Below are 124,506 nucleotides of genomic sequence, written 5' to 3'. Positions count from 1 at the left end.
AGTTCCCACCGCTTCGGGCAACGTGGAAATGATGGTATCTGACCGGGTGTGGCCAAGCGTGCTTGGACTTGGAGAAGGCTGCTCCTCTTGGGGGGTGGCCGCTTTACTGGGAGTGCTGCTCCCCAAAAGATTGTCTGTAGGTGCTGGTTTGGAGAACTTCCCAGGAGTGGGACTGCTGCCGAATTTGAGAGTACCAGAAACCTTCTGAGAGGCAGAGGACTCCCCTCTGTCTGATAAAGTAGAGGAAATTTCATGTTTTGCCTTGCTGGGCCCCTGGTCTGAGGTGGGAAAGCTCGCTGGGCTGCTTGGGGAACCCTCGCTTGGCAAGCCAGAAGAGGGACTGGTGATCGCCGTTGCGCTGGGTAGGGCTTTATTTGTGGATGATGGCTCTTCAGATGTTGGAAAAGAAACTTGTCCACGGCCGGTGTTGTGAGATAGGAACTCGGCGCTGGCTGTGGCCGGCAGAGAAGTCTGTGCTTCGGGAGAAGAGATTCGGTCCAGTTGCCCTGCAGCGGAAGTGCTATGTCTGCCCGCTGTGCTCCCAGCTTGAAGAGAGGAAGGTGGCTGAGCAGATGGCGAGAATCTCCCTGTTTCCTCTAAAGTTGTGCCTTGCCTGCCCACTGTATCGGAAAGAGAGGTGGAAAGAAGTCCAGTTTCCATCACGATAGCAGCTTGAGTGAGAGGCGATTTGGGGACGCTCCAGGTGGACCGTGATGTTGGGGGTGAGGAAACGCTTTCTCCGATAGTTCCCACCGCTTCGGGCAACGTGGAAATGATGGTTTCCGACCGGGTGTGGCCAAGCGTGCTTGGACTTGGAGAAGGCTGCTCCTCTTGGGAGGTGGCCGCTTTACTGGGAGTGCTGCTCCCCAAAAGATTGTCTGTAGGTGCTGGTTTGGAGAACTTCCCAGGAGTGGGACTGCTGCCGAATTTGAGAGTACCAGAAACCTTTTGAGAGGCAGAGGACTCCCCTCTGTCTGATAAAGTAGAGGAAATTTCATGTTTTGCCTTGCTGGGCCCCTGGTCTGAGGTGGGAAAGCTCGCTGGGCTGCTTGGGGAACCCTCGCTTGGCAAGCCAGAAGAGGGACTGGTGATCGCCGTTGCGCTGGGTAGGGCTTTATTTGTGGATGATGGCTCTTCAGATGTTGGAAAAGAAACTTGTCCACGGCCGGTGTTGTGAGATAGGAACTCGGCGCTGGCTGTGGCCGGCAGAGAAGTCTGTGCTTCGGGAGAAGAGATTCGGTCCAGTTGCCCTGCAGCGGAAGTGCTATGTCTGCCCGCTGTGCTCCCAGCTTGAAGAGAGGAAGGTGGCTGAGCAGATGGCGAGAATCTCCCTGTTTCCTCTAAAGTTGTGCCTTGCCTGCCCACTGTATCGGAAAGAGAGGTGGAAAGAAGTCCAGTTTCCATCACGATAGCAGCTTGAGTGAGAGGCGATTTGGGGACGCTCCAGGTGGACCGTGATGTTGGGGGTGAGGAAACGCTTTCTCCGATAGTTCCCACCGCTTCGGGCAACGTGGAAATGATGGTTTCCGACCGGGTGTGGCCAAGCGTGCTTGGACTTGGAGAAGGCTGCTCCTCTTGGGAGGTGGCCGCTTTACTGGGAGTGCTGCTCCCCAAAAGATTGTCTGTAGGCGCTGGTTTGGAGAACTTCCCAGGAGTGGGACTGCTGCCGAATTTGAGAGTACCAGAAACCTTTTGAGAGGCAGAGGACTCCCCTCTGTCTGATAAAGTAGAGGAAATTTCATGTTTTGCCTTGCTGGGCCCCTGGTCTGAGGTGGGAAAGCTCGCTGGGCTGCTTGGGGAACCCTCGCTTGGCAAGCCAGAAGAGGGACTGGTGATCGCCGTTGCGCTGGGTAGGGCTTTATTTGTGAATGATGGCTCTTCAGATGTTGGAAAAGAAACTTGTCCACGGCCGGTGTTGTGAGATAGGAACTCGGCGATGGCTGTGGCCGGCAGAGAAGTCTGTGCTTCGGGAGAAGAGATTCGGTCCAGTTGCCCTGCAGCGGAAGTGCTATGTCTGCCCGCTGTGCTCCCAGCTTGAAGAGAGGAAGGTGGCTGAGCAGATGGCGAGAATCTCCCTGTTTCCTCTAAAGTTGTGCCTTGCCTGCCCACTGTATCGGAAAGAGAGGTGGAAAGAAGTCCAGTTTCCATCACGATAGCAGCTTGAGTGAGAGGCGATTTGGGGACGCTCCAGGTGGACCGTGATGTTGGGGGTGAGGAAACGCTTTCTCCGATAGTTCCCACCGCTTCGGGCAACGTGGAAATGATGGTTTCCGACCGGGTGTGGCCAAGGGTGCTTGGACTTGGAGAAGGCTGCTCCTCTTGGGAGGTGGCCGCTTTACTGGGAGTGCTGCTCCCCAAAAGATTGTCTGTAGGCGCTGGTTTGGAGAACTTCCCAGGAGTGGGACTGCTGCCGAATTTGAGAGTACCAGAAACCTTCTGAGAGGCAGAGGACTCCCCTCTGTCTGATAAAGTAGAGGAAATTTCATGTTTTGCCTTGCTGGGCCCCTGGTCTGAGGTGGGAAAGCTCGCTGGGCTGCTTGGGGAACCCTCGCTTGGCAAGCCAGAAGAGGGACTGGTGATCGCCGTTGCACTGGGTAGGGCTTTATTTGTGGATGATGGCTCTTCAGATGTTGGAAAAGAAACTTGTCCACGGCCGGTGTAGTGAGATAGGAACTCGGCGCTGGCTGTGGCCGGCAGAGAAGTCTGTGCTACGGGAGAAGAGATTCGGTCCAGTTGCCCTGCAGCGGAAGTGCTATGTCTGCCCGCTGTGCTCCCAGCTTGAAGAGAGGAAGGTGGCTGAGCAGATGGCGAGAATCTCCCTGTTTCCTCTAAAGTTGTGCCTTGCCTGCCCACTGTATCGGAAAGAGAGGTGGAAAGAAGTCCAGTTTCCATCACGATAGCAGCTTGAGTGAGAGGCGATTTGGGGACGCTCCAGGTGGACCGTGATGTTGGGGGTGAGGAAACGCTTTCTCCGATAGTTCCCACCGCTTCGGGCAACGTGGAAATGATGGTTTCCGACCGGGTGTGGCCAAGCGTGCTTGGACTTGGAGAAGGCTGCTCCTCTTGGGAGGTGGCCGCTTTACTGGGAGTGCTGCTCCCCAAAAGATTGTCTGTAGGCGCTGGTTTGGAGAACTTCCCAGGAGTGGGACTGCTGCCGAATTTGAGAGTACCAGAAACCTTTTGAGAGGCAGAGGACTCCCCTCTGTCTGATAAAGTAGAGGAAATTTCATGTTTTGCCTTGCTGGGCCCCTGGTCTGAGGTGGGAAAGCTCGTTGGGCTGCTTGGGGAACCCTCGCTTGGCAAGCCAGAAGAGGGACTGGTGATCGCCGTTGCGCTGGGTAGGGCTTTATTTGTGGATGATGGCTCTTCAGATGTTGGAAAAGAAACTTGTCCACGGCCGGTGTTGTGAGATAGGAACTCGGCGCTGGCTGTGGCCGGCAGAGAAGTCTGTGCTTCGGGAGAAGAGATTCGGTCCAGTTGCCCTGCAGCGGAAGTGCTATGTCTGCCCGCTGTGCTCCCAGCTTGAAGAGAGGAAGGTGGCTGAGCAGATGGCGAGAATCTCCCTGTTTCCTCTAAAGTTGTGCCTTGCCTGCCCACTGTATCGGAAAGAGAGGTGGAAAGAAGTCCAGTTTCCATCACGATAGCAGCTTGAGTGAGAGGCGATTTGGGGACGCTCCAGGTGGACCGTGATGTTGGGGGTGAGGAAACGCTTTCTCCGATAGTTCCCACCGCTTCGGGCAACGTGGAAATGATGGTTTCCGACCGGGTGTGGCCAAGCGTGCTTGGACTTGGAGAAGGCTGCTCCTCTTGGGAGGTGGCCGCTTTACTGGGAGTGCTGCTCCCCAAAAGATTGTCTGTAGGCGCTGGTTTGGAGAACTTCCCAGGAGTGGGACTGCTGCCGAATTTGAGAGTACCAGAAACCTTTTGAGAGGCAGAGGACTCCCCTCTGTCTGATAAAGTAGAGGAAATTTCATGTTTTGCCTTGCTGGGCCCCTGGTCTGAGGTGGGAAAGCTCGCTGGGCTGCTTGGGGAACCCTCGCTTGGCAAGCCAGAAGAGGGACTGGTGATCGCCGTTGCGCTGGGTAGGGCTTTATTTGTGGATGATGGCTCTTCAGATGTTGGAAAAGAAACTTGTCCACGGCCGGTGTTGTGAGATAGGAACTCGGCGCTGGCTGTGGCCGGCAGAGAAGTCTGTGCTTCGGGAGAAGAGATTCGGTCCAGTTGCCCTGCAGCGGAAGTGCTATGTCTGCCCGCTGTGCTCCCAGCTTGAAGAGAGGAAGGTGGCTGAGCAGATGGCGAGAATCTCCCTGTTTCCTCTAAAGTTGTGCCTTGCCTGCCCACTGTATCGGAAAGAGAGGTGGAAAGAAGTCCAGTTTCCATCACGATAGCAGCTTGAGTGAGAGGCGATTTGGGGACGCTCCAGGTGGACCGTGATGTTGGGGGTGAGGAAACGCTTTCTCCGATAGTTCCCACCGCTTCGGGCAACGTGGAAATGATGATTTCCGACCGGGTGTGGCCAAGCGTGCTTGGACTTGGAGAAGGCTGCTCCTCTTGGGAGGTGGCCGCTTTACTGGGAGTGCTGCTCCCCAAAAGATTGTCTGTAGGCGCTGGTTTGGAGAACTTCCCAGGAGTGGGACTGCTGCCGAATTTGAGAGTACCAGAAACCTTCTGAGAGGCAGAGGACTCCCCTCTGTCTGATAAAGTAGAGGAAATTTCATGTTTTGCCTTGCTGGGCCCCTGGTCTGAGGTGGGAAAGCTCGCTGGGCTGCTTGGGGAACCCTCGCTTGGCAAGCCAGAAGAGGGACTGGTGATCGCCGTTGCACTGGGTAGGGCTTTATTTGTGGATGATGGCTCTTCAGATGTTGGAAAAGAAACTTGTCCACGGCCGGTGTAGTGAGATAGGAACTCGGCGCTGGCTGTGGCCGGCAGAGAAGTCTGTGCTACGGGAGAAGAGATTCGGTCCAGTTGCCCTGCAGCGGAAGTGCTATGTCTGCCCGCTGTGCTCCCAGCTTGAAGAGAGGAAGGTGGCTGAGCAGATGGCGAGAATCTCCCTGTTTCCTCTAAAGTTGTGCCTTGCCTGCCCACTGTATCGGAAAGAGAGGTGGAAAGAAGTCCAGTTTCCATCACGATAGCAGCTTGAGTGAGAGGCGATTTGGGGACGCTCCAGGTGGACCGTGATGTTGGGGGTGAGGAAACGCTTTCTCCGATAGTTCCCACCGCTTCGGGCAACGTGGAAATGATGGTTTCCGACCGGGTGTGGCCAAGCGTGCTTGGACTTGGAGAAGGCTGCTCCTCTTGGGAGGTGGCCGCTTTACTGGGAGTGCTGCTCCCCAAAAGATTGTCTGTAGGCGCTGGTTTGGAGAACTTCCCAGGAGTGGGACTGCTGCCGAATTTGAGAGTACCAGAAACCTTTTGAGAGGCAGAGGACTCCCCTCTGTCTGATAAAGTAGAGGAAATTTCATGTTTTGCCTTGCTGGGCCCCTGGTCTGAGGTGGGAAAGCTCGTTGGGCTGCTTGGGGAACCCTCGCTTGGCAAGCCAGAAGAGGGACTGGTGATCGCCGTTGCGCTGGGTAGGGCTTTATTTGTGGATGATGGCTCTTCAGATGTTGGAAAAGAAACTTGTCCACGGCCGGTGTTGTGAGATAGGAACTCGGCGCTGGCTGTGGCCGGCAGAGAAGTCTGTGCTTCGGGAAAAGAGATTCGGTCCAGTTGCCCTGCAGCGGAAGTGCTATGTCTGCCCGCTGTGCTCCCAGCTTGAAGAGAGGAAGGTGGCTGAGCAGATGGCGAGAATCTCCCTGTTTCCTCTAAAGTTGTGCCTTGCCTGCCCACTGTATCGGAAAGAGAGGTGGAAAGAAGTCCAGTTTCCATCACGATAGCAGCTTGAGTGAGAGGCGATTTGGGGACGCTCCATGTGGACCGTGATGTTGGGGTTGAGGAAACGCTTTCTCCGATAGTTCCCACCGCTTCGGGCAACGTGGAAATGATGGTTTCTGACCGGGTGTGGCCAAGCGTGCTTGGACTTGGAGAAGGCTGCTCCTCTTGGGAGGTGGCCGCTTTACTGGGAGTGCTGCTCCCCAAAAGATTGTCTGTAGGCGCTGGTTTGGAGAACTTCCCAGGAGTGGGACTGCTGCCGAATTCGAGAGTACCAGAAACCTTTTGAGAGGCAGACGACTCCCCTCTGTCTGATACAGTAGAGGAAATTTCATGTTTTGCCTTGCTGGGCCCCTGGTCTGAGGTGGGAAATCTCGCTGGGCTGCTTGGGGAACCCTGGCTTGGCAAGCCAGAAGAGGGATTGGTGATCGCCGTTGCGCTGGGTAGGGCTTTATTTGTGGATGATGGCTCTTTAGATGTTGGAAAAGAAAATTGTCCACGGCCGGTGTTATGAGATAGGAAATCGGCGCTGGCTGTGGCCGGCAGAGAAGTCTGTGCTTCGGGAGAAGAGATTCGGTCCAGTTGCCCTGCAGCGGAAGTGCTATGTCTGCCCGCTGCGCTCCCAGCTTGAAGAGCGGAAAGTGGCTGAGCAGATGGCGAGAATATCCCTGTTTCCTCTAAAGTTGTGCCTTGCCTGCCCACTGTATCGGAAAGAGAGGTGGAAAGAAGTCCAGTTTCCATCACGATAGCAGCTTGAGTGAGAGGCGATTTGGGGACGCTCCAGGTGGACCGTGATGTTGGGGGTGAGGAAACGCTTTCTCCGATAGTTCCCACCGCTTCGGGCAACGTGGAAATGATGGTTTCCGACCGGGTGTGGCCAAGCGTGCTTGGACTTGGAGAAGGCTGCTCCTCTTGGGAGGTGGCCGCTTTACTGGGAGTGCTGCTCCCCAAAAGATTGTCTGTAGGCGCTGGTTTGGAGAACTTCCCAGGAGTGGGACTGCTGCCGAATTTGAGAGTACCAGAAACCTTTTGAGAGGCAGAGGACTCCCCTCTGTCTGATAAAGTAGAGGAAATTTCATGTTTTGCCTTGCTGGGCCCCTGGTCTGAGGTGGGAAAGCTCGCTGGGCTGCTTGGGGAACCCTCGCTTGGCAAGCCAGAAGAGGGACTGGTGATCGCCGTTGCGCTGGGTAGGGCTTTATTTGTGGATGATGGCTCTTCAGATGTTGGAAAAGAAACTTGTCCACGGCCGGTGTAGTGAGATAGGAACTCGGCGCTGGCTGTGGCCGGCAGAGAAGTCTGTGCTACGGGAGAAGAGATTCGGTCCAGTTGCCCTGCAGCGGAAGTGCTATGTCTGCCCGCTGTGCTCCCAGCTTGAAGAGAGGAAGGTGGCTGAGCAGATGGCGAGAATCTCCCTGTTTCCTCTAAAGTTGTGCCTTGCCTGCCCACTGTATCGGAAAGAGAGGTGGAAAGAAGTCCAGTTTCCATCACGATAGCAGCTTGAGTGAGAGGCGATTTGGGGACGCTCCAGGTGGACCGTGATGTTGGGGGTGAGGAAACGCTTTCTCCGATAGTTCCCACCGCTTCGGGCAACGTGGAAATGATGGTTTCCGACCGGGTGTGGCCAAGCGTGCTTGGACTTGGAGAAGGCTGCTCCTCTTGGGAGGTGGCCGCTTTACTGGGAGTGCTGCTCCCCAAAAGATTGTCTGTAGGCGCTGGTTTGGAGAACTTCCCAGGAGTGGGACTGCTGCCGAATTTGAGAGTACCAGAAACCTTTTGAGAGGCAGAGGACTCCCCTCTGTCTGATAAAGTAGAGGAAATTTCATGTTTTGCCTTGCTGGGCCCCTGGTCTGAGGTGGGAAAGCTCGCTGGGCTGCTTGGGGAACCCTCGCTTGGCAAGCCAGAAGAGGGACTGGTGATCGCCGTTGCGCTGGGTAGGGCTTTATTTGTGGATGATGGCTCTTCAGATGTTGGAAAAGAAACTTGTCCACGGCCGGTGTTGTGAGATAGGAACTCGGCGCTGGCTGTGGCCGGCAGAGAAGTCTGTGCTACGGGAGAAGAGATTCGGTCCAGTTGCCCTGCAGCGGAAGTGCTATGTCTGCCCGCTGTGCTCCCAGCTTGAAGAGAGGAAGGTGGCTGAGCAGATGGCGAGAATCTCCCTGTTTCCTCTAAAGTTGTGCCTTGCCTGCCCACTGTATCGGAAAGAGAGGTGGAAAGAAGTCCAGTTTCCATCACGATAGCAGCTTGAGTGAGAGGCGATTTGGGGACGCTCCAGGTGGACCGTGATGTTGGGGGTGAGGAAACGCTTTCTCCGATAGTTCCCACCGCTTCGGGCAACGTGGAAATGATGGTTTCCGACCGGGTGTGGCCAAGCGTGCTTGGACTTGGAGAAGGCTGCTCCTCTTGGGAGGTGGCCGCTTTACTGGGAGTGCTGCTCCCCAAAAGATTGTCTGTAGGCGCTGGTTTGGAGAACTTCCCAGGAGTGGGACTGCTGCCGAATTTGAGAGTACCAGAAACCTTTTGAGAGGCAGAGGACTCCCCTCTGTCTGATAAAGTAGAGGAAATTTCATGTTTTGCCTTGCTGGGCCCCTGGTCTGTGGTGGGAAAGCTCGTTGGGCTGCTTGGGGAACCCTCGCTTGGCAAGCCAGAAGAGGGACTGGTGATCGCCGTTGCGCTGGGTAGGGCTTTATTTGTGGATGATGGCTCTTCAGATGTTGGAAAAGAAACTTGTCCACGGCCGGTGTTGTGAGATAGGAACTCGGCGCTGGCTGTGGCCGGCAGAGAAGTCTGTGCTTCGGGAAAAGAGATTCGGTCCAGTTGCCCTGCAGCGGAAGTGCTATGTCTGCCCGCTGTGCTCCCAGCTTGAAGAGAGGAAGGTGGCTGAGCAGATGGCGAGAATCTCCCTGTTTCCTCTAAAGTTGTGCCTTGCCTGCCCACTGTATCGGAAAGAGAGGTGGAAAGAAGTCCAGTTTCCATCACGATAGCAGCTTGAGTGAGAGGCGATTTGGGGACGCTCCATGTGGACCGTGATGTTGGGGTTGAGGAAACGCTTTCTCCGATAGTTCCCACCGCTTCGGGCAACGTGGAAATGATGGTTTCTGACCGGGTGTGGCCAAGCGTGCTTGGACTTGGAGAAGGCTGCTCCTCTTGGGAGGTGGCCGCTTTACTGGGAGTGCTGCTCCCCAAAAGATTGTCTGTAGGCGCTGGTTTGGAGAACTTCCCAGGAGTGGGACTGCTGCCGAATTCGAGAGTACCAGAAACCTTTTGAGAGGCAGACGACTCCCCTCTGTCTGATAAAGTAGAGGAAATTTCATGTTTTGCCTTGCTGGGCCCCTGGTCTGAGGTGGGAAAGCTCGCTGGGCTGCTTGGGGAACCCTGGCTTGGCAAGCCAGAAGAGGGATTGGTGATCGCCGTTGCGCTGGGTAGGGCTTTATTTGTGGATGATGGCTCTTCAGATGTTGGAAAAGAAAATTGTCCACGGGCAGTGTTATGAGATAGGAACTCGGCGCTGGCTGTGGCCGGCAGAGAAGTCTGTGCTACGGGAGAAGAGATTCGGTCCAGTTGCCCTGCAGCGGAAGTGCTATGTCTGCCCGCTGTGCTCCCAGCTTGAAGAGAGGAAAGTGGCTGAGCAGATGGCGAGAATATCCCTGTTTCCTCTAAAGTTGTGCCTTGCCTGCCCACTGTATCGGAAAGAGAGGTGGAAAGAAGTCCAGTTTCCATCACGATAGCAGCTTGAGTGAGAGGCGATTTGGGGACGCTCCATGTGGACCGTGATGTTGGGGGTGAGGAAACGCTTTCTCCGATAGTTCCCACCGCTTCGGGCAACGTGGAAATGATGGTTTCCGACCGGGTGTGGCCAAGCGTGCTTGGACTTGGAGAAGGCTGCTCCTCTTGGGAGGTGGCCGCTTTACTGGGAGTGCTGCTCCCCAAAAGATTGTCTGTAGGCGCTGGTTTGGAGAACTTCCCAGGAGTGGGACTGCTGCCGAATTTGAGAGTACCAGAAACCTTTTGAGAGGCAGAGGACTCCCCTCTGTCTGATAAAGTAGAGGAAATTTCATGTTTTGCCTTGCTGGGCCCCTGGTCTGAGGTGGGAAAGCTCGCTGGGCTGCTTGGGGAACCCTCGCTTGGCAAGCCAGAAGAGGGACTGGTGATCGCCGTTGCGCTGGGTAGGGCTTTATTTGTGGATGATGGCTCTTCAGATGTTGGAAAAGAAACTTGTCCACGGCCGGTGTTGTGAGATAGGAACTCGGCGCTGGCTGTGGCCGGCAGAGATGTCTGTGCTTCGGGAGAAGAGATTCGGTCCAGTTGCCCTGCAGCGGAAGTGCTATGTCTGCCCGCTGTGCTCCCAGCTTGAAGAGAGGAAGGTGGCTGAGCAGATGGCGAGAATCTCCCTGTTCCCTCTAAAGTTGTGCCTTGCCTGCCCACTGTATCGGAAAGAGAGGTGGAAAGAAGTCCAGTTTCCATCACGATAGCAGCTTGAGTGAGAGGCGATTTGGGGACGCTCCAGGTGGACCGTGATGTTAGGGGTGAGGAAACGCTTTCTCCGATAGTTCCCACCGCTTCGGGCAACGTGGAAATGATGGTTTCCGACCGGGTGTGGCCAAGCGTGCTTGGACTTGGAGAAGGCTGCTCCTCTTGGGAGGTGGCCGCTTTACTGGGAGTGCTGCTCCCCAAAAGATTGTCTGTAGGCGCTGGTTTGGAGAACTTCCCAGGAGTGGGACTGCTGCCGAATTTGAGAGTACCAGAAACCTTTTGAGAGGCAGAGGACTCCCCTCTGTCTGATAAAGTAGAGGAAATTTCATGTTTTGCCTTGCCGGGCCCCTGGTCTGTGGTGGGAAAGCTCGCTGGGCTGCTTGGGGAACCCTGGCTTGGCAAGCCAGAAGAGGGATTGGTGATCGCCGTTGCGCTGGGTAGGGCTTTATTTGTGGATGATGGCTCTTCAGATGTTGGAAAAGAAAATTGTCCACGGCCAGTGTTATGAGATAGGAACTCAGCGCTGGCTGTGGCCGGCAGAGAAGTCTGTGCTATGGGAGAAGAGATTCGGTCCAGTTGCCCTGCAGCGGAAGTGCTATGTCTGCCCACTGTGCTCCCAGCTTGAAGAGAGGAAAGTGGCTGAGCAGATGGCGAGAATATCCCTGTTTCCTCTAAAGTTGTGCCTTGCCTGCCCACTGTATCGGAAAGAGAGGTGGAAAGAAGTCCAGTTTCCATCACGATAGCAGCTTGAGTGAGAGGCGATTTGGGGACGCTCCAGGTGGACCGTGATGTTGGGGGTGAGGAAACGCTTTCTCCGATAGTTCCCACCGCTTCGGGCAACGTGGAAATGATGGTTTCCGACCGGGTGTGGCCAAGCGTGCTTGGACTTGGAGAAGGCTGCTCCTCTTGGGAGGTGGCCGCTTTACTGGGAGTGCTGCTCCCCAAAAGATTGTCTGTAGGTGCTGGTTTGGAGAACTTCCCAGGAGTGGGACTGCTGCCGAATTTGAGAGTACCAGAAACCTTCTGAGAGGCAGAGGACTCCCCTCTGTCTGATAAAGTAGAGGAAATTTCATGTTTTGCCTTGCTGGGCCCCTGGTCTGAGGTGGGAAAGCTCGCTGGGCTGCTTGGGGAACCCTCGCTTGGCAAGCCAGAAGAGGGACTGGTGATCGCCGTTGCGCTTTGTAGGGCTTTATTTGTGGATGATGGCTCTTCAGATGTTGGAAAAGAAACTTGTCCACGGCCGGTGTTGTGAGATAGGAACTCGGCGCTGGCTGTGGCCGGCAGAGAAGTCTGTGCTTCGGGAGAAGAGATTCGGTCCAGTTGCCCTGCAGCGGAAGTGCTATGTCTGCCCGCTGTGCTCCCAGCTTGAAGAGAGGAAGGTGGCTGAGCAGATGGCGAGAATCTCCCTGTTCCCTCTAAAGTTGTGCCTTGCCTGCCCACTGTATCGGAAAGAGAGGTGGAAAGAAGTCCAGTTTCCATCACGATAGCAGCTTGAGTGAGAGGCGATTTGGGGACGCTCCAGGTGGACCGTGATGTTGGGGGTGAGGAAACGCTTTCTCCGATAGTTCCCACCGCTTCGGGCAACGTGGAAATGATGGTTTCCGACCGGGTGTGGCCAAGCGTGCTTGGACTTGGAGAAGGCTGCTCCTCTTGGGAGGTGGCCGCTTTACTGGGAGTGCTGCTCCCCAAAAGATTGTCTGTAGGCGCTGGTTTGGAGAACTTCCCAGGAGTGGGACTGCTGCCGAATTTGAGAGTACCAGAAACCTTTTGAGAGGCAGAGGACTCCCCTCTGTCTGATAAAGTAGAGGAAATTTCATGTTTTGCCTTGCTGGGCCCCTGGTCTGAGGTGGGAAAGCTCGCTGGGCTGCTTGGGGAACCCTCGCTTGGCAAGCCAGAAGAGGGACTGGTGATCGCCGTTGCGCTGGGTAGGGCTTTATTTGTGGATGATGGCTCTTCAGATGTTGGAAAAGAAACTTGTCCACGGCCGGTGTTGTGAGATAGGAACTCGGCGCTGGCTGTGGCCGGCAGAGAAGTCTGTGCTTCGGGAGAAGAGATTCGGTCCAGTTGCCCTGCAGCGGAAGTGCTATGTCTGCCCGCTGTGCTCCCAGCTTGAAGAGAGGAAGGTGGCTGAGCAGATGGCGAGAATCTCCCTGTTTCCTCTAAAGTTGTGCCTTGCCTGCCCACTGTATCGGAAAGAGAGGTGGAAAGAAGTCCAGTTTCCATCACGATAGCAGCTTGAGTGAGAGGCGATTTGGGGACGCTCCAGGTGGACCGTGATGTTAGGGGTGAGGAAACGCTTTCTCCGATAGTTCCCACCGCTTCGGGCAACGTGGAAATGATGGTTTCCGACCGGGTGTGGCCAAGCGTGCTTGGACTTGGAGAAGGCTGCTCCTCTTGGGAGGTGGCCGCTTTACTGGGAGTGCTGCTCCCCAAAAGATTGTCTGTAGGCGCTGGTTTGGAGAACTTCCCAGGAGTGGGACTGCTGCCGAATTTGAGAGTACCAGAAACCTTTTGAGAGGCAGAGGACTCCCCTCTGTCTGATAAAGTAGAGGAAATTTCATGTTTTGCCTTGCTGGGCCCCTGGTCTGAGGTGGGAAAGCTCGCTGGGCTGCTTGGGGAACCCTCGCTTGGCAAGCCAGAAGAGGGACTGGTGATCGCCGTTGCGCTGGTTAGGGCTTTATTTGTGGATGATGGCTCTTCAGATGTTGGAAAAGAAAATTGTCCACGGGCAGTGTTATGAGATAGGAACTCGGCGCTGGCTGTGGCCGGCAGAGAAGTCTGTGCTACGGGAGAAGAGATTCGGTCCAGTTGCCCTGCAGCGGAAGTGCTATGTCTGCCCGCTGTGCTCCCAGCTTGAAGAGAGGAAAGTGGCTGAGCAGATGGCGAGAATATCCCTGATTCCTCTAAAGTTGTGCCTTGCCTGCCCACTGTATCGGAAAGAGAGGTGGAAAGAAGTCCAGTTTCCATCACGATAGCAGCTTGAGTGAGAGGCGATTTGGGGACGCTCCATGTGGACCGTGATGTTGGGGGTGAGGAAACGCTTTCTCCGATAGTTCCCACCGCTTCGGGCAAGGTGGAAATGATGGTTTCCGACCGGGTGTGGCCAAGCGTGCTTGGACTTGGAGAAGGCTGCTCCTCTTGGGAGGTGGCCGCTTTACTGGGAGTGCTGCTCCCCAAAAGATTGTCTGTAGGCGCTGGTTTGGAGAACTTCCCAGGAGTGGGACTGCTGCCGAATTCGAGAGTACCAGAAAACTTTTGAGAGGCAGAGGACTCCCCTCTGTCTGATAAAGTAGAGGAAATTTCATGTTTTGCCTTGCTGGGCCCCTGGTCTGAGGTGGGAAAGCTCGCTGGGCTGCTTGGGGAACCCTGGCTTGGCAAGCCAGAAGAGGGATTGGTGATCGCCGTTGCGCTGGGTAGGGCTTTATTTGTGGATGATGGCTCTTCAGATGTTGGAAAAGAAAATTGTCCACGGCCGGTGTTATGAGATAGGAACTGCGCGCTGGCTGTGGCCGGCAGAGAAGTCTGTGCTACGGGAGAAGAGATTCGGTCCAGTTGCCCTGCAGCGGAAGTGCTATGTCTGCCCGCTGTGCTCCCAGCTTGAAGAGAGGAAAGTGGCTGAGCAGATGGCGAGAATCTCCCTGTTTCCTCTAAAGTTGTGCCTTGCCTGCCCACTGTATCGGAAAGAGAGGTGGAAAGAAGTCCAGTTTCCATCACGATAGCAGTTTGTGTGAGAGGCGATTTGGGGACGCTCCATGTGGACCGTGATGTTGGGGGTGAGGAAACGCTTTCTCCGATAGTTCCCACCGCTTCGGGCAACGTGGAAATGATGGTTTCCGCCCGGGTGTGGCCAAGCGTGCTTGGACTTGGAGAAGTATGCTCCTCTTGGGAGGTGGCCGCTTTACTGGAAGTGCTGCTCCCCAAAAGATTGTCTGTAGGCGCTGGTTTGGAGAACTTCGCAGGAGTGGGACTGCTGCCGAATTTGAGAGTACCAGAAACCTTTTGAGAGGCAGAGGACTCCCCTCTGTCTGATAAAGTAGAGGAAATTTCATGTTTTGCCTTGCCGGGCCCCTGGTCTGTGGTGGGAAAGCTCGCTGGGCTGCTTGGGGAACCCTGGCTTGGCAAGCCAGAAGAGGGATTGTTGATCGCCGTTGCGCTGGGTAGGGCTTTATTTGTGGATGATGGCTCTTCAGATGTTGGAAAAGAAACTTGTCCACGGCCGGTGTTGTGAGATAGGAACTCGGCACTGACTATGGCCGGCAGCGAAGTCTGTGCTTCGGGAGAAGAGATTCGGTCCAGTTGCCCTGCAGCGGAAGTGCTATGTCTGCCCGCTGTGCTCCCAGCTTGAAGAGAGGAAGGTGGCTGAGCAGATGGCGAGAATCTCCCTGTTTTCTCTAAAGTTGTGCCTTGCCTGCCCACTGTATCGGAAAGAGAGGTGGAAAGAAGTCCAGTTTCCATCACGATAGCAGCTTGAGTGAGAGGCGATTTGGGGACGCTCCATGTGGACCGTGATGTTGGGGGTGAGGAAATGCTTTCTCCGATAGTTCCCACCACTTCGGGCAAGGTGGAAATGATGGTTTCCAACCGGGTGTGGCCAAGCGTGCTTGGACTTGGAGAAGGCTGATCCTCTTGGGAGGTGGCCGCTTTACTGGGAGTGCTGCTCCCCAAAAGATTGTCTGTAGGCGCTGGTTTGGAGAACTTCCCAGGAGTGGGACTGCTGCCGAATTCGAGAGTACCAGAAACCTTTTGAGAGGCAGAGGACTCCCCTCTTTCTGATAAAGTAGAGGAAATTTCATGTTTTGCCTTGCTGTGCCCCTGGTCTGAGGTGGGAAAGCTCGCTGGGCTGCTTGGGGAACCCTGGCTTGGCAAGCCATGAGAGGGACTGGTGATCGCCGTTGCGCTGGGTAGGGCTTTATTTGTGGATGATGGCTCTTCAGATGTTGGAAAAGAAACTTGTCCACGGCCGGTGTTGTGAGATAGGAACTCGGCGCTGGCTGTGGCCGGCAGAGAAGTCTGTGCTTCGGGAGAAGAGATTCGGTCCAGTTGCCCTGCAGCGGAAGTGCTATGTCTGCCCGCTGTGCTCCCAGCTTGAAGAGAGGAAGGTGGCTGAGCAGATGGCGAGAATCTCCCTGTTTCCTCTAAAGTTGTGCCTTGCCTGCCCACTGTATCGGAAAGAGAGGTGGAAAGAAGTCCAGTTTCCATCACGATAGCAGCTTGAGTGAGAGGCGATTTGGGGACGCTCCATGTGGACCGTGATGTTGGGGGTGAGGAAACGCTTTCTCCGATAGTTCTCACCGCTTCGGGCAACGTGGAAATGATGGTTTCCGACCGGGTGTGGCCAAGCGTGCTTGGACTTGGAGAAGGCTGCTCCTCTTGGGAGGTGGCCGCTTTACTGGGAGTGCTGCTCCCCAAAAGATTGTCTGTAGGCGCTGGTTTGGAGAACTTCCCAGGAGTGGGACTGCTGCCGAATTCGAGAGTACCAGAAAACTTTTGAGAGGCAGAGGACTCCCCTCTGTCTGATAAAGTAGAGGAAATTTCATGTTTTGCCTTGCTGGGCCCCTGGTCTGAGGTGGGAAAGCTCGCTGGGCTGCTTGGGGAACCCTGGCTTGGCAAGCCAGAAGAGGGATTGGTGATCGCCGTTGCGCTGGGTAGGGCTTTATTTGTGGATGATGGCTCTTCAGATGTTGGAAAAGAAAATTGTCCACGGCCGGTGTTATGAGATAGGAACTGCGCGCTGGCTGTGGCCGGCAGAGAAGTCTGTGCTACGGGAGAAGAGATTCGGTCCAGTTGCCCTGCAGCGGAAGTGCTATGTCTGCCCGCTGTGCTCCCAGCTTGAAGAGAGGAAAGTGGCTGAGCAGATGGCGAGAATCTCCCTGTTTCCTCTAAAGTTGTGCCTTGCCTGCCCACTGTATCGGAAAGAGAGGTGGAAAGAAGTCCAGTTTCCATCACGATAGCAGTTTGTGTGAGAGGCGATTTGGGGACGCTCCATGTGGACCGTGATGTTGGGGGTGAGGAAACGCTTTCTCCGATAGTTCCCACCGCTTTGGGCAACGTGGAAATGATGGTTTCCGCCCGGGTGTGGCCAAGCGTGCTTGGACTTGGAGAAGTATGCTCCTCTTGGGAGGTGGCCGCTTTACTGGAAGTGCTGCTCCCCAAAAGATTGTCTGTAGGCGCTGGTTTGGAGAACTTCGCAGGAGTGGGACTGCTGCCGAATTTGAGAGTACCAGAAACCTTTTGAGAGGCAGAGGACTCCCCTCTGTCTGATAAAGTAGAGGAAATTTCATGTTTTGCCTTGCCGGGCCCCTGGTCTGTGGTGGGAAAGCTCGCTGGGCTGCTTGGGGAACCCTGGCTTGGCAAGCCAGAAGAGGGATTGTTGATCGCCGTTGCGCTGGGTAGGGCTTTATTTGTGGATGATGGCTCTTCAGATGTTGGAAAAGAAACTTGTCCACGGCCGGTGTTGTGAGATAGGAACTCGGCACTGACTATGGCCGGCAGCGAAGTCTGTGCTTCGGGAGAAGAGATTCGGTCCAGTTGCCCTGCAGCGGAAGTGCTATGTCTGCCCGCTGTGCTCCCAGCTTGAAGAGAGGAAGGTGGCTGAGCAGATGGCGAGAATCTCCCTGTTTTCTCTAAAGTTGTGCCTTGCCTGCCCACTGTATCGGAAAGAGAGGTGGAAAGAAGTCCAGTTTCCATCACGATAGCAGCTTGAGTGAGAGGCGATTTGGGGACGCTCCATGTGGACCGTGATGTTGGGGGTGAGGAAATGCTTTCTCCGATAGTTCCCACCGCTTCGGGCAAGGTGGAAATGATGGTTTCCAACCGGGTGTGGCCAAGCGTGCTTGGACTTGGAGAAGGCTGATCCTCTTGGGAGGTGGCCGCTTTACTGGGAGTGCTGCTCCCCAAAAGATTGTCTGTAGGCGCTGGTTTGGAGAACTTCCCAGGAGTGGGACTGCTGCCGAATTCGAGAGTACCAGAAACCTTTTGAGAGGCAGAGGACTCCCCTCTTTCTGATAAAGTAGAGGAAATTTCATGTTTTGCCTTGCTGTGCCCCTGGTCTGAGGTGGGAAAGCTCGCTGGGCTGCTTGGGGAACCCTGGCTTGGCAAGCCATGAGAGGGACTGGTGATCGCCGTTGCGCTGGGTAGGGCTTTATTTGTGGATGATGGCTCTTCAGATGTTGGAAAAGAAACTTGTCCACGGCCGGTGTTGTGAGATAGGAACTCGGCGCTGGCTGTGGCCGGCAGAGAAGTCTGTGCTACGGGAGAAGAGATTCGGTCCAGTTGCCCTGCAGCGGAAGTGCTATGTCTGCCCGCTGTGCTCCCAGCTTGAAGAGAGGAAAGTGGCTGAGCAGATGGCGAGAATCTCCCTGTTTCCTCTAAAGTTGTGCCTTGCCTGCCCACTGTATCGGAAAGAGAGGTGGAAAGAAGTCCAGTTTCCATCACGATAGCAGTTTGTGTGAGAGGCGATTTGGGGACGCTCCATGTGGACCGTGATGTTGGGGGTGAGGAAACGCTTTCTCCGATAGTTCCCACCGCTTCGGGCAACGTGGAAATGATGGTTTCCGACCGGGTGTGGCCAAGCGTGCTTGGACTTGGAGAAGGCTGCTCCTCTTGGGAGGTGGCCGCTTTACTGGGAGTGCTGCTCCCCAAAAGATTGTCTGTAGGTGCTGGTTTGGAGAACTTCCCAGGAGTGGGACTGCTGCCGAATTTGAGAGTACCAGAAACCTTTTGAGAGGCAGAGGACTCCCCTCTTTCTGATAAAGTAGAGGAAATTTCATGTTTTGCCTTGCTGGGTCCCTGGACTGAGGTGGGAAAGCTCGCTGGGCTGCTTGGGGAACCCTGGCTTGGCAAGCCAGAAGAGGGATTGGTGATCGCCGTTGCGCTGGGTAGGGCTTTATTTGTGGATGATGGCTCTTCAGATGTTGGAAAAGAAAATTGTCCACGGCCGGTGTTGTGAGATAGGAACTCGGCGCTGGCTGTGGCCGGCAGAGAAGTTTGTGCTACGGGAGAAGAGATTCGGTCCAGTCGCCCTGCAGCGGAAGTGCTATGTCTGCCCGCTGTGCTCCCAGCTTGAAGAGAGGAAAGTGGCTGAGCAGATGGCGAGAATCTCCCTGTTTCCTCTAAAGTTGTGCCTTGCCTGCCCACTGTATCGGAAAGAGAGGTGGAAAGAAGTCCAGTTTCCATCACGATAGCAGCTTGAGTGAGAGGCGATTTGGGGATGCTCCATGTGGACCGTGATGTTGGGGGTGAGGAAACGCTTTCTCCGATAGTTCCCACCGCTTCGGGCAACGTGGAAATGATGGTTTCCGACCGGGTGTGGCCAAGCGTGCTTGGACTTGGAGAAGGCTGCTCCTCTTGGGAGGTGGCCGCTTTACTGGGAGTGCTGCTCCCCAAAAGATTGTCTGTAGGTGCTGGTTTGGAGAACTTCCCAGGAGTGGGACTGCTGCCGAATTTGAGAGTACCAGAAACCTTTTGAGAGGCAGAGGACTCCCCTCTGTCTGATAAAGTAGAGGAAATTTCATGTTTTGCCTTGCTGGGCCCCTGGTCTGAGGTGGGAAAGCTCGCTGGGCTGCTTGGGGAACCCTGGCTTGGCAAGCCAGAAGAGGTATTGGTGATCGCCGTTGCGCTGGGTAGGGCTTTATTTGTGGATGATGGCTCTTCAGATGTTGGAAAAGAAAATTGTCCACGGCCGGTGTTATGAGATAGGAACTCGGCGCTGGCTGTGGCCGGCAGAGAAGTCTGTGCTACGGGAGAAGAGATTCGGTCCAGTTGCCCTGCAGCGGAAGTGCTATGTCTGCCCGCTGTGCTCCCAGCTTGAAGAGAGGAAAGTGGCTGAGCAGATGGCGAGAATCTCCCTGTTTCCTCTAAAGTTGTGCCTTGCCTGCCCACTGTATCGGAAAGAGAGGTGGAAAGAAGTCCAGTTTCCATCACGATAGCAGCTTGAGTGAGAGGCGATTTGGGGACGCTCCATGTGGACCGTGATGTTAGGGGTGAGGAAACGCTTTCTCCGATAGTTCCCACCGCTTCGGGCAACGTGGAAATGATGGTTTCCGACCGGGTGTGGCCAAGCGTGCTTGGACTTGGAGAAGGCTGCTCCTCTTGGGAGGTGGCCGCTTTACTGGGAGTGCTGCTCCCCAAAAGATTGTCTGTATGTGCTGGTTTGGAGAACTTCCCAGGAATGGGACTCCTGCCGAATTTGAGAGTACCAGAAACCTTTTGAGAGGCAGAGGACTCCCCTCTGTCTGATAAAGTAGAGGAAATTTCATGTTTTGCCTTGCTGGGCCCCTGGTCTGAGGTGGGAAAGCTCGCTGGGCTCCTTGGGGAACCCTGGCTTGGCAAGCCAGAAGAGGGATTGGTGATCGCCGTTGCGCTGGGTAGGGCTTTATTTGTGGATGATGGCTCTTCAGATGTTGGAAAAGAAAATTGTCCACGGCCGGTGTTATGAGATAGGAACTCGGCGCTGGCTGTGGCCGGCAGAGAAGTCTGTGCTACGGGAGAAGAGATTCGGTCCAGTTGCCCTGCAGCGGAAGTGCTATGTCTGCCCGCTGTGCTCCCAGCTTGAAGAGAGGAAAGTGGCTGAGCAGATGGCGAGAATATCCCTGTTTCCTCTAAAGTTGTGCCTTGCCTGCCCACTGTATCGGAAAGAGAGGTGGAAAGAAGTCCAGTTTCCATCACGATAGCAGCTTGAGTGAGAGGCGATTTGGGGACGCTCCATGTGGACTGTGATGTTGGGGGTGAGGAAACGCTTTCTCCGATAGTTCCCACCACTTCGGGCAAGGTGGAAATGATGGTTTCCAACCGGGTGTGGCCAAGCGTGCTTGGACTTGGAGAAGGCTGATCCTCTTGGGAGGTGGCCGCTTTACTGGGAGTGCTGCTCCCCAAAAGATTGTCTGTAGGCACTGGTTTGGAGAACTTCCCAGGAGTGGTACTGCTGCCGAATTCGAGAGTCCCAGAAACCTTTTGAGAGGCAGAGGACTCCCCTCTGTCTGATAAAGTAGAGGAAATTTCATGTTTTGCCTTGCTGGGCCCCTGGTCTGAGGTGGGAAAGCTTGCTGGGCTGCTTGGGGAACCCTCGCTTCGCAAGCCATGAGAGGGACTGGTGATCGCCGTTGCGCTGGGTAGGGCTTTATTTGTGGATGATGGCTCTTCAGATGTTGGAAAAGAAACTTGTCCACGGCCGGTGTTATGAGATAGGAACTCGGCGCTGGCTGTGGCCGGCAGAGAAGTCTGTGCTACGGGAGAAGAGATTCGGTCCAGTTGCCCTGCAGCGGAAGTGCTATGTCTGCCCGCTGTGCTCCCAGCTTGAAGAGAGGAAAGTGGCTGAGCAGATGGCGAGAATCTCCCTGTTTCCTCTAAAGTTGTGCCTTGCCTGCCCACTGTATCGGAAAGAGAGGTGGAAAGAAGTCCAGTTTCCATCACGATAGCAGTTTGTGTGAGAGGCGATTTGGGGACGCTCCATGTGGACCGTGATGTTGGGGGTGAGGAAACGCTTTCTCCGATAGTTCCCACCGCTTCGGGCAACGTGGAAATGATGGTTTCCGACCGGGTGTGGCCAAGCGTGCTTGGACTTGGAGAAGGCTGCTCCTCTTGGGAGGTGGCCGCTTTACTGGGAGTGCTGCTCCCCAAAAGATTGTCTGTAGGTGCTGGTTTGGAGAACTTCCCAGGAGTGGGACTGCTGCCGAATTCGAGAGTACCAGAAACCTTTTGAGAGGCAGAGGACTCCCCTCTGTCTGATAAAGTAGAGGAAATTTCATGTTTTGCCTTGCTGGGCCCCTGGTCTGAGGTGGGAAAGCTCGCTGGGCTGCTTGGGGAACCCTGGCTTGGCAAGCCAGAAGAGGGATTGGTGATCGCCGTTGCGCTGGGTAGGGCTTTATTTGTGGATGATGGCTCTTCAGATGTTGGAAAAGAAAATTGTCCACGGCCAGTGTTATGAGATAGGAACTCGGCGCTGGCTGTGGCCGGCAGAGAAGTCTGTGCTACGGGAGAAGAGATTCGGTCCAGTTGCCCTGCAGCGGAAGTGCTATGTCTGCCCGCTGTGCTCCCAGCTTGAAGAGAGGAAAGTGGCTGAGCAGATGGCGAGAATATCCCTGTTTCCTCTAAAGTTGTGCCTTGCCTGCCCACTGTATCGGAAAGAGAGGTGGAAAGAAGTCCAGTTTCCATCACGATAGCAGCTTGAGTGAGAGGCGATTTGGGGACGCTCCATGTGGACTGTGATGTTGGGGGTGAGGAAACGCTTTCTCCGATAGTTCCCACCACTTCGGGCAAGGTGGAAATGATGGTTTCCAACCGGGTGTGGCCAAGCGTGCTTGGACTTGGAGAAGGCTGATCCTCTTGGGAGGTGGCCGCTTTACTGGGAGTGCTGCTCCCCAAAAGATTGTCTGTAGGCGCTGGTTTGGAGAACTTCCCAGGAGTGGGACTGCTGCCGAATTCGAGAGTCCCAGAAACCTTTTGAGAGGCAGAGGACTCCCCTCTGTCTGATAAAGTAGAGGAAATTTCATGTTTTGCCTTGCTGGGCCCCTGGTCTGAGGTGGGAAAGCTTGCTGGGCTGCTTGGGGAACCCTCGCTTCGCAAGCCATGAGAGGGACTGGTGATCGCCGTTGCGCTGGGTAGGGCTTTATTTGTGGATGATGGCTCTTCAGATGTTGGAAAAGAAACTTGTCCACGGCCGGTGTTATGAGATAGGAACTCGGCGCTGGCTGTGGCCGGCAGAGAAGTCTGTGCTACGGGAGAAGAGATTCGGTCCAGTTGCCCTGCAGCGGAAGTGCTATGTCTGCCCGCTGTGCTCCCAGCTTGAAGAGAGGAAAGTGGCTGAGCAGATGGCGAGAATCTCCCTGTTTCCTCTAAAGTTGTGCCTTGCCTGCCCACTGTATCGGAAAGAGAGGTGGAAAGAAGTCCAGTTTCCATCACGATAGCAGTTTGTGTGAGAGGCGATTTGGGGACGCTCCATGTGGACCGTGATGTTGGGGGTGAGGAAACGCTTTCTCCGATAGTTCCCACCGCTTCGGGCAACGTGGAAATGATGGTTTCCGACCGGGTGTGGCCAAGCGTGCTTGGACTTGGAGAAGTATGCTCCTCTTGGGAGGTGGCCGCTTTACTGGAAGTGCTGCTCCCCAAAAGATTGTCTGTAGGCGCTGGTTTGGAGAACTTCGCAGGAGTGGGACTGCTGCCGAATTTGAGAGTACCAGAAACCTTTTGAGAGGCAGAGGACTCCCCTCTGTCTGATAAAGTAGAGGAAATTTCATGTTTTGCCTTGCCGGGCCCCTGGTCTGTGGTGGGAAAGCTCGCTGGGCTGCTTGGGGAACCCTGGCTTGGCAAGCCAGAAGAGGGATTGGTGATCGCCGTTCCGCTGGGTAGGGCTTTATTTTTGGATGATGGCTCTTCAGATGTTGGAAAAGAAACTTGTCCACGGCCGGTGTTGTGAGATAGGAACTCGGCACTGACTATGGCCGGCAGCGAAGTCTGTGCTTCAGGAGAAGAGATTCGGTCCAGTCGCCCTGCAGCGGAAGTGCTATGTCTGCCCGCTGTGCTCCCAGCTTGAAGAGAGGAAAGTGGCTGAGCAGATGGCGAGAATCTCCCTGTTTCCTCTAAAGTTGTGCCTTGCCTGCCCACTGTATCGGAAAGAGAGGTGGAAAGAAGTCCAGTTTCCATCACGATAGCAGCTTGAGTGAGAGGCGATTTGGGGACGCTCCATGTGGACCGTGATGTTGGGGGTGAGGAAACGCTTTCTCCGATAGTTCCCACCGCTTCGGGCAACGTGGAAATGATGGTTTCCGACCGGGTGTGGCCAAGCGTGCTTGGACTTGGAGAAGGCTGCTCCTCTTGGAAGGTGGCCGCTTTACTGGGAGTGCTGCTCCCCAAAAGATTGTCTGTAGGTGCTGGTTTGGAGAACTTCCCAGGAGTGGGACTGCTGCCGAATTCGAGAGTACCAGAAATCTTTTGAGAGGCAGAGGACTCTCCTCTGTCTGATAAAGTAGAGGAAATTTCATGTTTTGCCTTGCCGGGCCCCTGGTCTGAGGTGGGAAAGCTCGCTGGGCTGCTTGGGGAACCCTGGCTTGGCAAGCCAGAAGAGGTATTGGTGATCGCCGTTGCGCTGGGTAGGGCTTTCTTTGTGGATGATGGCTCTTCAGATGTTGGAAAAGAAACTTGTCTCCGGCCGGTGTTGTGAGATAGGAACGCGGCGCTGGCTGTGGCCGGCAGAGAAGTCTGTGCTTCAGGAGAAGAGATTCGGTCCAGTTGCCCTGCAGCGGAAGTGCTATGTCTGCCCGCTGTGCTCCCAGCTTGAAGAGAGGAAGGTGGCTGAGCAGATGGCGAGAATCTCCCTGTTTCCTCTAAAGTTGTGCCTTGCCTGCCCACTGTATCGGAAAGAGAGGTGGAAAGAAGTCCAGTTTCCATCACGATAGCAGCTTGAGTGAGAGGCGATTTGGGGATGCTCCATGTGGACCGTGATGTTGGGGGTGAGGAAACGCTTTCTCCGATAGTTCCCAGCACTTCGGGCAACGTGGAAATGATGGTTTCCGACCGGGTGTGGCCAAGCGTGCTTGGACTTGGAGAAGGCTGCTCCTCTTGGGAGGTGGCCGCTTTACTGGGAGTGCTGCTCCCCAAAAGATTGTCTGTAGGTGCTGGTTTGGAGAACTTCCCAGGAGTGGGACTGCTGCCGAATTTGAGAGTACCAGAATCCTTTTGAGAGGCAGAGGACTCCCCTCTGTCTGATAAAGTAGAGGAAATTTCATGTTTTGCCTTGCCGGGCCCCTGGTCTGAGGTGGGAAAGCTCGCTGGGCTGCTTGGGGAACCCTGGCTTGGCAAGCCAGAAGAGGTATTGGTGATCGCCGTTGCGCTGGGTAGGGCTTTATTTGTGGATGATGGCTCTTCAGCTGTTGGAAAAGAAACTTGTCCACGGCCGGTGTTGTGAGATAGGAACTCGGCGCTGGCTGTGGCTGGCAGAGAAGTCTGTGCTTCGGGAGAAGAGATTCGGTCCAGTTGCCCTGCAGCGGAAGTGCTATGTCTGCCCGCTGTGCTCCCAGCTTGAAGAGAGGAAGGTGGCTGAGCAGATGGCGAGAATCTCCCTGTTTCCTCTAAAGTTGTGCCTTGCCTGCCCACTGTATCGGAAAGAGAGGTGGAAAGAAGTCCAGTTTCCATCACGATAGCAGCTTGAGTGAGAGGCGATTTGGGGACGCTCCATGTGGACCGTGATGTTGGGGGTGAGGAAACGCTTTCTCCGATAGTTCCCACCGCTTCGGGCAACGTGGAAATGATGGTTTCCGACCGGGTGTGGCCAAGCGTGCTTGGACTTGGAGAAGGCTGCTCCTCTTGGGAGGTGGCCGCTTTACTGGGAGTGCTGCTCCCCAAAAGATTGTCTGTAGGTGCTGGTTTGGAGAACTTCCCAGGAGTGGGACTGCTGCCGAATTCGAGAGTACCAGAAACCTTTTGAGAGGCAGAAGACTCTCCTCTGTCTGATAAAGTAGAGGAAATTTCATGTTTTGCCTTGCCGGGCCCCTGGTCTGAGGTGGGAAAGCTCGCTGGGCTGCTTGGGGAACCCTGGCTTGGCAAGCCAGAAGAGGTATTGGTGATCGCCGTTGCGCTGGGTAGGGCTTTCTTTGTGGATGATGGCTCTTCAGATGTTGGAAAAGAAACTTGTCTCCGGCCGGTGTTGTGAGATAGGAACGCGGCGCTGGCTGTGGCCGGCAGAGAAGTCTGTGCTACGGGAGAAGAGATTCGGTCCAGTTGCCCTGCAGCGGAAGTGCTATGTCTGCCCGCTGTGCTCCCAGCTTGAAGAGAGGAAGGTGGCTGAGCAGATGGCGAGAATCTCCCTGTTTCCTCTAAAGTTGTGCCTTGCCTGCCCACTGTATCGGAAAGAGAGGTGGAAAGAAGTCCAGTTTCCATCACGATAGCAGCTTGAGTGAGAGGCGATTTGGGGATGCTCCATGTGGACCGTGATGTTGGGGGTGAGGAAACGCTTTCTCCGATAGTTCCCAGCACTTCGGGCAACGTGGAAATGATGGTTTCCGACCGGGTGTGGCCAAGCGTGCTTGGACTTGGAGAAGGCTGCTCCTCTTGGGAGGTGGCCGCTTTACTGGGAGTGCTGCTCCCCAAAAGATTGTCTGTAGGTGCTGGTTTGGAGAACTTCCCAGGAGTGGGACTGCTGCCGAATTTGAGAGTACCAGAATCCTTTTGAGAGGCAGAGGACTCCCCTCTGCCTGATAAAGTAGAGGAAATTTCATGTTTTGCCTTGCCGGGCCCCTGGTCTGAGGTGGGAAAGCTTGCTGGGCTGCTTGGGGAACCCTGGCTTGGCAAGCCAGAAGAGGGATTGGTGATCGCCGTTGCGCTGGGTAGGGCTTTATTTGTGGATGATGGCTCTTCAGATGTTGGAAAAGAAACTTGTCCACGGCCGGTGTTGTGAGATAGGAACTCGGCGCTGGCTGTGGCCGGCAGAGAAGTCTGTGCTTCGGGAGAAGAGATTCGGTCCAGTTGCCCTGCAGCGGAAGTGCTATGTCTGCCCGCTGTGCTCCCAGCTTGAAGAGAGGAAGGTGGCTGAGCAGATGGCGAGAATCTCCCTGTTTCCTCTAAAGTTGTGCCTTGCCTGCCCACTGTATCGGAAAGAGAGGTGGAAAGAAGTCCAGTTTCCATCACCATAGCAGCTTGAGTGAGAGGCGATTTGGGGACGCTCCATGTGGACCGTGATGTTGGGGGTGAGGAAACGCTTTCTCCGATAGTTCCCACCGCTTCGGGCAAGGTGGAAATGATGGTTTCCGACCGGGTGTGGCCAAGCGTGCTTGGACTTGGAGAAGGCTGCTCCTCTTGGGAGGTGGCCGCTTTACTGGGAGTGCTGCTCCCCAAAAGATTGTCTGTAGGTGCTGGTTTGGAGAACTTCCCAGGAGTGGGACTGCTGCCGAATTTGAGAGTACCAGAAACCTTTTGAGAGGCAGAGGACTCCCCTCTGTCTGATAAAGTAGAGGAAATTTCATGTTTTGCCTTGCTGGGCCCCTGGTCTGAGGTGGGAAAGCTCGCTGGGCTGCTTGGGGAACCCTGGCTTGGCAAGCCAGAAGAGGGATTGGTGATCGCCGTTGCGCTGGGTAGGGCTTTATTTGTGGATGATGGCTCTTCAGCTGTTGGAAAAGAAACTTGTCCACGGCCGGTGTTGTGAGATAGGAACTCGGCGCTGGCTGTGGCCGGCAGAGAAGTCTGTGCTTCGGGAGAAGAGATTCGGTCCAGTTGCCCTGCAGCGGAAGTGCTATGTCTGCCCGCTGTGCTCCCAGCTTGAAGAGAGGAAGGTGGCTGAGCAGATGGCGAGAATCTCCCTGTTTCCTCTAAAGTTGTGCCTTGCCTGCCCACTGTATCGGAAAGAGAGGTGGAAAGAAGTCCAGTTTCCATCACGATAGCAGCTTGAGTGAGAGGCGATTTGGGGACGCTCCATGTGGACCGTGATGTTGGGGGTGAGGAAACGCTTTCTCCGATAGTTCCCACCGCTTCGGGCAACGTGGAAATGATGGTTTCCGACCGGGTGTGGCCAAGCGTGCTTGGACTTGGAGAAGGCTGCTCCTCTTGGGAGGTGGCCGCTTTACTGGGAGTGCTGCTCCCCAAAAGATTGTCTGTAGGTGCTGGTTTGGAGAACTTCCCAGGAGTGGGACTGCTGCCGAATTCGAGAGTACCAGAAACCTTTTGAGAGGCAGAAGACTCTCCTCTGTCTGATAAAGTAGAGGAAATTTCATGTTTTGCCTTGCCGGGCCCCTGGTCTGAGGTGGGAAAGCTCGCTGGGCTGCTTGGGGAACCCTGGCTTGGCAAGCCAGAAGAGGTATTGGTGATCGCCGTTGTGCTGGGTAGGGCTTTATTTGTGGATGATGGCTCTTCAGATGTTGGAAAAGAAAATTGTCTCCGGCCGGTGTTGTGAGATAGGAACTCGGCGCTGGCTGTGGCCGGCAGAGAAATCTGTGCTTCGGGAGAAGAGATTCGGTCCAGTTGCCCTGCAGCGGAAGTGCTATGTCTGCCCGCTGTGCTCCCAGCTTGAAGAGAGGAAGGTGGCTGAGCAGATGGCGAGAATCTCCCTGTTTCCTCTAAAGTTGTGCCTTGCCTGCCCACTGTATCGGAAAGAGAGGTGGAAAGAAGTCCAGTTTCCATCACCATAGCAGCTTGAGTGAGAGGCGATTTGGGGACGCTCCATGTGGACCGTGATGTTGGGGGTGAGGAAACGCTTTCTCCGATAGTTCCCACCGCTTCGGGCAACGTGGAAATGATGGTTTCCGACCGGGTGTGGCCAAGCGTGCTTGGACTTGGAGAAGGCTGCTCCTCTTGGGAGGTGGCCGCTTTACTGGGAGTGCTGCTCCCCAAAAGATTGTCTGTAGGTGCTGGTTTGGAGAACTTCCCAGGAGTGGGACTGCTGCCGAATTTGAGAGTACCAGAAACCTTTTGAGAGGCAGAGGACTCCCCTCTGTCTGATAAAGTAGAGGAAATTTCATGTTTTGCCTTGCTGGGCCCCTGGTCTGAGGTGGGAAAGCTCGCTGGGCTGCTTGGGGAACCCTGGCTTGGCAAGCCAGAAGAGGGATTGGTGATCGCCATTGCGCTGGGTAGGGCTTTATTTGTGGATGATGGCTCTTCAGATGTTGGAAAAGAAAATTGTCCACGGCCGGTGTTATGAGATAGGAACTCGCCGCTGGCTGTGGCCGGCAGAGAAGTCTGTGCTACGGGAGAAGAGATTCGGTCCAGTTGCCCTGCAGCGGAAGTGCTATGTCTGCCCGCTGTGCTCCCAGCTTGAAGAGAGGAAGGTGGCTGAGCAGATGGCGAGAATCTCCCTGTTTCCTCTAAAGTTGTGTCTTGCCTGCCCACTGTATCGGAAAGAGAGGTGGAAAGAAGTCCAGTTTCCATCACGATAGCAGCTTGAGTGAGAGGCGATTTGGGGACGCTCCATGTGGACCGTGATGTTGGGGGTGAGGAAACGCTTTCTCCGATAGTTCCCACCGCTTCGGGCAACGTGGAAATGATGGTTTCCGACCGGGTGTGGCCAAGCGTGCTTGGACTTGGAGAAGGCTGCTCCTCTTGGGAGGTGGCCGCTTTACTGGGAGTGCTGCTCCCCAAAAGATTGTCTGTAGGTGCTGGTTTGGAGAACTTCCCAGGAGTGGGACTGCTGCCGAATTTGAGAGTACCAGAAACCTTTTGAGAGGCAGAGGACTCCCCTCTGTCTGATAAAGTAGAGGAAATTTCATGTTTTGCCTTGCTGGGCCCCTGGTCTGAGGTGGGAAAGCTCGCTGGGCTGCTTGGGGAACCCTGGCTTGGCAAGCCAGAAGAGGGATTGGTGATCGCCATTGCGCTGGGTAGGGCTTTATTTGTGGATGATGGCTCTTCAGATGTTGGAAAAGAAAATTGTCCACGGCCGGTGTTATGAGATAGGAACTCGCCGCTGGCTGTGGCCGGCAGAGAAGTCTGTGCTACGGGAGAAGAGATTCGGTCCAGTTGCCCTGCAGCGGAAGTGCTATGTCTGCCCGCTGTGCTCCCAGCTTGAAGAGAGGAAGGTGGCTGAGCAGATGGCGAGAATCTCCCTGTTTCCTCTAAAGTTGTGTCTTGCCTGCCCACTGTATCGGAAAGAGAGGTGGAAAGAAGTCCAGTTTCCATCACGATAGCAGCTTGAGTGAGAGGCGATTTGGGGACGCTCCATGTGGACCGTGATGTTGGGGGTGAGGAAACGCTTTCTCCGATAGTTCCCACCGCTTCGGGCAACGTGGAAATGATGGTTTCCGACCGGGTGTGGCCAAGCGTGCTTGGACTTGGAGAAGGCTGCTCCTCTTGGGAGGTGGCCGCTTTACTGGGAGTGCTGCTCCCCAAAAGATTGTCTGTAGGTGCTGGTTTGGAGAACTTCCCAGGAGTGGGACTGCTGCCGAATTCGAGAGTACCAGAAACCTTTTGAGAGGCAGAGGACTCTCCTCTGCCTGATAAAGTAGAGGAAATTTCATGTTTTGCCTTGCCGGGCCCCTGGTCTGAGGTGGGAAAGCTCGCTGGGCTGCTTGGGGAACCCTGGCTTGGCAAGCCAGAAGAGGTATTGGTGATCGCCGTTGCGCTGGGTAGGGCTTTCTTTGTGGATGATGGCTCTTCAGATGTTGGAAAAGAAACTTGTCTCCGGCCGGTGTTGTGAGATAGGAACGCGGCGCTGGCTGTGGCCGGCAGAGAAGTCTGTGCTTCGGGAGAAGAGATTCGGTCCAGTTGCCCTGCAGCGGAAGTGCTATGTCTGCCCGCTGTGCTCCCAGCTTGAAGAGAGGAAGGTGGCTGAGCAGATGGCGAGAATCTCCCTGTTTCCTCTAAAGTTGTGCCTTGCCTGCCCACTGTATCGGAAAGAGAGGTGGAAAGAAGTCCAGTTTCCATCACGATAGCAGCTTGAGTGAGAGGCGATTTGGGGACGCTCCATGTGGACCGTGATGTTGGGGGTGAGGAAACGCTTTCTCCGATAGTTCCCACCGCTTCGGGCAACGTGGAAATGATGGTTTCCGACCGGGTGTGGCCAAGCGTGCTTGGACTTGGAGAAGGCTGCTCCTCTTGGGAGGTGGCCGCTTTACTGGGAGTGCTGCTCCCCAAAAGATTGTCTGTAGGTGCTGGTTTGGAGAACTTCCCAGGAGTGGGACTGCTGCCGAATTTGAGAGTACCAGAAACCTTTTGAGAGGCAGAGGACTCCCCTCTGTCTGATAAAGTAGAGGAAATTTCATGTTTTGCCTTGCTGGGCCCCTGGTCTGAGGTGGGAAAGCTCGCTGGGCTGCTTGGGGAACCCTGGCTTGGCAAGCCAGAAGAGGGATTGGTGATCGCCGTTGCGCTGGGTAGGGCTTTATTTGTGGATGATGGCTCTTCAGATGTTGGAAAAGAAAATTGTCCACGGCCGGTGTTGTGAGATAGGAACTCGGCGCTGGCTGTGGCCGGCAGAGAACTCTGTGCTTCGGGAGAAGAGATTCGGTCCAGTTGCCCTGCAGCGGAAGTGCTATGTCTGCCCGCTGTGCTCCCAGCTTGAAGAGAGGAAGGTGGCTGAGCAGATGGCGAGAATCTCCCTGTTTCCTCTAAAGTTGTGCCTTGCCTGCCCACTGTATCGGAAAGAGAGGTGGAAAGAAGTCCAGTTTCCATCACGATAGCAGCTTGAGTGAGAGGCGATTTGGGGACGCTCCATGTGGACCGTGATGTTGGGGGTGAGGAAACGCTTTCTCCGATAGTTCCCACCGCTTCGGGCAAGGTGGAAATGATGGTTTCCGACCGGGTGTGGCCAAGCGTGCTTGGACTTGGAGAAGGCTGCTCCTCTTGGGAGGTGGCCGCTTTACTGGGAGTGCTGCTCCCCAAAAGATTGTCTGTAGGTGCTGGTTTGGAGAACTTCCCAGGAGTGGGACTGCTGCCGAATTTGAGAGTACCAGAAACCTTTTGAGAGGCAGAGGACTCCCCTCTGTCTGATAAAGTAGAGGAAATTTCATGTTTTGCCTTGCTGGGCCCCTGGTCTGAGGTGGGAAAGCTCGCTGGGCTGCTTGGGGAACCCTGGCTTGGCAAGCCAGAAGAGGGATTGGTGATCGCCATTGCGCTGGGTAGGGCTTTATTTGTGGATGATGGCTCTTCAGATGTTGGAAAAGAAAATTGTCCACGGCCGGTGTTATGAGATAGGAACTCGCCGCTGGCTGTGGCCGGCAGAGAAGTCTGTGCTACGGGAGAAGAGATTCGGTCCAGTTGCCCTGCAGCGGAAGTGCTATGTCTGCCCGCTGTGCTCCCAGCTTGAAGAGAGGAAGGTGGCTGAGCAGATGGCGAGAATCTCCCTGTTTCCTCTAAAGTTGTGCCTTGCCTGCCCACTGTATCGGAAAGAGAGGTGGAAAGAAGTCCAGTTTCCATCACGATAGCAGCTTGAGTGAGAGGCGATTTGGGGACGCTCCATGTGGACCGTGATGTTGGGGGTGAGGAAACGCTTTCTCCGATAGTTCCCACCGCTTCGGGCAAGGTGGAAATGATGGTTTCCGACCGGGTGTGGCCAAGCGTGCTTGGACTTGGAGAAGGCTGCTCCTCTTGGGAGGTGGCCGCTTTACTGGGAGTGCTGCTCCCCAAAAGATTGTCTGTAGGTGCTGGTTTGGAGAACTTCCCAGGAGTGGGACTGCTGCCGAATTTGAGAGTACCAGAAACCTTTTGAGAGGCAGAGGACTCCCCTCTGTCTGATAAAGTAGAGGAAATTTCATGTTTTGCCTTGCTGGGCCCCTGGTCTGAGGTGGGAAAGCTCGCTGGGCTGCTTGGGGAACCCTGGCTTGGCAAGCCAGAAGAGGTATTGGTGATCGCCGTTGCGCTGGGTAGGTCTTTATTTGTGGATGATGGCTCTTCAGATGTTGGAAAAGAAAATTGTCCACGGCCGGTGTTATGAGATAGGAACTCGGCGCTGGCTGTGGCCGGCAGAGAAGTCTGTGCTACGGGAGAAGAGATTCGGTCCAGTTGCCCTGCAGCGGAAGTGCTATGTCTGCCCGCTGTGCTCCCAGCTTGAAGAGAGGAAAGTGGCTGAGCAGATGGCGAGAATCTCCCTGTTTCCTCTAAAGTTGTGCCTTGCCTGCCCACTGTATCGGAAAGAGAGGTGGAAAGAAGTCCAGTTTCCATCATGATAGCAGCTTGAGTGAGAGGCGATTTGGGGACGCTCCATTTGGACCGTGATGTTAGGGGTGAGGAAACGCTTTCTCCGATAGTTCCCACCGCTTCGGGCAAGGTGGAAATGATGGTTTCTGACCGGGTGTGGCCAAGCGTGCTTGGACTTGGAGAAGGCTGCTCCTCTTGGGAGGTGGCCGCTTTACTGGGAGTGCTGCTCCCCAAAAGATTGTCTGTAGGTGCTGGTTTGGAGAACTTCCCAGGAGTGGGACTGCTGCCGAATTTGAGAGTACCAGAAACCTTTTGAGAGGCAGAGGACTCCCCTCTGTCTGATAAAGTAGAGGAAATTTCATGTTTTGCCTTGCTGGGCCCCTGGTCTGAGGTGGGAAAGCTCGTTGGGCTGCTTGGGGAACCCTCGCTTGGCAAGCCAGAAGAGGGACTGGTGATCGCCGTTGCGCTGGGTAGGGCTTTATTTGTGGATGATGGCTCTTCAGATGTTGGAAAAGAAACTTGTCCACGGCCGGTGTTGTGAGATAGGAACTCGGCGCTGGCTGTGGCCGGCAGAGAAGTCTGTGCTTCGGGAGAAGAGATTCGGTCCAGTTGCCCTGCAGCGGAAGTGCTATGTCTGCCCGCTGTGCTCCCAGCTTGAAGAGAGGAAGGTGGCTGAGCAGATGGCGAGAATCTCCCTGTTTCCTCTAAAGTTGTGCCTTGCCTGCCCACTGTATCGGAAAGAGAGGTGGAAAGAAGTCCAGTTTCCATCACGATAGCAGCTTGAGTGAGAGGCGATTTGGGGACGCTCCAGGTGGACCGTGATGTTGGGGGTGAGGAAACGCTTTCTCCGATAGTTCCCACCGCTTCGGGCAACGTGGAAATGATGGTTTCCGACCGGGTGTGGCCAAGCGTGCTTGGACTTGGAGAAGGCTGCTCCTCTTGGGAGGTGGCCGCTTTACTGGGAGTGCTGCTCCCCAAAAGATTGTCTGTAGGCGCTGGTTTGGAGAACTTCCCAGGAGTGGGACTGCTGCCGAATTCGAGAGTACCAGAAACCTTTTGAGAGGCAGAGGACTCTCCTCTGCCTGATAAAGTAGAGGAAATTTCATGTTTTGCCTTGCCGGGCCCCTGGTCTGAGGTGGGAAAGCTCGCTGGGCTGCTTGGGGAACCCTGGCTTGGCAAGCCAGAAGAGGTATTGGTGATCGCCGTTGCGCTGGGTAGGGCTTTCTTTGTGGATGATGGCTCTTCAGATGTTGGAAAAGAAACTTGTCTCCGGCCGGTGTTGTGAGATAGGAACGCGGCGCTGGCTGTGGCCGGCAGAGAAGTCTGTGCTTCGGGAGAAGAGATTCGGTCCAGTTGCCCTGCAGCGGAAGTGCTATGTCTGCCCGCTGTGCTCCCAGCTTGAAGAGAGGAAGGTGGCTGAGCAGATGGCGAGAATCTCCCTGTTTCCTCTAAAGTTGTGCCTTGCCTGCCCACTGTATCGGAAAGAGAGGTGGAAAGAAGTCCAGTTTCCATCACGATAGCAGCTTGAGTGAGAGGCGATTTGGGGACGCTCCATGTGGACCGTGATGTTGGGGGTGAGGAAACGCTTTCTCCGATAGTTCCCACCGCTTCGGGCAACGTGGAAATGATGGTTTCCGACCGGGTGTGGCCAAGCGTGCTTGGACTTGGAGAAGGCTGCTCCTCTTGGGAGGTGGCCGCTTTACTGGGAGTGCTGCTCCCCAAAAGATTGTCTGTAGGTGCTGGTTTGGAGAACTTCCCAGGAGTGGGACTGCTGCCGAATTTGAGAGTACCAGAAACCTTTTGAGAGGCAGAGGACTCCCCTCTGTCTGATAAAGTAGAGGAAATTTCATGTTTTGCCTTGCTGGGCCCCTGGTCTGAGGTGGGAAAGCTCGCTGGGCTGCTTGGGGAACCCTGGCTTGGCAAGCCAGAAGAGGGATTGGTGATCGCCGTTGCGCTGGGTAGGGCTTTATTTGTGGATGATGGCTCTTCAGATGTTGGAAAAGAAAATTGTCCACGGCCGGTGTTGTGAGATAGGAACTCGGCGCTGGCTGTGGCCGGCAGAGAACTCTGTGCTTCGGGAGAAGAGATTCGGTCCAGTTGCCCTGCAGCGGAAGTGCTATGTCTGCCCGCTGTGCTCCCAGCTTGAAGAGAGGAAGGTGGCTGAGCAGATGGCGAGAATCTCCCTGTTTCCTCTAAAGTTGTGCCTTGCCTGCCCACTGTATCGGAAAGAGAGGTGGAAAGAAGTCCAGTTTCCATCACGATAGCAGCTTGAGTGAGAGGCGATTTGGGGACGCTCCATGTGGACCGTGATGTTGGGGGTGAGGAAACGCTTTCTCCGATAGTTCCCACCGCTTCGGGCAAGGTGGAAATGATGGTTTCCGACCGGGTGTGGCCAAGCGTGCTTGGACTTGGAGAAGGCTGCTCCTCTTGGGAGGTGGCCGCTTTACTGGGAGTGCTGCTCCCCAAAAGATTGTCTGTAGGTGCTGGTTTGGAGAACTTCCCAGGAGTGGGACTGCTGCCGAATTTGAGAGTACCAGAAACCTTTTGAGAGGCAGAGGACTCCCCTCTGTCTGATAAAGTAGAGGAAATTTCATGTTTTGCCTTGCTGGGCCCCTGGTCTGAGGTGGGAAAGCTCGCTGGGCTGCTTGGGGAACCCTGGCTTGGCAAGCCAGAAGAGGGATTGGTGATCGCCATTGCGCTGGGTAGGGCTTTATTTGTGGATGATGGCTCTTCAGATGTTGGAAAAGAAAATTGTCCACGGCCGGTGTTATGTGATAGGAACTCGCCGCTGGCTGTGGCCGGCAGAGAAGTCTGTGCTACGGGAGAAGAGATTCGGTCCAGTTGCCCTGCAGCGGAAGTGCTATGTCTGCCCGCTGTGCTCCCAGCTTGAAGAGAGGAAGGTGGCTGAGCAGATGGCGAGAATCTCCCTGTTTCCTCTAAAGTTGTGCCTTGCCTGCCCACTGTATCGGAAAGAGAGGTGGAAAGAAGTCCAGTTTCCATCACGATAGCAGCTTGAGTGAGAGGCGATTTGGGGACGCTCCATGTGGACCGTGATGTTGGGGGTGAGGAAACGCTTTCTCCGATAGTTCCCACCGCTTCGGGCAAGGTGGAAATGATGGTTTCCGACCGGGTGTGGCCAAGCGTGCTTGGACTTGGAGAAGGCTGCTCCTCTTGGGAGGTGGCCGCTTTACTGGGAGTGCTGCTCCCCAAAAGATTGTCTGTAGGTGCTGGTTTGGAGAACTTCCCAGGAGTGGGACTGCTGCCGAATTTGAGAGTACCAGAAACCTTTTGAGAGGCAGAGGACTCCCCTCTGTCTGATAAAGTAGAGGAAATTTCATGTTTTGCCTTGCTGGGCCCCTGGTCTGAGGTGGGAAAGCTCGCTGGGCTGCTTGGGGAACCCTGGCTTGGCAAGCCAGAAGAGGTATTGGTGATCGCCGTTGCGCTGGGTAGGTCTTTATTTGTGGATGATGGCTCTTCAGATGTTGGAAAAGAAAATTGTCCACGGCCGGTGTTATGAGATAGGAACTCGGCGCTGGCTGTGGCCGGCAGAGAAGTCTGTGCTACGGGAGAAGAGATTCGGTCCAGTTGCCCTGCAGCGGAAGTGCTATGTCTGCCCGCTGTGCTCCCAGCTTGAAGAGAGGAAAGTGGCTGAGCAGATGGCGAGAATCTCCCTGTTTCCTCTAAAGTTGTGCCTTGCCTGCCCACTGTATCGGAAAGAGAGGTGGAAAGAAGTCCAGTTTCCATCATGATAGCAGCTTGAGTGAGAGGCGATTTGGGGACGCTCCATTTGGACCGTGATGTTAGGGGTGAGGAAACGCTTTCTCCGATAGTTCCCACCGCTTCGGGCAAGGTGGAAATGATGGTTTCTGACCGGGTGTGGCCAAGCGTGCTTGGACTTGGAGAAGGCTGCTCCTCTTGGGAGGTGGCCGCTTTACTGGGAGTGCTGCTCCCCAAAAGATTGTCTGTAGGTGCTGGTTTGGAGAACTTCCCAGGAGTGGGACTGCTGCCGAATTTGAGAGTACCAGAAACCTTTTGAGAGGCAGAGGACTCCCCTCTGTCTGATAAAGTAGAGGAAATTTCATGTTTTGCCTTGCTGGGCCCCTGGTCTGAGGTGGGAAAGCTCGCTGGGCTGCTTGGGGAACCCTGGCTTGGCAAGCCAGAAGAGGGATTGGTGATCGCCATTGCGCTGGGTAGGGCTTTATTTGTGGATGATGGCTCTTCAGATGTTGGAAAAGAAAATTGTCCACGGCCGGTGTTATGAGATAGGAACTCGCCGCTGGCTGTGGCCGGCAGAGAAGTCTGTGCTACGGGAGAAGAGATTCGGTCCAGTTGCCCTGCAGCGGAAGTGCTATGTCTGCCCGCTGTGCTCCCAGCTTGAAGAGAGGAAAGTGGCTGAGCAGATGGCGAGAATCTCCCTGTTTCCTCTAAAGGTGTGTCTTGCCTGCCCACTGTATCGGAAAGAGAGGTGGAAAGAAGTCCAGTTTCCATCACGATAGCAGCTTGAGTGAGAGGCGATTTGGGGACGCTCCATGTGGACCGTGATGTTGGGGGTGAGGAAACGCTTTCTCCGATAGTTCCCACCGCTTCGGGCAAGGTGGAAATGATGGTTTCCGACCGGGTGTGGCCAAGCGTGCTTGGACTTGGAGAAGGCTGCTCCTCTTGGGAGGTGGCCGCTTTACTGGGAGTGCTGCTCCCCAAAAGATTGTCTGTAGGTGCTGGTTTGGAGAACTTCCCAGGAGTGGGACTGCTGCCGAATTCGAGAGTACCAGAAACCTTTTTAGAGTCAGAGGACTCCCCTCTGTCTGATAAAGTAGAGGAAATTTCATGATTTGCCTTGCCGGGCCCCTGGTCTGAGGTGGGAAAGCTCGCTGGGCTGTTTGGGGAACCCTGGCTTGGCAAGCCAGAAGAGGGATTGGTGATCGCCGTTGCGCTGGGTAGGGCTTTATTTGTGGATGATGGCTCTTCAGATGTTGGAAAAGAAAATTGTCCACGGCCGGTGTTATGAGATAGGAACTCGCCGCTGGCTGTGGCCGGCAGAGAAGTCTGTGCTACGGGAGAAGAGATTCGGTCCAGTTGCCCTGCAGCGGAAGTGCTATGTCTGCCCGCTGTGCTCCCAGCTTGAAGAGAGGAAAGTGGCTGAGCAGATGGCGAGAATCTCCCTGTTTCCTCTAAAGGTGTGTCTTGCCTGCCCACTGTATCGGAAAGAGAGGTGGAAAGAAGTCCAGTTTCCATCACGATAGCAGCTTGAGTGAGAGGCGATTTGGGGACGCTCCATGTGGACCGTGATGTTGGGGGTGAGGAAACGCTTTCTCCGATAGTTCCCACCGCTTCGGGCAAGGTGGAAATGATGGTTTCCGACCGGGTGTGGCCAAGCGTGCTTGGACTTGGAGAAGGCTGCTCCTCTTGGGAGGTGGCCGCTTTACTGGGAGTGCTGCTCCCCAAAAGATTGTCTGTAGGTGCTGGTTTGGAGAACTTCCCAGGAGTGGGACTGCTGCCGAATTCGAGAGTACCAGAAATCTTTTTAGAGTCAGAGGACTCCCCTCTGTCTGATAAAGTAGAGGAAATTTCATGTTTTGCCTTGCCGGGCCCCTGGTCTGAGGTGGGAAAGCTCGCTGGGCTGTTTGGGGAACCCTGGCTTGGCAAGCCAGAAGAGGGATTGGTGATCGCCGTTGCGCTGGGTAGGGCTTTATTTGTGGATGATGGCTCTTCAGATGTTGGAAAAGAAACTTGTCTCCGGCCGGTGTTGTGAGATAGGAACTCGGCGCTGGCTGTGGCCGGCAGAGAAGTCTGTGCTTCGGGAGAAGAGATTCGGTCCAGTTGCCCTGCAGCGGAAGTGCTATGTCTGCCCGCTGTGCTCCCAGCTTGAAGAGAGGAAAGTGGCTGAGCAGATGGCGAGAATCTCCCTGTTTCCTCTAAAGTTGTGTCTTGCCTGCCCACTGTATCGGAAAGAGAGGTGGAAAGAAGTCCAGTTTCCATCACGATAGCAGCTTGAGTGAGAGGCGATTTGGGGACGCTCCATGTGGACCGTGATGTTGGGGGTGAGGAAACGCTTTCTCCGATAGTTCCCACCGCTTCGGGCAACGTGGAAATGATGGTTTCCGAACGGGTGTGGCCAAGCGTGCTTGGACTTGGAGAAGGCTGCTCCTCTTGGGAGATGGCCGCTTTACTGGGAGTGCTGCTCCCCAAAAGATTGTCTGTAGGTGCTGGTTTGGAGAACTTCCCAGGAGTGGGACTGCTGCCGAATTTGAGAGTACCAGAAACCTTTTGAGAGGCAGAGGACTCCCCTCTGTCTGATAAAGTAGAGGAAATTTCATGTTTTGCCTTGCTGGGCCCCTGGTCTGAGGTGGGAAAGCTCGCTGGGCTGCTTGGGGAACCCTGGCTTGGCAAGCCAGAAGAGGGATTGGTGATCGCCGTTGCGCTGGGTAGGGCTTTCTTTGTGGATGATGGCTCTTCAGATGTTGGAAAAGAAAATTGTCCACGGCCGGTGTTGTGAGATAGGAACTCGGCGCTGGCTGTGGCCGGCAGAGAACTCTGTGCTTCGGGAGAAGAGATTCGGTCCAGTTGCCCTGCAGCGGAAGTGCTATGTCTGCCCGCTGTGCTCCCAGCTTGAAGAGAGGAAAGTGGCTGAGCAGATGGCGAGAATCTCCCTGTTTCCTCTAAAGTTGTGTCTTGCCTGCCCACTGTATCGGAAAGAGAGGTGGAAAGAAGTCCAGTTTCCATCACGATAGCAGCTTGAGTGAGAGGCGATTTGGGGACGCTCCATGTGGACCGTGATGTTGGGGGTGAGGAAACGCTTTCTCCGATAGTTCCCACCGCTTCGGGCAACGTGGAAATGATGGTTTCCGACCGGGTGTGGCCAAGCGTGCTTGGACTTGGAGAAGGCTGCTCCTCTTGGGAGGTGGCCGCTTTACTGGGAGTGCTGCTCCCCAAAAGATTGTCTGTAGGTGCTGGTTTGGAGAACTTCCCAGGAGTGGGACTGCTGCCGAATTCGAGAGTACCAGAAACCTTTTGAGAGGCAGAGGACTCCCCTCTGTCTGATAAAGTAGAGGAAATTTCATGTTTTGCCTTGCTGGGCCCCTGGTCTGAGGTGGGAAAGCTCGCTGGGCTGCTTGGGGAACCCTGGCTTGGCAAGCCAGAAGAGGGATTGGTGATCGCCGTTGTGCTGGGTAGGGCTTTATTTGTGGATGATGGCTCTTCAGATGTTGGAAAAGAAAATTGTCTCCGGCCGGTGTTGTGAGATAGGAACTCGGCGCTGGCTGTGGCCGGCAGAGAAATCTGTGCTTCGGGAGAAGAGATTCGGTCCAGTTGCCCTGCAGCGGAAGTGCTATGTCTGCCCGCTGTGCTCCCAGCTTGAAGAGAGGAAGGTGGCTGAGCAGATGGCGAGAATCTCCCTGTTTCCTCTAAAGTTGTGTCTTGCCTGCCCACTGTATCGGAAAGAGAGGTGGAAAGAAGTCCAGTTTCCATCACGATAGCAGCTTGAGTGAGAGGCGATTTGGGGACGCTCCATGTGGACCGTGATGTTGGGGGTGAGGAAACGCTTTCTCCGATAGTTCCCACCGCTTCGGGCAACGTGGAAATGATGGTTTCCGACCGGGTGTGGCCAAGCGTGCTTGGACTTGGAGAAGGCTGCTCCTCTTGGGAGGTGGCCGCTTTACTGGGAGTGCTGCTCCCCAAAAGATTGTCTGTAGGTGCTGGTTTGGAGAACTTCCCAGGAGTGGGACTGCTGCCGAATTCGAGAGTACCAGAAACCTTTTGAGAGGCAGAGGACTCTCCTCTGCCTGATAAAGTAGAGGAAATTTCATGTTTTGCCTTGCCGGGCCCCTGGTCTGAGGTGGGAAAGCTCGCTGGGCTGCTTGGGGAACCCTGGCTTGGCAAGCCAGAAGAGGTATTGGTGATCGCCGTTGCGCTGGGTAGGGCTTTCTTTGTGGATGATGGCTCTTCAGATGTTGGAAAAGAAACTTGTCTCCGGCCGGTGTTGTGAGATAGGAACGCGGCGCTGGCTGTGGCCGGCAGAGAAGTCTGTGCTTCGGGAGAAGAGATTCGGTCCAGTTGCCCTGCAGCGGAAGTGCTATGTCTGCCCGCTGTGCTCCCAGCTTGAAGAGAGGAAGGTGGCTGAGCAGATGGCGAGAATCTCCCTGTTTCCTCTAAAGTTGTGCCTTGCCTGCCCACTGTATCGGAAAGAGAGGTGGAAAGAAGTCCAGTTTCCATCACGATAGCAGCTTGAGTGAGAGGCGATTTGGGGACGCTCCATGTGGACCGTGATGTTGGGGGTGAGGAAACGCTTTCTCCGATAGTTCCCACCGCTTCGGGCAAGGTGGAAATGATGGTTTCCGACCGGGTGTGGCCAAGCGTGCTTGGACTTGGAGAAGGCTGCTCCTCTTGGGAGGTGGCCGCTTTACTGGGAGTGCTGCTCCCCAAAAGATTGTCTGTAGGTGCTGGTTTGGAGAACTTCCCAGGAGTGGGACTGCTGCCGAATTTGAGAGTACCAGAAACCTTTTGAGAGGCAGAGGACTCCCCTCTGTCTGATAAAGTAGAGGAAATTTCATGTTTTGCCTTGCTGGGCCCCTGGTCTGAGGTGGGAAAGCTCGCTGGGCTGCTTGGGGAACCCTGGCTTGGCAAGCCAGAAGAGGGATTGGTGATCGCCGTTGCGCTGGGTAGGGCTTTCTTTGTGGATGATGGCTCTTCAGATGTTGGAAAAGAAAATTGTCCACGGCCGGTGTTGTGAGATAGGAACTCGGCGCTGGCTGTGGCCGGCAGAGAACTCTGTGCTTCGGGAGAAGAGATTCGGTCCAGTTGCCCTGCAGCGGAAGTGCTATGTCTGCCCGCTGTGCTCCCAGCTTGAAGAGAGGAAGGTGGCTGAGCAGATGGCGAGAATCTCCCTGTTTCCTCTAAAGTTGTGCCTTGCCTGCCCACTGTATCGGAAAGAGAGGTGGAAAGAAGTCCAGTTTCCATCACGATAGCAGCTTGAGTGAGAGGCGATTTGGGGACGCTCCATGTGGACCGTGATGTTGGGGGTGAGGAAACGCTTTCTCCGATAGTTCCCACCGCTTCGGGCAAGGTGGAAATGATGGTTTCCGACCGGGTGTGGCCAAGCGTGCTTGGACTTGGAGAAGGCTGCTCCTCTTGGGAGGTGGCCGCTTTACTGGGAGTGCTGCTCCCCAAAAGATTGTCTGTAGGTGCTGGTTTGGAGAACTTCCCAGGAGTGGGACTGCTGCCGAATTCGAGACTACCAGAAACCTTTTGAGAGGCAGAGGACTCCCCTCTGTCTGATAAAGTAGAGGAAATTTCATGTTTTGCCTTGCTGGGCCCCTGGTCTGTGGTGGGAAAGCTCGCTGGGCTGCTTGGGGAACCCTGGCTTGGCAAGCCAGAAGAGGGATTGGTGATCGCCGTTGCGCTGGGTAGGGCTTTATTTGTGGATGATGGCTCTTCAGATGTTGGAAAAGAAACTTGTCCACGGCCGGTGTTGTGAGATAGGAACTCGGCGCTGGCTGTGGCCAGCAGAGAAGTCTGTGCTTCAGGAGAAGAGATTCGGTCCAGTTGCCCTGCAGCGGAAGTGCTATGTCTGCCCGCTGTGCTCCCAGCTTGAAGAGAGGAAGGTGGCTGAGCAGATGGCGAGAATCTCCCTGTTTCCTCTAAAGTTGTTCTCTCGGTGCTGACTCCTGTTGTTGAAGTTTGTGTGATGGTCTGAGAACCCGTTTTGAAAATGTAAGATGGAGCAACTGATTATAAAAATAAAGAACAAAGAGAATTGATTATGTTGATTCAGTTTATCTATATGATATTTGAGGAGTATTATAGATATTTATTCAAATATATTCAGACAAACTAATTATGCTAGAGACGTTAAATCGAGGAATTTATAATGCTAAAACAAATAAATCTCTTGGCCCAGGCGGTTGTTTTTTGCTCCATACTCTAATATATATAAAGAGAAGTATTGGCTCCAATTCTTTTTTTCTGTAATAAACCAATTGCTTTAGATAGGAGAAACCCTGGATTAGTGGGCAGATTCTAACATAGTTCTCATCCATAAACAGGATGTAGACATTGAGCAGGTAAAAAACTTTAGGCCAATTTCCCTACCAAATTGTAATTGTAAATTACGTGCAGAAATTTTGGGAAGAAGTGTCGAATCAACTGTAGTAAAAAAAATAACATGAAAATCGGGTAGGGCTTCTTCCCAAAGACAGCTAAATCAGAATGTAAGGATGGTTTTTAATATATTAGACGTGGCTGAAGAAGACCTCAATAGTGTAGCATTAATATTTTTAGACACCAAAAAAACTTTTTGATGGGAAAAAGACCTGCGATGGGGTGGCTCAACAATTTAAAAGGGCAGCCGGTGCTATCTATTCCAAACAAAAAGCTAAATTTAGCATAAATAGTCAAATACTAAATTATATAGAGATACTCAAGGGATGAGATAAGTTTGTCCACTGTCACCTCTATTGTTTATATGGATGTTGGAAGTATTAAATATTTGGATTGAAGAAGATAGTGATACAGTCAGGGCTCAGATCTACATTGAGCTTGGAAAGCCTCTTCCTACTCTGAGGGAACCCTGACTGGGTTCTCTAGAGGGGTTGCCTGGGATCGCGTTTCAACTACCAGCTTTAATTGCTTTTCTGTGAAAATTGTCCCAATGTCCTCTTTGTTAATGTAAGATTAATGTGATGTGAATGTTTAAATGTAATTTTATGCAATGCTTGTGAATGTCATCTGATCGCATCAGCAGAGAGTGTGTTGACACTGAAAGGGTTAATCAGTCAAGCCTCTAATGAACTGTGAAGATATGACCCTGAGTGTGCCTGGAACGCGTAGGGAGGATTCAGAAATAAGATTTTGTTTGTTCTTCTTACTTCAGTGTCTTTTGTCTTGTTTCTGTCTGTTAGTTTGGATGTCAATGCTAGCGTGTGCTGTATATATGCTCTACTCAGTAAAGCTATATGTTTGCTTTTACTGAAGTCTCAAAGTGTCCATTCTTCTGTGCTCCAAAGCTTCAAAGCTTCTGTCACACTCTGACAAAAGGGTTATGGGCCCAGATCTGGAGCTGGAGCTACAACTGGAGCTGTAGTTCGAACTAGAGACTGGAGCTATTCTGGTGAGCCTGCTTCTATGGAGGACCGGCGTGTGTCTTCAGAGGAAGGCTGATTCCGGAAGAAAGCAGAGCTTTGAGCGGGGCGTGCTGGACCCAGTTTGATGGTCAGACGTGTGAAGCAGTAAATCCAAAAAGCTGGAAAGCAGAGGGGAGACTGCCAGATGCCACTGAAGGTGTGTTCGTAAGTCAGCGGCTGGGCTTAAATTCGGAGTGCAAGGGTCTCCTGGAGGTGAGAATGGCTGCTTCAAATCCTTTGACTGCAATTGAGAAGCTGAATGACCATAATTACAAACAATGGTCTGTGTTCATGCAGCATTTGCTGGCAAGAGATGGATTACAAAAGACTATTTTGGGAACGGAAGTGGATCAAGACAAGAATCAGAGGGGGTTATCAAGGCTGATTCTTTGTTTGATGCCAGACCAATTGGTTCATGTGCAGAATTTGCAAACTGCTCAAAAAGTCTGGGAAGCTCTTCGTAATGTACATCAGTGAGAGAGCACACTTGGTAAAATGATTTGGACAAAGAGATTGTACACAGCTAAATTAGATGAAGGAGGAGATGTGAGAATACATTTTAAGAGAATGAAAGAACTGTTTATGGAGTGCCAAACTAGAGGTGTCCAGATTAGCGGTGAGCATCAAGCCTACATTATGATGTCCAGTTTGACGAATGATTGGGACAATTTATTGCATTCTTTGCAAACTGTGTGTGCTCAAGACCTCACATTGGACCTAGTTTGTTCCTGGATTCTGGAGGAGGAAGACAGATGCTTGTTTGAAAGAGAGCAGCATGGAGGCTGCAAGTATGAGGGAGAGTCGTCACAGACGGAGCTCAAGAAGGACCCTGTTCTTGCAAGTGTGCATGTGTCAGCAGCAAGGAGATGCTATTCATGCAACAAGCCTGGACATCTGGCCAGAGATTGCAGAGTCAAGAAAAATCAACCCAGAGGGGGCTACACCAGAGGGGGTTTCAACAGAGGAAGAGGCCATGGTGGTGAATAATCAAACTTTCCTGGAGCTAGAGTAATAATGGCAGCCACAGGAGGTGCAATAGACAATGCTCCAAGTGAAGATACTGAAAGGGACATGAACTGCGCAGAATATGTAAATAAGGATTTAAATGTATCTTTACATAACTCATGTGCACATTTTTTCACAGGGTGATGGGGCATGTAAGCTTTCATGGTCTGGAGAAATTAGCTAATGTATGTCCTGAGTTAAAGATGCTGAAGTGTGATGATTATTTGGGCTGTGCGGTGTGTAAACAAATGAAGGTCAAAGCATATCCTGTGGTAAAAAGAAGTAAGATGAAGGCTAGTAGACCTTTTGAGGTTGTCCATGCTGACTTAGCAGGACCTTTTCCAGAAAGTAAAGGAGGAGCCAAGTATTTCTTTGCCATAGTAGATAGATTCACCAGATATGGGTTTGTGTACAATTTGAAAAATAAAAGTGATGCTTTCTTAATGTTCAAACAATAGGTGCAGATGGTAGAGAGGACTTTTCCTCACAAAGTGGCTTCTTTGGTTACGGATAGAGGTAGAGAATTTTGTGACAATGATTTTCAAAATTGGCTTGCAGAGACTGGCATACAACATAAGACCACCAACCCATCTACTCCAGCGGAAAACAGACTAGCTGAAAGACGTATAGGCATAATTAATACCACGAAGGAGTGCATGTTGAAAGATGCTGAGGCACCCAGTAATCTATGGGGAGAAGCCATCCATACTGCTAATTATGTATTGAATAGAGTGTGATGCTCAGCAATAGAACAGACCCCATTCTTTGACTTGTATGGTAGACCGCCCAATCTAAAGCATCTAAGGATTTTTGGGCAATTTGCATATGTACTAATTCCAGCTCTACTCAGTAAAGCTATATGTTTGCTTTTACTGAAGTCTCAAAGTGTCCATTCTTCTGTGCTCCAAAGCTTCAAAGCTTCTGTCACACTCTGACACTCTTGTGGTCGACTGTTATGCTGAGGCATCCATGAGAAAGCATCTGCCTTACAATTATTTTTCCTTGGGAGAAAGTTTAGTGTAAAGTTCAATCTGCTAAAAAATTGAGCCCATCATACATTTTAGCTTTGTTCCGAGAGCTCAAAAATAATTTGTGATCTTTTGAAAAGTATGCCTACTAGTATCATTGGTTCCTACGTGAATCAACATGGGGGGAGGGTGATGGGGTTTTAGGAGCCTGGTGAGTCTCGGAGTGAAATGGTGTATTTTTTCCCCGGGAGGCAGCATATTACTTGAGCTATCCCATCCGGTCTGGAAATGACGGCTTCTGTTCCTCTAAAGAGGGATTCGCCTACTACCAAGACCTGTTTCCTTTGAGGATTGACAGGGTCCCTTTTGTGCAAGGTAGTGTGTAGGTCCCCTGAAAGGTGTTCCTATTGAAGTGGATTGTGTAGATGTAAAGTGTTGTCCTCCTCAACATCCCTGGTGCATTCATCAAGGACAATCCATTGAGATGCGTCCAAGAGCCCATCACTTTCCTGAGTGTGTTCCTGTTGCGCCTGGTCTACGATTGTAGTTTGAAGCCATCTGCATGATTGTATAAGTGTGAATGTGGTGAAGCATCGTCCCCTTCAGGGCTATCCCCGCACATTGATCAAGGGTGGTCCACTGAATGGTATCTAGTTAATTGTGGTCCTCCACAAGATGTTTTTCCTGATCAGATGTTATTGGTGTAAGAATTTGGAATCTATTCTGTAACTCAAGCTGAACAGAGGTATTCTGAGAAGGCTGCCTGGTTCTCTGTCTCTTTCTACAAGTGACCTTCTTCCAAGCCTGAGGGTTGTTCATGATAAGGTTTCCTATCATGTTAGCCTTGGTGTGATGTGGGTTGCATTTCTAGAACAGCGTGATGTGCGGTGTCCAAGAAGAGCTCAAGTTCCTGAATGTCCTTAAGGGTCCTAATACCCTTGTTGTTGGATCCTCTGTTCCATGAGAGTCATCTGTCTACACTTGGTGCAGATGTAGCTGACTAGTTGTGTGAAGAAGCTGAACATGCCACAGCTTCTCCCACCAGTTCAGAGATAAGACCAGGTGCAAATGAAGTGATCTCATGGGAGGGGTTCTGAAAGTGGTACAAGTTGATACAATCATCGTGAGAGCAACACTGCATTCAGACACAGATCTCACAGGAAGAGCCATGGAATTCATGTGATCAAGTGTAAAGCTGTTTCTGGGTTCTGATTTTGCAAGGCATAGTTTTGCCTGTCTTGGATTCATGTGCCTTGTCTTTGAATGGCACTGTTTTGCCTGCCTTGGATGTATGTACTCTGTTCTAGCTGGACTTACCTTGGATACTTTCTCTGAAGAGATTTTTAGAGACTCTTGACTCTTATGGACATAACCTGATGAACTTTTATTCCTTTTTTTATAGTTGCTTGCTTTTAATATATTCAGCTGTTATTATATTCTGATTTTAATAAACCCTTAGATTGGATTATCTGCACAGTGTATGATTTGTGGTGAAAAGAAGCTTCAGGGCTTTAGTGCAACAGATATTAAAGGAGTAAAAATAAAAGGACAAGAATTTAAAGTCATACTTATGCTGATGACATAGTGTGTGTCATAGAAGACCCAATAAGGAGTATTCTACTCTTAATGGAAGCTATCGATAGAAAGGGAACTGTAGCATAGAATCATACAATCATACAGTTGGAAGAGACCTCACAGGCATTCCAGTCCAACCCTCTGCCAAGAAGCAGAAAATCACATTCAAAACTAAGAAGGGAGTGAACTCCTAAGGTGTACAATGTACACCTCATTAAAAATGTTCCTGCTGCAAAATATCCTAATTTATTAGGTACTCCAAAATAGATTGAAACAAAATATGTTCTTTCAAGTCACCTGTCGAGTTATGAATTTTATCAGGTTTTCTTAGGCAAGGAATACTCAGAGTGGTTTTTCAAGTTTCTTAGAATCATGGAGTTGGAAGATACCTCATGGGCCATCCAGTCTAACACCCTGCCAAAAAGCAGGAAAATCACATCAAAAGCACCCCCGACAGATGGCCATCCAGCCTCTGCTTAAAAGCCTCTAAAGAAGGAGCCTCCACCACACTCTGGGGCAGAGACTTCCACTGCTGAACAGCTCTCACAGTGAGGAAGTTCTTCCTAATGTTCAGGTGGAATTTCTTTTCCTGTAGTTTGAAGCCATTGTTCCATGTCATAATCTCCAGGGCAACAGAAAACAAGCCTGTTCCCTCCTCCCTATGACTTCCCCTCATATTTATACATAGCTATCATGTCTCCTTTCACCTTTCTCTTCTTCAGGCTAAAAATGCCCAGTTCTTTAAGCTGCTCCTCATAGGGCTTGTTTTCCAGACCCTTGATCATTCTGCTGTCACCTGTCAAGTTATGAATTTTATCAGTTTTTTAAGGCAAGGAATACTTAGAGTTGTTTTTCAAGTTTCTTAGAATCATAGAATCATACAGTTGGCAGAGACCACATAGGCCATCCGGTCTAACACCCTGTCAAGAAGCAGGAAAATTGCATTCAAAGCACCCCCGACAAATGGCCATCCGGCCACTGCTTAAAAGCCTCTAAAAAAGGAGCCTCACCACATTATACTGCAGAGAATTCCACTACCAAACAGCTGTCACAGTGAGGAAGTTCTTTCTAATGTTCAGGTGGAATCTCCTTTCCTGTAGTGTGAGGCCATTGTTCTGCGTCCTAGTCTCCAGGGCAGCAGAAAACAAGCTTGCTCTATCCTCCCTATGATTTCCCCACACATATTTATACATGGTTATCATGCCTCTTAGCCTTGTCTTCTGCAAGCTAAACATGCCCAGTTCTTTAAGTCACTCCTTATAGGACTTGTTCTCCAGACCCTTATCATTTTAGTCATCCTCCTCTGGACACATTCCAACTTGTCAACATCTCCCTTAAACTGCGATGCCCAGAATTGAACACAGTATTCCAGGTGTGGTCTGACCAAGGCAGAATAGAGAGGTAGCATGACTTCCCTGGATCTACACACTATACTCCTATTTATGCAGACCAAAATCCCATTGGCTTTTTTTGCTGTTGCATCACAATGTTGGATCATGTTTAACTTGTTGCCCATGAGGACTCCAAGATCTTTTTCACATGTACTGCTGTCTAGCCAAGCATCCCCCATTCTGTATATTTGCATTTCATTTTTTCTGCCTGAAATGAATTTTGTCCATTTGTCCATGTTGAACTTCATTTATCAAAAAAAAAAAAAAACCATTGAAAATCTGGAGAATTTGTCAGCCTGTAAGGCTGTAATGAAACTAAAATATTTATGAATATGAATTACAAATAAAAATAGCAAATTATACCAAAATTATTATGAGAAACATGTAAAAAAGACCTGAAAAGTTGGATGGGGAGAATAGCTGTGATAATAATGACGGTATTACCAAAACGTTGTTCTTATTTCAAATTGTACAAGTAATTAAGGGAGTGAAAGGTATCTGAATAATGGAGGAGGGGTTTGGTCCAATTCATATGGAACAGGGAAAAAGCTAAAATTGCATATAGGAACTTATTAAAGACCAAGGGGGATTAGCACTCTCAGATCTTAGTTATTACTGTGAAGAAGCAGATTAGCTGGATAAAGAAATGGAGCAGAATAGAAAATTGTGCATGACTTAATTTAGAAGGATACAACTTAAGATTTGGATGGCATGCAAATGGGGGGGGGGAAGAAAGGGTCAATAATGATTTTAATGGTCACATCATAAGAGCCTGCCTTCTTACAATTTGGAAGAGATACAAAGCAGGGATGGAGCAAAAAACACATCTATGGCTGAGACCTCTGGAAGTAGTGCTAAATCCAGAATTTAATGAAGAAAAGAGACCCTCAGCAAAGAAAAAGGCCAATGGAAATTAAAAGGGAGAGAAGAATTGGGAATAAATGACTTGTTTCATTACATCCAACTACATGATAGATTTATGAAAGACAATAAAGTAGGATTTTCCCAAAGAAAATTGAAACTGGAGAACATTTTGGAGAAGGGGAATAAAGAACTAATTTCCAGATTATACAAATATATTTTAGAATACAACTTAGAAGACAACAGAAGAAAAACAGTAATGATTTCTTGGGCTAAAGACTTGGGGGGAAATACTGCTTTAGAAAAATGGCAATATTTATGGAAAAGAGGTTTTAAATTTTTGAGAGCATGTATAAAACATGTATAAAATGTTCTATAGGTGATAAGCAAAATTGATTATCCCCATCGGGGGGGGATGCTGGATATGCAAGATACATAAAGGTACCTTCTTCCACACTTGGTGGACTTGTAGGCTAGTACAAACTTTCTTGGAAAAGGTAATCAATCACCAGAAGATGGTGTTGGGGGACTCCTGTTCAAACCCCTGGCCATTGACCTGTGGGGTTCCGCAGCATTCCATTTTGTCCCCCATGCTGTTTAACATATACATGAAACCGCTGGGAGTTTTGGAGTACGGTAACACCTGTATGCAGATTATACCCAACTCTAGTACTCCTTTCGACCTAATGCCAAGGAATCTGTCCTGATCCTATACCAGTGCCTATCAATAGTAATGGACTGGATGAGGGCAAACAAATTGAAACTTCATCCAGACAAGTCAGTGGGAAGGCAGACCAAGGAATAGGGATCCAGCCTGCACTGGATGGGTTACACTCCCCCTGAAGACACAGGTCCTCAGTTTGGGGGGTCCTCCTGGACTCGGCACTGAACCTGGAGGCCCAGGTATTGGAGGTGGCTGGGAGGGCCTTAGCACAATTCAAACTTGTGTGCCAACTGCACCTGTTCCTTGAGAAGCAAGATCTGGCAACCGTGATACATGTCTTAGTTACATCCCAGCTGGACTACTGTAATGCACTCTACATACGACTGCCTCTGAAGAGTGCTTGGTCCAAAGACCACCAGCCAGATTGCTAACTGTCCAAGTAGGGGAGATTGGACACTGGCCAAAAATTATTCAGTGGTGGTTTTTTTCAACAGCAGTTTGATCACAACTTGTTTTAAGCTCACTGGAGTTTTGCCTTCCCAAAGGAAGGCATTAACCATCACCTTTACCCACTCAGCGAAACCCCCTCTGGCCTTCTTTATCAGCCAAGAAGGGGCTGGGGTCTAGGATGCATGTGGTCGCTGTATCTCTATATCTATTATACATTGTATACACACTACTGATTCCCCGTCAATGAATTGTTCCACTTTTCTTTGTTGCCTGCCCACACTCCTGCTCTGAGCTATACAAAGCTTCCAGTCCAGCTTTCAATAGAGAGCAGGTAAGCAAGCAATCAAGTAAAGACAAAGCAATGTGAGAGAATGTGTTGTCAAAGGCTTTCATGGCTGGAATCACTGGGTTGCTGTGAGTTTTCCGGTCTGTATGGCCATGTTCCAGAGGTCCACCAAGTGCAGTGCTCAAACATGAATCAAGGAACATGAAAGGCACTGCAAACCAATTCAACCAGAGAATTCCACCATAGCAGTGCACCTGATGAACCAACCTGGACACAGCATATTATTTGAGAACACAGAAATGCTGGATCATTCTAACAAGTACCATGTGAAACTACACAGAGAAGCCATTGAAATCCACAAGCATGTGGACAATTTCAACAGAAAGGAAGAAACAATGAAAATGAACAAAATCTGGCAACCAGTATTAAAAATCTCTAAAGTCAGGACAGTAAATAAAGAGCAACACTCAAAAAACAAGGGAATTCCAGACAATAATCAATCAAGGCCAGCTAACACCTCCCAACAAAGGATCCCCGCAGGCAGCAACTAGCCAGGCTTTGAAGCTGCAAGGCCATTAAATTCTAATCAAGGTGGCCAATTGCAACATTCACACTTTCCTCAAACAGACAAGAGTTCTTTCTCCCACCCAGGACATTCCACAGATATATAAACCTCACTTGTCTAGTTTCCAATAGACCTCACAATTTCTAAGGATGCCTGCCATAGAGGTGGGTGAAATGTCAGGAAAGAATGCCTCTGGAACATGGCCATACAGTCCAGAAAACTCACAGCAACCCAAGGTGAGAGAGCTGGTGGGGAGGGGGAGAGAAAAGGCAGCAATAATTGGCAGAGGCCTTCCCCCCTCTCCAGGCCCTTCAGACAGGCCTTTAATCCGAGACATGTCTCAGTTTTATCTGAGGTGCCCAAACAACACCACAGGTAAAACTGAATTAATCTGGAGCAAACTGAGATTAATAAAACACCTGGATGGATCTGGACCTTAAACACCAGGATGGATCTGGGCCTCTAGATCTTTTCAGATGTGGGCGATGTGTGGATTGACTGTGGGTTCAATCCCCACAGTCATCCCGGTTTTTCCTGAAGCTCGAAAATGCGAGATGGCACCCACCCCTCCTCTCCAGGCCCCCATTTCCCTCCCAAAAAAAGTTACCTGGGGGCCCTGCTGACAGTGCAGACCCCTCTGCAGAGTACTCCTAATGTGTGAATGAATATGATGCATCAGGAGGAGGGAGGGAGGAGGAAAATCTCTTTGGTTGACCCAGAATGGCATCTAACCACCTGCTGAAGGAAAACCCAGGGTTTGTGTTGGGGTGTAGAAGTGTAGAAGGGTCAATATAGAAGGGCCCTCCCCTTAGGAGTTGGCAGCTTCCTCTCCTATAATGGAACTAGATGCTTCTGGCAGCCTAGAAAGGGAGGGTTCATACAACAGCAAGTCAGAAAAACAGGAGACTCCATAACACTTTAAATACTAGTAGCTATATTCAATCTATAGACAGTGGATTGTTCATAAGTACAGTAGAGTCTCACTTATCCAACATAAACGGGCCGGCAGAACGTTGGATAAGCGAATATGTTGGATAATAAGGAGAGATTAAGGAGAAGCCTATTAAACATCAAATTAGGTTATTATTTTACAAATTAAGCCCCCAAACATCATGTTATACAACAGATTTGATGGAAAAGGTAGTTCAGTATACAGTAATGCTACGTAGTAATTCCTGTATTTATGAATTCAGCACCAAAAAATCACGATATATTGAAAACATTGACTACAAAAATGCGTTGGATAATCCAGAACGTTGTATAAGCAAATGTTGAATAAGTGAGACTCTACTGTATATAAGACCTGAAGAAAGTGATTTAGTCCATCGGCAATGATTCAGAAAAGGCAAAAGACAAAGCAAAGTTATAAAAATAGTTGAAAGTTTGTCAACTCATGTACGCCCTTAAAATCTTCCAAAAATATCTTTAACTCATTAATTAATGTCTGCCATTTTCAACCAGTTTAGGCTCTTTGTAGATTCCAGAGCAGTTTTAGGCAAGATTCAAACAAGGATGTTAGATAGTCTTAGGAGGAACCAAATGGCTTGGTGCCATACAAAGGGATTTTACTGATACCACACTCATAGAGCATAGTATAGTATCTCTGCACAGAGTAAGCCCAAGAAGTGGTGATTAACTCTAGTTGTATTTGTCTACATGGCCCCAGTTTGAATGTCTGAAAATAATTTCAAGGTAAAATGTTTTCTGCTATATAAAAGATTCAGTGAGGCCATAGCATTTATATCCTTATAAGCATGAACTTTCCTCTGTATTTTGTCCTTCACAGAATATTCAGCATCCCGTCCATTAGATGGGATGAAAGCATCTTAGGATATTAAATTCACCTTGTCTGATGGGGTTGTATGAGATATTCATTGAAAACTATAGCAAAATGTGCTGCAGGATGTCCCGCAAAAACAAAGTCTGTTTGGCAAAATTATTTGACTATCTCTCAATGTCTTTTGAGTATAAACCATGTCACCTAGATATATTACTTATGCACAAAAGGATTTTTAAAATGCAATTTGTACATATGTGACATATGTGTCCTCAGTGACTGGAACTAGCTCTGCTATATATTCATCAAAAACAGGAAGGGAGTCAACTCTTAAGGTGTACAATGTACACCTCATTAAAAATGTTCCTGCTGCAAAATATCCTAATTTATTGGGTACTCCCAAATAGATTGAAATAAAATACGTTCTTTCAAGCAACCTGTTGAGTTATAAATTCTATCAGGTTTTCTTAGGCAAGGAATACTCAGAGTGGTTTTTCAAGTTTCTTAGAATCATGGAGTTGAAAGAGACCTCATGGGCCATCCAGTCCAACACCTGGCGAAGAAGAAGGAAAATCTCATTCAAAGCACCCCTGACTGATGGCCATCCAGCCTCTGCTTAAAAACAGAATGGAAAGTCATAAAGCAACAAGTCAAAACTGTCACTGAATTATGAGTGGAAATCTTTAATAAACTCGATTAGCCTCATGTTCTAATGTCTACCAATTCATTCCTTTCACCCATAACCTTCTAAAAATGATAAATAAAGGTACAGTCCTATACCTGCTGGTTCTCTGACATTTCCTGAGTCATGTTGCTTCCTTGCTGGCAAAGCAGAAATGAGTGGTATTTCTACTTTTTATTTTTCCTCCTTCCTTGGTCTAAAATCTAAATTCTCCCTTGTATGTGTGTATGTGTATGGTGTGGGGGAAGGATTAGGCACTACATAATATTGGGCAAGGACTAAGAAGAGACCAGAGGGATACTCAAGACTCCATATGTCCCTCTGCTGTTAGAAACTTGTGTTCAAATCAGAGGAATTTTAACGTATATAAAATTAGAGATTGGGCTTTTCTGCACAACCACAATCTTTCTATTAAGGAACTGGTCAAAAGTGTACCTGGTGTAAAACAAATTACATAAAACTGTCATAAATAATAATAATTTAAACTCCTTTTCCCTCATCTCCCCAAGAGTCCTTTCATTGTGCTTTAATTTCACTTTACCTGTCATGGCAGTATCCTACTAACTCCTGGTATTTGTAGATTGGTCAGAGGCATTATGAAACTTCTCTGGCTAAGAATTATAAATTCCCAGTGTTTGAATTTTCAGTTTTGGACTATGACTCTGGAGTCCAGGATTCAAATCCCTTCTCTGTTCTGAAAATCCTCTAGGTAACTCTGGAAAAGTAACCTTCAGCTCCAGAAAACCCTGTGATGTGTTATTTCTTTGTCAGAAATGACTTAAAGTCATACAACAACAACAACAACAACAACAACAACAACAACAACAACAACAACAACAACAACAAACTGCCAGTCACAGGATTCCATAGAATGTTGCCCTGAAATCATAGGACTATAACTATATAGTGTGAAAGGTCCCTTGGGGTCTCATCCCATGAATGAGGGGGAATCGGAGGGAACCTTCTTAGTCTGTTCCCTCTCAACTTAGTCGGTCTTCTAGGATGGCCAGCCAGCATACATCCTTTCCCCATTGAGGTTGACTGTCCCCCGTTTTCCTCAGTCAGGTGGCACTTGACTCTTGAAGGCTCATTCTGGGCTCCATGCGCTGGGGAAACAGAGTCTCAAGGGAGTCCCACTGGAAGTGCCTCATGTGATGGCCTCCATAAGACTACCATGGGACTCTGTTTCAAAAGTGCATGGAAATGCTGCCATCAACCCATAGGCTGAGGTCTTTAGTCTAGATTCTAATCTTGTACATAATTATCTAGGGAATTATCTAGACTCCTCAAGACGCATTCTGGGTTCCATTTCCATGCACTGCGGAAATAGAGTCCCACAATGTTCCACCAGAAGTGCCCTTACATCATGTTAAGGCCTCTGTGGGACTCCTATGGGACTTTATTTCTGAAGTGCATGGAAAAGGGGCCTTCAAGCTGTAGGATGAAGTCTTTAGTCTAGGTTCCAACCCTGTACATAATTATATAGATTAAATCTTACTGATCAAAATGGATTTTATTTTTGAACAAAAAATGCTTGGAATCAGATATGCAGGCCAAATCAGATCCTATGCCCTATCACCTAAGAGTGTAACCAAAAAGGGGACTGGACTTGTAATTTTAATAAAAGTGTAGAAAAGAGTTTTGAGTAACAGAAACTCTATGCCAGGCAGGAGAGGAAGGGAAAGCTGCCCCTGTTAAAATATTTTCTTTTCATGGCTGATCCTATTATATGGCAGTGATCAATCCTCATCAGGTGCTGGGATAGTAGAGATTAACAGAAAGCTCTGGATGAGAAAATTCTGTGGGTTTTGTGGCCTATTCTGTACCTGCTAAGCTACATGGCATCCTACAGGTGCAGTGGAATAGACTGACTCCTATTGTCACTCCCAACATGCCAGTCTATTCAGTTTCTGTGCATGAAGTGGGCCAAGACACTTTCTTGTCCTGTGCTGCAGACAGTGGGGTGAGATGGGTGATTTCCAATCTGATTTTTTCAATCTTTTAGCCTTTCTCATTAAAATAAAATATAAGCAGCCTAAAAGGTGATTGATTTTCCACATTACAACATATCAGGATGGAATATTGTGTTCCCACGGTGACACTCCAAACCAAGCAACAGTCATACAGACCTTTTAAAACTTGCCCAGTTGTTGACTTTTAAACAATGTTCTCAGCACATTGGCCTTGGCACAGTTCCCCAATAAACTTCAAGACTTGGTTTATCCTTATGTGTACTTTTTCACTGTAATGGTGGAGATTTGCTGTGCCCTCCAAACACTTGGGCATACCACAAAAAGGCAATGTCTTATTGCAAAGCAAGGGAATAAATGAATAACTATGCTAAATCAATGATGAATCAAAACCAGCTTTTGATAGAGGATACAAGAAGTATAGTACCCTCTCCAGAGAACTTAAGAATTAGTACTGTGTTGCATAATAAAGCTTCAATGTGCCTATTTCTATGAACTTTCCCTGATTTTTGTTGTTGTGTACTTTGAAGTCATTTCTAATTTATGGCAATCTCAGGGCTGAGAGTGTATGACTCATCCAAGGTCACTCAATGTGCTTCCATGGCTAAACAAGGAATCGAACCCTGGTCTGCATAGTCATAGTCAAACACTCAACTTATTAAGAAATAGGGAAACGCGTCGTGCTTCTGGTCAAATACTTTAGCATATGAGAATAAGAGATCTGAATGTGTTATACTTCAATAAACACATGAAATAAAAACACACCTTTTTTGGAAGGAATATCTGTAAAAGTGATATGTTTCCCAGTGACTCATACTATCAATTAAACCAGCATTGATAGTTACCATACACTGGCAATTAATACATACTAGAAAAAGACACAGGTGTCTTGTGATCAAAAATAATACTTTTATGATACTCTCAGTCATAAAAGCCAACACCTAAACTCTTCTGCTGGTCAGCCAACTAGACTGGAGATCTTATCAAATGAGGTTTGGGCTTCGTCCTAGGATGCTTCCAGGATGGAGCCCAACAAAGCTCTTCACATAACGCAGGTCTACTTCTGGCAAGGCTCTGTCCTGTCTCCATCTTGGAAGCATCCTAGGATAGAGCCCAGAGAATATAGGAGGCTTCCCGTGTTCTTGTTGCTTAGAATGGAGCCAGTGCAGGGGGAAGCCAGGCAGGGACACTTTACCCCGTGTGATGGGGAAGGCAATGATGTGGGCGATGTGGTGTGTGAGGCGACAATTTTCCCCGCTGCCCCAAGGATTCACCACACTGCCTGGCAAATCCACCTGTTGTCACCCACGTTTGGATTCTTAATGTGTTGAGGTCCTAAGGGTGAGGAACATATGCCCTTTCAGTCATTGCTGGATTGTAACTCCCACTATCTTTCACCACTGAATTTAAGATAAACAATGTAAGTCATTGATAACATCTTCATCAACAAAGAAATTCTTGGTACTGGTCACATAGACCTCAGATAAGGATTACCATATTCTGCCATTGTCTGCATCACTCTATAAAATAATGATGCTTGAAATTAACTTTTGTCTATCTCGACCAGTGCTGTGAGAAGATTGAATTAAAAACAGCACTGAGTCCTGGTGGATACTTTGGTCAAAGCTTTTTGATATCTGTTTGTCTTCCTGTTCAGTTTCAGGGCTCATCCCAGCTCAGTGTCCCATCTGGGTATACAGCAGGGCTAATATTTCAGTCCTATCCAACATCAGTAATGAACCAGAGGTGAGTGCATTTATTGTGAAAAGGTAAAACATTGGTAAGTCAAGGACAAAAACTTTTGGAGACATGCAAATCTGTTTCATAATTTTTTAATTAAAATGTTTAAACTGCATTTTCTTCCTGAGAATATCAGGGTGGCTATAATAACATGAAAGTGAACAACTTAAAAGAATGTAAACAGTAATAATAATAATGTAAAGGTTAAAAACATATTAAATAGCTTAAGTCTTTAATCAAGACAGTTAAAACCATTTAAAATCATGCACGTGCAGATTTGGATAAATAATGCATTTCCTCAAAGCCTTGTGGTAGTGAACTCTTCCATTGGTCAGCCTATTCTAGTTTATGTTGGATCTTTTTCAGTGAACTTATGTCTGCAGAAATTAGAATGGCACAACTGTGAGAACCAATTTGGACTATAGAGTGTATTAGTATTCATAGAATGATAGCATTAGAGTTAGATGCTAAAATGAATCCAACCATCTGCCAATATGGGATTCTGCAGCTAATAATTTTCACAGACATATATCTAACCAGTGTTTAAAACTTCCAGTTAAGGGAGTACACCAACTTTTGAAGGAGTCCTTCACTGACAAATAGCTCTTACATCTAGAAGTTTTCTTCAGGTTTCCTAATTACTTTCTTGTAATTTGAAGCCACTGGGTTGACTTCGATTCACTGGAGCAGCAGAAATTAGAAGAGTAAAATTTGGAAACACAGCCATGAATGAACTAGATAAGATCCTAAAACATAAAGGCATATAGCTAAATACCAAAGTCAGAATCATCAGGATGGCATTTCCACTTTCTATGTAGTTGTGAAAACTGGGCATTGACGAAAGCTGATAAGAAGATATGAGTTGATTCTTTTCTTATCAGCTTTCTTCACTGTCCAATGTAGCACTTGAGAAAAGTTGGGGGGGGGGGGGAAACAACAATGCAGGGAAAAGTGAAAAGGAGGCAGCCCAGATTTACTACAAAGGTAGCCACAGCCCGAGTTTGCATGAGATGAGCATCACACCAGCAAGAGCTGAGCATCCAGGGTTCCTTGAGGTCTCTGATTTACAGAATTACAATGAGTTGAAGTTGTCTTGATGGCAAACAACAACAAATTCCTTCAATGGATCTGAATGTTTCCCTTTTCTTGATTCAATCTAGAACTTCACTGACTGTCTTCACAACTGTCACATCATACTATGGTATTATGTTTAGCATGTTGTCTGCTAAAGCTCCTAGATCCTTTTCACAGGTACAGCTGTCAAGTCAGGTGTCGCCCATCCTATGTTCGTATATTTGGCTTTATTCCTAAATAAAGAACTTTTATCCCTATTGAAATTCAGTCTGTTAGTTTTGGACCAGTTCTCCAATCTTAAATCCTCTTCTGCCTCTTAAAGCCTTAGTTTCCCTTCATAGTTTGATGTCATCTGTAAATTGGATGGGTATACCTCCTGTTCCTCTAGATCAGTGTTTCTCAGACTCTGTTCCTCCAGATGCTTTGGACATCAGCTCCCACAATTTCCAATAGCTGGTCAGCTGGGACTTCTGGAAGTTGAAATCCAACACAACTAGAAGACCAAAGCTGGGGAACTATTGCTCTAGATATTCCAGATTTCCTTCTTTTCTTGGATAGCCTTTGGTTGAAGGTTGCTAAATAAACACAGCTATGGCTATTCAAATAATGGTCTGAATCCTATTGATATAGTCTCCAAATAGAGTTGTCCAATTTACGTAAGTGTTGACTCATTTTTCAACTCAATGGATCTACTTTATTTATCAATCTAATTCAAGCCATTGTTTTTACAAAGGCCGAATGTCATGTATATATACTATAGTACTACCCAACATCAAGGTTTTGGTTATATAGTAAGGCCAAAGCGCACTGTTTTAAAACAACTTCATCCCATTTCTTTTTCAAAATAATGTTCTTATTATTTTTACTTAAGCCATCATGTCCCCTAAACTCCTTCAAATTTAATCACATTTAAATGGGAAGTGGGGGTGAATTCATGGCCTACATTTCCCTAAAACCAGTAAACTATTCAACCTTTATATTTCTTTGCCTAAAGGATGGCTGTGTACTCATGTTTATACATCACAATGCATTTAGAAGGTTGTGGTTAAACAAATCCAGTCGTCTAGAATTTAAGCACTGTGACCAAGGTCCTAATTTGTTCAAACATATTTATTTAAGGTTTAACATCAGTTTGTTCTAACCTGTTGCTTGACAACATTGTTTACCAAAGCCTTTTCCGATTATAGAGGAAAGTAGAAGTAGCTGTAACCATTCAGCACCTGTGTAAGAATGTTGTCATACTCAACAGTGCACTGTTCAATTTCTAATATACTAAGTAGATAGAATTGCTCACAGTTCCTTGAGCTGAAGGAAAGGTACCCATAAGCAGTTAAACTTCAGCAGTTGTTGTCTAGGGAAATAGAAGAGAAATTTTAAGCTTTGCAATCTATTGCATGTCTTCTCAAACCATGCCTTTTATGGCCTGTTAATATTAGAAGTTTTGTGCTGCTGCAGGTGTGTTTTTGTGAATTCCTCTACATTGAAGAGAAGACCACTCATGCTTTCCTGAAGGAAATAGTACAGCTATCAGCCAACTTGAAAATCTATACTTCCACTGTGTCATACCCTCAAAAGAAGGCCTAATGAGCACTGGTAGCCTAGATTCAGGGATTCATAGGGTCTATCTACACATGCCAAATGAAGTGAGGCAGGCATTCAGTTGCCTGGCAAGGCTGATTAATGCAGCCTTGTTCCATGTTAAACAAATGTTGGGGGATGCCTTGGAGCTTCCCTGAAGCTTCAGAGCTCACCCATTTTTTGCATATGTAAACTGTTGGGTTGTTTCTGATTTGAAACCAGCCATGGCTGTTTACATGACCATTTTGCTTTCTTTGGGCTTAGGCAGCCCAGGGACAGGGGATAGCACCCTGTCATAACCTAGCAGTGACCACTAGGTGCAAAATTGCTGGAGGTTGCTAGCCTGGTTCTGCACTGCTGGATGGCTACCCTTACCATCCCCGTCATGTTCTTGGTTTAACAACAACCACCAAGCACAATGTTTTTTGAGACTATCACTCATTGCATGTTTTGATACTGGCCAGAGTGCCAGAGTGATTGGAGGAGGGAGTGGGAAAAGAGGGATGGTTCCTTCTTTTCCTCCTCTTCTCTCTCATGACACTCTGGCACTCTAGCCAGCATCAAATCATGCTGCAAATGATGACCAACAGAAATTACATTCCTGGCAGTTGCTGCTAAGCCAAGAGCACAATGGGGATTGTAAGGATGGCTATCCAGTGACACAGAATGAGGATAGCGACACTGGGCTGTGCAGATCGCTTCCCACTGTTGGAACAGCTTGGCAACTGGCTGTGCAGACTCCCCCAAAGCTGATCCGGAGTACCCCAATCCAGATCAACTTTGGTTTATGTGGCCACTGTAGATGAGCCCTAAAATGAAGTTGATATTCTGGGATGGGAGCACAAGAAGCTATGGCTTTCTAGCCTCATAATAGGAAAGGGAAATTGACATTGAGGAGTATATCCTATAGGCTTTGTGTGTCAAGCATGCTGCAGGGTTGCTACATGAAAGTGAGCTTACCTCCATCCTTCTCTGCTGTAATACAGACAATATGTTGAAGCTGCTTTGAAAATATATTCAATATTGGAGAAATGATTCATTACAGAACTTCAAAGCATCAGTCTTTCAGATACAGGAGTCATATTTCTGAGGATACATTATTTTGTAACTTTTTATAACCCAGGTAAAACTGTGAGCCTCTCTAACTAGTCATAAGTCCATGAGCCCCCTCCCAGTAATGCTTATAAAAATAAAGAAGATGTACCAGTGGCATTGTCACCCTCCTTTCCAGAGGCCCCTGTTATGTTCATGTAGCTCAAGTTACTGTTGCCAGACCCTTGTACCACTGGATATCTCCTTGTACAACACCAAAAATTGTATCTACTACCATAACTATGGATTTTGCCAGCCATCAAAAGAGCTTTGGCCAAGGGCAAATTCATAGAAGCTGATTTCATCCAATTTTTGAGGAATCCCATAGTCTGCACACAGCTGGGAGTTGAGAAAATCAGAAGGAAAACAAATGCAGATAATAATAATGTTTTATTCTTAAAGTGGCTGCACAATTCTTTGTCATTTTGATCCAACAGACTGACATGCTACCCTATTTGAGAAGATCATTATGAAAAGCTGTTCTTCATCGCTTTTCATATTGATCATAATTCTATCATTTACAATATAAAATGAAAAAATACTAATAAATGTTGTTAGTGTTAGAGTTAGTGCTCTTAATCAATTTACACATGAACAAACCTACAGTGCAAACCTAGAAATTGATTTGTTGTCTTACTTTTTGACACTATAGTAGTGCAAGTTATGTCATATGGATAATTGAAATTGTATTTATTTAAAAGCAACCCCTGTAGTGTTTATTCTACCTACAACCAGTTAGATAAATTATGATCTAAATTAAAACAATGCAGTAGCAATACTAGAGACCATACTGGGTGACACCTTCAGAGGGCTGACACCGAAATGACTATCTAGCAAATTTTGGGGCAGCATTTCAGCAGATTATTTTTTTAAGATATAGATCCCTGTAGTTACTTTTAACCACAAAAACATTTTTATAATCCCAGTTTGTTTGTACTATATCAGCATGACTAAAACATTGTACTTATTTACTTTTAAAAATTTCTACTGCATTCTGGTCAGAGTTGCCATTATTACTTGATTACAAAGACACTGAATCATGTGGCTTGGCTTTATCTGCATATGCTACAAGCAAAAAGTGTTGTTTTTGTTGCTGGTGGTTTTTATAGTTGCTGATGTTGTCATTAATTTTGTGATATATGGGAATTACAATTATACCTTTGGAACAAAAAAAAACATTACTAAGGAACTTTTATGATCTGAAATGGGAGGAGGACCATGGAATAACACCACAAATTATTGCCTGGGGAGACATCAGTCCTAGTGACACCTCTACCGTTAGCCAACGTAGCAACAAAAGAGTATCCGAAACCTAACATTATATTCAAAAGAAAAGTTAACAAAGGTATGTTTGTTTTGGTGCCTTAAATATTTCTTCAGGTATGTTACAAAACCTCAGAGGCTAATAATGAGGTTATTGAAGTGCCTTGTTTGTATTTATTTATGCAGGGAATTTACAGGGTAATCCTACATATGCTCAGAAGTCAGTCCCATTGAATTGAATGTATTCATATCCTGGTAAGCAAATATAGAGTTGCATGAGTGGTTTGGCACCAATTTGGTAATTGGGTTTATAAACTCCACACAGGAGTATTAAAATACATATACATCAAAATAGTTGTTAACAACAATTGTAACTACTACTATTAATAGTAGAAACTGCTAGAAAAATGATTAATATTGAATAAAACAGTAGAGGAGGCGACTGGCTTGAGTGTCAATGTAGCCTAGATTCACTTGATGGCTCTAGGTAAAGCTTTGTTTTCTTTCATTTCTTTCATCAGTTCCCTAATAGAAAAGAAAGACTGGAAAGTTGGTGAGTTGAAATTTTTTTATCTTTTGAGACAGTAGGCTGGATTGTCTGCTCGTTTCCATGCTTCCCCTTAGTTTAACCCATTTAATGTCCTGCCCAGAGAGTACTCAAAACTGGTGCACAGATAATCCCAGATATATCCTTGGAAGTTAGCAAAAAAAGTGACAAATGAGCTCTTACTAACATCTTGGTGTTGATAACTAACTAAACTACCATCAAGTTCAACTTTGAGTTAGATTAACCCTATGAATGAGGCCCCATCTACACTGCTTTAAACTGGATTATATGACAGTTTAGACTAGTATAATCCAGTTCAAAGCAGATAATGTAGATTATCTGATTTGATATACAGGGTTATATGGCAGTGTATGAGGGACCCAAGAGACCTTTAAGTCATTCTGTCATCAACAGCCCTGCTCAGATTTTGCAAACTCTGACATCTTTGACCAGGTCTATCCAGAATGTCTTCCTCTATTCATATTGCCTTCTACCTTACCAGGTATCATTGTCTTTTTTAATGGGTCTTATTGCCTCATAATATGGCCACAACAGTCTTAGATTGACTTCTAGGGAAACTTCAGGCCTGATTTCCTCTAGGACTCATTTATTTGTCTTTTTAGCAGTCCACAGTATCCATATCACTCCAGTACCACATTTCAGTTGAACTGATTTTCTTTCCATCAGATTTCTTTATTGTCTAGTTGTCACAGCTATACATAGAAATGAGAAATACAATTTCCTGAACAATCCTAACTTTAGGATCCAATAACAGTAGAGTCTCACTTAACCAACATAAACGGGCCAGCAGAATGTTGGATAAGCAAAAAAGTTGGATAGTAAGGAGGGATTAAGGAAAGGCCTATTAAATATCAAATTACATTATGATTTTACAAATTAAGCACCAAAACATTATGTTTTACAACAAATAGTATATATATCTTGATATTCCTGCTCTTGTCTAGTCCCCAACCTGAAAAACATGTGTCCCCCCCTCCCCCCGAATTTCTCATTTGTATAATAGGGACCAAGTTATAGTTGATGTGTCACCTTTTATACGATGCAAAACACAGCAGTTTTATTCAGTGAAAAGACAAATAAGTGCTAGTGTATATCTGATAGAAATGAACGTGATGGAATTATCTCTAGGTAGCAAAAATGAAACAGATATGTCATTTGTGTAGCCAGCTGTAAACTCTATGTGCCATTCCATGAGTCTCTGATTCTAGATAGACCACCGCTTGGACCTGAGTTGCTAGCAAGCCATGTAGGACCTGTGTTCGTTTTGACAAGAGTTACCAAAATTTATTCAGTCATATAAGGACACAAGTATTTCCAGAAGTTATAAAGTTAAAGTCTGTCTCTTATAAATTTCATTCAAATCAGCTGTAACCATATAGTCTTTTTCAGCATATTCTGACATTGTAGCATGACTTGTCCTACATTCTTGCTATGCTTCCATGAGTGGATTTCTGAAATTATATGAATGAATGAATTTACACAACCAGATGTAAAGGTGTTCCCTCACACTGCTGACTATCAAGGACAGGTATAATTTAGAGATGGTTTCATAACTTTTGCAGTCATGCTATGATATGTGAATACCATAATTTCTGAAGTAACAGATATATTAATTTTCTTCTCTCCTTCCTCCTTAACATATACACACACAAAATCTATGGCTTTGATTAAATGTATTTCTTGGAGAGTAAGAACACAAATACATAGAGATGTTTCAGAATTGATAAAATAATAAGAGTATTCAAAACTCAAAAGTATGAGTGAAGCATTTCATATTAAGTATAAAAACATAATAATCCAAGATACAGGAAATGGGAAAAGTTCTTCCTCGAGGCTACACTTGTTTACTTTTATGTGGTGCCCATTTATATATGTTTGTACTAACAGCTATATTGTCATAATATTATTATTGATATATATCATAAAATAAATATGTTGTAAAAGTGGCTTAACAATTTCCAGAATCAAGTTTACAGAGCGGCTGGAAGGAACAATAAACGTGATTAATAGCTTTCTTGAGGGAACATAGCATACCTGCATCAGCTAAGACTAGTGGGGAATAACCACCTGTCATGCTCCTCCAACATCACTGAACTTAACCATTAGCTGTACCTAATGACCCATTTTTCTTTGCAAGAGGAGGTAGATGTGAAATTGGTTCCCCATACAAGCACCTTTAAATTCTACTGGCCACAACATGGTCCCACTCTCCTAAACCATAGCCTCTCTTACTATAGTGTTGTACCCTCCCATCTCAAATTTTCTGAGCATTGTTCTATTTTCATAATATTGATGTCATTGTGCTGAGTTAATCTGAGTTAATACAAATACAACTATCAATAATAATAATAATAATTTTATTTCTTTCCTGCCTCTCCTCATGGCTCAAGGCGGGTTACAACATTACAAAAACACATAATCAAAATGCATAATCATTTAAAACACTCAGTAGAATACACATATTAAAACATATTTCAATAAAATACATATTAAAATACACAAAAAATAGACATAGAAAAGTTTAAAATTCATTATTAAAACCATCAGCTACATTCATATATTTTATATATATTCCCTCAGTAGACAATTTGTTGGTAAAGTTAGGTAGAAGGAATTCCAAGCTCAATGATTTCCAGACCAGCAAATTAGATTCTTTAGAAGCAGGCATCAAGCCCTGATAAGCGATCGGCAAATATCTGTCATGATTTGCCATATCAGCCAATCTGTAGTAAAAACCAAAATGCTGTGTGCTTTGTGGATTAGTATTAAAACAAGAATACAATGTGCCAAATTATTAATCTGAATTTTTCAACATCTTGGAGAGGGTTGGAGCTTCCAACAGCAACATGATTAAAAATTGTCCATAAGAGGTAGGACTTCAATATACTAAATGACAGCAGTTAAATATCCTCCCCTGTTTAAATGTATATGAATGAGACCACCTGTTCAATTTTAAAAAGCCAAAGGAGCACATGAGTACTAATTGTTTCTCACCATACAATGGATTGTTTAGTGGGTCACTACCATATGTCCAAGGAAGTATTCTTAAATCAGATTACAGATTCACAGAGTGAACTTTTTTGTTATGGTTTTAATCTGATTTTAACACTTTTGTTCCTAAAGACAAATAAATGGGTTCTACAGCAAATCAAGCTTGAAGCCTATCACAAAATCAAGATGATTAAATGGAGACTGTAATACTAGAAGAAACAATAATGCTTGGTAAGGTATAAAGCAGTTGGAAGAGGAAGATTACATTACAGATGAGTGGACTCAGTCAGGAAAACTACTGCCCTGAGTTTGCAAGACCTGAGGAGGGCTGTTGATGATAGGATGAACTGGAGGTCTTTAATGCATAAGGCCACCATAAATCGAAGTCAACTTGATGGCAGTTAACAAATGTGTGTATGAAGTGGTGTGTTGTATTTTTAATCTTTTTAGTATTAAATGGTTAACCGTTTTTAACCACATTTTAAAAATAGTATTGTAATTTAATTCTTCTTGAAAATTTGTAAATTAATATTTTAGCTTGCTCTTTCTTATGTTATTGTAAGATGCCTTGAATCTCATCTCAGGAGGAAGGGGAATATAAATTCAATAATATAAGCAAGGGCATAAGTGAACTGTTATTTTTTGTTAGTGACTTTTTTAAAACACAAAAAAAGTTCTTTCCAATTTATTTTTCTTCTAAACAAAATATATGTATTTTTCTACTTTTGAAATCTCTTTAACAATCAAATAGTCATTTCTACCCTTAGAGTTAAAAATATCTGTGCTCCTGAATTTCCTGCTAAAGCTTTCATCAGAAAGTGAGGGGTAGGGATATATAATTTCTTGAATTTACTGGTAGCGTTTCCTGCAGGTGCCAGTGATTACTTTCACATCTCCTCTTTCAAATAGTTCTCTCATGACATAGGACAATCCCTGAGCAATGTTTACTGATTAGTCTTGAATTTCTTCTGTAACCTTTATAAGTAACATTAGACATGCTGTCACTTAGGATGTAGTTCTTATAATTCATTTATAGTATTGCTGTTTTGGATGAGAAAGTGTGATACTCAGTTTTATTATTTTTGAACCATACTGAAAAGTCTTTAAAAAATTAAATTCTAAAATACCTCATCAATTTGATTACAGTAGAGTCTCACTTATCCAACACTCGCTTATCCAACGTTCTGGTCAGGCTTCCGCCCTGGCCATGGGACGGAGACAGTCCTGGTTGCCATTACAGATGAACTTCGTCGCCAGTCTGATAGCGGCGGATCAGCGCTACTGGTACTTCTCGACCTTACCGCAGCGTTTGACACCGTTGACTACAATCTAATGATTCACCATCTCGCCATGTCCGGAGTTCGCGGTCAGGCCCTCAATTGGTTCAACTCATTTCTGCAAAATCGGAGCCAATGCGTGGAGTATATGGATCAAGTCGCTGACAGATCTCCCCTCCTATGTGGGGTACCCCAAGGTGCAATTCTCTCCCCTCTTCTCTTCAACATCTACGTTAGACCCTTTGCTAGCTTGGTTCGGAGTTTTGGCCTAGACTGCTATCAATATGCAGACGACACCCAACTCCTTCTGCGCTTGGAGCCTGAAGCAACGTCAATACCAGAAAATTTCACCTTATGTCTGGAGGCTCTGTCGAACTGGCTACATGCTAGTAGACTGAAGGTGAACCCGGCAAAGACTGAGATTCTCTGGCATGGCCGTTCAACTGGTCTGACCCACTTGCTACCCACCTTCGATGGTGCTACCCTATCTCCTTCGCCCACCGTTAAGAGCCTGGGTGTCGTTTTGGATTCGCAGCTGACAATGGAAGCTCAGGTCGCTGCTGCCAGCAAACAGGCCTTTTTCCATCTACGACAAGCGAGGCAACTGGCACCCTATCTATCTGATGAGGCTCTGGCAACAGTCATCCATGCCACGGTCACGTCTAGGCTGGACTATTGCAACGCCCTGTATGTTGGGCTTCCGATGTCCACGACCCGAAAGCTCCGTATTGTTCAGAATGCAGCAGCCAGGCTACTCACAAGAACACCCATGAAATGCCACATAACACCAGTGCTGCAGCATCTGCATTGGCTTCCAACTGATTACCGTGGTCTATATAAAATGCTAGTCCTGACTTTTAAAACTCTTTACGACCAGGGCCCATCGTATCATAGGGACCGTCTCTCCTTCTCCCATCATCGGAGGTCGCAACGACCATCCCAACGAGACTTACTCTATGTACCAGGTCCTAGAGAAGTGCACTTGGAAAGGACCAGGCGCAGAGCTTTTTCTCTTTCTGCCCCTGCCTTATGGAATGCCTTGCCGCCCTATATGAGAGCCATGCGTGAGTTGGGGCCTTTTACCCTAGCACTCAAGACATGACTCTTTACTAGAGCTTTTAATCTATTTTAATATTTTTAATCAATATTTGTATGTATGTATTTTTATCCTTTACAATTTTATCTTGTAAATCGCCTAGAGCATCGTGGATGGAGGGCGATTAATAAGTAATTAAATGATGATGATGATGATGGATTAACCAACGCATTTTTGTAGTCAATGTTTTCAATACAGTGTGATATTTTGGTGCTAAATTCATAAATACAGTAATTACTACATAGCATTACTGCGTATTGGACTACTTTTTCTGCCAAATTTGTTGTCTAACATGATGTTTTGGTGCTTAATTTGTAAAATCATAACCTAATTTGATGTTTAATAGGCTTTTCCTTAATGCCTCCTTATTATCCAACATATTTGCTTATCCAACATTCTGCCGGCCCGTTTATGTTGGATAAGTGAGACTCTACTGTATTAATGAACTGATCAGTTATGCTGGATACTAGGCTTGTGCAATCCAAGTAAACCACCATCCATTTTGGTGTCCCGGATTTTGGTGGGGAGTCCCGATCCATTTTTGGAAACCTCCTAAATGTGGGAGGACAGAAATTCATTTTCAATCCAGGAATGGCAATGAGGGGGACTTACCACAGGCTTCCTTTCCCATCATTTAAGGCATTGTTTGTTCTTATATCTTTCATTAAGACCTAGATTAAAAGCATCAAAGTTGAGATACCACTCTTTCTCTTCTGTCTATAGAGGAGACCAGGTTTAATGCTTCATTGAAGCTGTTTCTACTCTAAAGGAGATAGAAGCATGCTCTCCTTGCAGAAGGGAGTTTTTTTAGGCATTTTAAGGAGGCTCCCACTTCATAGAATCATAGAATCATAGAATAATAGAATAGTAGAGTTGGAAGAGACCTCATGGGCCATCCAGTCCAACCCCCTGCCAAGAAGCAGGAAATCGCATTCAAAGCACCCCCGACAGATGGCCATCCAGCCTCTGCTTAAAAGCCTCCAAGGAAGGAGCCTCCACCACAGCCCGGGGGAGAGAGTTCCACTGTCGAACAGCCCTCACAGTGAGGAAGTTCTTCCTGATGTTCAGACGGAATCTCCTTTCCTGTAGTTTGAAGCCATTGTTCCGTGTCCTAGTCTGCAGGGCAGCAGAACACAAGCTTGCTCCCTCCTCCCTATGACTTCCCTTCACGTATTTGTACATGGCTATCATGTCTCCTCTCAGCCTTCTCTTCTGCAGGCTAAACATGCCAAGCTCTTTAAGCCGCTCCTCATAGGGCTTGTTCTCCAGACCCTTAATCATTTTAGTCGCCCTCCTCTGGACGCTTTCCAGCTTGTCAACATCTCCCTTCAACTGTGGTGCCCAGAATTGGATGCAGTATTCCAGGTGTGGTCTGACCAAGGCAGAATAGAGGGGGAGCATGACTTCCCTGGATCTAGACGCTATTCCCCTATTGATGCAGGCCAGAATCCCGTTGGCTTTTTTAGCTGCTGCATCACATTGTTGGCTCATGTTTAACTTGTTGTCCATGAGGACTCCAAGGTCTTTTTCGCACACACTGCTGTCAAGCCAGGCATCCCCCATTCTGTATCTTTGATTTCCATTTTTTCTGCCAAAATGAAGTATCTTGCATTTGTCCCTGTTGAACTTCATTTTGTTAGTTTCGGCCCATCTCTCTAGTCTGTCAAGATCGTTTTGAATTCTGCTCCTGTCTTCTGGAGTATTGGCTATCCCTCCCAGTTTGGTGTCGTCTGCAAACTTGATGATCGTGCCTTCTAACCCTTCGTCTAAGTCGTTAATAAAGATGTTGAACAGAACCGGGCCCAGGACGGAGCCCTGCGGCACTCCACTTGTCACTTCTTTCCATGATGAAGATGACGCATTGGTGAGCACCCTTTGGGTTCGTTCGCTTAGCCAATTGCAGATCCACCTAACCGTAGTTTTGTCTAGCCCACATTTTACTAGTTTATTTGCCAGAAGGTCGTGAGGGACTTTGTCGAAGGCCTTACTGAGATCCAGGTAGGCTACATCCACAGCATTCCCTGTATCGACCCAACTCGTAACTCTATCGAAAAAAGAGATCAGATTAGTCTGGCATGACTTGTTTTTGGTAAATCCGTGTTGACTATTAGCAATGACCGCATTTGTTTCTAAGTGTTTGCAGACCACTTCCTTGATGATCTTTTCCAGAATCTTGCCTGGTATCGATGTGAGGCTGACCGGACGGTATTTGTTTGGGTCGTTCTTTTTTCCCTTCTTGAAGATAGGGACCACATTCGCCCTCCTCCAATCTGCTGGGACTTCTCCCGTTCTCCAAGAACTCTCGAAGATAATTGCTAGTGGTTCTGAAATAACTTCCGCTAATTCCTTCAATACTCTTGGATGTAGCTGATCTGGCCCAGGGAAGGAAGAGGGATCAACCTGGAGGTATCCTATCCTGGGCTTCTTTTTAAAAGCCCTCTCTTTTTTCTTGATTTAGAGGTGCTGGAATGGTGCCTTTTCCCCTGGCACTTTTCCTTCTAGCGGCTGTCTCCCTTCCCACACTCCACATGTAACCAAAAGCAGCTGTTTTTTGACAGCCACTGTTCCATTGTGGCCAGAGCCCATGTCATTATGGGCTTACGAACAAACTGAACAAGCCAAAGGCAAACGTCCAGAATGAATCTGTGCACAAGCTTACTGGATACCATCCCCTCCACTTCCGTGAGATTACTGAATAAATGTAAGGGTTTTATCACACCAGCCTGTTGTCTTATGGCAATTGCATTGTTCAAGCAATTTGAAACATCTTGTGATTGGAGTGATCACTTTCACACTTTCCTTCAATTTGTACTATGTTGGCATTTTGTTGATGCAACTTCCCACAATCAGACTTTCACAGTCTTACTTCCTACCCGTATTTTCCCTGCCAGGGCATGTGGTTCTTTTTTTCCTGTTAACCCCCTATTTTGTGTAATTGCATGGTTGCTGAATTTGGTTTTCTCATGAGAACTTTCTCTACTTACCAATATCAGGACTGCACTGGAAGAAATTCTTGAACAAGAAAGTGTGGTAGAATACTCAAGCAGGACCTGAGTGCAACACCTTGTATACTGTTATTGGGAGGTGTGTGTGTGTGTAACTAGTACTATCACTAGCAACCATTGGAACCCCCATGAATTTGCCCAATTCTCTTTTAGAGCCATCCAGGTGGATAGCCATCACTACATCTTGTAGTAAGTGAAAAATACTATCCTGAAGATCACATCATTCAACTTCCTTAGATGAGCCTAGATTCTAGGATTATTGTAAAAGGGGAGAAGTTTTGTGCTGTTAACTTTCTCGTCACTGACGTGGGCAAAGTGCAGCCCCTTGGGGGCCTTCAGGGTCTCCTGGTTTTCTTTTTTCAAGCCCCACAATGCCCCCAAACATATCCTAGAGAGCATTTTGGGAAGATTAAAAAAAACAAATTTTCAGGTGTGTATCCCACCTGAGGACTCTTGGGAGGACCAATGTGTTTTCCTAATCTCTAATAGTTCCAAAAATCATAAAGTTTGAAGGGACTCCAAGAGGCATCTAATCCAGCCTCCCTGTCAAGTACTAGAGATCTGTCCAACCCTGCTATACTACATGCATAATTTTATATGTGTCTATCATATCTTCACTTACTCAGACCTTTCTAAGATAAACAAATCCAACATTTTAACCTTTCCCTATTTTAAAGTAGTTCAATCTTCTTGAATGTTTGGCTGCACTTTTTTCCAGCCCTATAACACAATTCTATAATACTTGCTATTTCTTACTTGTCCTGATTTCCAGCATAGTTAAAGGATATTCTGTTCTGATGCCATTAAGCATGAATGACCCCTGTTACCTCCACACAAGGTAGAAATTCTGCTGTCCCTTATCACATTCCAATGCATTTCTCTGGTGTAAAGGGCTCTTAATTTGAGTGCACCAGCTGAAGTGGTAGAAGGCTTGCAACAAGTAAGTAACATGTGGATTATTCAGTCAAGATTAATGCAAAAATAAAATGATACAAAACCGATATATACATTTACAAAATGCTTTTATTATAACAGTAGACATATAGCTAATATTATTTTTGGATCTAATTCAGTACTAAAGGGATTTTTTAACACTAGTAAGAATATGTGCGTCACTTGAACAGAAACAGTTCTTGTTCTTTAAGAAAAAATATTCATCTATTCAAATTGACCGAGTTGTGTCTGAGCATAATCATAAAAGGTGAGACCCTTGGTGCATTCACACCAAAGACTCCCTAGACTCTAGTCTGTCTACAACCCTGAGGAGGAGCTGCCCCACACCTTACTTTGTATTTTATTGCATACAGAGTTAATCTCACTGATCAGCAAATCCCACCTTATGACTATGGCTGCAACCATACCTGCAAAATAATTCAGCTGCTGTATACCCTATCCTGCTCTGGTTTTACACCATTAGAATCATAAGCCCCCTTGATAACCTGAATCTAATGGGTATTGCCACACGTTCCCCCACCCCCACCCCAAAACTCTGGAATCAAAAAAGAAGTATTTTTATTTTAAAAACTGCATGACAGATTAAAAGAAGCAATTTGACTTTGAAATGGGGAATGCTCCAACAGCACTGGATCGAGGTAAGGATAAATTGTTTTGCAGATGTGGATCCAGCCTACAGTTGGGATGAAAGGCTTCAGTTACAGAGTTACTGTACATCTAAATTAGTCAGAACAATGAATGTATTTTTATAAATGGAATAACCTTGAGATACACATCCCCTACGTTTCTCTTAGCATGCAAGCCAATTTCAGTTGTATATATCATTATTGCAGTATATAAACTCAATAACTGTAACCCATAAAATAGTTTTTCTTTTCTTTTGTTTATATAGGACAATTAAATAGTGTTCATTAGAATGAAAATGTATAATAAATGTACCAAAAATAGAGCCCATCTTAAATGAAAGCAATAAAGATTCAGGCTTGTTCCAAGTCTCAGGCTATCCTAAAATAATTTTATTTTTACAGTTTATCTTTAGTAAATCATTGTCTTAAATTAAAATTAACAAGTCTGCCGAGTAACAGAAGGATTAAAAAATAAGAAATGTTGTCCATTACGCAAATTTTGTATGGTTGTGGGAGGACACAAAATAAACAAAGCATTGCAAGATGGCCATTCTTAAATTTTATGGATTTATGATAAATTTGTCAGCTTCCCAATGTTTTTGTCCACTTTCTTTAGGATAAGCAAAAATTTAAACAAGGAACCTCTTTAACCCTACACCAGACAGATATTCAAAAGCTGAACTTCTACATGGAATAACAGGCACTGAAAATCTATAAGGGGGGAAAAACAAGTTTAGTATACACACTGTAAGCATCCATCTGAGAAAAAACTAGAAAGTTGTTGTAGCTTGTCATTTGAATAAACACAAGACATAAAAACAAAATATAAACATAGGATGCTTTCTTAAACTGAGTGAGAATCTTAGTCTATCTAGCTCAGTATTCTGACTGGCAGTAGCTCAAAAATTTCAGACAGATTTTTTTTCCTAATCCTACATGGAGATGGTCTTTCAATAAAGTACTATCCAGGGCTGGATCTACACTATCATATGTTGTAACTCAGTTTCTGAATCCAGATTATCTGCTTTGAACTGGATTATGAGTCTACGCTGCCATACAATCCAGTTCAAAGCAGATAATCTGGATCCAAAAACTGGATTATATGTCAGTGAAGATGGGTCCCAAGTCTTAGCTTCCAAAGTCAGACAAAAAGTGTTTAGGGTGGTAGGGTCCTATTGACAATAAGTAAGGCACACAAAATGTATTTGAATAGAATGAGAGTTGTGCCTTACTTATTGTCAACAGGAACCTACCACCCTAAATATTCCCGGTTTTGTCTGACTTTGGAAGCTAAGACTTGGGACCCATCTACACTGACATATATACTGGAATTACCAGCCTTTTACTCTTTAGGTACAGCATTCCACCTTACCCTTTTGCTTTCCTATAAGCACAATTTCTTTTCTTGCATGCTGTGTCTGTTTGCTCATGTAGATAATGTATCTGTGCAGTGTCTTTTCCCCAAAGCTAGAAACTCTAAAGTTTCCTGTGTAGCCTATGACCCATTGTAATTCAAGTTTAAACAAGTTCTCAAGGGCGTTTGCTTTTAAAAAGTAGGACACTTTCCATCGAGGGCCACATGCATTGTAATGAAAAATTAAAAACTGTAAGGGTACTTAGTCAGACTCAACTTTTTTATCTCAGATTTCCTTTTATCCTGTCATGGCGGAAGCAATTGCATAAATGCCTCTTTCCTTTCACAGCTTTTCATCACATCACATGATAAATATATTTTTCAAAGCTTCTCTTGATTTTAACTACTTCAAAATGCTTTCCTTGACAATAATCCAGCACTCATATTGTGCACTTAGCAGATCTGCATGAAAATGGCAATTCTTTATTCCCGTAATTGCCTGACTGGAAAATCATAACGAAAGACTTATTGAGCAACTCTCTTAAGTTGTTTCTTTATACTGATTGATGCATCCTGCCTTTCAAGAACATGTGATGTCAACAACAATGGTATTTTGGGCATGTGGGAAAAAAATAATCTCAACTGTAAAATTGGTAGAATTTTTTTCTTTTTCTGAAAGGCTGCAAGAACCCTAAAGAGCTTTGAAATAACAAGTGAATCTAATGAGAAGTTCTTTGAGGATATATGAAGAAAGTAGAACATTAATTTGAGCATCATGTTTGTGTTTGTTAAATTTGGTCAGGTACATCATGTCCAGCATCAAGTGGAACAATATTATATTTTGTAGAATGTTTCCATCTTGAATACCAAGAGAATATAATGATAACTTTGATTACAGTGCATCCTTGGTATCTGCATGAAATTGGTTCCAGGATACCCTACAAATATCAAAAACTGTAGATGCTGAAGTCCCTTATGGAGACTTGAGTGTAGGGCAGCAGTAAAGGCATCAGAAATCCCTGGCCACCAGGGGCAAGGCAATTGGCAGCAGCAGTGGGCACTTTTGCTTGTTTACTAAAGTTGTGTGCCAGTCTGCAATTGTTGGAAATAATGAGCCACTTCTTCAGGAACTTGGCTGGCCTTAACCCCCTTTTCCACCTTCCACCAAGCAACTGCCAACACTGGCTACATACACTGAAGTGGGCCAGAAGGTGCTCCTGGGCATCAAGACAGCATTCCGGAGCTTCTGGCTCCTAACATGGGTTAAAACCAATTAACACAATTTTATCTGTGTTGGGAAAGCTCCACAGCAGCCCAGCACTTTGGGGTTGGTGTGAACAGCTGGATCAGTTCTGATTTGGAACTTCTCCCACAATTCATATAGCCCAGTGCCACCCATTTTCTCCACATTTTCCTTTGTTGTTGTTTGTCACAGTGGCGGCCACAGAGCTCTGAGAACTCCTGGCTGTTGCATGGACACCTTTGCTAACGTAATAAAGGTAAGGGTGATTGTCAAGTAGAGCCAATCAAGTTTGGCTTATCTGGACAGACAGTAAAGGCAGTCCCCGGCTACATACAAGGTAGGATTTGTATATAAGCCAGAAACAAATACATTTTTTAAAATATAACTGCACTTTTTTAGTTTTGTAGCATAAGGAAAGGTGAACATTCCTGTAATTTTTTTTGCTGTCTGTGCCTCTGTCGAGAGGATTTCACTTCACTTTCTATCCCTGTAATAATTGGATTTTGAAAAAAAATTGGTTGTCATGGAAACAAGTATTCATATTAAAGCTTCAGTGGAAACACCTTTCCCCCATGATTTTCCTTCCTAGAGGTAGGTTTCAGAGCAGAAAGGTGTAAACACCTTGGTAGAATTTGGGGCTGGTTCAAAGCAACAATGCTTCCGACCAGTCCTGAAATTTGTGGCCCATGTAGATGGGCCCCAAGACATCCCAGCCACATTACCCCATGATAACTCTTATAGGAGCAAATTTTCCTTCCTAGAGGTAGATTTCTTCTCACTTCCTTTTGTCCTACTCCCACTTGTAATTAGGGCTTGTATGTAAGTCAGATGTTTGTAACTTGCGGCCTACTTATATTGTGCTCCTACCACTACAGAGCAGAAAGGTGTAAACACTTTGGTAGAATCTGGGGCTGGTTTGAAGCAACGATGCTTCGGACCAGCCCTGAATTTTGTGGCCCATGTAGATGTGCCCCAATATGTCTCAGCCACATTTCTAAGCCCCAGTCCATCTTCTGAGTCCACTCTTCTTCTATGTATCCTTTAGTCTTGGAGTAAATTGGAAAAAGAAGTTATGAAAAGTTATTTGGTGTTATTTGGTTGGTTTATTCAGTGCAAGAGCACTGTCACCAAACACCATCTAACAGTCCACTCTGGGTTATATATTAATGCTCTGATGGAACTAACTGATAAATATGACTTTTGCTATGTAGGTAACCTTTAATGTATATACTGCTTGCAGAAAGAACTATACAGCAATAATATTTATGATTCACACAACCACTATATGGCAAACTTCTAAAAGTTCATTTAAAAGAATTGTATAAGGGTTCACAATAAGTTAGTGAACAACAGAACTTACATGTATCAACATTGAAATGTTCAGTCACAGAACACTTGGTAGTTAAAATAGTCAGACTTAATTTTGAAGTTGTAAGTGCCAGCCTTCTGTAGGTGTCGGCCAACCAAAAATCCTATGGTTCCCAGTGCAAGAACAAATATACCAAGCACAATTAGTATTATATACCCTGTTCCTAAACCAGGCACTTTATCTTCTTTTAAATCATCTGAAATAAAAAAGGTGAAAAGATGACCTTTGCGATCATATTAACTTTATACTAGAACACATAAGTAAAACTATAAAACCTAATCTCCAACCTTTCATTGATATTTTCACAGGGACTTTAACTAGCTGTATGTCATACGATGTGCAATAAAACTACTTGAAGCAAGATTGTGCATTGTTTTGGCTCTTTAGGATTTTAATATTATATTGTCAGACTAGTGAGCATTTGAAACCATAGTGTGGAACAAGGATCCATTGCAAGCTCTGAACGCAGAGACATTACAACCTGCTTCCACAGTCTGATAGGATATCTACATAGTAAAATATTCCTTACAAATCCGCAAACTCTTCTTGTGTTTCTGTGAGAGAGAAAAATTGCCCAAGAAACAATGGGCTAGAGGAGGAGGAGGAGGAGGAGGAGGAGGAGGAGGAGGAGGAGGAGGAGGAGGGGGACGACGACGACAACAACAACAACAACAACAACAACAACAACAACAACAACAACAACAACGTCTTGGCACCCTGTTCATCAGTTACAAAATTATAAGCTAGACTTACAATATCACAACAACTGGGGATTTACATTATTAATGACAATCTCTCTCTTACTCTCTCTCTCTCTTTCTCTCTCTCTTACACATATACATATACACAGGCTATTAATGTTTTCCTTCCTAATGTCCCATTCAGCAGTCCTTACTGACTACTGACCCCTGGATCACTACTCCCAAGCCCTACCTTTTCAGCCTGGCAGTGCCCCAGTGAAAGAGTTTCCAAAACGCTGCAATCTCAATCATGAGGATACCATGAGAGAAGTAACTGCAGAAGAACTCCAAGAGTCTATCCATTTATCTGCTCCTCATGCACACTGCAACCACAAGGCCACTCCAGATGTCATTTATCAGCACTTTGGAAACTCTTCGTTTGGGACGGCATCGCCAGGCTTAACTGTGACAATGAAATTCTGTCCATTGTCACATTTGGCTATGCAGTAACTCAGCACAAATGTTTTTTGAAGTCCCAAAATGGAAAAACCCTAGCAGCAGTTGAAAATGTTCTCAACAGGATTTCTTGATTTTTCAGGACATTGACACCTTTTCTCACTGAAGATCAAAATGTGTTCCTTTAACCCTTAGCATGACCCAAGGAGATAATTTTCACTTCTGTTGAAGGAAAACAGTAGTACAAATGGTTCACATAGACCATGCAAGCCATTCTTCTAACTTACCTGACCGTTTATGCCCATTATTTTTTATCATCCACCATTCTACTTACTGGTGAAACTGGCAAAGAGGCTGGAAGATGCCTGGTAATGGTTATTTCATTCCACTGCTAATATGAAATCCCCCCCCCCTCTCTCTCTCTCTCTCTCACACACACACACACACAGAGGCTATTCTAATGTTCCATTCAGCAGTGCTTACTGACTACTCACCACTGGATCTGCGTAGAGGTCCCCAAGATGTCCTGGGCATTGCAATAGTTTCCCCACTCCTTTGAGAACGGAAACCACTGCAGCTCTGCAACAATAAACAAACATGGTTTGGGTTTTTTCCAATATGAAATATTTACATGCATTTGCCAAAATTACTGGGAAAATCTCCTTATAGGTTTGTCTTAGGCCCCTTCTTTACTGCCCTTATATCCCAGGATTTGATCCCAGGTTATCTGCTTTGAATTGGAGCATATGAGTCTCCACTGTCAGATTATCTAGGATCAGATTCTGGGGTAGTGTAGAAGAGTCCTTAGGACCAACATATATCATAAATGATTTGATGGCACACAATAACAATATGCCAAAAAATTGCAAATCCAGTCATATTGGACAACTCCACACGATTGGGAGTCACTCAAAATTATATGGCCTTTCTTCATTGAAATTACTTATACACATGGAGAACACATATGACTATTCTGTTCACCTCTGTATATAATACAATTTGTCTTACCAATTATTTGTGGGTTGTACATGTTAACACTGTAAAATTCTACAAATATAAGCTTACTAAAAGGAATTCATGCACTCCATGCAGTCATGCTGGCCACATGACCTTGGAGGTGTCTGTGTACAACACCGGCTCTTCGGCTTAGAAATGGAGGTGAACACCAGAGTTGGACATGACTAGACTTAATGTCAGGGAAAAACCTTTACCTTTACCTTGAGCTTACTAAAATTCATATTTAAAAATATGCAGAAAGATTGCAAATGAATTATATTATGTCCATGTCTTGTTGAAACTGTATCCTAGAAAATCCATTCCCATGTTTTTCTAATCAAAGTTTTTCAGGAATTTTTGAAAACATCAGGATCCAGAATGAAAATAGTATTATTATTCATTTCAACCTCACCCGACAACATTCTCTAGTATCAAAAGATTTCAGTGCGCACCCGTTTTCTGTTGTGTGCATTCCTGCCTACTAAGTATTATGCCAAGCCTAGCATTGGATCTTGAAAGTTATTATTTAAACCACTGGCCTTCATTCCTTAACAGAAGGGAGCTTAACTAAGCGTAGGAAACAAAAGAAATTGTGATAGAAGCAAAGGCATTTAAATATCAGTATGGGTTTGCCATATGGGTTTGCTACTGCACCCAAATGATCTCTTGTTGTGGTTTTCTTTTTTCCTTGCCATTGGTCTGCTACAGGTTTGTTTTCCTGGACCTGTGCTTTGTTATCAATTTTCTTTCAGCATCGAATTAGATTCTTCATTTAAGTGTAAAGCTGCTTGCTTTTGGTTTTCATACAAGGCACTTCAAGTCAGTTTCCTGGACTCTCATGTGATATCCACTGAAACAAATTGATGTACACAGAACTCACCTGTGATTACTTTTCATTTTTTCTGCATGAGTTTAACTGTGGCAGTTAAAGTGGAATTGTGTTGTTATAACTGTCTAGTGTGAAAGGGCCTCTAGCCATTTATTAAAACTTTGATTTTCAAAATGGGCGTGTGGAGAAACTCCTTACCGTCTTACAAGTTGTCCCAGGTGTTTCCACACAAACATGGATTTTGCAGTGTAAGTAAACCACTGAATCATTCACAAAGGAAAAGATTTTCATCTTAAACTGAGCTTTTCTAGATATCCCATTTGAAATCATGGTGGTGTGAGCATTTGGAACTGGACAGCTGAAAAAATAAAAATCAATAAAATAACTGGAGAGACATAAGAATCAGCATCACCCACAAATGTACTTCTGCTTATGAGAATCCTCTAAAATTGTAGTAATTTCCAGTCAGTAAATACTGAGAGTGATGCCAATATAGTTCAAGTGGAAGCTACAGAACTTATCACAGCTACTCACTCAAATACCATACCCAACATTCATAATGGACACAAAGTATCCTGACCTCCATCTCCAGAACTGTCAATTTTTCACTCTTGAAGGGACTTACATGACAATTGCTTTTGTAGTTCACCAGACCCTTTTATTTCCTAGGAATGACAAATACTTTGCTTACCACATCTTAGCTAGTAACTTTAAACATTTTCATTAGAAAGAGACTGACCTGTCATGTATAAAAGGAAATGATAGATGATCCATTGAGTTATTAGTTGGAGTTGCCCAACATTTACCAACCACCACCTTGAGCTTACTGTCTTCTATCTGAATTCCCACTTCAATCATTATATTATCACTAGCAGATATGCTGAAATTTCTGGGAATTGGAGAATTTCCAATGAACAACTGCATTTCCGTTAAGAAATGTCCTGATCCGTGCAAATCTTCAAATATAGTATAAACCCTGCAAAAGAATCAGTCAGGGATAACAAAAATGTAATGCTGTTTTCCTCTTTCTTATGTGTGCAAAAATTGCAGCATTACATTGAAATACTACAAAAGGACAATGATCATTTCAATTCTCAGCTTCAGGAATAGAATAATATATGGCAACCACTTTCCTCTTTTGAAGCTTATAATACATAGCACTGAAGAAAGCTGTATAAGAGTGAATTATGAAAACTATTGAGAGGTTCTTAGCTGTGGAACAGGACTGTTTATAATTTAACTTCATCAACAAATGCAAAGATTTATAGCTCTCCTCTTTTTAAAATGTAATTTATTTCATATGAATGACCACTATTATGTCTTCTATTATTCGGTTTGCTCTTTATTTGTTGAGATTTTCTTTACCCTTCTGAAGTGTATCCAGTTGAAGTCAAAAGATCATTTGGAAACACACAATGAATTGGACTGGCAACCTTTAAAAGGTGGATAGCACCCAGAGAAGACATATCATTTTGGAGAATTGTTTTTACTATGATATGTGTTGTATTCTGAAACAAAGGAAAAAAGAGCATAGTTTTTTCATTTCATCCTTTCATTTATTTTACTTTCCATTAACTATTTCCTTTGCTTAAAAACAGTTGTTGTGTGCCTTCAAGTCATATCCCACTTATGGTGGCCTTAAGGTGACTCTATCACTGGGTTTTTTTTAGCAGTATTTGTTCAGACAGTGCCTTCCTCTAACACTGACAAATGTGGCTTGTCCAAGATCATCCAGTGAATTTCCATGGCCAAGTGAGGATTTAAAACTTAGTCTGGAATTCCAGCCCAACACTCAAACCACTTCACATGTTGGCTTTTTTGTAATAATTGTTACCATTTTACAAGTCCGTTTGGGAGTCTATCGTGCTATTTCTGTATGAAGCTCAAGGAAATTAATGAAAGCAATAATAGTTCTATTATAATAGAACTATTATATCTATTGGACAGATTAAATATTGAATGAGTTATGAAAGCAAAACAACCTTTCATACACCCGAGATGTATGAAAGGTTGTTTTCTTAAGGATACCATGTACGCAGTTTTATTTCTTCATTGAGGTATAGTTAATATCTCAGACTACGTCTGAAGATTCCAGACAGGGGTATAATCCATGGAATAATTTAAAGTAATTTAAACCATACAACAAAAAAATTAATCAAAATCAAATATAACCTATTATTCAGGAGAATACTTATGTAAACAGCTAATTTGGTGCTTCTCCAGTGTTATTGGAGAATTTTGTCCAAGATCTATTTCTTGATTCCCTAAACAAGTAATTTCTGTTACTGGAATTATGAGTCTGGAGTCCACAAGAAATGTTTCAACAATGTATATGAGTTTACCCATTATTCTTACAACAAAAACTTTTTTTTTTGGTACCCTGCCTCCATCTCCCCGAAGGGACTTGGGGCAGCTTATACATGGGACAAAATGTCCACAAAACATTTTAAAAAACAATCAATTACAACAAACACACAATTAAAATAAAACATAGCAAAGCATAACAATCAGATAAAAATACAATTAAGTAAAACATAAGGGTTTTAAACAACAGCATTAAGACTTGCTCAAACAGTACATGAAAAAAAAAACCCAATAACCAGAAATACTGGTTATTGCTTTCAGGTAACTACTTTCATGCTAAAAGAATTACAACTCACAGAAAACAACTCAATATGAATTGCACACGTTCAAAATTTACTACGAGGCAGATAATGATTGTTAGCTGATAATCAAAAAGAAAGAATTGAAACCCATTTGTGCTTAAATGTTTCATAAAACCTATTATCCGCAATTGAATCCTATGAAACTTTCTCTTCACAAATCAAGGTGACTTACACTTTGGACATCAGTTCCACATTCGTTCCACCCAGCCTGAAGCATAACATGACTGGAATTACTTTGGCTTACATTGCAGTGAGGCCTTCCCAAGTACAAAGACGACTCTGGAATTGATTGTTTCTGCAAGAAGTCCTTCCGGATGGTGATGAAAAAATTTTCAAGCTCACAAAACACATGGACTTCATTCTTAATTGAAAATGTAGCAAACGGCATGGATGAGGTTTGAGGTGAATTATGGACTTTCACTATTGGTTCTGTTATTGCTTTATTCACTGTAGTGCTTGTGCTTGCATTCTCCAAACCTCTGGCTGTGAAGACAGAAGACGATAATGGTTCATGACTTGAAGTATATGGATAAGTCAAAGGCAAAACTATGGTGCTTCATGCTTTTTTCTGTTTAGCCTCAGCATCAAGGCTGGAACATAGTACAGTAGAGTCTCCCTTATCCGACCTTCGCTTATCCAACATTCTATTTTATCCGATGCTCTGGCCCAACGCCGCCCACCCCCTTTTCCTCCAGCATTTCCCCTTTAGGGAACATGTTTTTAGTTTCTTTCTTTCTTCTTCATTTTGGCCAGTACCACTGTGTGGACTCTGAAAGAGGAGCCAAAGCATAATGGTTCTGCCTCTCCCCCCTCCACGTGAAGCAATGGTTCAATCCTAGTTGGAAGGAGGGGCTGTGGCTACGTTGGAGGGGGCGTGGCCACTCGAGCTCAATGGAGAAGCCTGAGTATTTCAGCATCAGTGCAGCTGAGTAGGGCGACAACACCGACGGAGAGGTGGTGAGGCCATAAAGGCCAGCAAAGCAAAGTCAGTCTCTCCTTGTGTCTGGAAATCCAAACAGAAGGAGAACTCACTCACCACTGATCTCTGCCAGAATAGAGATATGGACTTCAACACCCAGAAGCCTCCATATTATCCAACATTTTCATTTATCCAATGTTCTGCTGGCCTGTTTATGTCAGATAAGTGAGACTCTACAGTATTACAGAATGAGAAGGGAAAGAGTATAACCAATTGACTTTGCAGTTTATTTTCTTCCAAAGTAAAATACGCATATCAGTAATAAAAGAAATGGGATGTTAATGGGAAATGCACACCAACATTCACCCAATTAACTGGAATTCAATTAACTTGGAAGTATCTTCACTTCTCTGGAATGTTGTATGCTGCCTATGTTTTTCTAGTTGGAAAAACCATACTGGAGGCACAAAGAAAAGGTATTTTAGGGACCCTGTTTTGCTGGAGCAAATAGAGGCCATATTTTGCAGGAGGTGAACAAATTCACAAAATTCTAATTTCAGCAACTTTTCAAGGATCTCATCAAGGACAAAATGTTTACTTTGCCTAAAAATACGAACATCACACAGAGATCTGCACACTTGCCCTTTTCTTAGTGAATACTTTCCCAGGAGGAAAGTAGTTTCACAGAAAAATGTGGTTTTATCGCTGAAAGAATAAGTTTTACATTTTATGAAATAATCTATTTTGTTGTGAAAGCCAAATGAGAAATGTAAAACTTGTCACACAATTACAAAAAAAAAATCCTAATATTTTCAAAAGCCTAAAGAGCTGTAATACCTTATTTGAAATTATGCCATACATGCAAAAATATTAAAGATTATAGAATATAAAATAGCATCCGCTCTGTCTTGTTTGTTTTTTCCACATACTAATATAATTTCAATTATCCTTTGCTCATTTACTTAACTTTTAATAAATCTATGATTACTAGGTAACTTCTTCAGTTTGCCTCTCTATGGACATGAGCTCTTACCTAAAGCTTAGAAAGTTTTAAAAAGGAATTAGTGGCTGTTGTTATTTCAATATCCCAACGTTTACTTGCTATTTTTGTTGCAGTTTTTAAAAGCAGCCCTTTCCTGTGTTGTAAAATTAACTGGATGGCTACTTCTTGGAAAAAATGTGGAGAAGTGCAGTTATCCTTTGTTGAATTACAGCCACAGTGAAACCTGGTCATATACCCATTCTTATGGAAAAGAAATGAGTCAAAGCAAATAAATAATTACTTATAAATAGTTAATCCCAATCTCTATGTTAGAATCACAAAAGAGCAACAAATTGTTAAACTATACTACTCTTTCTCTACTATCAGACAATTTCTTTCAGTTGACTTGCTGTGAAAATCTTTTGTTGGATCGCTACAGTGTCCCAACCTATATCTCAACTGATGCAGATAAAACTTCAAAGTGTTATTTATACACGAACTGTAAATTTGTACGACTAAGATGCAAGTGGATGGCCACTATGAAACGATACCAAGATTTAAAGTCAGTGTTGGACTGCTCTGAAGGCCAGCATTTGATTCCTCACTCAGTCATAGAAACCCACTGGGAGAGCTTGGGTTAGTCACATGCTCTCAGCCCCAGAAAACCATGTGATAGGTTTGCTTTGGGATTGCCATAACTCAGAAACTACTTGAAGATACTCAACAACAATGACGAAACTAGAATGAGAACAAAATAATAAAAATGCAAGCATCCTTTTCTGATCATGCAAGATTACACTGCTAATCTACTGTAAGCTTATACCTACTTAGCCAATTCAAATAGTTCAAGCCTGATTGAAATATATAACATACATAACATTTTAAATGTGCACTGGAGTTCTGCCCATAGTAAATGTGATCTAACAATTTTATGACTACATGAGATCTGGAATGAAATGAAAACAGAATATTGCCTTCACAGATTCTCCCAGGTCTCGCAGCATTTACATTGATAAATCCTTCTTTGCAGTTGCATTCATATGAGCCATAAGTATTATAGCAAGATGCATCAGGAGAACAATCAGTTTCTTCTCTTGCACACTCATCATAATCTGTTTAAAAAAATAAGTTTGGGGTTAATATTTTGTTGTACCAGCATTTTTTCTGCAAAGTATTCGTTTCCATTCCATATGTGCTTACAAGAATTTTCTCTATGATAAAGTTGTACACTTCGTATCAGCCCATTAGTAAATTACCTTGGAAGGACTATAATGCCTCATGCTTCCATCACCTTTTCCTAAAATTGAGAGCCCTAGACTTTAGCCTAGTAAATTCCACAAAGACACCAAAAGGTTTCAGTACATTTTGCACAGTGTCAAGTATCAATGACTTGGACAATGGAATAGAGGGCATGCTGATCAAGGGAAAACAAATTGAAGCTTAATCCAGATAAGACAGAGATGTTCCTGGTCAGTTAGCAGGCAGATCAGGGAATAGGGATCCAGCCTGTGCTGGATGGGGGTTACACTCCCCCTGAAGACGCAGGTCCATAGTTTGGGGCTCCTCTTGGACTCAGCGCTGAACCTGGAGGCCCAGGTATATGTGGTGGCCAGGAGGGCCCCATCTGGATTACTGTAATGCATTCTACATAGAGCTGCCTCTGAAAAGTGTTCAGAAACTTCAGCTGGAGCTGGAGCTGCAGCTGCAGCCAGATTGCTAACTGGGGCTGGCTAGAGGGAACGGACAACCCCCCTGTTGCAGTAGCACCACTGACTGCCAGTTGGTTTCCAAGTAGAATTCAAAGTCCTGGTTATGACCTCTACATAGCTCAGGTCCAGGTTATTTGGCTGACTGCATCTCCCTCTATGAACCTGCCTGGCCCTGAGATCTTCAGGAGAGGCCCTTCTCTCAGTCCCACCTCCATCACAAGCTCGGTTGGTGGGAACAAAAGAGCAGGCCTTCTCTCTTAGAGGCTGCCCCTTGACTCTAGAACTCCCTTCTTCCCAGGGAAGCCAGAATAGCCCTATCCCTGCTGTCCTTCCGGCAGCAGGCTAAAACCTTCCTATTCAGTCATGCTTTTAAAGAAGGAGGTTTTTAAGATGAAGTCAGGAGGTGCTGTGGTTTTAACTTGAATATGCATTTCTTATGTTGAATGGTTTTTAACTGTGAAATTTTAATATTGCTTATATTTAATTCTGTTTTAACGTTTGTAAATTTGTATATTTTAAATTGTGTACTAATGCTCTTATGTTAAGCTGCTTTGAATCTTCTTTGTGGAGAGAAAAGGCAGGGGTATAAATAAACATAATAATAATAATGACAACAGCAATAATAAAGTTTGCAGATGACACAAAATTGGGAGAGATAGTGATACCCCAGAGGACTGGATCAAAATCCAAAATGAGGTTAACAGATTAAAGAACTGGTCCAGAATGGGAGGAGGGGATTTCAACAGGGGAAAATGTATGATGGTCCACTTAGGCAATGAAAGTGAAACACACAGATATAAGATGGGTGATACCTGACTTGAAAACAGTCCATGTGATAAGGATCCTGGGGTCTGAATATGAGTCAACACTATGATGCAGTAGTCGTTGTGCTATATTTTTAGTCAAATATCTACTATTTTAACTGTGAGATTGTGGACCATGTGTTTTAGTTTGTGAAACAAACAGGACAAGCTCAGTGAAAATAATAAAGTCTTTACAAATGATGACAAGAGGAAAGATCTAATCATTTTGATGGAATAAATCACCAACTTACCATGTATAGAGAGACTATTGTTATCAACTCTCAAATAGAGATTGTTTTGTAAAGCATCAAGAAAAGACCAGGTAACATTGTTTGCGTCCATGTCTGTTGGAATCAGGAGAGCGAAGTTTATCACTATACTTCCATTGGAAATATTCATTATCAACATTTTAATAATTCCAGCATCCATTTTCTGAAGGGTGTTATGAGGCAGAGATGTGCGTATCTATGATCAACAATGTGGGTACTGTATGAATATGCATATTTACAATAATTTGAAACTTTGTAGTTTGTAGGCAGCATGATTCTTAGATAACATATCAAAATTTCATGATTTAATCACAGAATTATAGAACATTCAGGAAACGTCGTGTTCCTGCAATAGGGAAATTAGCCAATAATCAACTATTTATTTATTTATTATTTATTTACAACATTTATATTCCGCCCCTCTCACCCCGAAGGGGACTCAGGGCGGATCACATTACACATATAGGCAAACATTCAATGCCTTTTAACACAGAACAAAGACAAGACAAACATAGGCTCCGAGCGGGCCTCAAACTCATGACCTCCTGGTCAGAGTGATTCATTGCAGTGATTCATTGCAGCTGCTCTCCAGCCTGCGCCACAGCCCAAGCCCGAGGGTAACTATGCCTTCAGTTACCCTTCAAACTGAACTGAATTAGAACAGTTATTCCTTTATTTATTTATTTTAAAAAGTACAGAATAGGAAACCAAATCACAAAACAAGTTGGAATAAAATATTACTTTGAACCAAGCAGTTTCTCATAAGCACAGTGAGTTTAAATAACTAAACTCTCTCCTTTTGAAAAATATTGTTGCATGAATGTGAGATACCGTATATACTCGAAGATAAGCTGAGTTTTCCAGCCCTTATTTATGAGCTGAAAAAGCCTCCCCCAGTTTATAATCGGGTCAGGGTGGAGCCTGGAGGCTGCTGCTTGCAATATATGATATATTTATTTCTCATCTTACCCTCCCTTATCAGTGTTTTCTTTTCCAAAGTCTTTCTCACTCTTAACCAAGGGACTATTTTGAAAAGAGAAAGAAGACCTTGCAAGTCAAGAAAAATAATATAGATATAACCATTAATCTTATAAAAGCATTTTCCCCTGAAATATTTGTTAATCTCTGCTACAGATATACAGGCATTTCCCCCTGCAAGCCTCTGTAATTCCTATGTACCTTTATATTTGTATCAATCTATATACATTAATTTTATATATGAATTTCCCCCTCATATATTTGCAAATCTTTGCAAATCTTATAAACATATAGATATCTAGAGATTTCAATGTACTTGTATAACTATATCTGTGTGTATACATTATTTTATATATGAATTTTCACCTCACATGTTTCCAAGTCTTTGCAAATCCTATACAGATATAATTATCTATATACAGAGAGATGTCTAGATAGATAGATATGAATATAGATATGTAGGCCTTGCAAATATTGCAGGGGAAATGCACATACACACATATAGAGATTTCTAGATAGATATAAACATAAATATATAGGGCTTGCAAATATTGCTGGAGGGAAATGCACATATATAGAGAGAGGATTTGCAAATGTTTCAGGGGAAAATGTGTATGTGAAATTAGTATATATAATTATAGATCTATATCTAGCTCTGCATTGTTTATGTAGGCATTTAATGTTTGCCTGTTACTATTTTGGAAGCTGGTCTGAGTCCCCATGGGGAGATAGGGTGGGATACAAATGAAGTTTTTATTACTTTATTATTATTGCTTTTGTTATTGTTATTTTTATTATGTTATTGTTAATACCATATTGTTTTTGTTGACCCTACTTTTCCACTTACAGAGCTAGTTTACTGTTTTTATTTGAAATTTGGTAAATATTGAAAAACCTTTACCCTACTGATGCCTCAATATAATTTTCTTGGGATCTATTTTCATTTTGAAATTTACCAGTAGCTGCTGCATTTTTCACCCTTGGCTTATACTCAAGTCAATAAGTTTCCCTAGTTTTTTTGTGGTAAAATTAGGTGCCTCGGCTTATATTAGGGTTGGCTTATACTTGAGTATATACAGTAATCTAAAAATATATATTCTGTTCTTCACAATATGCCTTCACTAAATGTAACACAAGAAGGATCATGACCATTGGTCCCACTTCTGAATCAGTACATTTAACAAAAAGAACAATCATACATATAAATCTGTACCAAAGTAGAATTTATATTCACAGTCAAGAACCCCCGCCCCCATCCATACACAATATCTTACCTGTTCACTGTTTTGGTTAGATATATAGGAAAAAACGGAGGCAGGTCTGGCCAAATTTTCGCTCTCATTGTGTGCCAGACATGCAAAGAAGCCAGACCTGAAAATCATATGTTTTGGTAGAAAAGGCATAATCCCCCTTTCCTTTATATCAGAACTTAGAAAATTTACTTTTGAGGTACAACACCCAGAATTATGCATTTGAAAACTAAATTTCCCCTCTTTTCTCCATACTCACCTCAGTGAGAAACAACTGTGTAAGATTTTTGAATTCTTCACTACTTGAATTGCTGAGCTCTGGTCTATAGTTCATATTTGATATCTTTACTGTCCCATTACATTTCTGGGCAGCTGAAAGTTAGTTAGGAAAAAGGTCAGGATTATTCATTATTATTAGTTATGCTTATTTATACCCCACTTTTTCTCTCCACAAGGAGAGTTATAATGTTCATCAGATAACAATTTTTAAACACAAATAATGTTACTTTCAGATTGAAGTTGGTATCAGGCTGGTTACTCTTAAATAAACAACAGGCAGCCCCCAAGTTACAAACATCTGACTTATAAATGACTCATAACCAAGAACAAGAGTGAGACAACAAGAAGTGAGAGAAATCTACCCTTCAGAAGGAAATTCCCTCCTGAAAGAGTTATCCTGGGGAAAAGGTGCCTTCACTGAAGTTTTATCACCAATCCTTGTTTCCACAAGCCACATTTTTCAAAATCCAGTTATCACAGGGACAGAAAATAAGATAAACTCTTCTGAACAAGGGCACAGACAAAAACAAACTCCACTGGGATATTAACCCTCCTCTAGGCTATCCAACGATCGATCGATAGATAGATAGATAGATAGATAGATAGATAGATAGATAGATAGATAGAATTACACTTCAAAAATGTACCTGTTTCAACTTACAAACAAATTCAAGAACAAGCCTATCTTGTTCATAACTTGGGGTTGCCTGTGCATCCATTCAATGAATTGTTGAATTGTGAGTGAATATGTAAATAAATAAAATTGATTAAATGACTTTACACAGTCCCAACTAGGATTTACGCCAGAGTGTGTTATTAGTCTATTCTGCCACATTTAGGGATGAGACAGAAATTTTTGATTTGACAAGATTGGTTTAATAGTTAACTATTTAATAGTTCTTTATGAATATAAAGAGTTGTTCTTTATTTTATGGACTTTTAGGGAACTAGATTTGTTAAATGAACTCCTTTTTTTTTTTTTACCTGTCTTTACTTTACGCTGTATTGTTTTACTTTTCTTTCCACAAACCTCCACCTGAATTTTAACAGTGTACAAAATCCCGGGATTTAATCGGGAAAAAGTCATGTTGCTGCTCTGGATTTTAACATCTCGTAGAAGATGCTTTCCCTCAAAGACTGAAAACTGGAAAGCAGAATTCAGTGGAAAACTTGTGGTCCAGGCAATATGAAAGCTGGTGCTGGTTATATTGGAAAAAACTATTTTTCCAGCTTGAAGAGACACTAGAAAGAAAAGAGACAATATTTAAACTTTTAAGAGAGGAGATTAAAGCTAATGTTTGTTACATTATTTATTGCTTTAAAAAATAAAAATAAAACTTCAGACACTATCATGCTCTGCTAGCAAAATATTCACTACGGGGATAGTTTTCATTACTTCATAGAGAGCAGAGTTTAGAAATTATTCCAATAAATAAAGTGCCACTCACTAACATTCATTGTCAGTGATTACACAGAGTTTATCAAAGTGTTGACAATAAATAAAATAATGTAGCTCTCTTCAAAGTAACATTTTGCACAAGTAAATTTTATTCATGCTGTAGAACTGTACTATTAATAATGTCTTTGTTACAACCCTCATTACTTCAAAAATCGGAAAGACATTACAAGTAAAATAGCTATTTTTATTGTATTACAGTCAACCCTCCATATTTGCAGCCTTGACTTTTGTGACTTTGATTATTCATAGATTTGATTAAAATGCTCTGCCAGAAGTTTACCATAAAGATATAAAAGAGGACCCAAAGATTTCTAAAGAAGTGTTCTTTCAATGTAAAAAGTAGTAGTTTTTTTATTTGCTGTTTTTCACTTCCTGAAAAGCCACAAATAAACTCATGTAGGGCTTACAGTACTTCCAGACTCTGATTAAGAATTAGTTCTGCATATCTCACTTTAGCTAAATTCTCTTGTATAATTGCAAGAGAAGTTCATCTCAAGATGACTACTGTTAGTTGTATGACAATGAGTAAAGCACGTTCTCTTTATCGGTGAACTTTTTGTGGAAAATTTCTCACTGAGTCATAATTGGTACTGTCCTTATAATCATTTTGGTGACAGGTCAAAATCTTTTTAGTTTACTGAGCCATTTTTAGTTAGTCTGGCTGTTTGACGGGGTTTTTACTACTGAGTTGTATTGTATTTTATTGTTTGTATTGAGTTTATTACATTGTTTTTATTGTAGAGTCATATTTTATCACATCTAAATGGAACAATTAGATTGCTTTTATTATGTTTAAAATCACTTGTGTTTTTCATATCCACAATGGGCTTTTTTCATATGAACTGATTTCTAAAAGAAGTTTTATTGTAAAGTCAAACTTACCAGCACTGTCAGTAGCAAGAGCATAATGTGAATGCTCCATGGAGGAAGACAGAGGAGGGAGTAGCATTTTGGCTAGTTTTTCATCTGGCCACGATCTGTTATCTTTCCCCACCTCTTGATCAAGGCTGTGGTTCAGAACAAGATGTTCTGTTATATTCAGGACTGGATCTTCCTGGGAATTTCTGCTAGTTAAGACGTCAATCGGCCGTGTCTCTTCTCCAGATCCATTTATCACAAAAGGATAAATGGTAGTGTTTGAATCTCCAGGTAACATGGACAATGAATAGTTCTGCTCTTTTTGTATTAATAGTGCCTCAGCTAAGTTTCCATTTGATGTACTGACATTGTCCCAAATTGTCATCACTGGATCAGCTGTTTCTGAGGTACTCAAGGTATCATTATCTCTAATAAGGTCTAAGGTGCTTTTTCTCTGAGAAGCTGGCATTTTTTGGACTGTTGGAAGAGTACTTGGCTTTTGGGTTCCTCTTAAAGACACTGTTATTGCTTCAGTAGATTTAGCAGCAAATAGAAGAGTGGCATTTGTCACGGGCAGTCCTTCTATACCAATTGCTTCTGGTGTAGGTACCATTTCGGTAGTGGGATCCACAATTTCACCTACAGTGCAGCATTTTTTGCATAACACAAACACAAATTTGTTAATGATATAATATAAATTAATTTATTTATTAATACACATCTTTATTGAATTATTATGCAGATAGCTACTGTACATACTGTACTAGCAATTCATAATATATAGGGGGATACATTTTTATTCTTTGTGAAGAGGAGCAGGTTGTAGTCTAACAGACTTATTCATGGGATCTGCAAGCCAGATAATCATATGAAATAATAACTTTATAATAATAATAACTTTATTTTTGTTCCCCGCCTCCATCTCCCCAAGGGACTCAGGGCGGCTTACATCGGGGCCGGGCTGTGGCGCAGGCTGGTGAGCAGCCTGCTGCAATAAATCACTCTGACCATGAGGTCATGAGTTTGAGGCCAGCCCGGGGCGGGGTGAGCACCCATCAGTTAAAAAATAAAAAATAGCCCCTGCTCGTTGCTGACCTAATAACCCAAAAAATAGTTGCATCTATGAAGTAGGAAATAAGGTACCACTTATAAAGTGGGGAGGCAAATTTAACTAATTTACGACGTTGGAATGAGGAAGTGCCATCACAATGGATGGCCTCTGAGTCTGTCTCTGTCCTGTTCTATGTGTATGGCATTGAATGTTTGCCTTATATGTATACAATGTGATCCGCCCTGAGCCCCCTTCGGGGTGAGAAGGGCGGAATATAAATACTGTAAATATGGCACAAGGTCCCTAAACAATGCATAAAATAAACACACAGTACAATACAAAATAAAACCACTAGTATATAAAACAACAATTTGAACTCAGTACAGCACCAATAACCTACAGTGTCATCTGGAAGAGCTTCTGCAATGACAAAATTAGGAAGGGGTTCCTGAAGGACCTGTTTCAATTGATGTGTGACAACAAAATGCCTGTTTCTTACCCTCACAGTTTCTCCCAGGTCGGAGTGGATTGGCGTCTGTTGTTGTCTTGCATCTGCATATATATGAGCCTATTGTATTGATGCATTCTGCAAACATATAGCAATCATTCTCTGCTCTAGATGCACATTCATTCCAGTCTGCAAATTAAAAAAACAACAGCATTTAATGTTTAAAACCCAAATTCAGCTAGGGTAATGTGTACTACATCTCCAAAACTTAATGTGATGTAACAGTCACTACCTTTGGAGAAGAGGAAGAACTGACAGTTAATAGACGTTTTGGCTAGCTACCAAGCCAAGATAGAATTTATGACATTTTGAATAAGCTATCTTCTGGGGCTACCTCAGTACTTTGAGGAAGGATTCCATACTAATTTTCACCAGATTGCTTGGTTTAGGATAAGATATCTTTTTAATAGTTCAGAACCTGTAACTATTGGCTGAGAGCTGACTCTTCAGGTTTTAGAATTACAAAATAATAAGAGCTGCTTGGGCCGTCAAGTCCATCTCCCTTGCTCAGTGCAGGATCTCCAGCTAAAACATCCCTAACAAATAACTGTCTGATCTCTTTTTGGAAACATCCAGAGAAGGCGACCCCACCACCTTCCAAAGCAATTGGTTCCATTGCTGAACCACTTTTGTTGTCAAGATGTTCCTTCTAATGTTCAGTCAAAATCTACTCTCCTGTAACTTCAAATCAATAGACCTGACGTTTAGCTCTCTGGGGCAGCAGAGAAAAGTCCTGTCCCCTCCTTTCTGAGACAGCCCTTGAGGTATGTAAAGAGTGCAATCCCATCACCCCTTATTTTTCTTTTCACCAACCTATACATGCCTATCTCCTTCAAGAGGAGTTATTAACAAAATATACCAATATCAGAAGAGTGGATTACAAAAGTTTTTGAAATGGCCGAAATAGACAAATTAACTTTAGCACTACAAAAGTTAATACAACTAATACACAGAAGCTTCAAGAAGAATGGAATTCATGGGAACCCTTTGTTGAATTCATGGGAACCCAGAGGAAGATGACCATAGTTGGATTTGTGGGCAAAAATAATACAAACGGTATACAGGCACATTGTGTACTGTTAGCACATTCTATATTTAAGAGACTCCAGCGGCCTTAGAACAGTACTTTCTAATCTGAACAGAAATGATTGTAAGCCTTGTTTTTTAGGTATTTTAGAAGGAAATACAGTTATACAAATACTTAACTTTTCTGAATAAACTTCTGAATAAACAATAAACTCACAGGCTAGTGTTGAAACCAGGAAATTTAAAGTGAATTAAAGAGAAAGGAGGAGGGAGCAAAAGAGAGCAAAAAAGAGAAAGTGTGTAGAACTGTAGAAAGAGATGGGTGTTGCTAAGCCCTAGGATAAGAGACATCTGGCTGAGTAGTAGAAAGAGATCAGACTGACCCCAAAGAGAATTTTTAATTGTTTCAGAAGCGACTTGAGAACAGTCGCTTCTGGTGTGAGGGAATTAGCCATCTACAGAGACGTTGCTCGGGGTAAGCTCCCCGAACTCTCTCCCCGGGGCCGTGGTGGAGGCTCCTTCCTTGGAGGCTTTTAAGCAGAGGCTGGATGGCCATCTGTCGGGGGTGCTTTGAATGCGATTTCCTGCTTCTTAGCAGGGGGTTGGACTGGATGGCCCATGTGGTCTCTTCCAACTCTACTATTCTATGATTCTATGATTCTATGAAGCCTGAATGTGTTAACTGGGAGATTTCTCTCATGTCCCCGCAAGCTAGAGCTGACAGATGGGAGCTCACCTGGTCTCGCAGATTCAAACTGGCAACCTTCAGGTCATCAACCCAATCTACAGGCCAGCAGTTCAGCTGGCACAAGGGTTTAACCCATTGTGCCATCACGGCTCCTGTCCTGAAAGAGATGGGAGGGGGAATGTGCAGGAATTGTTTCAGGAACACAGGACTGTTTAGGAACACAGGATTGTTTACAGGAACTGAAAGAGATACAGAGGCACTGAGCTGAGAGAGGAAAATTACAGACAGATGGGGGAAAAGAATGTTTGATTTTGTGTGTATGTGTGCATGTTCACGTCAATTTGAGACTATAAAAACCATGATTCAGAAACAGCCAAACATGGCACTTTTCTTGACGCTTTCTTGGCTTGTCTCAAATGTAAACACCACCCCTTAGTTCTTCTGCAGAACAAACTGTCATATTTTTATCTCCTTTATTGGGAAGTAAAAAGGATTAGAGATATTAGGGCACTGTGCATTAACACTAATGCTTGGGGTTGAGGAAATCTAGTTTTATGCCCCTGCAGAACCACGCAGATAGCTAGGTGATGGGGTATCTGTCTTTCAGCCAAACTCACTGCCACTATATTTCAAATGACAAAGGATACAGACATACTAATGTAAACTAGCTATTAAATTAAACAGCCTACCTTCTACTACAGAGTTCTTGGGGTCAAGGAGGAACACGTGACTTTGGGACAGTGATGACATCATTGGATCAAATGCAGATAAGTCTCTAGGAAATTGCAGGTCTCCTATTACGATTTTAAGCCTCACAATGATACTACCAGCTTCAAGAGAGTGTACATGCATTTTCAGTATCCCCTTTTTATATAATGCTGATATACTGGAGGAGAATGAATTTCTAATCTGTAAAACAAATGAAAGAACAATTACTATTTCAACACCAAAGTGTATACATCTAGAACTGTATTCTCCATGGTGCTCTTTTTAACCATGTTCAGTATTTGCAGCTTTCAAAAGCAGTATTACCCCCATATCCACAAGGAAAGTTGGGTCTACCCTCATGAGTAATATACCTTTTTCAAAATTGATTTGGGTCTATACTATTGCCCCAAGATGGTGTAGCAATTTAACAGGAATGAAACATAAATTCACAACCAATATCCTATAATATTCACTGAATGTCTTCTAATTCAAAGTATACCTCTTTCCTTCTAATTAACTTTGGATTGTATGGAATCCACTTTCTCATCATTTCTATTAACTTGGCAGATAATTTTTTCCTGGCATATTAACTTGAATCATGCTTCATCTGGGACCCATTTTTAAATGACTAGAAATTAATTTATTGGTATTTTAATTCTTACATAGAAACCTAATATTTCTGAATTGCATGTGTCATACAATCTGATACATATATCTGTGTCTTTATATGGGCTCTAGTTTAGAGAACTAATGTGAACAATTCCCATTAATCACAGTATTCACAACAGTTTTCCAGCAATTTCTCCTTTGTCTGTAAATAGTTTCTAACTTGTAAAGTTTGCAAGTAACATTATTTTGTCTCCATTTTGTGAAAAAATTCACATGCACATCTAGCTGCTGCTAAAGACACAAGATCAGACTATTTTTTTCTGGTCAGCTGGCAATCCATGAGAATTTTCTCTGCGAATGTAATGGAGGCAACTGCTCTGAAAAGAAACAGTTTCTAAAGAAATGAAAGTGAAAATCTATATAAATGAAAGTTGTGTGATTGGAACAAAAGAAGGGTTGTATTACAGGAAACTTCATCCAAGCTTTTCAAATGTATAAGTATTTTGGTATTACCTCAGTCATCAAAATACTAGAAAATGCCTCATATTCTGCGCTGCTAGTGTTGAGGAGCTGGCTCGTGAAGTTATAGTTCAAGATCCTTAGTGTTACACCAAATATCAAGGCATCTAAAAACAAGATATGAAGAGAAGTGGTGTATTATTACTATAATATTTATTTGTTTGTTTGTTTGTTTCTATTCTGTTTTTCTCCCAGATTGGGACTCAAAGTGTCAAACAACATGTAAACAAAAAACATTACAACCATAAAAAATAAACACAGTAATCAAAACACAACATCTCATGAAAAATTATAAAGCATCCAACAACATAATGAATAGCTAACCCAACATAATTTAAACAATAGGATTAAAATCTCAACTAAAATCAATTCCTTAGGCTGTAGTGAAGTCCATTGTTAGAAATCCACTATAATTTTCACATTGCACACATATATCTGGTGTTTGAAGTACCACTATTCTCCTTCAGGGCAGGCCTGCTTCCAAAGGAAAGTTTTGACTTGGTTCCTAAATGAAAGCAAGGACAGAGCCATTCAAACTTCTTTAGGAAGGGAGTTCCAGAGTCACGGGGCCACCTTCGAAAAAGCCCTCTCTCTCGTTCCCACCAACCACACTTGAGACTATGGCAGGACCGAGAGCAGGGCCTCTCCTGAAGACCTTAGAGCTTGTGTGGAGGAGATGCAGTCAGCTAAGTAGGTTGGGCCCAAATAGTTTAGGGCTTTATAGGCTAATACCAGCACCTTGAATTGTGCCTGGAAACAAACTGGCACCCAGTGCAGTTGTTTTAATAGGGGGTTGTTCGTTCCCTGTACGCTGTTCCTGTGAGGAATCTGGCAGCTGATCTTTGAACAAGTTGATTTTTCCAAATGCTCTTCTGGGGCAGCTCTATGTAGAGTGCACTACAGTAATCGAATCTGGATGATTGAATGAATGAATGAATGAATGAAACTTTATTTATAGCCCACCCTATCTCCCCAAGGGGCCTCAGGTCGGCTTACAACAAATACACAGTGGCAAACATTCAATGCCAACAATATACAAACAAATCAAAAACAACTCAATAAATGACAAAACAATTAAATAAACCAAATATGACACAATAATGTGTTTAATGGATATGACTAAGGCCTGCACCACCATGGTCAGATCAGGCTGGCACATAAGCTTTAACTCTGTGAAGGGCCTAGGCCACTGCCGACACCGGGGCCTCTAGGCTCAGTGCTGATTTCAGAAGGCCCCCCAAGTTGTGGACTTGTGCCTTCAGGGGGAGTGTGGCATCGTCCAGCACAGGTTACAACCTTATACCCTGATCAGCCCTTTGACTGACCAGGAGAACCTCTGCCTTGTCAGGATTCAATTTTAATTTGTTCATCCTCATCCAGCAATATAAGCAAACATTAATTTCAAAAACTTGTCTAAGCTTAGAGAGCCAGCATGTATTGAGCAGTTTGAGTGTTCAAATCTGGAGAATCTGTATTTTCATTCAGGTGATAACATAACTGAAAGGGAAATTGTGTTAACAGAAGCAAGCAGTGAGAACTGAAACAATAATTATAGATACCTGTCCTCACATTCTTGTAAGATAAAATTTGTTTGCTGCAGACTTCATAACTGACTTTTGCTGTGTACATCACACCAGTTTCTAAGTTTGACACCTCTAATTTCATATCCATGGTTTCAATTATTTGAATTAGTTTCTTGTCTTTGTATACTTCGACTTGGAAAGAATGGTTCTGCATAGAATTTACATTCCAAGACATTTCAAAACTGCTGTTGGTTATGCTGCAGATTATATGATTTCTGATGGGGAGAAGATCTGTAAGAAATATTCCAAAATAAACTTTTGTGGTTCAGTATTATGCAAGCATATGCTATACTGCATAGATCTAAATTATTCAGTACATGTGTAAATACTGTCACCTTTAAGGGAAAAAAGCACATTCACAGTACATTTCTGGTAGCAAATATGAGCAAGTGCTTGCAAATATTAATTAATCTGCTTGTGAGATATGCTACTTTCTTCCCCAATGATTTCATCATGTAATTGTCTTTAGGCTTTAAATGACGTTAGACTGGCATATATGATACTTATCCTATTTCACTATTTATCCATGCATTTAGTTTAACTTTTAGCATGCCCAAACTTGAAATGCTCAGACTAAGGATCTCTTCACATGGGACAAAAATGCCCCATTTTGCTGCTTTATTTCGTGGCTTGGAGGGGGAGTGCAATACACCATTACACGACTCACGGCAGGCCCCGTCCACTTTCCTCCCAAAGTGGAGGAGAAGCACCAACAAGGAGGAAAGTGTTTGGGTAGCTCTGATGGAGCCACCACACTTTCCTCCCCAAATCCCTTTGTGATGGCAGAAAGGGCAGCAGGGCAATGCACATTGCTGCGCATTGCTGCCCTTTCTGCCATTTGATGGGGGGAAGGAAAATGTGCCATGTGATGAAGGGAGGAGGGAGGGCATACAGGGCACCACGAGCCGCTCTGCGTGGTGCCCCTTCTACCAGCAAAAGCCAATGAAATTGCACAGCCCAAAAGGCCCATGTGACAAGGTTGTAAGATAAAAGAGACACAAACAAAACCAAAATTGTATCCCTACTTCAGGCTTGATTTAAAAGCATCTGTTGTTTTCCTTTTGCAATAGTTCAGTGCCCTAATCATGTGAATTTCCAAATGAATTACAGACTATTCCCATGGGATAACTGATTTCTTGCATTACAATATGTAACACAATTTTTGTTCCTGGGATATAAATGTCATTTACTAATTGGTTCTATCATAAAAACATGAGAAAAGTTTATTAAACTGCAAAAACTTTGTTTTTGCAGGATATCCTGCAGCATATTTTGCTATAGTTTTTCAATGAATATCTCATAGAGTCTCAACCAATTCAACATAGTTTGTGGCAGCCACAAAACAAAGTATCTGAAGTATAACAACTACTGTACTTTCAAATTAAGTATCGCACAATTAAGCAGGAAATAACACTTTCAAACCAGGATCAGATTTTTTTTCCAAATTTTGTTATATAGTGTTATTATTCCTATATTGAAACTCTTATTTGCCTCATATTAATTTATCTATTGATTCAATTCAACAAAAATGAGTGAAACAATCTCTACACTGAAGTCAGGGAAGTAACATGGGAAAAATAAAATGTACCCATATGTCCCTTATAAATCGAAATTGCTTCCAGGTCTATGGGGCACTACTGGGGTCATTTTACTGTTGGTCCTGAGGGTTGAATGATAAAAGTGATAGCTGACCCTTCAGATTGTATGGGGCACAGTGATGAAATGAGAAATTTGAAATTTAAAGCTTTTTTAAATTAGTAATACTGTTTTGAGTCTAGTATTATTGTTCTATGTGCTGACATATTTCTGTCTATTCAAATACACCATTTGTGCTTAAAACACATGACAAAGTACCATAAGTTTCTAGGGATCATTAATGTCAGCAAGCAGACGTTATAAGACTTATCAGGATTTGTGTACTACTGGGAGGGGGGAGCAGGGGTGAGTTAACATATCATGGGATGTATTCAAATTGTTTTTGCTGCCCCATCTGGGCCTCATTTGCTGTCACCAATAACAAATGGCATGCCAAAACAGGGCAGCACCATGGGAAATATGTCTTCCCTTTGGTTTCCTTCCTCAAATAAGAGGGATATTCCATGCTTAACAAAACTTGGTTTTGTGGCAAAGGAGGGCACCCAAGCACCATTCAAATCCATATAGTTTCTTCTGACTCCAATTGGTGATTCCTATCAAATTTCAGCAACACTAGAGTCAGCCAAGAGATTCTGGGAGACATACTCCAAAAAATAAAGTAATTTTTCCAAGTGTTGCCTATTTCTTCAATCTATCCACTCATGGTGGTCCTTCCATGCAGCAAAGTAAGCTAAACCTCTTACATGATGGGTGAGAGGTGACAGCAGGAACTGGTATCTCCATAGTGTTTAGTCTTGGCCTAAATAAAAAACTAAAAACTGCCACCTAACATTCATGTGAAGCAGTGAAATACCTTGGGCTCACACTGGCTGCCATTAATATGCCTGTATTCCTAAATAACTTCAAGAAAATATTTAAAGTATGGGTGAAGTCATGAAGCCCACATCCCAATACAGAGTGATTGCATTCCCCAGTATTCTTCACAACTAGTGAGGCTACTTAGAGATGCTGGGTCTTAGAGTCCACAAACATGATGCCAACATTATTATGGAGGGAAAAATAATATTTAACCTGAACAAAATAACATTCTGAGATCAACAACTGAAATTATCAAAGAGCTGAATCCATAGGAATATAGCAACTACATGAATACTGTAGTGCACAGAATTTTGGAACAGTGCCATGGCTTAACAGGCATTAAATATTCAACAACATCATGTTTATTCATACACAGAAATGCAAATCTTTTGATTCAATTAACTAAACTAAATGGCTAAATCTAGATCAGACAAAGCAATTAAAATTCTTCCAGCAGTTACTAACAAAACATAAAAGACTTCACTAAGTGCTTCATTGCCAGAGGCCTTACGCTGCTCAATGGATCCCCTGTGCTATGGTAAGAAATAAAGTCTTCATGCTGAAAGATTTCCCCAAGGGAAGATGTTGCAAACTATGTACAATACTAGTCTATAGTCTTTAAAAGGCTGGTTGTTTGTGATACGATATAATTAATGTGAATGGGCTTAACTATCATTTTCTTACACATGCCTTCTTAAGACTATAGAGAGATACCAACCAGCCAAGATTACACCCTAAAATGCCAATATGACTTTTATCACAGGGAGCATTTTATTGGAACGAAACAACAGCAAAAGAAAGATTGATTAATTACGGAGATATTTTAGAATGTGAAAAAATCAATATCAAATTAAGTCAAACTGGATATCACTTTCATTGGTACTCTTATACATACGTATTTGAAATGAGTTGGTCTGGAGTATTTATAGTCAACTACTACAAATTTAGTGTAGATTCACCCACGGTCTGAAAAATTAGGATGACAGGATTGATTTAGACTGCCCTTGCCATATTACAATAGTTGTGGAGTACAGAAAGAGGCATATATTTGGATCACTGTGATGTTAAACGGCTTGCCTTGAACTCGAATTGAGATCATTATATCATTTTTTGGGTTGTATCCAATCATTGCTTTCGCAACTTTATTATTAACTATGAAGGCTACTCCATTTCTTCAGTGTTCCTCTTGTCCGCAGTAGTAGATTTTGTGGTCATCTTTTGTGAAGTGGCCCATTCCAGTCCATTTCAGTTCACTGACTCCCAGAATGTCTATCTTTAATCTTGACATATCACCAATAACCACATCCAGTTTGCCCTGGCTCATAGATCTTACATTCCAGGTTCCCATAGTGTGTTGATCTTTAGAACATCGGCTTCGTCGTTCACCTCCAGCACCGTCAGCCATTAGCCTTCCTTTTGGTGAAGATCACTGCAGATGCAGACTGCAGCCAGGAAATCAGAAGACGTCTACTTCTTGGGAGGAGAGCAATGGCCAACCTCGATAAAATACTGAAAAGCAGAGACATCACACTGGCAACGAAGGTCCGCATAGTTAAAGCAATACTATGGTATTCCCCATAGTAACCTATGGCTGCGAGAGCTGGACCATGAGGAAGGCTGAGCGAAGGAAGATAGACACTTTTGAACTTTGGTGCTGGAGGAAAATCCTGAGAGTGCCTTGGACCGCAAGAAGATCCAACCAGTCCATCCTCCAGGAAATAATGCCCGGCTGCTCACTGGAGGGAAGGATATTAGAGGCAAAGTTGAAGTATTTTGGCCACATCATGAGGAGACAGGAAAGCTTGGAGAAGATCATGATGCTGGGGAAAATGGAAGGAAAAAGGAAGAGAGGACGAACAAGGGAGAGATGGATAGATGGTATCCTTGAAGTGACTGGGTTGACCTTGAAGGAACTGGGGGCGGTGACGGCCAACAGGGAGCTCTGGCGTGGACTGATCCATAAGGTCACAAAGAGTCGAAAACGACTGAACAAGTGAGACGACGACAGAAAGAGGACTACGGTTGCCTGTTGAAAAGAACACTGTAATTGTTGGCAGAATTTTTAAAATATACCACCAGATGTCACTGCAAACATTAGTTCTGCCAGATGGCAGGTAAGCTATCAATAGTACCTTTTGCTTATCCATATTTTCTACTTCTGGGGTACTCTTTTTTGTATTTTTTCTGCATAAATAAGACAAAACTGTATGTGCAGAGTTGTTCTCTAGATAAAAAAGATATAAAATCTAATAAGGTTTTTAAAAAGTAGGATAACTTTACTTACAGCATTCCGATTCTAATGGTCTGCCAGTTTCTTGTAATTCAGATGTTAAATTTTGCACCAAAACAGAATTTCTATTCTGAAGCAGAACTTCTGATGAACCTGGGTCAAAATCGGTTACATTGGATAAGAAATGTAAGTAAAATTAGAAAAGCCCTCCTATATGTTCCTTAAATTTCTGCAAATTGTCAACTATCTTTTGACTATAAAGAATTAGATATGAGTCAGAGTAATCTATTAAAATCTGCCTTGTGTATGAATTTTCAAGTGAACATTTTGCCTACACAGATGAGTGTATTTTATAAAGTCTTCTCAGGATTGTGTTTTGGCCAGAATTGCATTTGATTTGATTAATATTTTTGTTTCCTCAAAGTTGGGTATAATGGTTTTTCCAAAAGCTTGGGGAAATTACCTTTTTGGACTTAAAATCTGGCAGATTAGAGATGTTGGAGTCCAAAAATGCCCTTCACAATTCATTCTTATTTATGAAACATTTTTGAGGTTAATACAGGTTTTTAGCTGCTCCACAGCAAACACTGATTCTATAGGATAAAAACTGTCTTAACTGAAAATGTAGAACAGGGATCAGTTCTCTACATTTTGACACTACTTCCCCATAGATAAAGAATACACAAGAGCACTGTGAAAAATTCTACTTTTGTTTGTTCTGAATTTAAAGTTGTCAATATAAAGTGTTGAACTGGTTCAACTACAAATCACAAGGAACGATAGATTCTTCATCATTGTATCCTGAAAGACATGATGATTACAGGAGACACATTTTTAATGGGGAACTCACCTGATTTCCTGTGCCTAGGTATTCTTTGCCTAAGAAAAGCTTATGAAATTATGGGAATTCTAGGATTATAGGTGTTTTGAAAGTACATATAGTGAGAATTCTTCCTCAGACAAATTTCTCAAATGTATGTAGTATCCACCATATTTGGTCAAATGTGCATATTTGAAGACTCTTAATTACTTATCTTATAAATCTGCAATAATGAGACAAATATTTGAAATAATAACCTTGTACAACTATGTCAATAACTTCAGATACTCGCATCACAATATCCTTCAACAATAAAGAAATGTTCACCAGTGGAACAAACTCTTGTAGCCCCACCAGGACCTGAGAAACCACTGTCTCCATATAGGGTTCTGCCTGCATAGTCTGGATATGGTACATCTTCGCATTAAAGCGCCATAATGCCCCACTAATCTGTAAAAAAGAGAACTTCTGCTTATTTGTTGCATGATAGTACATAAGTAAAGTCATATTAAGCATTTCCTACTAAATGTTATAGTTCAAAACATATAAAATTAAAATTAAAACAATAAAGCTCCACAGCCTGCAGGTCCACTTCTGGGCTAAATACAAAGTGCTGGTTATCTACATATATAAATGAGTAAAGGTGTCCTCCCCTCCCACTAAACAAAAAAAGTACAAGCCCCAGGACCTAGAAATTTGGCAGCACAATCCACCATCCTTGTCCCTAGGTTCCAACAACAAAAAGAAAAGAAAGATAAAGTCCTAATTAGAGGGAAAGGAATAATTGTCTTTAGCCAATTGCTGCCAGTTAGAAGGCTAAGGTCTGCCCACTTGGTCTCCTAGCAACCTACTCAGCCCAAGGGACAGGCACAGTTAGGCCTCACTTAGGTCTCTTCTACAGATGATCAAATTTGCACTGGATTATATGGCCATGTAGACTCAAGGCCCTTCCACACAGCTATATAACCATTTATAATCTTATATTATCTGCTTTGAACTGGATTATCTTGAGTCCACACTGGCATATAATCCACTTCAGTGTGCATTTTATTCAGCTGTGTAGAAGAAGCCTCATATAATCCAGTTCTAAGCAGATAATATAAGATTATAAATATACAGTAGAGTCTCACTTATCCAACATAAACACCCCGGCAGAACATTGGATAACTGAATATGTTGGATAATAAGAAGGGATTCAGGAAAAGCCTATTAAATATTACATTCCCTCATGACCCTATCTGCTGCCAAACTGCCATCCATGTCTATGCCAGGCATCCTCAGAAATTAGGAGATCTGTTTGAAAACAGACAAGTGGGATGTTTATTTCTATCTCACCAATGATATCCAGGATGGGACAACTCTTATCTGTCTGAGGCGACTGTGAATGTTCCACTTGGCCACCTTGATTACCATTGAATGCCCTTGCACCTTCAAGGCCTGCCTACTTCCTGCTTCGGAGAGGAATCCTTTGTTGGGAAATGTTAGCTTGCCCTCAGTACATCATGTCTGGAATTCCCTGATTGCTCAGTGCTGTTCTTTAGTTAACTGTCCTGATTTCACAGATTTTTTTTAACACTGGGAGCCACATTTTGTTCATTCCAGGCAGGCAGGAACCATCCAGGCTTTGAAGCTACAAGGCTATTCAGTGCCAATTCCAACATTCACACTTGCCTAAACCAGACAACACTTCCTTGTTCCACCCTGGTCATTCTACAGATATATAAACCCCACTTCCTTTCGTTTCACAACCTCTGAGGATGCCTGCCATACACACACAGGCGAAACATCAGGAGAGAATACATTTGGAACATGACCAGGCAGACCACAGAACTCAGAGCAACCCAATACAAAGAGAAACAAAAATAATAAAATAAATACAAAAAAAACAATAAAAAACAAAACAAAATAATACAATTAAAAAACATAAATAAAAATAATATTATCAAATACTAAAATATAATACATAAAACTAATATAATAAAATAATAAAAACACAAATAATAATAAAAGAATAAAAAATAACAAATACAAATAATACAATAAAAATAATAAAAAACACTAAAAATAATTAAAAACACTAAAAAAATTAATACAATAAAATACTATAATAACAGAAAATAACTAAAAATAATGCAAGAAAATAATAAAATATAATAAATAAAAAAGATAAGTTACAATAAAATTAATTTAAAAATACAAATACAGTAGAGTCTCACTCATCCAACATAAACGGGCCGGCAGAATGTTGGATAAGCGAATATGTTGGATAATAAGGAGGCATTAAGGAAAAGCCTATTAAACATCAAATTAGGTTATGATTTTACAAATGAAGCACCAAAACATCATGTTAGACAACAAATTTGGCAGAAAAAGCAGTTCAATACACAGTAATGCTATGTAGTAATTACTGTATTTATGAATTTAGTACCAAAATATCACGATATATTGAAAACATTGACTACAAAAATGGCTTGGATAATCCAGAATGTTGGATAAGCGAGTGTTGGATAAGTGAGACTCTACTGTAACGTCAAATAAAAATTCCACAACAATTTTTAACCAATACCACCACTACCACTTTGCCACAGCAACGCGTGGCCGGGCACAGCTAGTTACCTATAAAGCCCTTAAATAGTTTGGGCCCAGACTATTTGTAAAACTGCATATCCATTTACAAACCAGCAAGGGCATTGCGGCCAGCAGAGGAGGCCCTGTTCTTGGTCCCACCCTGTCACATTTTCCTCTAAAATTGGTGGGGAAGAGAGACGGGCTTCTCCATGATTGCCTCCCACTCCCTCACTAAAAAACTAAAAATGGCCCCCTCTCTCCTCCCCTTTAAGAAGATTCTAAAAACCCACTTATGCACTTTGGCCTATGGAGGAGGAGGAGGAATAGTACATCTTTATACATACCCTTGTCTACATACTGGAATCTTACTTCAGTCCTGTTGGTTGCCAAAATTCATCCCATATTTTAATGCCTTTTAGCTGCTAGTTTAATTATGTAGTAAATGCTTGTTATGTGTTATATTTGCTTATGTAATTTGTTAATTTTGATAATTTTTGTTATTTTTGATTATTATAAGTTTTATAACGTGATTGTTCTTATTTATTGTTTTTGAGTGTATTTGTTGTTTGTTTGTTTGTTTGTTTGTTATTCCTCTTTTATTGAAAACTGCCCTGAGTCCCCAGGGGAGATAGGGTGGGTTACAAATAAAGCATTATTATTATTATTATTATTATTATTATTATTATTATTATTACAACAGAATTTAAACCAATTAAAAGCTTACTTTAAAATAGATTAAAATACAGTAGTAGTACGCCATAAAGGCCCTTTAAAAATCAGTTTCCAATGGGTCTCTGGAAAAGAAAGGTTCTAACCTGCCACCAAAATAAAAATAAAAAGAAGGACCCTTCCTAACTTCCTTAGGAAGAGAGTTTCAAAGTGTGAGAGAAGCCACAGAGAAGGATTCGTCCAGTGTTCCCACAAACTATGCCTGTGAATGAGTTAAAATGAGGGAAAGTGCTTCCCCTGCAGATCTTAAAGGCTGTACATGCCCATATGGGAAAACAGCCCTTCAGATAACTTGGGTATGAGCCCTACAGGCGAAAGCCATCTTTTAAAATACAAGCTACTGATTGTCTATTAAGAAGCAACACATGATTGCTATGATTCTATAGGGAAAATGAATGTGTTTTGCTGGTAACTAATTCTTACTCCAGTAGATGGTGCTCATGTGACATGTTTGGGTTTCTGTCTGTCTATTGTGTATCTTCAAGTAGTTTGTTTCCAATTTATGGAGCCCCGTTCCTATGAACCTATTGCAAGGTTTTCCTGGAACTGAGAATGTGTGACTTGTCCAGGGTCACCCAGTGGGTTTTCATGGTTTCTAGAGTCATAGGCCAACACTCAAAGCACTGCACCATGCTGGTTCTTTGTCTATAACATTGGCAGAAGATGGCAGCAGATTGATAACTACATTATTTATTCATACCATTGAATGTAGAAGGCGATAATGGCTGAGAAGTCTTGGATCAACTTTGCTTAATTCATAAAAATCCATTTTCACCAGGACAGACACATTGTACCAGTGTTTTGTCAAATTTCCCTCTAAAATTGAGCAAATGATTTATTAGTTGCTTGAACGTTAAACTAGTCCCCAGTTAGCAGAGTGAACTGTTTTGTTACATCAAAAATCAGTTCCAGGACTCAGAAATTCTGTACCGACCTTGATTGTTCTTTAAATTATAAAAAAACTTGTTCAGTTCATCTCAAATGAAATACCAAGAGATCAACCACTGAAATGGGACAGGAGAGTGTGGCACTGGAGTGATCAGCTCCAGGCACCATCTCCCCACAGTCAAATGCACACACAGAAGAGGCCTGCATAATCCCCTTTGTGGACCGTGGGGTTCTATCCTGAGCCTTCCATGTAATTTACCAGAACTCAATCTAGAAAGTGTTTGTTTGTTTTTAAAGAAAATATATCATAAATTATTGCTTTTAAATTAAGTCAAAATGGCATTATACAGGCCTCTGTAATCTTAATATCAGTATGCCTAGCAGCCATACTACCCAAGATGTTATGGAAAGTTTTGTCTCAAAGGGTCTCCCAAACTCTGTAGCAGAATCCCGGCCGCAACAGTAACCGCATGGGTCATTACAAGATTTATAGTGGTAAGGTTCCCAACTTTACTTATGTCCCAGGCTAAAAAAAAAAAAAAAAAAAAAAAAACCTTTTGGAGGACTTGCAAAGGGTCCCCCAAACCAGGAGGAATTTTCCTGATGTTGGGAGGCTGCCTACACTCAAACAGGGGTTTACTCAAGTGGTTGCCATGTACCCTCCAAGGGGAGCTAGGACCAACTTCACCTTGTGCTTGTACCATTGATGTGCACTTGGCCCAGAAAAGTCCTTTCTCCCCCAAATAAGAAGTAGCCTGAAATCACTTCTGCTTTTTGTCAAAGGGAAGCCCTATAAAGATATTATATTATCTAGTTCTATGATTATTCTGCATTGATACTCTCTCACCAACAAAACAAAATACGATTAATGCTTGCTAGAATGAAAGGAAACAGTGGTCAATACTGTACCTTCAGGGACAGGATTGGAACAACCAATTCCTTTAGATGTCTCACAGCACTTTTTATGTTCCGGACAATCCAAGTCAAACATACATGAAATATCTAATGCTTCCACTGCCTTTTCTGGACAGGCACCAGGCCTTGAGGCAAATTCACTGGATCTGTTTAGAGCTAAAGAACAAAGCAGTTAACAGCAAAATGGAATCCACTGCCCAAGGATTTAAGTATGCTCAACAGAATTTTTTAAAATGTCTTTTTCTCGTAAAATTGGAAAAGCCAAACCATTCCCTGACTCTAATGCTGTACCTGAAAATTCACATGTAAAGGGAGAGGGGGAATACACTGAAAATATATGTTTTAAATTCTCTAGAATGTGTGCAATTCAAAACTCAATACTTTGGCTGCCAAAAGTCTGTATGTATGTAGGGTCCTCCCCACTTTCCCTCTTCTCTTCCCTCACTTTTCCTGACTGGATTTCTGGAAGTGGTGGAGCTGGGGCTTCTTGAAGTTTCACTCAATGGGCACTGAATGTGTAACTAGCTCCCATTCCCCTCTATCTCTCATTGGCTATGTACAATTTTAAAAAATCAAAATCTGAAAAATGTCTGGTCTCAAACATTTTGGATAGAGAAGATTCATCATTTGACAGCAGCAATAATAAAGATGAGACTGGGTGTATGTCTCTTTCACAATTCACCGCCGCTTTTATAAAATAACACTTGTTGAAGAGATCTTTCTTTGCATAAAGGGAAGCCTTTCCCCCCAAAAATCACCTTCTAGATTAGAAGGATTAGACCACTTTTCCGATCACCACAGACAGGATGGATAGAGTATAGGCAAGGATGGTAGGAATTCTATTTGGAGGTGCAGAAGGCCAGTTCCATCTTATTCTCAACTATTTGGAACCCCTTTTAATTTTCTCTTCTGCCTTTATCTTTATCCCCCATGTTCTAGCTATTACAAAAGTGAAGAAAGTGATGCTGGCAGTAAAGGTTGGGTTTAGGGAAAGGAAGAGGAAAAAAGAGGTAAGGAGTTCTGTGAAGCCATACATGTGTATTTCAATATGTGAAAGAAAAGCAATTACAAAAGTAAGGATTATCTTGTCTCTTATTCAGCTTTGTATGTGTGCAAATAGAGTGTGTTTCTATATGATCAGGTTGTTTGTTCTCCTCTGCAGTGAATCAACTCTGGGTTTTAATTCAGACTTTAAAGGATCTATCTCCTTTAATTGCTGAAAGAGGGATAAATACTTGAAAGGCCCCGGATCCTATTTGGTCTTGGAAGCTAATCAGGGTCAGTCCTCCTGGTAAGTACGTGGATGGCCAACTGCCAACAAATACTAGGTGTTGTATGCTATATTTCAGAGGAAGAACCCGGCAAAACCACCTCTGATTATTCCTTGCCTAAGAAAACCCCATTAAATTAATGGGATTGCTAAAATTCCAAAGGCAAATTGAAGGCACATACACACAAGGTGCTGAATCTAATTTGCAGGATACGATTCACCATTTGGATAGCACCACTAAAAGTTGGATTGAAATACAAACTGATTCATCCCACTGCTGACATGAAAATAACCATGCATAGCAGCAATTTGTTTTTTTGTAAGGCCATGGTGCAAAAATCCCCGAGTTTGCTGCAATCCTACAGTGGCAACAAAAATCACATCAGTTTCTACAAACAAACAGTCTTCACAGTTGGAAATGAGGGTCAGGCTGTTTACATCTAAATGATACAAATAAATAAGTAATACATAGTTTTCTCAATAGGAGATGGGAATGCTAGACTCAGCCACTATATTTACTTAAAAGGTAACTAAACATCCAAGACTTTTTCTTCATTGCAGAAGGGATAATCTGGTCTGTAGAAGAATTTCAAGGCCACCTGATATTATCATTAATATTGTGTATTGATAATATTAATTAGTAATCATTGTTATCTTTATTTTTATTGTACAGTACAAAAACACAAGCTGTATATAGTACCTTGAACTAAACTTTGATACATTCAGGATAAATAAGGTTTTTGAAATGTATGTCCTAAATGCTCCAATAGCATCAGATTCCATCTGGTCTTGGAAGATAAGCAAATTAAGTCCTGGCTAGTGCTTGGATAGAAGACTACCAATATATGCCAGGCAATATTTCAGAGTAGGCTATATTTCAGAGTAACTGGCCAAACCACCTGAATACCCCTTGCCTAAGAAAACTCTATGAAATCCATGTACACACACACACACACACACACACATATATATATATATATAAAATTTTCTCTCACTTATTGTGGGGGTTACGTTCCAGGACCACCCGCGATAAGTGAAAATCCACGAAGTAGGGATGCTAGGCTTCTCTTTAGGAAGGAAGTAGAAAGAGGGAGGGAGGGAGGGAGGGAGGGAAGAAAGAGGAGGGGAACATGGCGCCGCCTCCTTCTCCTCCCGCTGCCATTTGGGCTCCTTCTTCGCCCCACCGCCCACACCTGACTGAGACCACTGCCACTGTAAATCATAATTTTTATGATTTATAATATTATTTTAGTGTTTATTTAAAAACCGCAAAACAGCGAGTCCGCAAAAAGTGAACCGCGAAGTAGCGAGGGAACACTGTACATGTATAAAATGAATGCATGAAGTATTCCTGAGGTTGCCCTTGGACCTGGACAATTTAGCATGAGTCATTATTTGGAGAACAGGTATGACATTGTGACATCTATATTCTTTTAACATTTTAGTCTCTTTCCAGTGTCTTGCTGATGTACTTATAAAGAATTGGAGCATCCCTTAACCAAATACTGTGTTCAAAATAGCTGTTTCTTTCTTTAGCTGATGGCATAAACATTTTAGCAGGTCACAGATGTGATCTGTGGGGTGAACAGCACTAATAGCAACTGGGGTGGGCAGCAATGCTGGCTCAGAGCCATGGAAACCATTAATCTGGAATACCAGGGTTTACATCAGCCCATATAGAGTGACTGACCTCCAACACGTCCCTGTCAAAGTCTATCAAGCAATTGTCCTTACAGGCACGACACCCAGAGTGCAGCCATCTGTCAAACAACCCCTTAACGACCAGAAACCAGCCAATGAGCTCCTTCACTTAGCCAAAGCTCTCATGATTTGTGCAGAGGGTATACAGTTGACATGTGTGAGGACAGAATGAGCACAGGATGACAAAGCATTTGGTGCTCCTGTTGTGGCTTCCAGATATTTAAATATTTGGTGCATTTTTTTCTTTTTTGAACTGTTTTAAATCTGTACACTGGTTTTTACATCTTCAAACTAATTGGGAATACTGTCTCTATGGCTACTACTCCATAGCAAAAGCTGCTAAATAATTCTTCATAGACAGTGGTGGATGGTGACTCCATTCCAGGTTTTTGTCTGAACTTTAAAGGAGTTATCCAAGGTGCTGGACCTATAGGAGGACCTTGGATAGCTCTTTTTATGTTCAGACAAAAATGTGGGCTGGCTTCATCACCCCATTGACATGGAAGCCTCTTGCTGGCACTGCCAGTGGGTGCTGAGAGGATTTAGTGGCACCCACATTCGTATATCAGTCACTCAAAGAAAGAGTAATATGTTAATATTGCAGGGCAGCTCAGAATCTGTCTCCCAGCAATATTTGAAGGGAATCATTGTGTTTGTCCATTGAATGTTGTTTTTGCTGTTGCTTTCTTTACTCTCCATATTTTTCCCAAAGCTGGGACCCAAAGTGTATATTATGCAATATATTATACTGTAAACCATCAGCAATCATAGTTTCTCAGCAAGGATCTGTCCTGTTTTCCAATGTGATCATTAATTAATTGATTTAGTAGGATCAGTCGTAGCAGAAGGATTCACCAAGAGAAAGAGAGAGAATGAATGAGCTATTCAAAGTGTGAAATGGTCTTTTGTTTGCCATTCCAGGAAAATTAAATGATATCCCCATGTTCAGGATGGAAAAGTATCCAGGGAAAACTCAAACTGAAGTGCCCATTAGATCTTTCAGCTTCATAGAGAGTGCAGAGAAGTCAGTTGGGAGACGTTAACAACTGTTCAGTGACACACTCTTAATTCATTCCACTTGTTGTCAACATCCTAGATTCATTATTTATTTAAGACTATGTCTAGACAGTACATTACCCCTCACAGAAGCTGTGACTAAGACTTTGAGGTCTACAGAATGATCTGGAAAAGGCAAGTGATGTACTTTTTCTCTCGATGAGGCTAAGGAAGGAAGCCTTGAACATGTGTGTGTGTGGGGGGGGGGGGGGATGGAAAGCTCCAAGAAGAGCTTCTGTATTGCCTACAGCCTTGGGGCAACCTATTTCTAGGTGTAGATCTACTTTTGGAAGAAATGTTTACACTGCTAGTGTTGGTGTTCATAATTACGAGACTCAAAATGCAATGATCAGCTGTAGCAGGTAAAATGACCATCATTTCTTCCTACAGCCTGAAAAGATTTTGCATTATGTGTGGCCAAAGAATCACTACTTTGTAGAGGTATGTAGAATTCTTTATAAACCTTTTATTGTGATGAAACCTCTCTTAGATTGTTGTGAAATATAAAGCCAGATGCTATGCCAGCACATGCACAAAACCTGAGATTAAAATGTATTCAGAGCTCAAGCCCTTGCTTAACTTGGGCTACAAGAGGAATGTGTTTTGGTGAGGACAAAGCATGGCAAGTAAATCTGGAAGGGTCAAGGGCCACAGATAGTCTGGAAGCCACATGCAGGAAGCACTTCACCCACATCTGTTTTACAGACAAATATTAGGAAGCAAGGAGATGCTGAATATCAGATTTCAGAAGTAATAGGACAAACATCAACCAAGATGAAAAAGTCAGATAGAAAGAACAAATTGTTGGCCAGAATGGAATGGAAGCCAGGTAAGGTTTACAAGGGCTTAAATAATCTAAAGACACCAGATCCCATCTGATCTTGGATTCTAAACCGGGTCAGCTCTGTTTAGTACTTGGTTGGATGACTACCCATGAGTACCAGGTGCTGGACGCTACATTTTAGAAGAAACTGGCAAAGCCACCTCTGACTTGAAGATGTCTGTCTGAGTACACACACAGTGGGGGCTTCAAAAGTAGCAAGAGAAATATAGAAGAATAGGGTTGCTGTGCATTTTCTGGGCTGTATGGCCATGTTCCAGAAGCATTCTTCTGGTACATGGCCATACAGCCCGGAAAATGCACAACAACCCTGTGATTCCGGCCATGAAAGCCTTTGACAACATACAGAGTAATAATTTGCCTTACAAAATATTCAGACTATCTTCTCGGTGAAGAAAAGCTAGGATACTTGGCAGCAGTAATTTACTGGGTAGCAATCTCAGTTTATAGTTGTTTCTAAAGTAGTCATAAGCTACTGAATAAACATTACAGTAAAACAGTCCCTTTTGCAACAAGGAGGATTTTGGCAACATATTGCACATGGATGCTTAACATTCTGTATTCTCAATAAAACAAACAACAGCAGTTAGTTTCTAAGGGGCTGTGTCTGTTCTTGATGGAAGCCAGAAACAACAGAAAGTCCTCCTTAAAGCAGGTAGTGAAAAGTTTAAATAATAGCTCTTGTGTGTGATCCTGGAAGATAGACAACAGCTACCACATCTCTGTTAAAACAGAAAGAAACACACAAGTTTAACATGTATGACAATTTAATAATTAATTTGACTTTTGAATACTTGCCTCCATCCATATATCCATATATTCATTGAGACTATTTCTTCTATGGCAGTGTATGCAAAGTCGGATCTGTGGGCTGAGTAGAGCCTTTTTTGTTAACAGAAAGCAACTTCAGGTTGTTTTCTTTTGCTAAAAATGACTTCTTTGGGTCTAAAAATGAATACACCCCCATAGCAAAATGCCACCACACACCCTCTAAAGGACATTTGAAGGCAAAAAATATTAATTTTTGCAGGGGCATGGGGGACATTTCCTATGGGCTAATGCAATTCTGTAGACTCCCATACTTGCCTATTCCTGGAATATGACAGTAATAGGCCACAGATTCTGGTCAAGATTCTACATCAAGTGGGCATAACATAATGCTATGGAAATACCATTGTGGCTGCTCACTACTGGTGGGAAGGGGAAAAGAAGGGAGGAGGTGGGGAGACCATTCAAAGGAGCAGGATGTAGGTGGATGGGAGAGATTATGAGATTGCACTTCCAGATGAAAAGCATGATCAATTTCTTTCCCCTCAGAATAAAAGCCAGCTGCTTCTTCCTCCCTGTCACCAACAGCATCTTTCAGGTCTTGACAACCTTGTAGAGGAAGAAAATAGCTCCTGTGCCCCATCCATTGAAGAGCTAGAATAAAAGAGCTGGAAGAGACCACAAGGGCCACCCAGTCCAACCTCCTGCCACATATTCATATTTATAAACCACATTGGTGCCTTTTGTATTCTTTAAAATTTACTTAATACTTACGTAAGGAACAGTACAGGCCGACTTGCTCATACCCAGTACAACAATCTGTCAGATTCACACTCTCTGAGATTGTGATGGGGTGATACTCCTCTTTGTAAAAGGTTTTGGTGCACTGCCTCCAGGGAATCCATCCTCCACATGGTGTTTGCTCCTCATATGACTTTCGGTAGGCAACCACTTTGTCCACATATTTAGTAACTGTGAAATTGCACAAGTGGTAGCCCAGCAAGGAGAGGCCTTTCTCTAAAAAGAAGAAAAGAAGACAGATGTATGAATATGGTAGAAAGTAGTGACACAAAAATATTATTTCACTAATCAACTTGGAAACATTTGATTAAAAATACATTTTGAGAATATTCAGAAGTTCAGATGCAATATGTTTTGAGAATAGTCAGAAGTCCAGATAAAAGAGGGCCACATCAATAAACAACAAATACAATATGAAAATATCCAAAACCTGAGGCCAATACTACCATAAGATATAATAAAATGTTACTTTGAGGCAACTTGTTTAGGGTATCATGACAGACAAGGAAATTCATAGTTCGTTCTTTAAAGGGTTTATTTCTGCTGCATGGGGATGGGAAAGTTTCTTGCTGGATTTTCTACTTACAGGTGTTAAAGTAAGTGGACTCCATTTGCTTCTCAGTTTTTTAGTAGAAACAGCCTGTCAAATTATTTTTTTTAAAGAAACTTGACATGTTTCAAGTTTTTTTTTAAAAAAAAGTCTGTATCTTTTACGTATTTCTCAAGAAAGACCAGATTTTCTCTCATTCAGTTTTCTCTTTTGCAAATGTCCCGGCTTCTTATAGGAGCTACACATGTATCAGTCTGAATACTTAAAACTGAAGATACAGTAAATCACAAATTTGGTAAATATATATTTATAATTATAAATTATAAATTGCAAAAAGATAGATCTTTGTAAATATTCTAAAATCTCAAGACCAAAGTCACACTTCAAATCAAAGCATTTCAATTTACTAATGATCCATATAAACAAAGCATGGTTATGTTATTACTTCTGTTTCACTTTTTATATGAAATTTGCAAGTATACTAATAAAAAATTGGTTCTTCTTATTGAATTGAATTTTCATTTGATCTCTTTCTGCTATCACTGTCCCAGCATCAAGAGCATTTGCCAAAGATTTCTGGAACTCAAAGCAAGCTGGCAGTAAATCTAAGAGGGGGACTCAAAGGAAATAAACTTTTGGATTCACACTCACCCCTGGAAGTGCCTATTGTACAGAAAAGGTTAAACAAAAGACTGCAAGGACTCAATTTTGGAGTTAAAAATTATGCTTCCTCATCAGCCAACAAAACATGGAAAGATGAACATGACATAAGGTCAAGACTCCAATGTTTCCATTCATTTTCTGTTCTCTTCCTTCCGCTGTGAAAAGCAGACTATTGTGGAAACTGGAACAGTGTTAGACAATGGGCTGTGTGTCCTTTTGAAATGTTTCTAGCTTTCCAAAGACAGTTCTGCCGTACTAATGAAAAGGAATCAAGCATTGTGTCCTGAGGTGGGGGTGAGGTTGGGGTTCACAACTAGTCTGAGGAGCAACATAAGCACACTCCAAATGTCCTGATGTGGTAGGGATAGTCCCAATTAATCAGCTCTATAGACCCTCTTTTGCCCTTCCCAATAAACTCAAACAAAAGCAAACTGTTGTATCCTTACCTAGCTTCTGTGTTCTTCCTTATTAATAAAATTACAATCTTGATCACAGTTTGATGTTGCTTGGCCACACTTGTCCTAGTTTTAATTTATGAAATGTTGGAGGATATGGTATTCTAGTGCTAGTCTTAACCCTAATTTAATAACAGACACAACATAAAGATTCAGGCCAGATTTGAGCTTTGAGGTTTCTATAAAAACCAAACTAAGCCCTAGAGCAGGGATCCCCAAACTTTTTAAACAGGGGGCCAGTTCACGGTCCCTCAGACTGTTGGAGGGCCAGATTATAGTTTTTAAAAAAAACTATGAACAAATTCCTATGCACACTGCACATATCTTATTTTGAAGTAAAAAAACAAAACGGGAACAAATACAGCCTCAATGTTAATCATAATCATAATCATAATAAAAATAATAAAGAGGGTTGGAAGAGACCCCCTTGGGCCATTTAGTCCAACCCCCTTCTGCCTTTGTGCACCAAAAGCATTAGCAAAGCACCCCTTAATAACTAATTATTAATTAAATAATAATTAAAATATCATTATAAACAAGCAAAGCTTTGGAATGCGTGCACCAGGCGAGGGAGGAGGTGGGAAAGGCGCTCGCCTTTCCCTCCTCCCTTGCGCCGCACATGCCTTCCTCAACAGAGGAGGAGGGAGCCGCTTCAGCGGGAGCCAGATAAATGGCTTCGATGGGCCGCATGTAGCCCCTGGGCCTTAGTTTGGGGACCCCTGACCTAGAACTTAGAAACCAGTTCTCGGAGAATTATTCCCTTGTGCAAAGGTATTAAACACAATTTAGATAATGTTAACAAATTTGCATTTTCTGCTCCTTAGCTTCCACACACACAGCTTAACCTATACAAGGTATTTATGTGTATACACATATATCAGTTATATATACAATGGCAGCCAACCAAAAATAGTAATGTGATGTATGAAGTGAGATCTGAAAGTAATATTATTGTCAATGTAAACTGACAGACATACTGGAGGACTGCTGACATTTTATAACCCCTAAGTGGGAAGTCTTATAATACTAACCCTATTCATATACCCTACCACCATCTCGCAAACGGGACTGGTGGCTTACACAATGTCTTTTCAGTCTCATTCAAAAATAGATCTTTCAGCTAATATATCTTACCACATTTTATCCTTCTATTTCCTATGTCTATTTTTGCCACACACACACACCGCCAATCTCTTAAAAATATGTTTCCTTATAATCTGATATTTAAAAGTGACTGCAGTATCACTGTGAAGAACATTCTTCAGGTTTGTCATTTTCTTCACCTTTTACACTGTGATAAATCAGGAACAATCAAATAAGGCAGCTTTCTTCAACAGTAAATGGTAGATGAGGTTTGTATGTCACTTTTAATCAATGACAAAGTATAGTGGGGAGAGAAGGATAGACAAACTACATAATATGTAATACTCATGTCATGTTAAACAAGCTGTATTTATTCCACAACCTTCTGGGTTTTCTGGTGTCTACCATTTTGGGGGATGGAACTAAAGGTTAGAATTCAAGAATATTGTGGTTATCCACAATTTTCAACTTGTATAGATTCATAGAGTGGGAAAATACCACAAGGGCAATCCCGTCCAACCCTCTAACAGACATTTTTAAATGCCTATGATTCAAATTATTCAGAAATTATACACAACATTATGCTTACAGTACGTGCCACCCCTACACCCACTCGAGTTAAAACAGATAGTATCTGAAGCCAGTCAATGCCTATGCAGAAAACTGGACAGGCAAAAAAGCTATAACATAGTAAATACAGAATTTGAAAAACTGCTTTTTAAAAAAGTGACAATCTTCACATCATAGCTACTAGCCATATTAACATGGGGATTCTGGGGGACAGAGCCCACAATGGTAAATTTTTCAAGTTCTGGGAAATAATTATTATTCTTATTTATTGATTGGTTTTTATCCTGCTTTTCTGCCATGGGTGGGATTCAAAGTGGCGTACAATGGTTAAGAACCGCAGAAATTTCATAACACAAAAATCAGCACAGCATTATAAACCAAACAAACAGATAAACAAATTGCACATTACATAAACCATATACAACAAACTTAATAAATATGACATATACCGTTAAAAACTCCCTGAGCCTCAGGCCACTGAGGTTATCCAAAAAAACATGTGCACTAAGATTCTAAATATACAATTCAGTGCACTTTCATGTAATCCGGAACTGGTGCTTGAAACTATCTTATCGATCTTCCTAAGAGTAGGGCCAGCTCTAATAAGGAAAAAAATAGCCAGTGCTAAAATAACCTTTCTGCACATAGGGATGACAGAGGACCCACACAGACATGCTGTTCCTGCCTGTAACTGGGCTTAATATTATAATCCCATGTTTTAAAAACACAGATATATGTGCTATGCAATATATTCTTCTCTCCCTTTGGCAATATTCTCTCCCTAACATCTTCTCCAGAGCTGCTTTAGCTATTCATGCTGGTTAAGCTTATTTCCCTCTGCTAAGAATGGGATCACAGGATTCCAGAGCCAGAAGTAATACAAAGCCTTATAGTTATGACACACAGCACTTACTCCCCCCCTCCCCCCCAAAAAAATCAAAGCCCTTCCCCTATAGTTTAAGAAGCCTACTCAGAAGCAGGTCCTACTGAGTCCAGTGAGGCTTACTCTCAAGGAAGAATGAATAGGATTGCATTGCAATCATTGGGGTTGTCTGCTCCACTTCTTTTTTATAGAGCGTTGATATAATAAAGTTGTCCATCTCATCACAAACAATTGGATATCTAGAGAGATTGCAAGCAGCTTTGAGAATCCTGAGTCTATAATTGCCAATTGGATAGAAAATAGGAAAAGAAATCTTGCTCTGAAAGAAAATTGCCTCTAGGGTATGAACAGATGTTTTTCCCCAGAAAGGATAGTTACACTTAATAATAATAATAATAATAATAATAATAATAATAATAATAATAATAATAACAACAACAACAACAACAACAACAACTTTATTTTTGTACCCCGCCTCCGTCTCCCCGAGGGGACTTGGAGGGGCTTACATGGGGAAGAGCCTGATCTACATCATAACATCATAAAATCATCAAATTAAAACACATACATCATTACATAAAAACAGGATAATCAAACATCAGTTTAAAGCAACATAAAATTATAAAAGCATAAAAACAATCTTAACCAATCGTCAGTGAGCTTATGAAAGGAACAATCCTAGGCATAAATGGGTGGATTGACGCAACACATTATAGATTAGAACTGTTGAATGAAGTGCATGAGTGGGCAAAATAGGCTGGGGAGATGACCTTGGGGTGGAGAACAACCGTAAAATGTCAAGAAAAATTCCACATCTTGATAGGAACCAAGTTATAGGGGACAGCCTAATCAAATGAACAGCAGAACATCCATGGTTTTAACCCTTTGTGGAAGGTGGAAAGGGTGGATACTAACCTAATCTCCCTGGGAGGGAATTCTAGAGTCGGGGAGTCACCACAGAGAAGGCACTCTCCCGTGTCCCCACCACCCGTGCTTGTGAAGGGGGAGGAAGCGAGAGAAGAGCCTCTCCTGAAGATCTTAGAGATTGCCCAGGTTCGTAGGGGACGATGCGGTCACGAAGATAGGCCGGTCCCGAACCATTACACCATAGTTACATTAACACAGGCTTGAAAAAGTGTATTGTTACTCACCTGTAAAGCTGTTGCTTCTTTCAAGCCCTGTCGCAATGTACAAAATGGAAATGGAAGCAAGAAGGATCCTAATAACTGATCTCAAGGAGTTCTTCATCATGTTTGTATATTCCGTTCTGTCCAGCCGTTGTTATTACATCCAAATTTTAGAAAACAAAGCCAAATATTTCCTGTGTTTCTGCTTTGTACACACCTAGTCACAGAACAATGTGAAAATCTTGTCACTAACTTGACTGTGTGGCTTCATTAATGCTTTTCCCCATGGATTGCCAGCATCTCAATTAGTGATCCTGGTTCACAACAACCTAATGTCGTCATTTGCAGAACAACATGCTGATTAAAGCACATTTACTTGGAATCAAGTTCAATAGAAGCCAACTGGACTTTTGAAAAACAATTTGATAAACTTAGCATGGTTCCCCAAGTAAAAATAAAAGAAAAGTAAAAGAAGATAGCTTGGGTGGGTTAGAGTTAGCTGTAAACTACTTGGAAGAGATGGGTTGTAAACCTGGGGTGAGAAAGTATAGATCTTGCTCAGTGGAAGGAGATCCTCCTTTCCACAGAAAATAAAGCAAGGAGAGGATGAAAGTAGCATGCAGTTGAACTGCAATCATAATTCAAGTCTTAAAGCAAAGGTTGAGAACCTCTTTCACTGTGAGGAGAATATTCAGTTTTGGAGAAATTGGTATCTGGAGACAGAGGAAAAGGGGGAAACTGGAAATGCAATGATATTTTGATTAAAGCTCTAATCTACTCAGCCAATCATTAGACTTAATTAAAAACAGTGGGCTTACAGAATCTCAAACACAATACTGTCATGGTGAAGAGGGAATGGTCATCTGGAGAACGTTAAACAACCGGCAGTCACAGTTCAGGCTCTTGTACTCTGTCCTTTCCTCCTGGAATTCCAAACTCATGTCTTAAGGCATGATGATAATTCACTTGTGTACAAGATTTTTGTTGTCTTGTAGCCAACATGGCTTTGCTGCTATAGCTACTATCTCAAAGGGTTTTCTTTATGAAATTTCTTCAGACCAGGTTTGCCTCTGGCTTCCTGTTAAGTTTATTTATTTATTGTGTCAGAAGCGAACCAAGAGTACACCACTACACTATGTTGGAACACACTAACTTAAGTAAGTAAGCAAGTTTTAACAGAGCAGCTTTCAGACATGATTTGTGTGGGATGTAATTGTCTGGGAACAATGCTGATAAGGGAAAGCATGGGATTGCTATTATGGACAGAGATAACATACTTGTAAGCCTAACATAGACCTATTAGCCCTCTACCTATTTTAATATTATTGTGTGCCCAGGAAAAATAACAAGCGCTATTTCTGGGTTTTGAATGCATGCTCAAATTCTGCCTTGCAAAATATTCTTTAAAAATAAAAGAAACCTATAATATCAGTAAGCTTTTATACTAGTAGTTACACAATCTTTCTAGCTAAAGAACCTCGAAGAAGAATTTTCATATACCTAGGGAATGTTTTAATTGGTGTGGTTACTACAGAGAAATATTCACAGGGACATGGAAACAAGCAAAAGAGGCTTTCAGTAGAGAACTCAAAATAAACTTGCCAACCATTTTCAAAATCAAAAAAAATAAATTCAAAAGCCATTTAAATTATTTCATATAACGTTTTCAGACCATGGAATTCTACATCTTCAGTTCCTTTCGGGCACTTTTTTCCTCCTGATAAAATATTGGAAGTCTGTCTCACACGTTTTGATTTTTAAATATTATTTAAATTCTACTATTCTATCTCATAACCCTTAATTATATTGGATTTTTTTCTTCTATCCTTCTCCAAAATTCCATTGTCCCAGCAGTGCCTATTTTTACCACAATCTTATTTATTATACACACTGAATCAGAGTTGATTAGATCATGCTCATATATATGTCATGTCTTTTGATTGTTATCCTGAGAGCAGGGAATTGTGAGTTTTTCTCTTATAAAGCACAATGTACAGTGATTTATGGTGCTTAATAAATAAATAAATAAATTTAAATATCACTTTATTCCTACTACTTGTTGTGTCAGGAAAGTATTTTGTTATCATTCTTCATCATAGTGTTTAATAACAACATTCATTGAGTTACTTGTTAGCATTTTAGTCCTTTTTTCTTTAAAAAACAATTCATTTGAAAATGGAACAGTATTTGAACAATTCAAGTTAAAATAACTGTGAAAATATTAGAAAAATAAGTGGGAAACCCTACTCAGTACAACCCTCCAAAAGCCTGGAAAAGTTAAAATTCCTATGTAAATTTTGTAAATGTGATGCTGTACTTGTTGTTTATCCATTCAGTCACTTCTGACTCTTCATGACCTCATGGACCAACCCACGCCAGAGCTCCCTGTTGACCGTGGCCACCCCCAGCTCCTTCAAGGTCGAGTCAGTCACTTCAAGGATACCATCCATCCATCTTGCCCTTGATCAGCCCCTCTTCCTTTTTCCTTTCATTTTCCCCAGCATCGTTCTCTTCTCCAAGCTTTCCTGTCTTCTTATTATGTGACCAAAGTACGTCATCTTTGCCTCTAATATCCTTCCCTCCAATGAGCAGTCGGGCATTATTTCCTGGAGTATGGACTGGTTGGATCTACCGTATAGTCTCACTTATCCAAGCTAAACGAGCTGGCAGAACCTTGGATAAGCGAATATCTTGGATAATAAGGAGGGATTAAGGAAAAGCCTATTAAACATCAAATTAGGTTGATTTTACAAATTAAGCACCAAAACATCATGTTATACAACAAATTTGACAGAAAAAGTAGTTCAATACGCAGTAATGTTATGTTGTAATTACTGTATTTACGAATTTAGCACAAAAATATCACAATATATTGAAAACATTGACTACAAAAATGCCTTGGAAAATCCAGAACCTTTGATAAGCGAGTCTTGGATAAGTGAGACTCTACTGTACTTGCAGTCCAAGGTACTCTTAGAATTTTCCTCCAACACCACAGTTCAAAAGTGTCTATCTCCCTTCTCTCAGCCTTCCTTATGGTCCAGCTCCCACATCCATAGGTTACTATGGGGAATACCATTCAACTATGTGGACCTTCATTGCTAGTGTGATGACTCTACTCTTCGCTATTTTATCAAGGTTAGCCATTGCCCTCCTCCCAAGAAGTAAACATCTTCTGGCTGGCTGCAGTCTGCATCTGTAGTAATCTTTGCGCCTAGAAATACAAAGTCTGTCACTGCCTCCACATTTTCTCTATTTGCCAGTTATCAGTCTAGTTGTCATATTCTTGGTTTTCTTGATGTTTAACTGCAACCCAGCTTTTGCACTTTCTTCTTTCACCTTGGTTATAAGGCTCTTCAGCTCCTCCTTGCTTACTGTACTTAGTTGTGGGTGAAAAGGCAGAATGAGGAGTTTCAAAAGATACTGTGCCCTTGATAAAATGGAGCCCTCTTCTCATAGGTCTCTGATGCCCAGAAGAACATGGCTAACAGTTAGGAGGTATCAGCCAATGAACTAAAACTTGCTTTAGATATAAAAAGTTAGGTTTCCTGAGAGATGTCCTACCTAAAGGAGTACTGACTCCAGGTGCAATCCTGCTTTAAATGTATTGATTTGCTGATCAATTAACGTAGATCCTGAGGCACTAACAACTTAATGTAGATTGAAGGCATATTGAAAATCCTGTTTAAATTATGCACAGTAGGAACTAATATGCTTTAGAAGCCTTAACCTGATAAGCAAAATCAGCAACACTCTGAAATAGGCCCTGTAACATGCATCAGTATGTCTTGGTGTATTATTTATTTATTTACAGTATTTATATTCTGCACTTCTCACCCCAAAGGGGACTCAGGGCGGATCACAATGCACATATACATGGCAAATAT

The 124,506-nt window shown here is 44.0% G+C and overlaps 1 protein-coding gene across 1 annotated transcript; it reads right to left on the bottom strand.

Annotated features, from left to right (window-relative positions):
* Positions 1-71,881: 71,881 nt before the first annotated feature.
* umodl1 (uromodulin like 1) lies at positions 71,882-118,011 on the bottom strand. Its single transcript, XM_062976964.1, has 23 exons — positions 118,006-118,011; positions 115,262-115,580; positions 108,813-109,007; positions 107,749-107,870; positions 103,990-104,201; positions 102,986-103,107; positions 98,224-98,478; positions 96,659-96,771; positions 95,494-95,737; positions 93,106-93,243; positions 91,580-92,194; positions 90,223-90,480; positions 89,219-89,331; positions 86,574-86,927; positions 86,472-86,475; positions 84,824-85,062; positions 82,994-83,052; positions 82,222-82,603; positions 80,749-80,891; positions 80,123-80,359; positions 79,582-79,741; positions 78,053-78,137; positions 71,882-76,618 (listed from the first exon to the last, which is right to left on the bottom strand). Exons 1-23 carry the CDS (start codon positions 118,009-118,011, stop codon positions 76,434-76,436), a joined length of 4,560 nt encoding a protein of 1,519 aa, XP_062833034.1. The 3' UTR covers positions 71,882-76,433.
* Positions 118,012-124,506: the final 6,495 nt, after the last annotated feature.

This window comes from Anolis carolinensis, chromosome 3 (assembly GCF_035594765.1).
Source record: "Anolis carolinensis isolate JA03-04 chromosome 3, rAnoCar3.1.pri, whole genome shotgun sequence".
NCBI lineage: Eukaryota > Metazoa > Chordata > Lepidosauria > Squamata > Dactyloidae > Anolis > Anolis carolinensis.
The sequence above is the reverse complement of the archived record's forward strand: the minus strand, read 5'-3'. Positions and strand labels throughout refer to the sequence as shown.

Coding starts and splice junctions, on each gene's coding strand:
- umodl1 (XM_062976964.1), bottom strand. Junction 86,928..89,218: donor CACAGTTGTTTCTCACTGAG/GTGAGTATGGAG, acceptor TGTTGATCATAG/ATACGCACATCTCTGCCTCA. Junction 76,619..78,052: donor ACCTCTACGCAGATCCAGTG/GTGAGTAGTCAG, acceptor TTTTTATTTCAG/ATGATTTAAAAGAAGATAAA.